Here is a 144,179-nt window from a genome sequence, read left to right as displayed (position 1 = left end):
GGGAAAGGAGGGAAGGAGAGGGAAGGAGAAGAAAGAGGGGAGAAGGGAAGGGAAAGGAAGGGGGAAGGGGAAGAAAAAAAAGTGAGGGAGGGGAAGGGGAGAGGGTAGGGAGGGAGGGAGAAAGAGAGAAGGGAGAGGAGAGTGGCATGTGACAGACACAGCAAGTCAGGTACAGCTATGGATACCAGAACAGAATTTTCTATCAACAGGACTAAATTCCCAAGCCATCCATTGAAGATTTGTGTGTATTTGTGAAAACAACTATTGAGTGACCTAATTTTCCACAGGATTTCAAAAGTGCCACGTAAGAGATACAGATAGGCATCAGCTATACTTCACAAATAAAGGAAGATCAGGGAAGGGATGTTCTATGCGTAGGACATTCTATGTTCAAGAACAAAGAACAAAAGGAAAATGACTTGAACTTTATTAAGAAATGATGAACGTTGAAGGGCACCCCAGACAACTCCCTAAATCCTAAAGAAGCCCAGCTTCCCAGAAGCCTACTGGACAACAGCATAGAAAGAAAAGCAGCGTCCTCCCTGCCCACACGGCTCTCCTCTCTGTCCTGAAAGTTTAGGTCTTCATGGTTCTTACTGTTCCAGAGAGAACAGCAGTGAAAAAACTAAAACCATGTCAGCACTGCATTCCAAATTCCTAAAATGTTCAGACCAGGTAAGAAAGTCTTTTTTTTTTTTTTTTTTTAAAGTTGTAGGGCTTGAACTCAGGGTCTGGGCACTATCCTTGAGCCTCTCTGTGCTCAGGTTAGTGCTCTACTACTTGAGCCACAGCGTCACTTTTGGCTTTTTCTGAGTAGTTTATTGGAGATGAGAGTCTCACAGATTTCTCTGTCCCGGCTGGCTTCCAACCATGATCCTCAGATCTCAGCTCCTAAGTAGCCAAGGATTACAGGCATGAGCCACTAGTGCCCAGCAAGAAGGTCTTTTTGACATCATCTTTCATCACACCCTTTGAGAACTCTCAACTGTATTCACACTATTCGTTCTGCTGGAAACGTGTTTTGCCCAACTGTACACAGTTCATCCCTTATTTCCTCTGTGTCTCTGTCTGAGGCCTCCCATGGCCACTAATTACACAGACCCTTCTGTCCCCACCAAGCCTCATCACTCTGCCCCCCTGTTCTGTGCTTCCTTCCTTCCACAGCATTTGATCACCACCAACATAGTACATATTGACTCACTGCCTCACTCTGCTAAAACCTAACACCCACAGGAAGGACTCAGTTATTATTCCAAGTACTCTAAACAGAAACCAACACAGGGTAAATTCTGAGTAACGGTGACAGTAGTGGTGCTGGCACTGGGGGTAGAATTCTCACAGAAAGCAGAAAAGACCAAGTTCATCAAGGAAGGAAGTTGCTAGAATGGGACAGTGTACTTTGCATAATGCCATACAACAAAGATTGAAAATGTGTAAGACTGACACTCACTCTTTCTGACAAGCCTAATGGAAAAGTCATGCAAGTCAACGAATAATTAAAAGCAAAGTGACAGAACAACTATGAAGTAAAAACAGTAACAAAAAGCAAATGACTATAGGAAGCTAAAGAATCCTTTAGAGTAAAGGAAACTACTAGGAATAGAAAGAGAGAATGGTGGATCCATTAAGAAGATAGAACTAGCCCAAATGTGTATAACCAGACATCAGAGGTCTAACAAGCAGGAGACAAAAACAAACAGCTGGACAATTATACCCAGAAACTTAAATTCCTCTCTCAGTAAAAGAGAAAGCTAGTACAGAAAAAATGAGCAAGGACTTAGCAAAATAAAACCCAACATCAACCAACAGACACATATAGAAGCCTGTGCCCAGCAAAAGCAGGATACACATTCTTAAGTCCACACAGAGCAAGGCCAATCACATTCTCAATAACTCCAACGGGATTCGAGTGATACCAAGAGATGCTGGGAAAATCCTCAAATACTGGAAACTAAATATACATTTAAATAAACAATCAGTGAGATGAAGAAATCAAAAGGAAAATTACAAAGTAAGTCAAATGAAAATGAAAACATAACACATCAAAATAATGAGATGCCACTAAAACACTAAAACAAAGAAACCATTGGGGAATTATATAAAATTAAGAAAAAGACTAATTCTAACACACAGAAAAACACACTTCAACCTGTTTTCTGAGTCTAGTGCTACACTATGCCAAAACAAAGACATTTCAGAAAAAGTACGCACCATTATTCTTCATAAACAAGGATGAAAATTTCTAAACAAAATTCTTAGCAAACTGATTATTGTATTTGTATGTATATATCCATGTATGTGTGGGTATATGTGTATATATATGCATATATATGTATTAATATAGATGTCCAAGTAGGGTTTATTCTAAGAATGCAAGTGTGGTTTGATCTTTAGGGAGGGGAGGGGGTTCAACCAATATACTTCATCATACTAACAAAAGAAGAAATCTTTGGTAATTTCAGTAAATGTAAATAAAAGCAGCTAAGAAATTCTCATAGCCATTCCTAACAGAAATTCTCAAGTAACAAAGAATACAGGGGAACTTCCTCATTTCTATGAAGGGTATTTCCCAAGATCCCACCACAAATACTTCACCAACTCATCAAGTCTGAGTGATTTTCCCTAAGATTGGGAAGAAACAAGGATGTCCACTGTTTCCTCTTCTGCTCAGCACTGCACTGGAGGTTCTTGCCAGTGCAATAATGGAAGACAAGGCAATTAAAAGGCATTCAGCTGCATGATTCAATGTTATGTCTAACCAGCTCATGTAAGTTTCTCCCCTTCTGCCTTTATAAACTCCCCCCAATATGCTCATACTGTATACATTCACTATGGCACACACACTCCCTAGGCAAAGCTATCTAAGTTAGCATTACTTTTGAGAATCTCTGATTGTTATTTAGGTTGACAACAGGTAGGAATTCTCAGAATTATTTAAAGGTCAATGCTCCCCAAGTTATTCTAGAGATTCAAGAGAACCTCAGTCAAAATCCTAACAAACCGATTCTCAAGTTCATCTAGAAGTTCATCAATAAAGAATCATGCTTAAGGACTAACATCATCTGATTTTAAGACTTAAGCAAAATGCAGCAAAGAAATCTATGCAATTTCATCTCCAAAATGATCAGCTAAAAGCAGGGCTGACGGTGTGATTCAAGTAGTCAAGCACTACCCAACCAAGCAAGCTAAGCAAGAGAAAGACCATGAGTTCCCAACCCTAGTATTGCGAAAGACTGAAAAATAAATTATACAACTACGTAATACTTCTATCAATATTAAAAACTATTCTTCCAAAAAAAAAACAAGCCTCAGACAAGATTTAACATCTGATAAAATATCTGAAGCTACAATATAAAGACTTCTCAAATCTTAATTGAAAATAAAATCTCTAATTTTAAGTGATGGACATAAGATTTGAAGAGATAGTGTTTCTTCCTTTTCATTCACTCCTTCTTCTGCCTGGGATTCATGACAACATCCTTCCACTACCATGTGTAAGTTCTGGCTTCGCTGCCTGCTTCCAATCCCACCATACTTAAGTAAAGCAGATCTTTTCCCATAGTCTCTCTGGGGAAGTTCCTTCTGTCTTTCTTTGCCTTTTAATCTCTTTTGCCTTAGGCCACATAGCCCTGGGATGATAGCTAAAGGTAGTAATGAACACAGGTGTAGCATGGCAGGAACTGCTCAGAAAATACCTGTCAGACTGCCATATCCCTCCCCTAGCAAATACACAGACATCTGCCATCTCCTGCATGAGCCTGCCCTTCCTTACCAGCAGTGCTAAACAATTCTTTTTTTTTTTTCTTTTTTCTTTTTTGCCAGTCCTTGGGCTTGAACTCAGGGCCTGGGCACTGGCCCTGAGCTTCTTTTGGTCAAGGCTAGCACAATACCACTTGAGCCACTGCACCACTTCCAGCTTTTTCTGTTTATGTGGTACTGAGGAATTGAACACTGAGGAACTGAACCCTGGGATTCATGCATGCTAGGCAAGCACCCTACCACTAAGCCACATTCCCAGCCCACAAGTGCTGAACAATTCTAATACCAGTTCTGCTGTCTTGGTTTTACTGACAGTAATTGTGGGAACGTACTGCTTTCTCCTATCACCCATTTGCCTGCATCACAGGCTAAAGAGACACTTTTGTGGAGTAGCCTACAAGTCTAAACATGCTCACAAGAACATGTTCATAGCAGCCAACAAGAAGTACAACCCTCCTCCCAGTCTTCCTGATCAGGGTTCACTATACATCAGCATTCACCAAATAACCCTGAGAAACACAATTCCACAGCTTGTGATAAGCAAAAGGAATGCCCAAGGATGGAAGCTGGAGGCCAGATATAGCAGAAACCTTCTACTTCAGAACTTTCTATTAGTGCCTTACACAGCACTCTCTCAACTTTCAAAGTGACACACATCTCTTAGGCAGTGGAAAACCAATTCTAGGTCAGTAAAGGAAATGGCAGAAGGGGAAGTTGATTTGGGACCAGTAGCTCTCTCCCTGTGAGGTCTACTCCTGTGGGAGTTTCCTAGAGTAGGGTATCCTACACTCTGTCCCCTCAGGATTTCACAGTCCAGTGTTGTTAGGAAGAAAAGATTCAGAAAGGTTCCATAATTCACTTTGAGTTCAATCAATTTAGGAGCTATAGCCAGGACTCCAACCAATCAGGTTTTTCCACAAAGCCACTGACAGCTGGAGTATACCTTAAGGATAACACAGCTCAACACCCTTCACATGAGGAAACCAAAGCCCAGATAGGGAACAGCTCAACCCCAGGTCACAGAGTAAAAGCTCCAGACTCCAGCTCCATGTCTCTAGCCACCAAGCAGTGCCACTCTGGAGGTTGGTAAAGGAAGTCCTAGCCAAAGGCTCCCCATTATCCCTCAACCTCCCCCCCTGCCACCTTTGCCCTCTTACCTCCTTCCCACCAGTCACAACACCCCTTCTTTAGTCTTTAGCAACCCAATCCAACAGGAGCACTCTGGCCACAAGGCAAATGGGCTTGTGCTCACAACCACAGCTTGGGACAGTCACTTCATGCTTATCGCCCTCTGATCGGTGCCTGGGGCTGATGTGGGCAGAGACTGCTTCCATTCCCAGGACTCTTTCTTACACTCATGGGTATTTCCACGAAAAGGAAATAACCACCAAGCAGAGGAGGAGGGAAGTGGTCCAGAGATGGGGAGATCTTCCTACACTCACTTCTTGGTTGTGTGTGTGTGTGTATGTGTGTGTGTATGTATAGATAGATAGATAATCTCCAAGGCAGTTTTCCTCCCAGGGAACTAAGCTGCCCAAGTCCAAAACAGACTCCATCTCTCTGCTTTAGTGGAACACACACACACACACACACACACACACACATACACACACACACATACACACACACAGAGGTAAATAGTTGATTATTGCTTTTGCTTTTCTACCCAGGGAAGAATCAGCCTCCTTCCTGGTTGCTTACAGCATTTTTTTTTCATGGCTGTTTGGGTAACTTGATAGTGAACATCTGCCCTGAGCCAGCCTCAGGAGGCTGAAGCAATGAGGTGCCCATGTCTTCATCCTCCTGGATAGGTTAAATCCAATAGAGGAGAGTTGCTGCAAGGGCTGTTGTGCCAGCAGCAACTCAGGCTTCCTCAACTTCAACAAGATGCCCACCAAGGCCAGAGACTGTGGCAATGTCACGGTCACCACGGACATCCAGCTATAGGTTACTGGGCTTTGCTAACTACTGATGATCTGAAGAACAAAACAGGCTTTTACAGATATAAGTTGGCAGCTCCTGAGGCCTGTAAGGATCCCCTTCGTCTATAACAGACCTATAAAAATGGAATTAAGATAAAAAAAAGGACCTTGGAACTCCCCTGGCAGCATGAGGATTGAACCATCCTAATGGAGGCTGCCATGTCTGGAACTCAAACAAGCCAGCTTTAAGGGTAGGTCAGAAGAGGCTCTCAGCTTCCCTAACTAAGGGAGTCAGGGAGCTCTATGCCCTGCCTTCATCCTGCTCTGGAGGGGGGAAAGAATGAGAGGACTCCTGGGCCACAATGGGGCATCAGTATTTGCCTTTGCCACCCTAGAATCAAAACACAACTCCAGAAGTCCTAATATATGTTGACCACTTTCTCCCCCCACCCTTGCTTGCTATACTCTTCAGAAAGAATAGTTTAGGACCTCGGCTACTCTGGAACTGCCTACGCATGCATCAAAGTGGACACTCTAATACGAAAATATTAACAAAGTAGTAAAATTATCTAGTTTTCCACTTTCAACTTTTAGTCTATAATCAATGTTAAAACCAGCAAATGAGGGAACAGATCATTTGGGAAAATGAGTGTGATAATCCAACATTTAATTACTTCACACATTCCTAGCATCTTCAAGCAAGGCACAAGGAAAACAGTTCTGCCCACCCCTGGGTGCGAATACTCTCATCTTGAACATAGACCAGGCAGTGTTTCCATTACAATCTCTTCATCTACAAGGATATCCAGCTTTGCACAAGCATACCTCTTCTCTGTTGAAAAGTATCTCTCGTGTATGGACACCAACTCTGCAGAGTGGTAGTGAGGAGTAGAGAGATAACCAGGCAAGGAGAGGCAAACCCTAACAGTTCCAGTGCACAAGGCATATCTCACTGGAGATGCAGTGCTGAAAAACTGGAAAATGGTGACTGCTTCTCAGGTAGAACTCATCCAAACAGTCTTTCAGGTGACAATTTACCTTCCTTCTAATCTCTTAAGGCACTCAACACACTCTGCTACAAAGACCAAACTCCAAAGATCAGAAAAGACCCATATTAATGGTTTCCGGGGAGACTAAGCCCACACTGGAAAACAATGGCCCACGAAGATTCCATCCACAGTAACATGCTCCGAGGGCTATCAGCAGCTCGCAGTATCCATTCTATGCTTTCCAAGCGTTGGTCCGAGACACTTAATACATCAAGTCACCACCTGACTTGTAGAAGGCTACGTAGCTACCTGTGGCTGGCAGCCCCAGCCCCATTCCCCTAGATGCTGGGGGAGAAAGTGTGTTTTGTTTGTAGTATAAAGGCTTATATGTAAAGGCTGTACTTTTTTAATTCTACTTTTGCCTAAGCCCTGTATTTACAAGTCTTCCACAAAATGAGCTTGCTTGAATTGGAGTTATATTCTTTGTCTGTGTCTCCCTCTCACCCTCCCTCCTCTTGCCCCTGGCAAATAAGTGGAAATTTCCACTGAAGCGCTCAGTGGCTCCCAGTGGGTGGGGGAGTGGGTGGGAGGGCTCTGCAGCCCTGAAGCATCTTGGAACCTTCTTGAAGATAGGAAACAGATCTGTTTGGATGCCAGTTCCTAGATTGTCTTGGTTAAATGTTTCTGGATTCAAGCGTCACACAGGCAGTGAATTATTTACCTTAAAACCCAGGTACCTCTGCACAAAAAAGGCCCATTTCTTTTTTATAGCTGTGCATCTCATACATTTTAAAAACCAATAATCCTGAGGGAGAATCCTTACAAACCTTGGAGCACTGCCACTTAAAAGAAACCTCCAAGGACACAGCAGCCCTGCCTTGAAACAGGCCGTAGGGCACCTTCACAACAAGAATGGGGTCAGGACGCTGTCCCTGACTTAATGCTGGCAGAGAAGCATGAGAACATGGGAATGTTAGCTGATGGGAAAACTACAGAGGAGACTCAATCTCCTCTGGAGACCGTGCCAGTGCTCTTGGAGTAAGCTGCACACGCATTTGGGGAGCAAGTCAGTAAAATTCCACTGATTCACCATAGAGCCAGTTATTTTTATCCTCCTGCTTACCCGTAAATAGAAGGTATCTTGTATGTAGGCCAGCAGCACTTTGTTATAAGCATCTCTATCCAAACTTTGAAGCACACAAAAACAGAGAAGGGCGAGTCCTCAGAGTTCTTACAGGCGTCCACACTAGCCCCACCTCCCAACCCGACAGAAGCCACCTGAGGCATCACTGTACAAGGGGCCAGGCCCATACCAAGTGGTGACAGATCTGTGTTTCTAGTACTCTCCACCCAGCCCCACCTAGTGGAAAGAATCTCCAAGAGTGTGCAGGCCCAGAGTGCTAGAAAGACTGAGGCTAGGACTCAGTAGGACTCAATAAGAGGCCTGCCTCCTTTTAGCAGAGGTCTAAAGGAGCACCTACTCCCACTGTTACCTCCTTCCTATTTTTATGACCTCCTCTCCTTTCAGACAGCCAGGAAGACAGAAAGAACTTTCCACATTACCTGTCTTTCCCAAGTTAAGAACATCAAGTTGAGCCTGTGAAGGCACAGAGGAAAAGACACTCAAGAAGTATGGAAGAGACTAAAGCAAATCCAGAGCTGGGGGAGGGAGGGGAAGGAAGGGGAAGTAGTTCTCAGGCCCTCCAAGCCCCAGGTTACTCTTCAACAGATTCAGGCACTGCCTGACTACAACAGGGTGGCCAGTATGGCCACAAGTCTCCATCTGGAAAGATGATCCAGGAAACCCCAAGTCCCAACTGCTACCCAAGGTGACCAACCTATGGAAGCCTAGTGTCAACTCTCTCTGTTCCCTAGTTCCTATTCTTGGGTAGACAATGCTTGAGGTGTGATTGCCCTCAGGAAAATAGGAAAATAAGTGTAAATATTAGTTATGGAGACTGAGACCCTGTCCCCATTGCTAAGGGTGGCTGAACCCCAGGCCTCTTTCTGCTGCCAGGTGGAACACAGAATAGCATTTTTAAAAACAAGTTTAAAATGGTCCACAGCTGTACATACATGGCCTAGCCAATTCTACTGGCCCCTGGAGATTATGCATTAAGTAAACTTCTGTGGATTAGAAAACAAGTTCCCAGTTATAAACATGCTCTCACAGTCAAATTTCTGGAACAGAATCTGTTACTAAAGAGGGAACTAACCAAACTAACATCTGGAATGACTACATTTTTATTTTTGGTGTAACCTGGTAATGGACCTCACATATTAATAAATATGTCAAGCAGGTTGTACTGCCAAAGTACACCCTCTTCCTCCAGGAAGACTTCCCAGCCATCACTGAAGCAGCAGCACCTCTCTACTTAAGCACTTTTCCACCCACTTTTCTCAACCTACTAGGCTTGGGCATAGCCAGGGATCGACATGGGAAGAGGTGAGATGGGAGAACAGCATCAGGAATCCAGCCTGCTGAGAAGTGTGGCAGATAGCCTGGTGGTCAGCCCTGCACCTGACACCACTCCTGCTGCACAGGGACTGTCACCACATACCACCTTCTTCCTGGTGCCATGGGTCGGGTATGTTCAATATGTGACAAGTCCACTGTGTTTCTTCTTAACCATTTTTAGAAAGTATACCTTCCTGGCACCCAGCATATCCTGGCAATATTATCCAATTATTGATATGTTTGCAACACACACACACACACACACACACACACAGAGCTTAGTTATACATAGTGCTTACGAAAAATCTGCCAAATAAAGAAAATGCTGTTATAAACAGAGCTGGTATTACTGACTCTGGAGGAACTAGCTGAAAACAAGAGACTGCCCGCCAGCCTCAAGCACCTCAAGGCAAACACTGGATGTATTCACACAATTCCAAATCTTCATTCAGGCAACTCCCGATACATGAGCCCTCCCTATGTGCTCATTTACCAAAAAACACTGTGGCATTACCATAAAAAACACATAGGCATTACCAAAATAAAAAGCAACATGATCAAATAAAGCCAATGAAGGGTCTATGCCAACATGAATCTCTTGAGGGATTAGCATCAGCAAGGCTTCCCCCACCTGACTGACAACACACTGGTAGTGCTGCTATTTTTTTGTTTGTTTGTTTCTCTTGGAATACCTCTGTAAACTAGTGTCTCAGAGACTACATTCTAAGGGGAAAAAAAAAACTGTACCTTAAACAAATGAACATCAGACAATAAAAATGTAAAACCTGAACCTTCCACTGCAGGGGGCAGCCCCCTTCTGTTGCTACACAATATATAAAGGAAACACACGAGAAGAACATTGTCCCTGGCTGCTAAAGGTCTGACATAAAATGTTAAGTGGCAATGAGCTGCTTGCCATAGCCATTGGTGAGGCTTAGGCACCTGAGCAAGACCCAGTTTCTGTTGCTTACAGTTCCAGGAGGTCTCTTCCAGGACCCCAACTTTTTCTACCCATAAAAAGAAACATCATGAGCTGGAAAAGTGGCTAGTGGTGCAGTGCTTGCCTTGTATATATGAGGCCCTGGGTTCAATTCCTCAGCACCACATAAGCAGAAAAAGCCGGAAGTGGCACTGTGGCTCAAGTGGTAGAGTTTGAGCTGAAGAGCTGAGGGACAGCTCCCAGGCCCAGAGTTCAGGCCCCACGACTGACCAAAAAAAAAAAAAGAAAGAAAGAAAGAAACATCATCACTTTGGCCCACTCCCCACATGGCACAGTGGACTGAGCCAAAGCAAGCTTATACAGTGGTCCTCAAAGGCAAGTCTGTTCTCGGCTATCCTCAGCCGAGCAGCAGCAGTGGCAGCAACAACAACAGCACCCAGGTACTTGGTAGAAACAAACAGTTCATGATGCTAGTCACAGGCAAGGGGCCAGAGGAAACCAACTGGACACCAACTGGGATGAAGAAACTGAGTCCTTTCTCTGTTCAGTGCTTCCCACCAAGAATAGCCAGTAATTCCTAATCATTCTTTATAAACGCCTTTAAACAAGAAAGACAAAAATGCTGTTAAAACCATACCTTTTTGTGGGCTTTTTTTTTAAGAAAGAAAAAAGAATACACCCTCCCCAACACAATCTTCATTCTTCATTGTCGTCATGATTGTGGAAGAAGCCCAGCCACTGTGCATTTCCTGTTGCCTAGCAACCCTCAGGCACTCTCTTAGAGGTGTTCTTAAGCTCAACAGTAGCACAGAACAAGGTAGGGAAATAACAAGAGGTCTGCAGTCAGCGGCCACATCCCAGCAGCAGTAAGAAATTCAAGAAAGCCTGCATCCGTGTGCACACCAAAAGGCACGCAGGACTAAAGTAGCATTCTGTTCCCAGAGCACAGTGAAAGAGAGTCCCTCACTTGGTCTCAATGACTACGGTCAGTGCTGCAGAAGCTAAATGACCTGTCCAGGGCCACAGGCAGATGCTGGAGAGAAGAGTGGAGCTTTTGTCGACCACACATCAGTTGGAGTAGGCAGTTTCACTTGTGCATTAGGCTCTGGAGATATACATTAGTAGAAACACATTTTGCTATTCTGTATCATATTTTGCAGAGAAATGTGGATGGACAACACAGTGTTCACTGAAGTGTTTTGCAGACAGATGTTAAAAGAAATGTCAGGAGAAAAGAGTGAGGCTGAGAACAGCTTCTTACAAGCAAGTGCTTGTTTACATGTTGCTCCTCACATGGTCTGCTTTTGTTTTGTTCTGATTACAATCCAAGTAAAGGCTAGCATGACTGCATCTTCCCCCCCCCCCCCCCGTCCCCCGCCTTCTTCTGTGTCAGTACTGGGGCTTGGGGCTTGAACTCAGGACTTGGGTACTGTCCCTTAGCCTTTTTTTTTTTTTTTGCAATACCACCTTAGCCACACCACCACTTCCAGCTTTATGGTGGTTAATTGGAGATAAAGAGGTTTTTCTGCTTGGCCTGACTTCATATCCTCTAATCTCAGCCTCTAAGCAGCTAGGATATTACAAGCTCTCAGCTAGAACTGTGTCTTATTTGCAACACAACACTATGTCAGCATGCACTTGGACAACACAGCATCAGAGGAATGTGACTGTAGAAACAGGGCAAGTTCTAAATTGATCAGTATTCTTTACTGAGTCCATTGAAGACACTTTTCCCCCAGCACTGACATCGTGAAGAAACTTACCCGCCTCTCTTGTGCTGCTGACTATGGGCAGACATCTTGAAAGGAAGTGCTTTCTCACCCAGGTTTTCCAAGTTCCTCACGATGGCTCCTCGGTCCAGCAGGGCTTCTACTGTACGTTTCAAAGCCGCAGCAGACTCTGGCTGTTTTTTGTTTTCATTTTTAAAGAGAAGAAAGAAAGCCATCAGAATCAATGTGACAACTACAGTAATTCGGTCCAGTTAATTCTAATCATAACAGCACTACTACTGGTAGGGATTTTAAAAGTTTTTATTATTGGATAAAAGCAATAGAAACTGGTTTCGGCTAACTTAAATAAAATAACAAGAAGGAAGAAAAAGCTGCTGGAGAATCAGGCCTTGGAGAATTCAGAGGTCAGAGTGGATCCTGGGACCTGCCAGGCAGGAACTAATGAATGACTTCTTCAGAGCATCTCAGCCAAGCTGCCAGTCCCAACCAGACAGTCTTGTATCTTATGACTCAAAATTCCAATTCCCGAACACTGTCCTATTGGTGGGACATTTTTAATGACCATTTGATCAAACCACAGCATCAGTTAGAAAAGAAGTTGTTCCCCCACAAAAAAAATTGGGAGATTATAACCTAGGAGTAAGAATAAGTAAACCCAGTCTCTACCCTCACCAAGTTTACAATCCACTAATGGACTTCATACAAACACATGATTAGACAAGCAGAGGACAAAACAAGTGTGGCCCGGGGACTTGATTCAGGGAAGGAATTCAGATGGGAGCATTAAGGAAAGCTTGTTATATGCAGGAGCCCCCCAAAAAACAAAGACTGAAAACTGGCAAACCAATGAACCAGGTTCCAGGTAAAGGAGCAAAGGCACGTCTGAATGCACGAGAAAGAGCTGGGTGGCACAGAGGATACAACCAGGGCAAGAAACATCAAGGAGACAGGCCAAAGCCAAAGCTCATCATAAAAAGCAAACACCAAACAATATAAAATTCCACCATCTTGAGATTTTTTTTTTAAGGCTCTAAATGTTTAGGAATTTCCTTTTTGGTATATCTTTGTGCCTATTATACAAAAAGTAAATGCTGGAAAAAAAGATACTTAACAGAGTAAATCTTAAAATATGTAGCTAGTGCAATGAGGGCAAGATGAGGTAAAACATGGCATTTAACATGGTGGCTGGCTGGTGGCTGCCATCAGGAACTGAAGGAAATCTGGACATGTTTGTTAAAGGCAACACAGGATGACCTGGGTTTAGAACACACTGAGTCTGAGATGCCAACACCCCCCTACGTTGACATTTGTCAAGCTTTGTAGTCACTGGCATGGAAGCTTTAGGAAGCCCAAGGAGATGGGTTGACAAAGAGGACTAGCAGTCAAAAAACAAAAATTTAAAGTATGTAGTAAACAGGACAAGGAACTTTGTCATGAAAACCTAAGAGGCAGCCCTAGCATGCAGGGTTGAGATTAGATATAGAGAAAGGACCACAAAGGATAACTGGCTGCACAATATTTAACAAGATGGGGCTCATACCAGTTAGCTAAAGGTTGCCCAAGGTGTGTAGGCAGAGAAGGAGCTGAGGGCAAACAAGTCTAAAAGAAGTGTTTATGGACATAAAACACACGAGCAAGACAGGAGTTAAAGAACAGACTAATCAAGAAGTTTTTTAAAAAGGATTTTAAAAAGCAATGATGACAATGACAATTTCATGCCTGACTTCCATAGACCTAAGATTGGTTACATACTTCATCAGAAACAAGTGAGAAGGTATACAGATGTGAAATTAGGGTCTGACATATGCCATGATAAGGTCTCTGGTAAGCAGAAGAGCCCTCTGCAGAAAAGAGGAGGCCCATGAGGCATAGAGGGGAAGGCTGGAGACACGGCACGCTTATCCTGGGGGGCACAGCAGTGACTGCACTGAAGTGCGGAGAGAACTGAAGAAAGCAATGTTCCCCGGGCTTATCTTGTCAAATGAGAGACAGACAAATGCAGAACAAATTTGAAGTGTTCATTATGGAAAGCAAACAATATTTGCAAAAATTTTTTTTCTGACAAGTATTGCTGAAATGTCAGAAATGTACTAAATGTGCTTCAAGCTGAGAAAAAAAAATTTGGGGGGGTGGGTCTGGTCGTGGGGCCTGAACTCTGGGCCTGGGCGCTGTCCCTCAGCTCTTCAGCTCAAGGCTAGCGCTCTACCACCTGAGCCACAGTGCCACTTCCAGCTTTCTTTTTGCTTATGTGGTACTGAGGAATCGAACCCAGGGCCTCAGGCATGCAAGGCAAATGCTCTACCACTGAGCCACCTTCCCAGCCCAAGCTGAGAAAAATTTTACTTTCATAAAAAAAATACTGAAGGGCTGGGAAGGTAGCTCAGTGGTAGAGTGCTTGCATTGCATGCATGAGGCCCTGGGTTCGATTCCACAGTACCACATAAGCAAAATGAAAAAAAGCCAGAAGTGGTGCTGTGGCTCAAGTGGTAGAGCGCTAGCCTTGAGCTGAAGAGCTGAGGGACAGCACCCAGGCCCAGAGTTCAGGCCCCACGACCGGACCAAAAAAAAAAAAAAAAAAAATACTGAAATGTTGTATTTATTGACCTAATTAGCCAACCCTCTAATAAGATAGGCTTTTCCTGCAAACAATAAAATCAGGGTCAAATATCTTATTCAGACTAAGTAAAAGGAGCTATGGTTAAATAACTTCTTACGATAGTATCAGACATAGACAGTTCTAAGCCCATGAAGACTAAGTTCTTGTTACATTTCATAAGTGCAGAAAGACATTTTCACATGTCTGCAGAAACCTCATTATGAACAGCCTGATGATGCTTCATTTCATTAAAGATGCTGTTTCTTGAGCTGGCACCACATCAATTAACCTATAACACAGTGAATAAATAGACTATCCAAATAAAGAATGAGTAAGGTTTCAAAAAATAAGTAACTTTGATTACTAACCAATAATGATTAATTACCTAAATCATGAACTTTAATTTCAGTTTTGCTTGATTAAAGAGGAATATATCTCATTGAGTTGTTGAAATTCTAATTGAAATGCTTACAGTATGAAACAGGGGGTGCCCTCTCCTGATGTAAGAGTTTGAGAAATAATAGAAAACTTTCTTCGTAGATGTGGTGGTTCACATCTATTCAGGTGGCTCTTGGAAGAACCTATTCAGGAAAACTAAGAATCATAGTTTGAAACCAGCCTGGGCAGAAAAGTCCATGAGATGCTTAGCTCCAATTAACCAGCAAAAATACTGCACTGGAGACATGGCTCAAGTGGTAGAGTATGAGCAGAAAAAGCTAGTCAAGAGCACAGGCACTGAGTTCAAAGCCCAGTAAACCGGTACATGCATACACACGCACACACACCCAAACAAAAGATTTTCTTCTTACATGTATCCAGAATAGGGGCAGGGCTACCTAACAAGAATGTAACTTAGGAAAATATCAAACATTTTGTTTGACTTTGGTATGTTAAGAATAAGTTTCAGACTGCTTAAACGGTCAATTCAAATTACTCAAAAGTTTTGAAGAGGGCTGGGAATGTGGCTTAGTGGTAGAGTGCTTGTCTAGCATGCATGAAGCCCTGGGTTCGATTCCTCAGTACCACATAAACAGAAAAAGCTGAAAGTGGCATTGTGGCTCAAGTGGTAGAGAATGCTAGCCTTGAGCAAAAGAAGCTCCAAGACAGTGCCCATGCCCTGAGTTCAAACCTCAGGTCTGTCCAAAAAAAAAAAAGTTTTGAAGAAAGACTGAGGGGAGCTGTTTTTAATAATGTTACTCAAAATGTTTTATTACCAGATTATGACTGAGAAGCTAATAAAAAAAAAAATGGTGCCAGGTTTAAAAAAAAAAAAAAAGACTGAGGCAAAGCCATCTCTAGCATACTAGGGTTGTCCAGTAGATCTCATATTCTTTACCTCACAATAAGGTGGGACCAGCTAACCAGGGCCTATGAACCACATGCAGCAGGGCTGACTTTGCAAATAACATTTTACTAGAACAGTCAACTCATACATGTGCACCTTTGTGCTTAAAGACAGGTACATAATTGCTATAAAGATCATAAGGCCCCAAAGCTTACGCTATTTACTAACTATTTACTTCACTACTGTGGAAGATTGTATGAAGCTGGTAGGGCCTCGACCTGCTCATCCTAAAATGCCAAGTAAAACCATGAGTCTGAAGTATAGACAGTGAATTCTTCATAGGATGGTCATCAGAGAGAACACACAGGGCACCATTAGATGACTACTACTACTACTACTACCTAAAACTCACCAAAGGTCTCAGAACGAATTCTACAAAAAACTCACCCATCCCCCTAAATCTATTCAAGCCAAGAAGCCAATTTCCTTGTTTGTTGAGACCCATAAATCTATAAAAGTAAAATTGTTTGGTGAAGGGGGTGATAGGTTCTGTTTAATCAACACAATGTTCAACTTCTATAAAAGCCTATAGTTACAGAAAGTAAATGATCCTCCTAGAACTTTCATTTTCAATGAAATTTTTATATAATTCTCATTTTAATGAAATTTTCATTGAAAGCTTATTCTCAATCTCTGAACCATTTAATAAGAATTTTCTAAAGAGAAATTGTACATACTTCTTACAATCTTCTTCCACCCACTTGGAAGTAGCCTCCAAGGCAAACTGACCACATATGTCAATGGAACAATTTTGGAAAGCACATGGTGGTGGGGGCTGAAGATGAAAGACACAAGCAATGAATGAAGTAGGAAATAGGTCTAGTAATAAATAGTTCATTCCCTAATGAGGTCTACAATCCTGAGTAAACTGCTGAAACATGTTGAAGGTTCCTCTTCTGCTATCCTGCTATGGTCAGTGTTCTCCACTCTTCTGTTTCTACAAGTTTCACATGAACGCTCATGTTGCAATTTTCACTATCATCTGGAAACATATACATTGTAACAAAAGTCTACTTTTTTTCACACTCCACTTTCTTGCTGAACCCTTGATGACGTTCCTGATGTCATTCTCTTTTAGTTCTAGCAGTGCTTGGGACAATCTAGAAACATTTCCTTGTCTCCTAAGAACATGAACCTTTTTATATACAACAATGCTTACTGCTATGCTAATGACTGCAATGTTGAAGCAAAATTACCTACCAATGCTCTCACACTGTTCACATAGCTCCACGTGCTATGAATAGCAATAGTGCATTTTAAAGTGACCTAGAATTCATCTAGTTCAAGTAAACTCAATGTAGTCATGCATCACTTTTATTGATGCATGGGGGCTACATTCTAGGAAATGCATCATATGTGAAATTTCTTGTACGAAATCACAGAATATTCTTATGCAACAATAGCTATGATATGATATAAACTTCTAAGATCAGGATCTTATGTGACCTGCTGCTATGGAAACATTATTATGCAGTAATTACTATATTAAATATCTCCTTTCAATAAAAACTACACTTACCCATCTCAGGGGCCCCTGAAGCCATCTAGACCATCAATATGTGCACATCAATATGTGTACCAGCATCAGAAGGCTATAAATAAGCCAGGTACCACTAATGTATGCCTCTAATGCTAGCTACTCAAGAGGCTCATATCTATAGAATCAGGACTCAATCTGGGCAAAAAAGTCTGCAGGACTGTACTGGAGGGAAAAAATCCACAAAAAGCAGGATTAGAGACCTAGCTAAAGTGGCAGAGCACTACCCTAGCAAGCAAGCCTAAGGTCCTTAGTTCAAACACCAATACTGCCAAAAAAAAAAAAAAGGGAGTAGCTATAAATGACTAGCCCATAAAGTAAGTAAGTCATGATTCATGAGATCCAACCTTGAATAGATTTACTAGCTGTCTAGTACCTGTATAACTAAGCTAACAAGTCTGTGTAGTTCAACTGCAAAACAGTAAAGTCCTTAATTAACTGAACTGTTTCTGGAGTCTCAAAGAGTATCATTCAGACATTATTTAAAGACAAATCTGGGGACTCATTTACATGGAGCCAAGCACCTTTTAGGGATGTCAAAGGAAAAGGACAGTCACCGTGGCACCCCTCAGCACACATGAGTTAAATGAGAAATTTTAAATAAAGATGTTTAAATGTCTCCCTCAGGTATTTTAATTCAATTGACCTTGGAATCTAAAACTCTTGGGTACCAAGATACTTAAAGTTCTCCCAAATGAAGGTAAGGTCTACACTGTCATAAGAACTGCAGTTTACAAAGGGCTTTATTCAATAATCTTACCTAACTCTAATTTAAGGATGGGAAATGTTCACTTTCTCACAGGAATTCTGGAATCTTCCATGAATGAAGTGGAAAAATAGCTATTTGTGCTATAAAGTGCACAATCCTTTCCTGGGTCCATTTCTCTCCTCCCTATCCCCTTCCCAGAAGCACTTACGGGATGAATAAAAGATGGAAACAGGATGATTGGCAGGAGGCCTGGTTACTATGACAGCAAGTAAATGGCATGGCAAGGCCAGTGAAATGGATAGCAAGAGCAGGAATAGGGTAGACAACACTGCGTCGCCTGCTTTGTTAACTGCTAGTCCCACACCATCAGTTCACTGTTTTTGCCTCTTCCAACAGTGGAGGACAGAAATGGAATGGCAGGGATGCCAAGGAAAGTATAAATCAAGAAAGCATTTAAAGATTCATAAGAAAGTTCTATTTAGGTGTTATGAATTTTCTAAATGTCAGTACAGAGTTTAGCCAAAAATATCATTAGATGATTGGGTCAAGAGAAGTTTACAAGCAAAATACATTTATAGAATCTGAAACACGGGCTTTGATAGGAGATCTACACACTGTGCTGGACAATAGACCAGAACTGTGCCCTTCAACTAGGGCCATGATGTGTGCTTAAACTCAAGGGAATACAGGAAGCTACTTAAGCAGCTGCTCTACACTGAAGAGTAGCAAAGAGAAAGAACATACAAGAACAAAGGAATCAGAAATATAAACATCAAGGTTCAGCTACTACCTAGAAATGTGCCTTTCTTCTAAAACCCCACGGGCACCTCTCTCATTCTACACCTTGCAAGTATGATTTTTTAGGATGAATAATTTATGCCACTCCTGGGCTTGAACTCAGGATCTGGGAGCTATCCCTGAGCTCCTTTGCTCAAGATTGTCAATTCTATCCTGAGCCAGAGCTTCCCTTCCAGATTTTTGCTGGTAGCTGCTGGTAAGTCTCATGAACTATTCTGTCAAGGCTGGCTTTGGACCATGATCCTAAGTTCTCAACCCCCTGAGTAGCATGAGCCCTTAAACTAGAACTTTTCAAGGTTGAATCTTACTTACCATCTAAAAGATGCTGGAGATGCAAAGAATATGGCACACCATATAGACAATAACTATTTGATGAGTATGTAGCCAATTAGTAAAGAAATGAAAGTTGCTAATAACTATTTGGTCCAACTAGAAAGGACGAACAGATTAAATGGAGTAACAAAATATGAGAAAAATATCCTCTTTGCAAAGAGGTAGTATTTTTTGAATGGCAGAGATACATAATAAAGCTAAGGTACACTGTTAGTTCAAAACAGATACAAAGTAAAAAATTAGGAATAAACAAGATAAAATACAAAAAACAAAAGCACAGTCAAATACACTTATTTGGTGGCTCCAAAGTTTGAAAAATCCTTAGAATGAAATAAAGAACTCAAGTGTTCAACTCCTAGTATACAGGGAATGTTTCTTCAACAAAACCCAGCTTCTATAAAGTTATAGAAACTTCTGGAAACCAAGGCAGCAAATCTTTTTGTAATACACAGGACTGTAAAGGAAATCTACCACAGGGTGTGACAGTGAGACTTCAAGCAAGACTCAGAAGCCACTGTCATGATATAGTAAGCCCTTCTTCAAGAGTTGGGGGGGGGGGTGTATGCACATGTGGGCGCGCATGTGCCATGTGCATGTGCAGAGGTTGGCACCATACTTTCAAGAGTTCCCAGCCTCCAGAACCATGAACTTACTAAAAAAGCTTACTGATTCAGGCAGTTTGTTCTAATAACAGAAATGAACTAAGACCACATCCCAGAGAAAATGGAGCGTACGAAACCTGATTTTGAAACTTCTAAGTATACTTTTTTCAAATACAGATGGGAAAAGGCACTACTTGAGAAAGAACTTGGGCATGAAAAGCGGAGATACCATCAACAAGAAAACTCCTAAGTGAGAGTGCAACAAGCACTCTTGGGTACAGATTGGGTGCAGAGGTGCTGATGATGTCCTACTTCTTATGGATGGTAATGACATATGCTTGCTTCCCAAGTATCCAAAGGTAAGATATTCATTATTTGTGGACTTCTTACTTGCAGATTTGCCGATTTGCTAAAATTTGTTAACTTCCCAAATCTGCAATGCCCGCATTAAAATCCATGCTGCCCCCTCACCCAATCATTTGCAGACATGCATACACAGAGTGTATTAAGTCACCTACTGTACACCTTCACAAGTGAGGTGGAACAAGGCAACATTTTGCTTTTTGTTTCAAGTCTCACATCACAGATGACTAGCCTATTCAGTGCCTTTATTTCCCCCGTTTTCTGTGTGCTGTCAGTGATTTCCCTCAGAGAAAAATGACCCTTATGTGTAGAACTGAGGTAGTTAAGCCCAAGATGTGATGTACCCTTCAGAGAAAATACCCTAAATACACACCATCAGGAGTGAATTGCAGCAATGCTGCTGGCCCTGCAGTCAAGTGTTATGTTAAAGACAGTTAAAGAACCCACAATTTACATTAAGCATGGTGACATTAAACAGAAAAAGTCATGGATTGGCAAGTTGACAAAAATGAGCCCACAGGAAAATGACACTATATTTAACTAAAGAGGTATATGATTTAGTATTCACCAATTACTGGACTAGGAAATTAATCCTACTAAAACTAATGATACCCACTCAACAACATCTGTGTGGTTGTACTGACTATGTAAAGTTTCATAAAATGCTTTGATAGGTGGGATTCAGGCATTGTATTAAAAAAATCAACTATACAGCTTCTAAGGCCCATTTAAAATATGAAAATCTTCCTTGAGAAAGATGTAAAATTTAAAAACATAACTTTGTTTCTAGTCAAACTTTCTTTCAGGGAAGGGTGGAGATAGAAGGGCAGAGATGGACAAAAAGCCTGAAATTTCAGGCTTCAAAGACTATACTGAGCAGTTACCAAGGTTTCCAGGCACGTTCGAAGATTCAACCAGAAATATACTAGGACAACTGTGCAGATGTGTTCTTTTTTCCATTTTAACATGGTATAAATTGACAGAATATATAATGTGTATGTGATATTCTGACAGATAAGGTACAGGATTTAGTTTTGTAAAGTTACATCCCTGAAATAATGTGGAAGAAAAGGAGACAATAGTATTAAAATTGCAGGAGGAAAAAAAAAAAGCAACAAGGGGAAAACCAAGAATCAGCCATGTACACTGTATATATGATATACATATTGTATAGATATCTGAGAATTGGCAACTCTGGACACTCTGAAACTAGGGTTAAGTTAGGAACAAATATATGTAATTAATCAAACCAAATGGGCAGTTGGACCCTGTGCTGTGTATTTGGAAGTTTATTCTCTGAAGTATAATTCTTCATGGAAATCCCTAGAGTGGGGTATTACATGCACAGCTCTACATGGGTGCTACACCACAAGGGGAATAAAGAATAAATACTGAATGCTCAAGTTCCTGTGCTCCTCCACCCTTGGTTCTCAGAACAGTGGAAGGCAGTTTCTTACCTTTCAGATTTCATGTTTTTTCATTTTATTTTATCGCATTTGTGGTGCTAGGGATAAAATCGAGGACCTGACACAGAAGTCAGTAAAGTGTTGTACATTGATCTACATCCCCATCTCTACCATTCAGTTTGAAACTTTTGGGGGGAAACTCTCATCTATTCTAAATTTACTGCAAAATTTGCCTTTTAAAAAAAAAAAAGGCCGGGCACCGGTGGCTCACACCTGTAATCCTAGCTACTCAGGAGGCTGAGATCTGAGGATCACAGCTCAAAGCCACCCTGGGCAGGAAAGTCCGTGAGCTCTTATCCCCAATTAACCACCAGAAAACTGGAAGTGGCACTGTGGCTCAAGTGGTAGAGCGCTTGCCTGGAACTGAAGAGCTCAGGCCCAGAGTTCAAGCGCCACAACCAACCCCAAAAAAAAGGCCATGATGCAGGCATAATGGCTCAAGTCTGGGCAAAGAATGGTAGAGGACTGAAGTTGAAAGCCAGCCTAGAAATAAAGGAAGATTTCAAGACACCATTTTAACAATGGTGGCCTACACTGGTTATTCCAGCTCCCAGGGAAGTACAAGTAGAAGGATGACAGCCCAAGCCTGCCTAAATTAGTGAAACCCTACTTGGAAAATAAGCAATAGAAAAAAAGGCTGGAGGTGTCATTCAAGTGATAGATTATTTACCTAGCAAATATAATGTCTTGAATTCAATACCCAGTACACCATCAACAAAACAAAATTAAAACAAAACCAAGCCATTAAGGCCAAGCTATGAAGTTGAGAATGCTCTACACACAATCTGGAGCACTTTCAGTTCATCTTATTAAATATAAGCAGACCACAAACCATTAGCACACATCTAAGAAATGTCTTTAACATGAAAAGACCACCATGAACTAAAAGAAATTGTGCCTAGAGTAAATAATGTCAGAGGAATAAATTCCAGTGTTTTCAGACAGGAGGAGACAGCTTGAAACAAGAGCCTGGCGGGGGAGGGGGAAGAAAAATTCATGGTATGGAGATCTTCATTCGTCTTGACAGAAATTGCTCAAAAACTGCTTTCCACAGAACGGTTGGAAGATAAAGTTCAGAAATTCCTCCAGAAAGGGGAAAAACTCTTGAAACTTATCAACTAGTATAATACCAGGCCAAAAGGTCCAAGAGCTAAACAAAAAGGGGGTTCCAAAAGGAAGTAAACAGAAACATTGCTTCAGACTGAGCTGCCAACTTCAAAGGGCCCTCAAAGGGCTAGTACAATGAAATACTTTCACCAAACCTTGTAATTATCAAACTTTGGGACCAAAAGACTAGAAGTTAAAAAGTCTGGTCTTATACTTCTAAATTTCCAGTATTTTTGTAGTATGTTCCGAAAGTGCTTTTCCACCTAGAATTCAACCAAACATTTTCAGTCATAAAAAAAAAATTTTAATTTCTAGAGTTGTAGGGTTCAAAAAAATGTGTTAATCAGCTTTCTCACAGTTGAAGAAGGGAAACAGAATAAGTGAATGCTAAAAGGAAACCTTATGCTGGTTTGAAGCAAGAGTTGGTAAGTGTATACATAATGAACTTCGTGGCTCTGTATACATACAGAAGGGCTATGACATCACAATAGCAACAAGAAACCAGTAAGATCAGCCAGAGACAAAAAAGAACCCAAAGAACACAGAAACTAGCACCAAAGGGTCTCATTAGCTAAACAAAATAAAGATATAACCAACTATAGAAAATAATGCAGAAGGAAGTGGTGCTGTAGCTCAAGTAGTAGAGCGCTCACCTTGAGCTGAAGAGCTGAGGGACAGCGCTCAGGCCCAGAGTTCAAGAAAAAAAAAATGCAGAAGTTCATGCTGACAAATGGGGAAAATGGATTTCAGTTCAGTATGCCCACCCTCCCCCTACCAAAAAGTTTATAGAAAAATAGCACTTTCACACCACAACAGTTAACACATCACCAAGGTGAAGCTTTGAAGACACACATAACTAATGCTGTATCCACACCAAATGTAGTCTAAAGCTAATCTTTTTTTTTTTTTTTTGGGGGGGGGGGTCCAGTCGTAGGGCCTGAACTCTGGGCCTGGGCACTGTCCCTCAGCTCTTCAGTTCAAAGCTAGCGCTCTACCACTTGAGCCACAGCGCCACTTCCAGCTTTTCTTTTCTGCTTATGTAGTGCTGAGGAATCGAACTCAGGGCCTCAAGGCAAGCGCTCTACCACTGAGCCACCTTCCCAGCCCCCTAAAGCTAATCTTAAAGCAACAGAAATCCTAATTGGGGAAGAAGTCACAAAATGACCATCCTTCCTCCAAAACACCTACATAAAAGAAAGGCCAAGCAACCAGTCAGATTAAGAGCAACAAGAGATATAATGTTAAATGCAAAAAAAAAAAAAAAAAGCTTCTGGATGGATTTTAACATGATAAAATAACAGTACTGAAAATCAGCAACATGTGAATAGTGTTTGGACTCAAGACTATTTTATCTTCGAGATTCTGATTGACTGAGTGACTTTCCTAGTCAAAAAAAAAAAGCTTAAGAGGTAAGAGGGTTATAACGTCTGCAAATGCCCATGAGGTTCAGAAAAATGTAAATGACAAAGCAAACATGACAATGTGTTTGTTCTCCCTATAGATTTGGAAGAATTTAATCCCTAAATTCTACTATTCCTATAAATTGAGATTATCGTTAAGTAAAAGGACTAAGAATTCTGTCATCTAGTCTATGTTTTACAAAGGAAAATTTTTAGTCAGTATCTGTGAGTCTATGTTCACAGGTTAGAAGTGGGGACATAATAGAAACCACATGATAAGAAACTGACGTACAAGGCCTCTGGGTGCTTACCACAGGCTGTGTTCTTACACTGACTGTATAGAAAGAGGAAGCAGAGTAAACCTACCCCCATATACACCTCAGCCCAGACCTGTGCCTAGTCTGTATGGTGAATGGGGAGACAAGGGCTAGGGAAAAAAAAGAAGAAATTGAAGTGCATTTTCCTCAATTGAGACACAAGACACTGGAAATCTGAGGGAATAAATATGTTCATATTGAAAATACTCAGTCACAGAAAGGTAAATTTTTCATTTTATTCAAAGTTGGTACAGAAGTGCTAACATTTCCATAAAATAATTACTATACTTCAGTTACAAGACAAAATACCACAGAAAGGAATGTACTTTGCAAGAAATGTAGTTCATCTTAAGTTTCCAAATACTTCTGAAGGCAAATGCAGCAGCTGGCAAAATAACACACAGTACACAAAGGACAGTGTATTTTAGTCAGTAATGAAAACTGACAGCTCTCTAGCAGATTTGCTTCATTTTTCTCATTTTTGAAACAATAACACTTAAAAACAGATTAAACCATTATTATACATTCAACAATTTTAAAAATGAGATTGTGTACAATAACATAGTCAAGTTAGAACTGTCACTGTCATGAAGTTAACAATTTTAAATCTACAGGTTCAATTTGTTTTCCTTTCATGATAGAAGTAACTTGGTTTATACCAAATTCTACTTTCTGTTTGCAACTATGACATTTCACAATGACATGGACCCAATTAAGTGAAATAAAAAAAAAAAAAGCTGTGTTCAATGGAGGCTAAATTGATCATCATTTTACAATTTTAAAAAATCCACTGATAACAAATTAGCATTCATCAATTTCATTTATAATCACATTTTAGTCTATAATACCTAGCTAAAATGACACATATACACAATACACACACACACACACACACACACAGGCACACACCCAGTGCGCTGACTGGTCTCTTACAGAAAATCTGAACTAGTATAATAGGGAGGACACAGGGGAAACATTTTTTTCAATGTGGACATCTTTTTAAAATGCATTAAATACTTACATATCAAAATTGCTACATAAAAGCAGCAATATTCTGCTGACATTTGGCTTAAAAATAAAGGAATGAGTTAAGCAATTTCACAGGATATTATTAGAAAAGGAATTGGTTTTCTTCTTGAAGAATACTACTAACTTTTGCACAGCAACTATTTTTGATATCCATCTTATCAAAAAAGAAAAAAAAGCACTGAAAAGCACAGTTCATATGGGGATTGCCAACACAAGTCTGGACATAGCAAACAAGATGTCCAAGAAAAGAAAAAAAGCAAAGAAAGGGTAAATCCTTGCTCTATTTCTGAACACTGTTGGCAACCTATAAACTGAACCAATAATGGCAAGGAAATGCAGAAAAAAGATTCCATACCATTATTGGACACTAATGTTATATGTTATTGGAAAAAAAAATAATAAAGCTTTTGCATCTAACAATCCCACAGAAAAGTCTATGAGCAAAAGACTTGTTGATCTGTTTGCCACTCCAAAGTCTGCGATCGCACAGTGAAATTAGAAAATTCTCATTATACATATTTACATTACTTTCACCTAGGCTACTTAAAGCAATTTCCCATGGAATTACAAATGAAAGATGTTTCTGCCAAAGGAATATCCAAAAGCATTCTTTCATAAAGTTGCTACAATCTATTTAAATTTAAAGGTAGGATACATCATGTACATACAGAACTAACAAGCTCTAACTGCTTTGTGTTATCACATACTGCTAAAGCCAAACATGTTCCTCAAGGTTCACCCCCATTCTCTCCCTTCAGCCTCCACCTACTAAGCATAAGACTTTAAGTTCTAAAATAATCATGAACACCTGTCCAGCTGTTCATAAAGGGAGGAAAACTTTTCCCTCAAAGTATCCAGATGAACGCTTCTAAAATTTGTCACATTCATTCAATCATACAATTTGCCAAATCATTCCCTAAGATAAATACACGAAATAGAGAGCAAGTACATAAGGCAATCATCACTTTTTCCTCATTGAGTTGTATCTTGATACTAACAAAATTCAAGACAACTATATGTTCACACTTGGTAAACAAGGACTGTTCAAGAGGTGCATAAAGTGAAGGGTAGGCTAAGGGCAATGCTGATGGGAAGAAACATTTTCCACTCTGTGCTCATTCAGATTTCTACTAATCTAGTCTTGAGGAGGATAACAGAATAGATTTAAAAAATCTTACAGACTGTAAAGGCCACAGTAAAAAGCATTGTAGCTCATTTGGCAAATCTGTCTCAGAATTAGTTTGATATTTACAACACTTTGATCAAATTCTCCTCTATTAAAATTAATTGCAGTAATTTCATCTTATACACAAGCCTATACAAAAATTAAAACTAGTATTTGTCCTATTAAAACTTAATTTTGCCCAGTTTTTCATATTGTTATTGAGTATTATTTCCTCAAGACAAAAACTTTAAAATAACTCCAACAGCTCCATAGCTTAAAGGTTATCACCTACCCAAAAATCTAAGTCTGTCCTGTTTCAGTTCAGGTACAAATGAGCCCATCGACCCAATTTTTGCTAACAGTCCCCAAACATGATCACAGTATTTTGACTGTGGATTTTCCTTCCACCAATAAGCCAGTACACACTTACTCAAAAGAGTATTTTGAATCTTTACCACTTAAACTTCATTGTAACTAGGATACCTCATTATCTAAAACAAATACTGTGATCTTCCTAACAACTCTGATAAATACTTGGGGGGAATTATGATGGCACTTATGGGGTGACTGAGAATGCTCTTAGTCTTGTGCTTTCTGTGTGAGGAAATACATGTGAACATAATTTTGTGCTTTCTATGGATCTTTATTTTAGCTTTCTCTCTCATGGTATATGAACTGTTGTCATGTATGTGTCTGAAGATATACTAATCTAATCTACAGTGAAAATGATAGAATTAAAATATAATCAGATTTATATAAGTAACTTTACATTTTTAATTATGGATATAAAAGAGGCAAGTAAAGAAAAATAAATAACATTAAGATGCAATGTAAATAATTCATGAACCTAAAGGCTACACATAAAAGTATGTAAATCTGTATTTTCTTTTAACTTCCATCACTAGTTATAATACAATTTAAAAAGAGTAACAACAAATAAGTTCCTACTAAGAAAGGAAAAGGTGCAAGCTAGCATATCAATACTGACAACAAGAAGGCACTAATCCAATGCATCAATTCCAAAAACGGATTCTACTATGGAATACCATACACCAGCCCTTGCCAAATTGGGATTTTAATGACAGAAATAAGCCTAACTCAATTTCACAACCAACATAACAAAAAAGTGAGTTACTAATAAACATTCCACTTACAAAAGCCTAGGCTACATTGATAAATTGAAAAATCTAATTTGTCTTAAAAAAAAACTAAATCCTTTATGAAGCAGCAGTAAGAGAAATGGATTAATTCACCAAGATATAATTAAGTTGTGATATCTACTATCAATTTGTGCTGTTGAAATACATCACTGCAGTAGATACCTAACTGGAATTCACTGAACTGTAAACTGTACAGAAGGGAGGTGGAAGGAATGGGAATGGCTTCATTATGGCCAGCAACAGTTACAATAAGTGCTCTTCTCTGCCTTTCTGTCAGAATCTGACACCACGTCTGCTAACTTTATTCTAAAGTGACTCTCTTCAGTCATGCTGGGAATCCAAGTTACCAAAGACATCAGTTACTACAATATGGTTTTTGGTTTAAGTCAACAGTGGCAGATTCTATGATAGTATCCTAAAGAGTAAAGTGCATGACATTACTGAATAGATACATCAAACCTTTTCCGTTCATTTCTGAGTAAAAGATTATATGCCAATAGTTATGGTGGTTTATTACTAGAAAAACAGGATGCTTGCCCCCAAGGAATTAAACCCCACCTTTTAAAGAAGTTTAAACAGAAACAAAGACATAAATGACATCAATTTCACAACATTTTTAAAAAGATGAATCAGTAGTAAAGTTTTACTTCTAGAACTGGAGAGAGAAAAATTTAAATAAAAACATTTGCAGCACTAAAATAAATAAAGGTTTGGGCCTACACAATGACAAGGCCTGTTAATTACTTAGAATCTTAGCTAAATTCTCTTTTAGGAATCCAAGTTGCTGAGTAGGTACAGAATTCCAACAGAGAAGTCTGACAAAAGCATACCAAATTAAGCGAAAGGGACATAATGCGGAAAAGGGGCTTGTCAACCATGCCTAGTACTCAGTGTCCAATCTATCTGCATCCCTACTAGTACAAAAAAATTTCGAAACCAACAGACTAGTTCCATCTTTCCTGCAAAAACTTATTCTGGCATTAAGACAAACCTGACTGCCTCTATATTCTGACACCATCATTTCAAAGGGACTCTTGACTTTTCTTTATTGCTCTTTCCTAAGTTTGTGGAAACAGTCGTGAAAATAAAATACTGTACTAGTTAGTGCTTTTATCATTATCTAACACAAACTTGAGAAAATTATTCCTTCTCTTTAAACTTAACTCTATTTTTAATAAGCCATTATTTAGATCTAAGACCTCTATACCAAGACAATATGCCTGAAAAATGAACTAAATTTACCAAAGAGCAAAACAAGAATTTGGTAAGCACTAAAGGAATAGATGAAGAACTAGGGAGCCATGTAAGGGAGATAAAAGCCAGATATTTTCAAATGGTTAAGTCTCCTCTCGCTCCTCCCAATATACATACATAGAGAAATGGATGCCAATAGGAACGCCTGCCCAGGCTAAATGCTTCCTAAGTCATAGATACCATGTGCCAGTCACTTTAACCTTTACTGTGTTAATTCATACTTTATAATACTTATCATTAAACCAGGGGCTCAACAGGCTCTATCTTATTCCCTAGTATTCAATTTATCAATCTGAGGCCAAGATAAAATTTTTGAGTTTAGACTTCATCATGGCTAGATGTCACCAGACACCCATGATGATTTTTTGTTTGTTTTTGGTTGCTCCTGGGGCTTAACTCGAGGCCTGGGTGCTGTCCTTATTAAGCTTTCTGCTCAAGGCTAGCACTCTACCACTTGAAGCCACAGTGCCACTTTCAGTTTTCTGGTGGTTAACTGGAGATGAGTCTCACAGACTGGGCTGGCACTGCAATCCTCAGATTTCAGTCTCCTGAATAGCTAGGATTATAGGCATGAGCCACTAGCACCCAGCAAGACCTAATTCTTTAATGGCTAATACTATAGCTGCTTTATGTGTGAAAAACCGTAAGAGTAACTCATAGACTACATTAAATCATACTCAAAAGAGAGGAAGACCATGTACCTGGCAAAAGTCCACAAATTTTTGATGCTCTTGGAACGTAAACTTTTGCTTAGTCTGGGGATAAAGAGCTGAATAACAACGCTCCTGCACAATTCTTAAAATGGAAAGTTTCACAGAGGGATGGGTCTGACAATCTCTTCTGCTATCGTTTGAGACCCTGGCCAGTCTGCAAAAAAAGACAATGGATCCTTTGAGCCAAGTAAATGAAAAGGAAGCCCTGGAGATCAGATCTACTGAGTATGGATCAAAGGATACACACAGCACCACTGCTATTACTTGCTTTTCTAAAAACAAAACAAGTAGTCATCTCCTCAAAAAAAAGGCAGATGAGGGAGAACCTGCTTCAATAATAGTTCACTCTTGGGATGACAGGTCAGAATCTTCTGAGATGAACAGAGAATCCAAAAGTCCCATACCATTTAAAAAAAAAATCTTTCTTCAATCCAGTATACTAAACTCTTCAGATCAGGAGATGAAGACTGCCTGACCTGAAAAGACAAAAATCTAGGCGCTGGAGGATATCATTCACAGCTGGCAAAGATGGTATTTTTTTTCTCCCGTCCACTGCAACGCCCCTCCCCCCCGCCGCCCATTAACCAATCAATGCCATTCATACTTTTCACTTTGACTTTTAGCTATTACACCTTAGCTTAGTTTGAGCAAACATAAAAGTACACACATTGTATAGACATCAATGTCATCTTTTAGGATTCATTTACTCAAGTGTAAAGAATGAACATTTTGCTACTTTAAGAAAGTCAGTGTATCATCCTATGAACACTTACTGCATCTAACAGACTAAAGATTAGTTCCCCAAAGGAAGATGCCATCAGCAATTCACATACTGATTCAAGAACATTATCTATTCCTGGGAAGCAATAAGACGGAAAAGCTTCATGGACTTCAGTATAAATAAAGTGATGTTTACACTAATAAGAATAAACAACTCTAATGGACATGCTAATAGTCATTCCTTATTTACACACATTAGTACTCTAACCTTGACCTACTGCTATACACACACCAACAGACACAAGATGATATATTTTATGTATCTTACTGACACAAAAGAGAAAAGGTACAGGGACCCTAATTCTCCAAAGTATTAGTACTCAATATTAAATAAAGGAGAAAAAGTCACATACACACTTTCCTATTCACTTATGCTATAGAGAGAAAAGATAAGGCTGCCTGGCCACTGTGTCAATGCTCAGGGCTATGTGAAAAATGTGTTCAGAGTTCAAAGAAATGTTAATTCCTGTACTTTAACACCAATCTGGAAAATGCAAGACCCTTTCCAAAACATGAAAAGGTTATATCAAAAGAGGAAAAAATAGCACAAACTATTTGTCGAGACACATCTGGACAAAATTCTGAGTCTAGACTTGGAGACTTGGTTTCTGTTCTTCCCAAAAAGGTTTATTAGCCTTGAACGTGTCACAGCCTCACTCTCCATACAAGACAAGAATGGTCCCTATTTACTTGGCTCCAAGTTATAAATCTCAAGGATAAAATTGAGAACAAAAATTATACAAGGCACTCTAAGCTCTTCAGAAATACATGCTAATCATACATGAATTACTTTTTCATCTACAGACTCAATCCATCAGAAAAGCCTCCTGAAGATAGGAAGACATTATACTACCTGATTATTTCTAAAATCAACTTTGGACTAATCAAGTCCACCATAAGCAAACTAGTGTATACATTACAAAAAATTTAGTCATCAGGACTGAGTTTTGATTCAAAATCTACAAAATTACCCATAAAAGTAATTTTCCCTAAAGAATACAAGGCTTAGTAAAATCATGCAATTTAAAAAGTATCAGTTTAAAGACAAAGAAAGTAGATACACAATTAGTTTTCTTCATTGTTTCCTGGAGGACAAAGGGCAGTGTTGAGGACACAAAACTACATCACTCACAAAGCCTTTTCCTAACATCCTTTGTACCCCACCTCAGTAAAGATCCCTACCCACAAATGTTGCAACTGGTATCAACTCATGTCTAGAAAAGAGTACCCTATCTACACAAGTCCTATAACATCCTCTATAGACACAATTCTTGTTCATGGCACCTTTCCAACATGCTATCCATCCTACAGAAAGATTATACTGCTAATCTACCAATAGCAAGTCAGCTCTCTGAGTTTTCCGTAACCGAAAGCCTATTCTCACTGAAACATTCTCATGCTCTACATGACTATAACAACAAATGGCAATTGGGGGGGGGGGGCGGGGGGAGGAAGATAAGAACTGGGGAAGAAAAATGCATTCTGATCTCAAAGTTGAGGTTTCCCTCTTGAAATCTCATTCTCCATATATTGAGAGCTTCACTAAGCTGGGTAACCGAGCACACAAAAGCAGCGCCACTTTTTCAAGATAATGGACTATATATATCCCTAATCGATCCACTTGGGAAGGAAACTTTTGACTAATAAAAATGTCATCGAACTACAAGAAAAAGCTAGAAAAATGGCAGAGCATGATTAATCATTTTAGCCTAAGTCAAACACTGCTTAGGAACTGCTTATTCCCAAACTATATTGAAAAGAAACCTTAATTTGGTCAATAAATGTGGGACTCATAAGTAATGGCCCTTCTACTATCCCCCATAATTATTTAACAACACAATTTTGACAAAACTTTATAGACACACTTGGTGGTCATTTGAGTATGTTTCACTTAAACCTCCATGAAAATAGAAACAAACAGAGGGGGAATAGCTGGAATAAAGTCCTCCCCCACAACACTCTACATACAAGTGATACTAAAATACATACAGGAAATATTCCTTCCTTTTCTTGGCAGTCAGCATCCACAGACTTACACTAACAAAACAAACCTGGCAAACCTAACCTGCCCTAAAAGAAGGACCACTCAAGGACATTATATTTTCACTATGTAACGCATTACCGAGTATTCTAAAAATTCAGGTTTCTTTAAAAGGTAATATGGACTACAGAAACAAAACAAAACAAATTAGAAATAAACAATCTTCAGCATAAAGTCTACCAAGAATTGGCAGTCCTGATATATTTTCTTAAAATACCTTTCTTTGATATGTATTCTGCTCTAAGTGACCTATGACAATTGGTCTCTCCTTACTTTGGTATGTAATGTTTTAAAACCACATTTTTGCACAATTAAGTCTGTTCTGTGCCACTTAATTTGAGGATCTACTTTCATCCATCTCTAGGAAAATAAAGTCTTACAAATAGATGGCGTTCTGCTAAGTAAAGTTTGGCTAAAACCTACTGCGTAAACAATGCCTGAGAGAGATGCGACAGTTACATAATTTTTCCCCCAAAGACCAGTATTTTAAGTTAAGTGTCTCATCGTATCCTTAAGTTCATAAGGAGAAATAAACAAACATGAAAATTCCAAGCGAACACACAGCAAAAAGTCCAATATTCAGTATTACTTTAACTTGTGGAGTCTCTTCTAACATTTGTAAACAAACAGCCTCCTCGTCCATCAGGTCTCTGAGACTCCTCTTGCTGAGGCTCTTACTTTTAAAGCCACAAAACCAGTCTATGAACTTCCAGTACTGGCCTCTATCATCCGTTTCTTTCTTTCTCTCCTTCTCACCCATGAGAGCCGCTTGCCCATTGGAATATGCATCTACTGGTGTTTCTGCCTCTGAAGGACCCAAGGAAGCCATTGGGTTAGCCTCCTCTCTACAGGTCACCAATAGATTAACATCTTCAGGCTGAAGGCCCTTAATGCTATCTTCAGATTTCCCATTGGGAATGACATGGTTGATGGCCTCGCTGTTCTCGTTGCATCGCAGAATACTCTTCTCTTGCATTTCGTACGGTTCATCTTTCTGAGAACAACTCTCCTTCGTCACGAGGCTCTTCTTAGACCAAAAAGTGGTGGTGCGAATCTGATCCTTTGTGGGAGGTGGTGTGAGAAGACTAACGATTACAGTAATGAGTCCTGTGATCCAAAACAATGCTGTTGCCACATACATATAATGGATATCTTTGATGAAGCTAGGCCTGTTATCAGGTTGGTCACACTCTGGGGCACGGTAGGTAAAGGCCAAAATCAACCGGACAGCTCCAAAAACAAAGCCAGCCATTCCACCATAGAAAGCTCCTTGCTCATTGCAGCGCTTCCAAAAAATTGCCAGAAGGAACAGGGCCGCCACTGGAGGTGTCAGATAATCTGCCACCTCCTGAATATAAAGGTACATCTGACCTCCTTGCATTTCCACAATGATTGGCACCCATGCTATGCTGATCACCACCATAAAGGCCACAAATATCCTGCCCACAATCATTAGCTCCCGGGAGCTTGCACTCTTGCGGATGAGTTTGTACACATCAAGGGTGAATATGGTACTGGCGCTGTTAAAGATTGAATCCAAGTCACTCATCAGAGCTGCAATCATCACTGCCATCATCAGGCCACGAAGGCCTACGGGAACCAGCTTCATCACCAGGCGTGGGTAAGCAATATTGGAACACCCAGCTCTGCTTCCACATACTTGCATGCAGTGCTCCGGGTTGATGCAAGCTATGTCATCAACAAACAGTATCCTGGAAATCATTCCTGGAACAACTATGATAAACATTGGCAGAAGCTTCAAGAAGCCAGCCATGAGGGTAGAGCCTTTGGCATGAGCAATGTTTTTGGCTGCTAGGACCCTCTGCACGATGACCTGGTCAGCACACCAGTACCACACAGAGGCTGGGGTCTGCCCAAGAATGAATCCAGGCCACGGAACATCTTCATCTGTTGGAGCCCGTAACATTTTTAGGGCTTCTTTCTTGGGGTAGACATTACAAGAATTTGTATTGGAAAGGTTGTAGGTCAACAGAATGGAGGTAACATTGGGCGAGGCCAACATGTACCTTCTCTTAACTTCCTCAAATCCACCAATCTCCATCATGCTAATAATCATAAGAGTGAGCGCCCCAATGATCATGAGCAGAGCCTGCAGAGTGTCTGTATAGATCACTGCAACCAGGCCTCCAGTGACAGTTAGCAAAGCCGTCATGCCAATGAGCAGGATGACAGACACATAAAGGTTCCAACCTAAAGACTCCTGGATAAAGAGGGCACCCGAATACAGATCCACTGACAGCTTGGTGAAGACATAGAGAATCAGAGACAAGGCGGCAAAATAGACCTGAATCCTATGGCCACCAAATCGCTTGGACAAGTATTCAGGCATGGTGTATACCCCTGATCGGATGTAAATTGGGATGAAAACCCATCCCAGAAGTTGCAAAAGCAGTAAGGCATTGAATTCCCATGCGCCCACTGCAAATCCACTTGCAGCTCCAGATCCTGCCAGCCCAATGAAGTGCTCACTCCCAATATTGCTCACAAACAGAGAGGCACCAATTGCTACCCAGGTCATAGAGCGCCCCGCCAGGAAGTATCCACTCACGGTGCTTCTATTAGATTTCCACATGGCAAAAAAACCAATGCACAGGACCAGGATAAAATACAGGGCCACTATGGCAATGTCTGTTGGCTCCAGTATAGCCCTCATTCTGGTAAATTGTGAATCAAAGTGTCCAAATGACAGACGTGTCCAACTTTTTATTTACTTATTAGTCACCCCAGCCAAGTCTGTAAACCATACGTGAACTGGACTATACAGAGTAACACAGCAGGTCAAAGTCTTTGTCCTTTGGTTTGCTGTCTTGATGGTGGTGGTTGTGATAAACTCTGAAGGAGACAGTTAAATTTTCCTCCGCTTCTTAATTGAGATTGAGAACTTAGCTCGTACTCTTAATCCACTCTCCACAAGACCATCAGCATTTACTCAGGTGCTGGAGGAGAAATTCTGAGTTGCAGCTAAGTCTAGTGAAGCCTATTGTACCAACCCTGCAAGGCAGCAAAGACAAAAGACAAAGATTGAATTAGAGGAGGGTCTCACCACGAGATGAGGAAACTTTCAATTGAGCAAACATGGCGCAACAAAACATTCTTTATTTAAAAAAAAAAATAACACACTTGAATTCCACAGCAAAGAACAATCCATACTGTCTCGGCCAATACTTAAAAGTCAGTGATTAGGATTCATTATTTTGAATCAGGAACAAAAACTTCCTCAACCTCATGAACTAAATGGCCTAACTTCTCCATGATATTGTCCTTATCTTACTGTGACAGTGTATTTGGAACACACATCAAGATCTGAAAGCATCCTACATAGAGTGAACTGAAACAAAATACATTATATGCATGTTTAAATATCACACTGAAATCCTTGTACAATCCATTTATGCTAATGAATTTTTTTAAATCCTAAAGGAAGGAAAACACTAGTCATAAAGATACAAACATAAATCTTCAAGTATTACAAATCCCAAGGGTATCCAGGGCTAGAATTCTATTAGGGTCCTGAATGGGTACAGGTGTTTACTAGGTGCTAGCATCTGCACAGAAATCCAAATTCATCTGTACAACCTATTGCTATAGAACTTTCCTGAATTTGTACTGTGAATGTGAATGTAGTTATCATACAGTAGCCCGGAACTTAAGAGATGGCTAATGGGAGACAAGGTTTTCCACACAAAAAGCTAGAAACATACAAAACAATTCTAAGATTTTATCTTTTCAAAGGTACATGATGTTTGAAAAATATAAAAACTTTCAAAGAAGTTATTTCCTTCTCTTCCTTTTCTTCATGCGACTATTTCCAAGAAAACCTAAAGAAGATAAAGGCACTAAAGTCGAGGTTTGATTTTGCAGAGTATGTCTTCCCTTTAATGTCTTTTTTCTTGAAGGGTACAAAAAAACCAGAAGGCAGAGGGAGAAGAAGCCATGTTTTCTGGAAGTAATGTGATTGTGTCCTACAAACCTGAACAAAACTGACATTTGTCACCTGTAAAGACAAATCTATTCCAATAAATCCAAAACTGAAAAATATCAGATAATCACCCTGCAAAATAGACATTTAAATTTATCTAAAATCAACTTGACTTTGGAGGTTTTCTTCTTGGTATACAAATTCTAAATCTTCAGTTAATCATAATTGTAACAGGGGCTGGGAAGGTGGCTCAGTGGTAGAGCACTTGCCTTGCATGCTCGAAGCCCTGGGTTCGATTCCTCAGCACCACATAAGAAAAAAGCCAGAAGTGGCGCTGTGGCTCAAGTGGTAGCTAGCCTTGAGCTGAAGAGCTGAGGGAGAGCACCCAGGCCCAGAGTTCAGGCCCCATGACTGGACCAAAAAAAAAAATCCTAATTGTAACAGATTAAGTATCATCATCTAAATACCACGTGTTAACTTCTAAGTGATTTTTCTTTTTTTCTGAGTCAACCTCAGAATAAATGTTGCATGCTGGAACATACTAGACCTCCAATAAATCCAGACATTTTCTTTTTAAAATCAACAGTAAACTTAAGACTCATAAATGAGCCAGGCACTGGTGGCTCATGCCTGTAATTCTAGCTACTCAAGAAGCTAGATCTGAGGATGGTGATACAAAGCCAGCCCAGGCAGAGAAAGTCCATGAGATTCCCATCTCCAATAGACTATTCAGAAAAAGCTAGAAGTGGCACGTTGGCTCAAGTGGTAGAGCACTAGCTTTGAACAAAAGAAGTTCAGGGACAGCACCAGGCCCTGAGTTCAAGCCCCAGAATGGGCATAAGGGGGAAAAAAGACCTATAAATGGCAAAATGGGCTACAGTTCTAAAAACATTAGAACACTTTGTACCAGCAATATAAAATATACATATAATGCCTAAATTAGGTTAATTCATAATTAGGTCTAATTCATAAAGCTGTCTACATAAAAAATGCTAACTTGTCTACTAAAGTCAACAGCTAGCACAAAAAACTGCCAGGTAATATCATGTAAAACTTAAAACTCAGAAAGGTATTTGTTTCATCACTTCCTATCTGCTAGATCCTGATGTTGATCATATTTTATGACCACCTTCCTCACCTCTAAATACTTTGAAGTGATAGGGAGGATCACCTAATTAGTTATCTCAAAGGGTATTCTGAAATGTTTGTATTATAATAAGAGATGTAGCTGGCCTTCAGCAGAAATCTCCTTGTTACTCAAGGTCCATGCATACCCTGTCACTTGTTCACCTACACAAGCACAAGACCTCCTTTGAGGTATGTTCTTAGTGCCAATCACTGCTCTATCTCAATAAACAATCCTCACCTGTGGCAGATCATGTCTGGCCTGTTTCCTTCCTTTCTCCTCCATTTTCCTAACATATGGTGCTGACCCCAGGCAATGGTTCTCAAAGAAAGGGGAAAATAGGGTCCAGAGCCCATTTGCTTGGAAGGAGAGGGGGCTGGGTTTGTTTCAAAGGCTACTTACTGCAGCAACCTAATTGCTAAGAGACAAAATGCTCAGAAACAAACAAGCATCTCTTTCCTTTACCACTAGAAAATAGTGCTAGTATCAATTATATTGTTTCTCAATGTCAATCATGATTTATGCCAGGCAGTTATCTAAGACATATTCTGCTTCCTGCTAAAATTCCCAGGCAAGGCCTGACCCCTATCTGAAAGACTTGCTCTCCCCTCTGGAACCATTCTTCCTACGTAACCAAGGATGGAATTTGAAGGATTGACTCCCACCCTGTTTTCCCAGGTGCATACAGATACCAGGCAAGCCACCAAAGGTAAGTGCAGACTGCCCGACTCCAGCACAGCAATCCATCTAAGCCTGGCTGTAAACATTCCATGATGGGTCCAACTGAAAATGCCCCCCACCTCCCTTGACCTAATGACTTTTTCATTAGCTTCTGTCTCCTTGCTCAGACCACATAAAAACCCAGCTCCTACACACAGTCTCCAAGCCCACAGGAAGGCTGTGTCCCTCACTGCTCTATCTCAATAAACAATCCTCGCCTGTGGCTGATCGTGTCCGGCCCATTTCCTTCCTTTCTCCTCCATTTTCCTAATATATGGTGTTGACCCCAGGCAATAGTTCCAGAGGGGAGAGGTGAGTCCTTCATATAGGTCTTTGGATACATAAAAAGAATGAGCTAAGAGGGGAGCAACATGGAGTTATGAGAACAAAGCAGATTCCCATCACTACCTTCCGTACACATTGCGGGGAGAAGGGGGGAGGCAACATTTGTGCCAGGGAGTAGCGAAGCCCACCAGCCCAAAGCTAATTTCAATTCTTTTTCCTTCATCATCTTTATCATGAGAGGTGGCTTTCCCAAAAAGTAAACTATTTCTTCAAATAAAACATCAAAGTCCCAAAACCTACCACATGGATCATTTCATCCATATAGGTCCCCTCAAAATTTATACATGCCAACTTCCATCTGCCAATATGAAAGTTGGCTCATAATGGATGCTTTTTAAAGATGCCTCAGAAATTAGACCTTCCAGGGATAGAGAGAATTATGAAATGACTACTGGTTTTAACATTATATGAATGATATTAACTCCTATGTAAGAATAAAATTTCAATTCAGTTGAAGTGTTTATGTGATCTCATGTGAATGGACACATGATGGAGAAAAAGAGATTAAAATAAAGAAACGCTCAGACACATGCTTCCTAGGCAAGTAAACTTTCTGATGGTCATCTTCACAAGTCAGTTTAAAGATCCATGATTTTGAGGTTTTTTTAAAGTTGTTGTTTTTTGTCAGTCATGGGGGCTGAATTCTGGGCCTGGACACTGTCCCTCAGCTCTTCAGCTCAAGGCTAGTGCCCTACCACTTGAGCCACAACACCACTTCCAGCTTTTTGTTGTTGTTGTTGTTTATGTGGTGCTGAGCAATCAAACCCAGGCCTCATGAATGCAAGGCAAGCGTTCTACCACTGAGCCACCTTCCCAGCCCCAAAGATCAAAATTTTAAAGGTCCTAACCATCCAAGAAAAAGGTGCTTGGCCCTCACTCTAAGAGCACTAATTGGTCCTCTCCCTCAATATAAAATTTATGTCTTAAGGCCTAGCCTAAATTTAAGACTCAGAGGCCACATGAATCTATCCGAGCTAATCTATACCTGTTTACTTCCACATCTGTAAAACATTAGGTTCGAAGAATCAGCAGTATAATCCAGATGTGAGTATTCTCACAGCAAAAGCAATGGATCATTGTTCTCAATGGAGGGGGCTTTTGTGACTGCTTCGTGTGTTCAGAGTAAAATTTGGCTTAGTCCCCTAAAGCTTGTTCTGCTCTAATCTTCAAGTTACAGAGTAGCAAGTCCTCCTATCTTTATGCTTTATATCCATAACACACTTATCACTACCAGTCATGCCCAATAAGGGCAGAGATTCCGATTCTGAGTTGCTCACAAATTGGTCTCAACGGGTACAGACATTACTTTGCACATTATTTAAAACTGAATCAAGTCTTAACTTCTAAGCACTTAGCATTAATATTGCTAAACTTTTGGTATCCTCCAACCATCTATTGTCAAGCGTAGTTTTTAAGCAATATGAGATAGCAGATTAAAAAGGCTAAGAAGTACCAGAGCGCCTTGCTCCTTGCAATCTCAAATAGCTCCAACTGAGTGTGTGCAATGACAGGCCAGTAAGACTACACAAGAAAGGCCTTTGTTCAGATAAAACTCTCAGCATGCCATGAAGCAGTAAAAACCAGTATCTGGAGCACCATCTACACCTAGCCTCCCACAAGAGGGCCCAAATTCCTTTCATTGTACTAACTTTACTCTGGATTTGCGTTCGAGGTTTTACTGTTGCTTTTCTTGTGGGAGTCTTTTTGATTGTTTCCAGTTAGAAGGCAAAGTGGCCAGTGACCAGGCGGCATGTCCCCTCAGCTCAGTCCACATAAGGCCTGAGCTTATGGCTAATGGCAATTCACATACAAATTCGACTTTGTACATATTCACTGTATTTCAGTATTCCAACAAAACTTCTTTTAGTTTTGGGGGGTGATAGTGGTATTTGCTGGTTCTTTTGGAGATGGAGTCTAACTTCTCTGCCTAGGCTGGCCTCAAATGGCTTTCCTCTGCATCCCAGTCTCTTGGGTATACCCCAGCCTCTAGAATAACAAGTGTGAGCCACCAGCACCTGATTTTTTAATATTATTTTTTATTTTTAAAATTAAACTCACATACAAAGCAAATGAGTTACACACTCAGCTCCAGTTACTTTAAATCAGTATTTTACCAACACCTTGTGCCAAGCACCATTATTAATACTACACACTGAGCATCCTGCTTCAGAAGCAGGCATAAAATTACCTTACCACCAATTTGCAGACAAGCAATTGAGAGATTGGTGATTCAGCAGCTGAGCAAGAAAGTACTTGCTAATCATGTGTGAGATAACCTTGGGTTTGAATAAAACTTTCTAAGAGCAACCATGGGCATTAACTGGGGTAGAAGAGCAGGAACAAATGGAGGACTTGGAATAGTTGCGATAACATCTACTCGGATGAGAAAATGGCAACTCTAAAGAACAGGACCATCTTCATAATAAGTTTCAGGATGATATGAGCAAATAAAACTGGAAACAAAGGAGTAAGAAACAAATCCTACTAACTGAAGAATAAAACAATCAATAAATCAACATTAACAAGTCCTGAGGCAATACTGTACCTAAGAGATTCCAAGACCCTTAGGTGAACAGGGGAGTCACTTACAAGAAGCTTGGAATGACACTGGACGGATATCTATGGTCTACAACAGTTCTTATCTATACAAGGCAGTCTTACGTGCTTCTTCATGTGATGCTGTCTTCAGAACCACTTAAAAACTCTTGCAAGAGAAAAAGCTTAATTTAATCAAATTTCTGCCATCAGTTTATAGAAAATACCTGGTATTAGAACACAAAAGAACAAATGTAGAAAGGGAGAGAGACTAGGGGAAGCTATTAAAAAGTAGGAACTTGAAAAACCAAGTAAAGTAATATAAGGATCTTATTTGAATTCAGACTTAAATAAACTATACAGAAATAAGAGAATTTGAACATGGATACCAGATACTGAGGAAATAAGCTTAGATGTGATGAAGGTAATTTTTTTTTTTTGGGGGGGGGGGTCCAGTCATGGGGCCTGAACTCAGGGCCTGGGCGCTGTCCCTCACCTCTTCAGCTCAAGGCTAGCTCTCTACCACTTGAGCCACAGCACCACTTCCAGCTTTTTTTTTCTGCTTATGTGGTGCTGAGGAATCGAACCCAGGGCCTCATGCATACAAGGCAAGCGCTCTACCACTGAGCCACCTTCCCAGCCCCAATGAAGGTAATTTTCTTTAAAAGTCCTTGTCTTTGCCAAGCATGCTAAATATTTATAGATGATGAAATGGTATGCCTGTGCTTGCTCTAAAGCACTCTAGTAATAACTGATTCAGAATCACCAACACATGGTAAAGCCAGCGGATGATTGTTGGAGAGCAAATTTGTTAAATCATAAAATGGCATCACAAAAGGAAAAACGAAACTTTTACAATGAAGCAATCTAGTGGACCTCATCTAAACCAAATGACTGGCTTAACATCCCCCACAGCAGACAGACATGCCTTCCAATATAATGCACCTACATCAGTGACCATGCCTGCCAATGACATTTAACCTACCTATACTCAGGAAAGGAAAACTAGACAAAGCCTTCTGCTTTGTCATTAAAAGGCAAGTACAGACAAATCCTAAGTGAGAGATCCTGTAGACTGTGGTCCTGGACTGTTCAAGTGCCATGATCATTGATGGGAAAGGCTTTAGTGCAACTGTTCAAGAAGACTAAACAATTAAATGTATGCTTCAAGATTTAACAGTGGACATTTTTTTGGTGCTAGTCCTAGGCTTGAACTGAAGGCTTGTGACCTGTCCCTGAGTTTTTGTTTTTGTTTTTCCTGGTTGTGGGACTTGAACTCTAGGCCTGGGCACTGTCTCTGCACTCTTCAGCTCAAGGCGAGAGCTCTACCACTTTAGCCTCAGCATCACTTCCGGTTTTCTGGTGGTTAACTGGAGATAAGAGTCTCATGGATTTTCCTGCCCCAGCTAGGATTATAGGTGTGAGCCACTGGTGCCCAGTTCCTGACTTTTTTGTTCAAGCACACAGTACCACTTAAGCCACAGCTCCACTTCTGGGGTTTTGGCAGTTAATTGGCAATAAATGAGGATTCTCCAAATCTCAGCTTCCTGAGTAACCAGGATTACAGATATGAGCCATTGGCACCTGGCTTAACGCTGGATTTTTATTTTTAACTTGAAAGTACAACTGGAATAAGAATAAATTTCAATATAAATTTAGTATTTTGTACTATTATTGCATCAATGTACATTTTGAGGACAATGGTTATGCTGTAGTTGTGAAGAAGACGCTTATTTCTAAAGAAAGGTATGTCAAGGTATTTGTAACTCTCAAATATTCCACATAAAAAAAGATTGCAGTAAATGCTAACAAGTAGTGATCTAACATATAAAAAAAAAGTATAGCTGGGCACCGGTGGCTCACGCCTGTAATCCTAGCTACTCAGAAGGCTGACCTCTGAGGATCGTGGTTCAAAGCCAGCCTGGGCAGGAAAAGTCTGTGAGACTCTTATCTCCAATAAACCACTAGAAAACCGGAAGTGGCACTGTGGCTCAAGCGATAGAGCGCTTGCCTTGAGCTGAAGAACTGAGGGACAGCGCCCAAGCCCAGAGTTCAAGCCCCACGACCGACCAAAAAAAAAGTATAAAGTACTCTTATTATAACCCTAGTAAATAACAAAACTTTAAATGGGGGGGGGGGGGGGGAGGAGTGTGAATTAAGTGCCCTTTTAACAGCTTGCTACTTAAAATAAAGAAAACATAGAAGTTGAGTGTTCACATACCTGCTGGAAACCTAGTTATACTCAGGTGACTGAGATCTGAGGATCCTGGCTTAGAGCCAGCACAGGCAGAAAAGTCTGCAAGAATCTTATTTTCAAGTAACAACCAGAGGTGAGGCTCAAATGCTGGAACAGCAGGAGTGAGCAACAAAGCACAGGCAGTAAAGAGTAAAGAAGCCAAGCAAGAGTTTGAGTTCAAACCCTGGTACTGGCATAAAAAGAAAACATAAAATACACCTCTAAGAGAGAGAGGGAGGTGTAGGGATGAATGATGGGTATAATAAGGAGACTCACAAGGTATTTATTTCCAGTTATGAGTCTTAATTTCCACTTCTGCAAAATGTGAAAACATGTACCTCAAGGCAACATCATGACTAAAAGACAGATGACTAGATAAAAGTCCTGTAGGGGGAAATTACACATTAAACAATTCTCATGCCTATCAATTCATAAGGCTTTCTTTCAGAGCTTTTTAAAAATTCTCAACTGAGTAAATGTTAATAGAACTTCTTTAAGGCCTCTACATGCTCTTGGTCTTCTACCCAAGTTAATGGCCATGTTTCACTCTCATTTAAGTTTTTGCCTTGCCTGAGCATCCAAATTAAAATGAAACTTATACATCGTCTCCTCTTATTCTTTCCTAGTTTTCTTCATAGCCTTTGCTAGAACATGCACACTGTTAACACTGGAACTGTCTTGTTTACCCCTCTATTCCTCAAACACATGATAGTTCTGGCACCCAGCAGGCACTCAAAAGAGAGGAAACATTAACTATGGTGTACACTCTTTATACAGATGAAGTAATCAAAGGCAGGACTTCTAGCTTGAGACTGTCCTTGTATCCTGGCTTGGCCACTTACACACTTTGTGATGCTAGGCACCTTCCTGCTGCCATTTGTTCCACTTGTAAAATGTGAACCACACTAATTCTTAAGACATCAAAGATTCAAAAGACAGAAGAAACGCATATCTTAAATGCAAATTCAAGCATACAGCCCTTGTTTCAACCACTAAAGTTGGATATAACTACCATCTTCTCTCAAAGACTAATAACCACCACAGGATTTGAAGAGGTCAAACATCCAACCAAGTAAACTCTGTGGTTCACCTTCATGGGTTTTTTTGTTATTCTTATCCTACTAGGTTCCAATTTTACATTCCTAGAAAAAAGTGTTCCTAGAACTGATACTAAACAGTTTCTCATTTTCCATGTTACTGAGACAGAAAATGTAATCACAAACATCTTCCTGGTAGACCAGATTCTAACTCTCCCAGGAAGACAAGTTGTAAACATTTTGAAATTAGATGATTCCTCAAAAAGACAACTTTGCCTAGAAAATTCAGAAATGTTCTAATTTTCCTCAAGGTAATAATACAAGGTTTTTCAAGAAGAAATAGGACCACAGACAAGATAATCCAAACAGCATTTGAAAGAAAGAAAATATGTATAGAACCAAACTTAACATGTGGACATCAAGCAAAAAAGTATTACAGACTAAGGCAGCTAGATTTTCAGGGTAAGAAAAGTAGAAAAGTAAAAAAAAAAAAAAAAAATCCAGAAATGGTTTCAGTAGATAATATTGAAATTAAAAGGAACCTGCAATGATTTCATCCTAACCATTAAAAAAAAGAAATGACATCAGGACAAATTTGTTTTCTTCACTGTTTTTCTTACAGACTGATTTTGCAAAATCTTACTTAGACCACATGAGAAGGGTATTCCTGAAACCAAGGTCGCTTCCAGTCCACTGTCTTGGAATTCCCTTGGGTGTTTGAAGGTTTTGAGATCACATAGATCACACAATTCTTTCTTATGACTGTTAATAAAACAGAATGCCACGGAGTAACAAAAAGACAATCAGAAAAACCTAAACCGAAGTCATTTACTCTTTCCAAACAAGGTCATGCAATTTAAAAAGCAAATAAAACCAATCCTACAGTATTCTATCTCACAACATTCCTTTTTAATTCCTTTTTTGAATCAAAAGCAGTACAATTTACACACAAGCATCTGAAAACAAAGTGGAAACACGGCAGATTATCAGGGATGCTAACTTTTCTAAGTAGCAAGGGCTGTCCATTTCTCCTGGGATCCACTTCCCAGCCACTGAAACTCAGTACAGCATTATTCCCAGTCTACCCAAGAGAATGTTCTCAAACTGGACTATAGCCACAGGAAGATAGCTGCCATAGCCACACCTAGGTTTCCTCACTTGACAAAAGGAAAGCACTTGGGGCTGGGAAGGTGGCTCAGTGGTAGAGCGCTTGCCTCGCATGCATGAGGCCCTGGGTTCAATTCCTCAGCACCCCATAAGCAAAAAGAAAAAAGCTGGGAGTGGCGCTGTGGCTCAAGTGGTAGAGCGCTAGTCTTGAGCTGAAGCGGTAAGGGACAGCGCCCAGGCCCAGAGTTCAGGCCCCAAGACCAGACCAAAAAAAAAAAAAAAAAAGGAAAGCACTTAACACTCAGGTACCAAGTACAAAGTTTTAAAACCTAAAGTCTAGCTGGGCAGTGGTGGCTCATCCTTAATACTATCTACCTGAGAGGCTAAGATCTGAGAATCTCAACTTGAAGCCAGCACAGGCCAGACAAATCCTAGATACTCTGATCTCCATTTAACCAGCAAAAAAAGCTGGAAATGGATCTGTGGCCCAAGTGGTAGAGCACTGTCCTGGGGTGAGGGGAGACGGGAGGGGTGCGACAACCGCAGAAGTCTAAATAAAGACAAAAGTAGGACATCTTGATTCTGGGACAGATGCAGATAAGTGCCAGTTTATGAGGTCTTGTTCTTGTTTGCAATTTTTTTTTGGCAGGAGTGGGGTTTAAACTCAGGGTCCTACACTGGCAAGTCATTTTCTAGACAAAGTTATCTTTGGCCTACAAGCATTATTTCAAACCAACAAGAGGTTAATACAATGGGTGCAAATCAAATTGTAGGGCTGGGAAGGTGGCTCAGTAGTAGAGTGCTTGCCTCACATGCATGAGGTCCTGGGTTTGATTCCTTGCACCACATAAACAGAAAAAGCTAGAAGCGGTGCTGTGGCTTAAGTGGTAGTGCATTAGCCTTGAGCTGAAGAGCTCAGGGACAGCGCCCAGGTCCAGAGTTCAGGCCCCACAACAGCCAAAAAAAAAAAAAATCAAATTGTACCAACGCTTGCTTAAACGATCCCCCAAAGGAGGTTATTCTTAGGAGAGGACCAGAATGGCACAGTGCCATGTGCATCTGTTATCTGTTTTGGTCTGTGCATCATTTATCAAAATGAACTCCAGGAAACAAAAACAAGTCTTTTTCTTTTTTGCTGTTTTTGTTTTCCTTTTGTTCTATGCATTCACTTATATGTCTTGGCGAGTACAGAGGCACAGAAATGGAGAGACAAAGGGCAAACAAATTCAACAATGCTCCTCACTGGACACTATGCTGAAAATGAGCTATACAACTTGCAGGTGTGGACAGAAGGGAAAAACTAGGAGACAGTAAGGGTAGGGTGACATTATCCAAAAAGAAATGTACTCTTGGGCTGGAAATGTGGCTCCGTGGCAGAGTGCCTGCCTAACATGCACGAAGCCCTGGGTTCCGTTCCTCAGTACTAGATAAACACAAAAGGCTGGAAGTGGTACTGGGGCTCAAGTGGTAGAGTGCTAGCCTTGGGCAAAAGAAGCTCAAGGAGAGTGCCCAAGACTGGCAAAAATAAAGAAAGATAGAAATGTACTCTTTACCTAACTTATACAATTGTAACCGCTCTGTTCATCAACTTTGTAAAACAAAAAAATAAAAAATAATTTTTAAAACTAGACAATTTACTGAAAAAGTAGACTGTGAATCATACTTTCTAACAGGTCACACTGTGATACCAAAACTAAGGGTAACTCTAAAGTCTTTGTTCATGGTACCCTATGTAAACACAGATAATCCAGCAGTCTGAGATTGCTATTACTTTTGCCATTCACCTAGTAGCTATGGATTCTATTGCAAATCAATGACGAGTTACAAAGACAGGCTCTGTCTATACAAATGCTGAAAGAGTTGAAAGCAGCCATCTAAAGCCTATTATCTAAATAAGAAATTACACAATGAACTCTGGCCCATGGTCATAAAAATATTTTTGAGCTAATTGACATCTTAAAATCTGGTTTCCCCTAAAATCTGGATTTCTAGTGGGGAATAAAAGAGAACGAGTAAGAGAAGCCAGGCCTAGACATGGCAGTGAGACTGGAGTGAAGCAGCTAGCACTAACACTGTTACAAATACTCAAGCAAGAATTGTATTGCAAGTTTGATTTAGTCCAGGATTCTGGCAACATTAACTAACATATATTGAGTTTAGCTTTTGAAGTATCTCAATCACGAGAAGAACTATGGAAAATAAGACAATAAAACTCACTACACTATTCCACTGACACACTTTTACCCTTCTAAGAGATGAGAAAACTGAGGGTCCAAAGCCAATCCATCCAATGCCACTTTTGTGTTTATTCTACCATACCAGCAATATCCTCACTTGGATCTTAAGTTTTTCTATTCATTTTAGGGGGGAAAAAAAAATCAGACTACATACTGAAGAAGTTTTCATACCCCAAGCAAACATATTCAATCAAAAGTACATAGATACCTTAGATATTTTATTTAAGCTTGACACCTATATGTATAATGACTTGCCAACCTTGTTTAATGTATGGGCCAAAGCCCTCGAAGAATGATTTCCATGACTTGGAGTTCATTGCTGATTGATGTTCCTTCTGCTTCATCTAAAACTCTATAAATCCATCTCCTCCAATTTCCAACTCAAATGTCATTAAAGTGGAAAGCTTTAAAGAGCACCCTTTAAAGCAGCCTCTACACAGAATCTCAACTATTGTTACCTTTTCTACCAAACTTAATCACTTCAAACCATATCTCATTCTACAGCCATCATTTCAGCAGCTCACCTTTTCTAAGTCTTTCCAAAGAATCCAACTTGAACTGACTTAATCAGTTCATAATATAGTAAAATTATTAGAAACATAGGTTACCTGCCACACAGTCGTGAAAATCAATACAACTTCTAGGAAACATGTGACTCACCCAGTCCAAGGAAAGCACCAACTTGAAAACAACCTACTACAGATCAAAGTAGCTGCCATAAGGCAGCTAACTGAAGATCTGACATATTCACAACACACAGCAGAAGATAGAAATGAAAACAGACTTGACCCCAAAGAACTGTAATCTAGCAAAGGAAGTAAAATACACTCAACAATTAAGAACATGACACAGAAAGTAAACCACTTGATAACAGGAAAACACCATGCAACCAAAGCAAAGATCCTAATGGTACAGGTCCTTGATATTTAAGTTGAAATGAACTTGAAGAGAGATATTCATGGAGACAATGTGGAAATGTGGGGGGAAAAAAAGGAGCATTCAGAGAAGCAATGTGATCCAGGTATCAGAGAAAATGAAAGAAAATGATATATATCCATTTGCAATAGCTTTACTTGGTATATGAAATGGAGAATTTAAGAAATTGAGTGGTGAGATTTTTTTTTTTTTAAATAGGCTGCAGTGGTATTAAGAGGCAGCCATTGATGCCAGACTTTATTCTCAGTATTTGTGAGAAAGACATGTGTCCCAATTTGGTAGCAGCTTGACACAACCAACTAGTGTGGAAATCAGAACGTCATCACTACATAGTGCTAATATTTACTTATCAAAATAGCATCCCAGTTAAATTCTTGTAAAACATCTTAAGACAACTACTTTCGTATTCTAAGTGGTATATTAACTACCAGCAGCACATTAAAAGAGACACCTACGGGTGCCAGTGGCTCATGCCTGTATAATCCTAGCTACTCAGAGCACCACTTTTCCAAGCCAGGCTAGGAAGGTCCATGAGAATTTTATCACCAAATTAGCACCAGAAAGCCGGAAGCGGAGCTGTGGCTCAAGTGGGAGAGCACTAGTCTTGATCATAAATGCTCAGAGTCAGTGCCCAGACCCTGAGGTTAAGCCCCAGGACTGGCACAAAGAGAGGGGAAAGGGGACAGGATAGAGGGGGAGGAAGAGTAAAAAAGAGACACCTATAAAACTGCAAGTGTGTGAAACAAGCAACTCAAGACAGGCAAAGAGAAAGCTACAGGCGACTGGGACCCATAAAAATAGAAAGAAGTTGGGGCTGGGAATGTGGCTCGGTGGTAGAGTGCTTGCCTAACATGCACGAAGCCTGAGGTTCAATTCCTTAGTTCCACATAAACAGAAAAAGCTAGAAGTGGCACTGTGGCTCAAGTGTTAGCCTTGAGCAATAGAAGTTCAGGGTCAGTGCTCAGGCCCTGAGTTCAAGCCCCATGAATGGCTTTAAAAAAAAAATTGGAGGGCTGGGAAGGTAGCTCAGTGGTAGAGCGCTTGCCTTGCATGCCTGAGACCCTGGGTTCGATTCCTCAGCACCACATAAGCAAAAAGAAAAAAGCCGGAAGTGGCGCTGTGGCTCAAGTGGTAGAGCGCTAGCCTTGAGCTGAAGAGCTGAGGGACAGTGCCCAGGACCAGAGTTCAGGCCCCACGACCGGACCCAAAAAAAAAAAAATTGGAAGTAGTGGATTTATTCAAGCCAGATGATAGAAGGCAGAGAAGTGATAAATACAAGTTAAGCACTAACAGGGGCAAGCATGGAAGTAGGCAATTCACTGTGTTAGGAACAATACTGAGTTTATTGCACCAAAGCTGCATCTAGGCTACAACTAGCACAGAAGATCTATCAGCTTGTTCAGAAAACATCACATCACCTATACAGCAAAAGGAACAGCATGGAGAAAGGAAGGAATCAAAGCAGAAAGTCAGAGAACAGAACCATAGGAAAACAAATAATGACTATAGAAAATTCATGTGTATACTGTAAATCAGGGGGCAGCAAATTTCACCTGTAAAAGACCAGATAATAAACATAGGCCAAGGAACAGGATTATGCTTCAATGTAGCTACACTCATAGACTGTGAGATTTTAATTTTAATTTTCATGTGGCTATAAAATATTGACCTTTTGATAGTTTTTTCCAACAATAGGCTGTAAAAGGTAGGGGTGTCAGGACAAGTCTAGCTTGTGTGCCATCTCCTCTAAGACAGAAGTTCCCAAGGACAAGACCTGGACCTTTCCAAACTCCCAAGCACAGTTTTCCTTTAGAAAAACTAGTTACTTACCAGACATGCATCTGTCTAACTCCATAAAGCTGACTTTCCTAGATTAAGAGGTAACAACATATGTAGATGACAAACCTTTTGGTGTTATTGCTTTCTCAAAAGAAGAACTCAAAGGCTCCTTATCTTGAACAGAAAAACTCAGGAAATTAGAAATTGATTCTAATAGATGCCAACATATTTTTATACATATGATCATCATACCACAATATATCACTCCCTCTCTACCCTTCCTTCTACTTTCATGTTAAGCCAAGCATCTGTATTCAGGTTTGAGATGAGTTATGCCGGTACTACAAAGAGCAACAGCACTCGATTAAAAAAAAATTTAAGGAAAAAAATTACTTTATACCTTCTTTACTGCTTTTGAACATTGTTTCATGGGATTTTACAATCCAAAAGGTAAGATTCAACAGCACTGTGTATAAATACAACCTAGACTTTAAAAACCTACAATAAACATCAATAATGAATTTTGTACAAGTAATGAACTTTTTTTTTTAACGAAGAACAGCATATCAAACTTCTGACAGTCTTCACATATACAAACCACATCTGGTGAGAAAGAACTCCTTACCCCCAAGCCACTCCTTGTATCTTAGCAGTAGCTCAGGGTCAGGAGCAGGAGTCCTTCTTCAAGCACTTGCTGCAGCAATAAGCTGTAACCCAAGAAAACTTTAATACTAAATGTAAGTATAACATGTAGTTTCAAATAGAAAGACAAAAGCTCAACTGTTTGGGGAGAGCCCAACAGAAAGAAAAGTAAAGCAATTTACAAGACTGCCTTAAAGTTTCCATTGAAACTGATGTGTCCATAAGCAGCCAGCAAGGATTTCAGCATTTCCTATCAAAGGTCCTCAAGCACGTCAAGCTGCAATGAAAAAGGGTTTGGCCAGCCCCATACATGAGTTCATTAGCAGCCCCCTCACCTGAAATTGTCTCCAAAGCCATGCATCAGTGGCTCACATCTGTAATCTTAACTACTCAGGAGTCTGAGATCTGAGGGTTGTGGTTCAAAGCCAGCCTGGGCAGGAAAGAGATTTTTATCTTCAACTAACCACCAAAAAAGCTAGAAGTAGGTATGTGGCTCAAGTGGTAAAGCACTAGCCTTGAGCAAAAAAGCTTGGAGGCAGTGCCCAAGTTCAAGCCCCAGGACCAGCACAAAAAAAAAAAAAAGGAGAAAAAGGCACATGTTTTGTATTACTTTCAGAATATCTGAACTGAATAAAACTCTAAACTAAACACAAACTTTGACAGGGTTATCCAATCACAAAGGCTTGAGTGTAGAGAAAACAGAGAACTCTTGAGACTCATTCAGAAAACCTACTGTTTCCTAGATCTTACTACATCTAATTACCAAGTCATATGTTAAATTAAAGAGTGCATCACAGGGCTGGGAAGGTGGCTTAGTGGTAGAGCGCTTGCCTTGCATGCCTGAGGCCCTGGGTTCAATTCCTCAGCACCACATAAGCAAAAAGAAAAAAACCGAAAGTGGTGCTGTGGCTCAAGTGGTAGAGCGCTAGCTTTGAGCTGAAGAGCTGAGGGACAGCGCCCAGGCCCAGAGTTCAGGCCCCATGACCGGACCCAAAAAAAAAAGCTCAGTGCCCAGGACCTGAGTTCAAGCTTCAGGACTGACATAAGAAGGAAAAAAAAAAAAAGAGTGCATCACAAAATTCTTAGCCTATAAACTATGTTAATGAGCTTTTGTAAAATGTGATCTGCTTCCCATGGAAATTAAAAACAAATGGGGAGACCAGGAGTAGTGAAACATGCCTATAAGCCCAGCACTCAGGAGGCTAGGTCAAGGCTACCAAGTTCTACTAAACCTCATAAGATCTTGACTCAAAGAAAAGTGGGAGGAAAAACACTGAACATAAAACTAACTCCATCCGTTATAATGAAGTAGTTATCTACTTCTTTCATTTCTACTTTAGAAAACATGCAAAAGATATACTATTGTACACCTATCCATCAATTAAGCTAGTTATTAAACCATTCTCATATAAAAATTTGAGTAATGACATTATTCTAAGAAAAAATATTTTCTCAGAGCATTCACAAATCTTAACCCAGTTGTGATCAGCTTCTGAGCAAACGCAATCTAGACCTGATAACATATTCCTAGAGAATATGGAAGACATACTATAAAGATTTTTCTCCCCAAAATTCCTCTTCCCACACCCATCCCAAGCCTAAAAAATGTATTTTTCTAAACTCCTCCACAGTATGCAGCATTATCACTCATGTATTGACAATTCACTCTTTTACCTAAAAGAAATTAAATACCGATCTCCAAACTCCAATTGCGAAGTACAATCAAATGGCATCAGCCATCTTTCCAGACTCAAGAACCAGTATCCACTGACCTGTCACAATGCACAGTTCCTGGACCCCTTAGCCACCTGACTGCTCCTTCTGCAAGGGTGGGTCAGGAAAGGCAGGAGAGTGCTCACTATCTCATAGGCAATCCTTTTGTTGTAGAAAGGGTTTCCACTTGAGACTGCCTGAAAATCCAGCTTTGGTCTTTCCACTGCAGTTTATGACCGTCTGCATCATAGCCTTGGAATACCATGTTTTCCAGAAATGAGTAAAACTCTTCTGATACTATTTGACATAAGGATAACGGGGCTTCTCAAATATTTAGAGACTCTTCTGTAAATTCAGCTTAAGACTACTCTAGGCAATTACTTTCTCAAATACTTGTCATTTTTAAATGACTGGTCCTCACCTTAAAAGCCCTAGTTTCACAATATTCACAATATTCACAATATTCAGAATTTAACCACACTTTTATCTAATTTTTAATGCTAAAGCAAAAATAGAGAATGTGGAAATTACAAGTTTTTTGCACACACACATTAAGAGTCAGTGGTAGAATGCTTGCTCCATATGACAAGGCCCTGGGTTCAATTCCAAGTTTGGAGGGTTGTAAGGGGAAGTCTTGGCCAATATTCAAGCTGAATGGGACCTGCAAATAGATTTCTTGGAAGGACATCTCCACACATACATGCATAAGTGTGCAAGTACAACAAAAGCACAGATTCACTACAATCAATTGAAAACAGAAATTAGATTGACTACATTCATCACCTAGTTATTCTACATACTAGACTTCAAAAATCTTCCCACAGGACTCCCCCAATGTTACAACAGATAGGTGAGAGGTTCAACATGGTGTCTTTAAACTCTGTAGGCTCAATTTTAAGGAGTCACACTGGAGGAACTGGAAACCATTTTCAAAACTCTGGAAGGCTAAAAACAGGCCTGAAAAGCTAGTCTCTAAACTCTCATCTGCTACAAAAGTTGCATATCTCCTCAATTCTAAGACATATAAAATCATTAGGGCTGTGCACAAGTGGCTTTGGCTTATGCTTGTCATCCTGGTTACTTGTCATCCTAGCTACATAAACTGAGACCTGAGGATTGAGGTTCAAAGCTAGCCTTGGCAGGAAAGTACATGAGATTCTTTCTGCAATTAAACAACAAAAACCCAGAAGTGAAGCTGTGGCTCAAGTGGAAGAGCCATAGCCTTGAGCAAAAAAACTAAGGGACAGTTTCAATACCCTGAGTTCAGGCTCAGGTACCAGCACCAAAAAAAAAAAAAAAAGATTATGGGAAAGGGAAAATAGAAAAATACCAACATATTAAGAGGCCACAATGCAAAGTGGTCCTCCTAAAATCTACAACTATGAAAATTATGCAACTTAAAATTGAAAATTAACAAAGGTGTCTGCGTCCCTGTAGCAGAAGCATACACTGCCTCAGGTTGGAACTAAGGCCTCCAGAGCTGCTAAAGGTATACAAACCCATTTTAGCACTCTACATTTAACAAATCTATAGTTAACTTTGTAATTTATTTTCCTACCACTTAGAATCCAACATTCCTAAATTGAAAGCAAAGACTGTCTAAAATCTCTAAGTCTGTAACAAACTACATAAACAAAGATAAGTTAACAAAAAAGTAGTGTTATTATTTAGGTCAAGGATCAAATACAAGTTGTACCAATGTTTATCTAGAGCCACAGGTGAGGCCTCCTCCCAGCCTCAGAATGGGTATCTTGCTCCTCCTTTCATCCTCATCTAGGGAATTGTCCCAGATTATAAACTTTCTAAATGTTTGGGGGGTTGGGGGGGGAAGGTTTAATGCTGCCCTTGGGAAAGGATTTCAAAAATTATTAAAATTACACTTGGTTTATCTAAACTAATCTTGAGTATTTTTACAAAAAAAAATTACATGCTGCTTTTATAGAATGCGTTTATGTATATATTTATATCATACATATTTTTTTCTAGACTCCTCTGTAAAAATGGCCTAAGACAGTTCCAAGCAACTACCTTCTCAAATGACATTCGCATACATATACAGAAACACACACACAAACTATACAAACAGCATGGTAAAGAAAATGGTTTTAGTCAACATACTTGAAGCTATGCTAATCAAGGAAAAATCCAGTCTTCATTTCCAAGATTTATGAATGAGCTAATACTACGCACCTAGATCCTGCCTCTTTGGTAATCACCTGCCGCTTTCTAAAACAAGGAAGGTAAATTTCAGTAACATTTCCCAGATTGTGAATCATTGCCTAAAAAGCAGAATCATAGGGCTCAAACACTTCTATCTAAAAATGTTCTGTTTTTAATAAAGTGCCCCTCCATAGTTCCAATCCTTTTTTAAAAGGTGCATTTCCTCCTAAGGAAAGAGGAAGGTGGAGATAGAGGGGTATCAGAGGCAAAACAATGCAATCTTCTTCCCCAAGGCAGGGACCAAGCTTAGGGACACAATGGCATGCCTGGCCAGCCTCCCTGTACCCCATCCAACGGGCTGGCGTCCCTTCCCAGCCAACCCTGTGAAAAACATCCTTCCTAACCACCTCATGCTAGTGACTGCTTGGGGGTTTCCACGGAGCCCAAGCTTAAAACCGAATCAAACTGAACTGGTCATACTCTTCTAAAATGTTTGATTCAAACAAAACGTGTTCACGTTCCCCAGCGCCATACAGAAGAAGGCTGTTTCCAAAGTTCAGACACAAGATTATCTTCTTATACCTGGTTTTTCTTTTTTTTTTTGGGGGGGGGGGGGGTGGTAAATAGCGTACAGCACACTCTCACACTCTACATTACCGAATTCTCGGAAGGACGGGGATTTCGGCGACGACTTGAGGAGTGCAAGACCCAGAACAGAGGGCGAAGTGCTGCCTCCAGCCGCCGGCCTCTGTGCTGGACCACGCCGCCGCCAACACCTGAAGGGAACCGGCTGCTGGTTCGATAACCATCCTCCACACCTGGAAGCCCCTACCTCAAGATCAATCAAAAGCAGGGGGGGGGGAGGGAAGGAAGAGGAAGAGAGGGAGGGGAAGGGAGGGAGGGTGTCTTCGAAGAGGCGCAAGCCAGGCAACAACTTGGATGAATGAACCTGGGCTAGGGGCACGGGGGGCAGGGTATTCGCTGAAGTCAAAAACAAAAAGCAGGAGACGTCCAGGATGCCTGCTTGGTAACGGGAGAGCGGGGTGAGCGGGCGGAGTAGATCACGGCACACACACGCTCTGGAGGAACGTTTTATTGAGCGCCGACGTTGCCAAGGCGGCCGGAGGGCGGGCGGCGGGCGGGCGCGCGGCGGGGCCGGCGACGACGAGGCTTCACGGGCGCAGGTCGGAGCTGAGCTGGGCGCTCTCCCGCGTGTCCTCCCGCGGACCTTCCACTGGACTCCCGCGGGCCGGGGCTCGGGCCGAGGGCCGGCCCCGCCCCGGGTTCCGGGGCCCCCCGGGCCGGGCACACCCCTCCCGCGGCCTCCCGCTCTCACGCGCGGGCACGCCCCCGCCTCCCGCGCGCACGCGGCCGAGCCCAGCCGGCGGCCCCCGCCCCCGCCCCCCCGCCGCCCGCACGGCCTCCGCGGGGCCGCGCCGGGAGGACCCGGGGTCCCCGCCGCCCGGAAGCGCGGACACCGGGCGGCCTAGCTGCGGCGGGTTCGCCCGCCCGCCCGCCCGCGCGGGAGGACGGGCTCTGAGGGAAGGTCACTTACCCGCTGCATGGCTTTCAGAATCAAAGCCAGCTCGTAGCGGGGCATGCCCGAACGCTCGGCGCGCGGCTCCGAAGCGGACCGGGTCCCCCGGTGCGAAGGGGCGGGGACGCGGGTGCGGGCCCGGGGTTGCGAGGGGAGGGAAGGGTGGGAACGCGCCGGCGGCTGAAGCGGACGGCTCCCGGGCGGCGGCGAAAGCACGCTCCGGCCGCGCGAGCCCGGGCTTAAAGGCTCCGGCAGCTGCGCAGTGGGGGCCACGCCCCCTCGCGAGGCCACGCCCCTCGGCCCGCCTCCGCCGCCACGCTTTCTACCTAGGGCTCTCCAGCCCCTGGAACTTTCCATGCCTTGCGTCTCCTCCCGGGCGCCGGGCGGCCGTGTGCGCGTGCGCCGCGGTGCGGTCTCGGTCCGGCGCGCGCTCCTGGTCGCGGCGCCCCCCGCCTCCCGGGCGCGGAGCCTCCTCGGCGGGCGACGTGGGGGGCGCGGCGGGACCTGGGGCGCTCCCCGGCGCTCTCGCCCGCTCGCCCTCCCTCCCTCCACCCCCTCTGCCTTTCTCCCACCCTCTCCCCCTTCTCCCCTCTCCCTCCTTTCTCTCTCCCCTCTCTCCTTTCTCTCCTCCTCCTATCTTCTCCCCCCTCCCCTCTCCGTCCTCTCCCCCTCTTCCTCTCCTCCTGTCTGTCTGTCTGTCTTTATTTCTCTGTGTGTCTCTCTCTGTCTGTCTCTCTGTCTCTCTCTGCTGGTGACCTTGGGCAGGTCGATTTGGGGACCGTGAGGGTGGGTGCCTTTGAGTGAACTGAGGCACATACACCTCCAAGTGCAGCGTGCCTGGAGCAGAAGGAAGGGAAACAGGGCTCCCTCTCCCTCCAGCCCCCATGCTGTCTCCCTCGCTGGCTCCTTAACCACTGAGGCTCCTGCCAGGGCTCCCTCTGCTCTTGCTGACCCATTAAATGGGTCTGGAAGTGAAATGTTTGTCACCCTTAAAGTGGCTTTAATGATCATCGTAAAAATTTATTGAGCACTTACTCTGTGTCAGGTACCATGCTAAGGCTGTTAGGGTGTCTCATAAAATTCTAAACAGCCACCCTATGACACAAGCACTATTCCATTTTAGGCATTAGGAAATAGAAAAAAAAATAAGTACCTCGTTCATACACACGGTGGGAGGAACAAGTACGTATCTGGACTACCAGAAGGCTGTGCCCCCTCTTAGGCATCTGTACCGCCTACCTTCTATTATCTCTATTAACACCAGTAGCCAAGGTCAAGATGCTGGTCTGCCCTCAGTGGGTTTAACCATGTGTGATGGCGCATAAACCATCTTACCATTACAGCTCTGCAGAAACAAAGAACAAAAGGAAGGAACTTGTGGATCTTCAGAAGTGAATCAGATTTGTTTAGGATGGTCCAACCTCAGCTATCCTTCCTGTTGTCAATTTAGGTTAACACCCAATTTCAGAATGAGAAAATAGGAAGCCAGCATTTATATGCCAAGCCAAACACCGAGGCAATACTATCAAATGACTTCAATTTGGAGCATTTCTTCTTAGAAGGCTTTGTGTGCTCACCCACACCATCACTTCTTTTCCCACAAGCATCCTAGTCAGGATCTCCGCTGCGGTCTTGACAGTCTCATCTTTGCCATCCACGACCTGTACTCTTTGGTCCTTCCTTCATCTCTATAGTCCCCATGGACTGATTCCTTTTGCCCTTTCGGTCCCAGAACATGGCAGTTGTCCAAAGTAAGAATACATCCCTTTGGGAAAGAACACCAACATAACCTGACTGCTTGTCATTCAAACACAGTGATGTTTGGCTCTGAAGAACTTGCTTTCATCTTTTCTACCAGGATCCCAATCTATGCAACAGTATTGGTGGGCAGTGAAAAGCATATAAAAATGAGTGATCTCCTTGTCTGTAGATAAGCAATCTGATAAGGAAACCAGGTAAATTATTATCTACCCCAAGTCACACAGCCCTGGAATTACACAAATAAGAACAAAAATAACTTTTGGTTTACCAGATTGTTCTTCCTATCCACGTGCTCTGGGCTCTGATGTTGGTTTTGTCAGTGCTAATGGATAAATCCATAGGGTGCACAATCATCCTGGCTCTTAAAAGCTGAGTTCCAAATACCACTGGAAGAAATAAAGATAAGCACAAAGCTTTCTGCTCATGTGTCTCTGAATACACCTCTCAGGAAGTGGAGAAATAGCAAAGTTTTCAATTAATGGAAAAAATGATTCTGCAGCAAAACTGTCATATTCTAAACTGTCATCACTGTCCTCTGCTTGACACCTGTCCCCTCAAGAATCGGAGCATCCATTAATGTCGAAGTTCCTATCACTTCCTCACCCTCACTTTTCTGATATGTTCCACACAGATCACTGCCCCCCAGGACCTGTGCCTATAAAGGCTGGTGTCTCTGCCTGGCAGCTGTGGGTTCTTAGTCAGTGGCCCAGATGGAAGTCACAGCATTGCAAACTCATTTTACCTGTCTTACTAGTGAATTTACTAGTCACTCCTCAACCTCTGTATGTTTGTTCCCTCACCCCTCCTTCCAGATCTTCTTTGTCTTTGATTCTTCTTTTCTCTGAAAACACTAGGTAAGAAAAGACTAGGAGTAAGAATAGGTACTACCTACCTCTAAGTACTACCTAACACTAAGTACTACCTAGCTGTAGGTACTACCTAACTCTACTGCCTAGGTACCACATAACTCCAAGTGCTACTTACCTCTAGGTACCCCTGGTCTAACTCAAATCCCATGTGCTTTTTCATTTTGCACTCCTTAGGGACAGGCATTTGGGGAGGAGTTTTTAAATGCTTTCTCTCTTTTAATCTGCCAGTTTCCAAAAAATTTTTAAATGTTTGATCAAAAAAGTTTTGGAGGGAGGAAAGGCTCAAACAGGAGCCCCACCTGTAAAACAAAGTGGGGGAAGAAAATGTCTCTAAAATATTATTTTCACCCCTGTCCTCACTCTTCCCTGCCTAAAAAATAATAATAATAATTTATGGGATGTTCATACTACATTCTCCTTAGCACATCCCTTTTATTTTATTGGAGAGTCTTAATATACTTCTTAGATCTAAGACTAAAGAAAAAAGACAATACTTCCTGTGTCCCCACTTGGTAAGGTTTTTTCTTTTCTTGTAATAGTATGGTAAAGTGTCCTCCAACAACCTGTCACAGGCCCACAACATTTAACATTGATGTTAAATGTCAATAACGTTAGAAGTATGAAACAGCTTTGTGTTCAGAATCCAGAAGAATACATGTGGAAGCATTTTTGTTTCAGTAGAAGGAACAAAGCTGGAGAAGGATGCAAGCAGATGAAACAGCATCTGCCAGCTGATTCCAGGGGCGGGGCTTCCTGGGCCAGGTGCTAAACAAAAGGCCCCAAGAGGCCCCTGCAAATAAACGGTGGAGCAGTCACTCTGGCTACAGCTAGAGAAGTGCTTCTGGGCCCAGGATGCTCAGCACAAAGGGGTTTTAGGGCTAGAGGTAGAGAGACACAGGAGATGGAGACTGTGTGCCTGCAGAACACGTCAGAACAGCTCAGAGAATGTTTCATCAGGCTAAACACAGGGATGGTGGGTTCCAGGGGTTGAAGAAAGGAGTGTCGGGAGACCCAGCATGTCGAATTTGGGGCCTGACGAAGGGGATGTCTGAAGCACTGCTAACTGGACAAGTATCAACCTTGCTGGGTCTTGAGTTTCTTCTCAAATGTTCTGAACCTACTTTCACTCTGGCCACAACCACAGTTCTTATTTCCTCATCTCTTAATTCCTAAGACTTATAGTATAATTCATTTGATTCATTCTCCACATGTTTCATCTTCATAAGTCTTCTAGCAAGATTATAATCTTCTGATGTGTGTAAGTATACCTTTAATTGAGCTAAAATCTTTCTTCAGGACTAAACCAAGGCAAGGAAGGGAGATATTCTCACAGCCTGCACTGGGTTCACAACCTAAATGACCCAGCCTTTTGGGCAATGTTGATAGAGGGGGTCATGACCAGCAGCCAATACTTCGTGGTAAGAAAGGCACTGTATACGAATTGTCTCAAAGTTCAGTATCTATGAAGATCATCCCACAGCTGTTGCCGAGACTGATTGGAACCAGTCCTATTGTCTAACAGGGAAGAAGGTCTTCCTTATGATCAGATAGAATGAAACAGAGGTTCAGTAAAAGGTGTAAATCCGCCGGGCGCTGGTGGCTCACGCCTGTAATCCTAGCTACTCAGGAGGCTGAGATCTGAGGATCGCGGTTCAAAGCCAGCCCGGGCAGGAGAGACCGTGAGACTCCTATCTCCAATAAACCATCAGAAAACCGGAAGTGGCGCTGTAGCTCAAGTGGTAGAGCGCTCGCCTTGAGCTGAAGAGCTGAGGGACAGCACCCAGGCCCAGAGTTCAAGCCCCATGACCGACAAAAAAAAAAAAAAAAAAGGTGTAAATCCCACAGGCACCAAATTATACCCTAACGTGTGCAGCACACTTTGGCTCTGAGCCAAGTTTGCTTTTCCCAAAACAGAACTGTGTCCTTGTACTGAATGATAAGGATCAAGACAACCGATTGGAAGAGGTGTAAGAAGCACAGGGGATTCCAAAAGAGAGTGTATTTGGGAAGTAAATGGTTATTTGCAATGGAGAAAATATCTCAAAATAAGCCAAAAGCCGGTCTAAAGCTGGACTCACACTTGTAATCCTAGCTTCTCAGAAGGCTAAGATCTGAAGATTGAAGTTCAAAGCCAGCCCAGGCAAGAAAGTCGGTGAGACTCTCATTTTCAATTAATCACCAAAAAGACAAAAGTAGAAGCATGGCTCCAGTGCTTTAGTACCAATCGAGTAAAAAAGTTCAAGGAAAGTACCTAGGCCCTGAGCTCAAGTCCCAGTACTGGCACCAAAAGAAAAGTTTTAAAAAAACAAAAAGCAGGGGGCTGGGAAGGTGGCTCAGTGGTAAAGTGCTTGCCTTGCATGCATGAGGCCCTGGGTTCAATTCCCCAGCACCACATAAGCAGAAGAAAAAAGCCTGAAGTGGTGCTGTGGCTCAAGTGGTAGGGTGCTAGCCTTGAGCTGAAAAGCTAAGGGACAGCGCCCAGGCCCAGAGTTCAGGCCCCATGACTGGACCCCCCCCCCCCCAAAAAAAGCAGATCTGAGAACAATTGTATAGTTTAGAATGTGTAAGACCACTATACCTTATTTCAGCATATAGAAAATATATACAGTTTTCAAGTTGTTCATATTTTTAATAAACCTAATGGCAGCAATAGCAGCAGCTATCTATACTGCCAGAAGAGAAAGGAATCCCTCAGGAACAATTAAATTTACAAGGTAATTGGAAACTATCAGATGATACCTCCCATAAAAAATCATGTTGAACTTACAGCCTAGGTTTACTGAGACCTTAGGAGACTACGCAAGAGATGTCTTGGGAATTTAGCCCCCAACTAAGAAAGTCCACATCATTAAGACAATTTTAAATAACTGCTGACCACATGCTTCCCTCTAAAACATTGCAAAGGAACAAGTCACTTAAGAGGCCCAGTACCATTATGTACAGTGCTATTATTGAATGATTCCTACAGAGGGCTAGCTTTCTGTGATAATCAGCTATTTACAAGTCCTCAAGTTCCCGCTCATACCTTCCTTTGCTCCAAAACATCCAGAAACGAGATTGTATGTGGTATTGGAGATGACTCTTCCTATTCAATCAAATGCTACTTTGGTTGACATTAGAAAGAATCTTCTCCTATTATTAATGTTGCCATGACTTAGACAAGCACTGAGAATGAGGCCAGTGCAGTATCTGGCAGTATACAAGGTCTGAAGGTGAGAAAATCCAGCCTCAAGCTTTGACTCCAGCTGCAGGGCCCCAGCTCGGGATTCATACAGAACCCCAGGTCACCACCACTCACCTGGTCATGGTGAGACACATCCCTCACGCTGCAGCCAAGATGCAAATATGATTCCATCTCTTCCCCAGTTCAACAATGCAATGGCTCACCATGCCACTCAGGGTGAAGTCCAAACTCCATGAAGTTTATAAGGGGCCCTCTAACTGCCTGAATCCACTTTGCACGTCCTCAGAATTCAGCATGCCTTTTTCTCTCCTGCCCTTTGTCCTCTGCCTAGAGCACACACCTTTCCCTTCACCTGGACTACTCCTGTTTTCCTCTTTTTTTTTTTAAATTATGAGCTATATCATAAAAGTAGAAATTGCATGGAACATAAATAGATTTAAAAGCACAGACTTACCAAACCTCACAGATCCTCATCCTTTGTCTCTGTTTCCCCCATGATCCACAAAACTTCAACTTTTCAAGATAATTGCAATGGTTTTTCAAAGTAGTCATACCAGTTTTCACTTCTGTCAGCAGTGCATGATTTTTTTTCTAATTCTAGTTCCTAAGTTTTGGCTTATCCTAAAATTTACTCTTATCTTTAAGTATAGTAGTTGTACAAAGGGGTTTCAATTCAACCTGTCAATTTATGAGTATAATACATTTTGATCGATGTCACTCCTCCCATTGTTTTCCCCTATCTCTCCCAACCCCAGCCCTTCCCTCATAGTTCCATTTTTCACATATATACATTGAATAGTATGACTATATTCTCCCACCTTTCCTCTCTTTGTTCATTTATCCCTTTCCCCTTAATCTGTTAGCATCTGTTCCTCCTCCACCATTGCAGTAATCCTACTTGTTGCATGTACAAGACAGATGTGAAAAGAACTAGTATCCCCTCTGGACCCATTGCTCCATTAGGTCTGAGGCCCTGTCCCTCAGGCTGCTCTCAATCAGTGACTAAGCATCACGGAGCTGTGAAACCAAACTCCTTTCTGTCGCACACACAACACTGCTCTGAAGAAGAATGCGGTCTGGAGAATATATGAGGAAACTACAAACTCAACAGTAAGAAAACAACTCAAATTTGAAAATGGGCAAAAATATCCAGGCATATCATCGAAGAAGATCACAGATAACTCTGCTATGGATGGCATATAACTCATAAAAAGATGCTCAACATCATTAATGATAAGAAAATGAAATTTTAAACTGTAATGGCATGTCCCTACATGTCTATTATAATGGTTCAAGTTAAAAAAGATTCAAAAGATCAAGCATTGGGAAAATGTAGCAACTGAAACACACATAGGCTGCAGATAGGAATGTAAAATACTGTGATCATATGTGTATCTACATATTCTATTACATTACATTCCTTACATACATTACAGTATTCTATTACATTACATTCCTATTCCTAGATGCTTAAAACAACACAAATTTAAAAATCTGCCTGTATAAAGAACTATACAAAATGTTCACAAGTCCTTTATATGCACTAGTCAAAACCTAAACTAACTGACCATGGTAAGTTCTGTGATTACAGGCATGACCCACTGGTACCTAGCTGTCACTTTCTATTTCTAATGTCTGAGGAAGGCTTTTATAATACAGAAGACCACTTTTTGCTACTTGTTTTGATTAATAATCAAATTGCTGAAGCCATACTACTGAAAACCTAGGTTATTCTAGGTTATTCTAAATCTTTATATTTAACTCACATCTTATCCTTCCTTATATCTAGTCATTTCTAAATCAAAATGAGGCTAATCACTTTAATTTTTCTGTAACTAATGTTGAAATAATTCTTTGTCATAGTAAATTCTCCTAAACAATTAACTCTATTTATAAAACTATTATTTAGTTTCCTAAAATATTTTGAATATCTTTGAAATTAAAATATAGCTGATTCTCTAAAACACTTCAAACACCTGACATAACAAACCTATAAGCCTGACAAGTGAGATCTTTCTAAGCAATTTCTCAGCAATTACTGAAATTCAATAAATCTAGTAAAAGAATTTTTTCTCAAGACTGATGGTAGGTAATTGACAACCATTTTCACTCTTTTTATTTTTAGTTAAAACCTCTGACTTTCCATTAGATCATTGCTTTTTCAACCACACTACATTTCCCAGACTCCTTTGTATCTAGCTGTGATCATGCGGCTTACTGTGGGCAAGTGCAATGTGAGCAGATAACCAGCTCATCTTGGTTGCAGGGATTCTCTTTTTTTCTTCACATTCCTTTGGTGTAGGAGTGAGCCACCATCAACCTTTTTGCTGAAGATGACACCCAAACCTATGAAAAGTCAAAGGAAAGAAGGAACTGATTCTTTATAAGACTTGAAATTCCTTAGAAGGCTTGAAACTTGGCTTCCAGCTCTAGACCACTGATACTTAACATTGCATGAAAGTAAACTATGATTTGTGAGCCAAAGGATTAATCTATACCCTGCTAATACAGAATTCAGTCTTCATAAACTTCAATAACTACATTGTCTTAAATGTTTCAAATTAAAATTTCAAGTCTACTATATTAGATTGCCATTACATTTTCAAGCTCTTTGGTTAACATAAGATAGAGTAATAATTAAAACTTACTCTTGAGCTTATTACAAGAGGAATATGTTTTAGTCTATTTTGTGCTGTGATAACAAAATACGTAGAAACAGGATGTTCATAATGAACACAATTTCTTACAGTTCTGGAGGCTGAAAACTCCAAAATTAAGAGTTTGGTATTTAGTGAGGTCCATCTTGCTGGATGACCTACTGATGGAAAGCAAAAGGGCCACCTAGGAGTTGAAGAGAGACCAAACTTGTCCGTGTGTGTGTGTGTGTGTGTGTGTGTGTGTGTGTGTGTGTGTATGTGTGTGTGTGTGTGTGTGTGTGTGTGTGTGTGTTGCTAGAGACTAAATTTAGGGGCTTGCACATGCAAAGCAAGTATTCTATCACTATACCCCAATCCCTAAACTTGCTATATCTTTTTTGGGGAAGGGGGTCCAGTCGTGGGACTGAACTCTGGCCTTGGACACTGTCCCTCAGCTCTTCAGCTCAAGGCTAGCACTCTACCACTTGAGCCACAGCGCCACTTCTGGCTTTTTTTCTTTTTGCTTATGTGGTGCTGAGGAATCGAACCCGGGGCCTCATGTATGCAAGGCAAACACTCTACCACTGAGCCACCTTCCCAGCCCGCTATTTCTTAAAGAAATCACTCTATAACATCATTAATCCATATATAAGGGCAGAGCTGGCAAGGCTTAAATATCTCTTCCATCTCCCAACACTGTCACTGGAAATTGAATCTCCAATATACACTTTGGGGTGTTGCATTCAAACTATGGCAGATAATTATTGTTCACTGAGTCTAAGATTTAAGATACAACATTACTTGGATATCATTAAGATATAATAAATCCTGGTAACACTGGGTGCTGGTGGCTCAGGTCTATAATCAGGAAGCTGAGATCTGAGGATCACATTTTGAAACCAGCTGGGGCAGAAAGTCCATGAGACTCCTTTATCCAATTAACTACCCAAAAACTGGAAGTGAAGCCGTGGGAGCCGGAAGTGGAGCTGTGGCTCAAGTGGTAGAGTGCTAGCCTTGAGCACAAAAGCTCAGGGACAGTGCCCAGATCCTGGGTTCAAGCCCGTGACTGACAAAAAAAAAAATACTGACAACTATAATTACTGATGCATATGTTTTTAAAAATATATTCTACTTTCCAAGATGATAAAATATAAAACATCATCTCTTAGAATCAATACAATATGGCAGTACTCTGGTTTTGATTCAGCTCACCATTGCCTCTACATTGATCTCTACATTTTCCTGGGATGACAGCCATGCACTCAACTCAAGGAAGAGACTTGCTACTTGAATCTACCTTTGGAAGATTCAGGACCTTGATGCAGTTATAGATTTAAGTTCTTGGTAGAGAAATGAAGACCAGATCTGGAATCAGGTACTTTGTACTTCCAGAATGAGTGTCCAAGTACAGCCATGAATATTAGAGTCAGAATAGTTAAGTTGAAACATGTCTGCTGTGACAAGACAGGACCAGGGTACCCCCATCTTCTACCTGATATTTAGTTTCATAATAGTATGCTACACGTTTTTAAATGACTTTCAAGCTTCATCATTTGTCAATATTAATTGACACCTCTGTCAACTTTTTATCACCAGGCTTCAGTAGGAAGATGCTACAAATACACTCTACCTACTCCTCCAAACACATATGATGCATGGATAGTCTTTTGCTATAAGGCTAGGATTTTTATAAATATTTTCTATTTTATCATATCTTGATGATTATTACTATATTGGTAGAAATGTTTATCTTGAAAAGGAAAAAACTAACAGAGATTTATCATAGGATTTTAGAATAAATCCTCAAACTCCAGGAACAGGATGTAGACGGAGGAGGAGGGGCAGTCCTAAGGAATTAGATGTGACAGTCTGGGTTTCTTGGGGTTCTACCTATGTTGTGTTAGTGAAGAGTGATATTACCTCACCTTCCCACTCCTTCCAGGGCTCAATGCTTTTCCATGCCCACCATGGAAGATGCCATCCCACACACTGAGTGCCTTGGGATAAATGTGCTCAGGATGTGAGCTAAGTAATGACTGTCTGACCATCTCAGGGGCTGAGAGGGGATGATGATTCTTGCCTGATGAAACTGACCCTCTCTGATCAAGAGGGGGAAGGTTTACGTGCCCGACTCATGAAAAGAGGAACTCTGTGTGCTCTACAGTAAGTTTTTGGTAGCCATTTGCCGTCCTTACTACAAAGGGAGCCTAGGGGGCCCAGTCTTTTAAATGAAAATTTGCTTCAGATCATCAAGCGCTGCTTGACTCTCGCTCCTCAGATGTCCACTCTTCCCATGGCTAGAGAAACTTGAGTTCATCTGAAGATTCAGTGGCACCCTAAGAGCTGGGAAAAAGCTGACCTTATACAAGCAGACACGATTTAAGGAATTCTATTTTGGCTCCTTGAACTCGGCAACAAGTCATCCTATTGCTGACCAGGCCGTGACCTTAAGAGTCAGATCTGATAAGTAACTCCCAGTGCTTTCCTGAGAGGAAGGGTGGACAGAAGGGCACAGGCATTAGCAGGCACTTTCCCACACTACCTCCTCCTATCCTCACATGATGGATTAGGTGAAAATTATACTCATTTTTAATGTGAAAAAGGACGAGGGTTCAAAGTATTCGGTTCAAAGTATTTCTTTCCAACTGGCTAATAATGAAGAAGACTTCACACCCCCTGAGTCCAAAGTTCCCACTCTGAAGACAGCTGTAATAATTTAATTTCTTCATTATGACTGAATGATCTTCCTCCATAGTGTACGTGTGTGTATATGTGTGTGTGTGTGTGTACATATCTATGTGTGTATGTATGTATATGTGTGTGTATACATCACATTTTCTTGATCCATTTATCAGTTTTAGGGTATTTGGATTGTTTCCATATCTTGGCTATCATGAATGTGCTATAATAAATATGGGTGTGCACGCATCTGTATTGAATCCTAACATTGTTTCAGATACATGCCCAAGAGTGGTATCATTGCATGACTGGTTAATTCTATTTTCAGTTTTGAAGTAATCTCCATACTGATTTCCATAGAGGTTGCCCTAATTTACATTTCTACCAACAGTGGATAAGAGTTTCCTTTACCTCGACCTCCTTCCCAGCATTTGTTGTTGATTGTATTCTAGATGGCTGTTCTGACCAGAGTGAATTTTTAATGTCTTTTTTTTTGTGTGCATTTCCTTTAAAAACAAGGATGTCAAGTGTTTCATCATATATTTATTAGGCCCTGGGGAATTGAACCCATGGTCCTATATCTCAAAGTTTCTACCACCTGGGAGAAGACCAAGGATCCAAACCATAGGAGAGGGGAAGGCATCTACAATAATCTCCAGGAATCTAGACCATGTCATTGGACAGACACTGGTGACTTATAAGAAAATGGTGGGAGAGGGAAATTGACTTTTTTGTTTTGTTTTAGTTTTGTGAACAGTAATGTCGCCTTATGGTAGAAAATAAGCATTTGGAATCAAGTTGTGCGGGCTCCACCCATTCTGTGACATTACCCATGTCACTCATCCTCCATTCATTTCCCTCTCTGAAAATAAGGAAAGTAATAGCCTTCGCCTGCAGGCTATTGTAGAGGTAAAATTCACTTGTAAACAGACGGCATCTAAAATAGGGCCTGGTTTCCTGCCATTGGCCTTCTGCGCACAATGGCTTGGAGGTGTTGGGAGAGACTGCAGAATGTCAGCTGTGGAGCTCTCCACGTTAGTCCCATCACAGTTGAGTCCTGACCCCTGGTGTAGAGGGGCGTTTAGTAAGCACGTGGTGACCGATGAAGGCAGGGATTCCTCCACAGGCACTGGAGATAGGAATCTCTGAGTTGGGGTAATGTCAAAAGCTGAAACTGAGACCAGGCACTGGTAGCCATCCCTGTAATCCTGCCTACTCAAGAGGCTGAGATCTGAGGATCATGGTTCAAAGCCAGACCAAATGTGAGATCCTTAGGTCCAAGTAACCACCAAAAAGCCAGGAGTGGAGGTGTGGTTCAAGTACTAGAGCACTAGCCTGGAGCACAAAAACTCAGGGACACCACCCAGGCTCTAGGACTAGTGTTAAAAAAGAAGAGGAGGAGGAGGAGGAGGAGGAGGAGGGGGAAGAGGAAGAGGAGGAAGAGGAGGAGGAGGAGGAGGAGGAGGTGGTGGAGGAAGAGGAGGAGGAGGCGGAGGAGGAGAAGGAGGAGGAGGAGGAGGAAGAAAAGGAGGAGAAGGAGGAGGAGGAGGAGGAAGAGGAAGAAGAAAAGAAACTTATCACACTAGGTACTTAAAGATTGTTATTTATGGGGCTGGGAAGGTGGCTCAGTGGTAGAGTGCTTGCCTTGCATGCATGAGGCCCTGGGTTCGATTCCTCAGCACCACGTAAGCAAAATGAAAAAAGCCAGATGTGGTGCTGTGGCTCAAGTGGTAGAGCGCTAGCCTTGAGCTGAAGAGACTCAGCTGAGGGACAGTGCCCAGGCCCAGAGTTCAGGCCCCACGACAGGACCCAAAAAAAAATTTTTTTAGAGATTGTTATTTATGTTATATGTATTTTTCTTTTTTTTTTTGGGGGGGGGGGGGGTCCGGTCGTGGGGCCTGAACGCTGGGCCTGGGCGCTGTCCCTCAGCTCTTCAGCTCAAGGCTAGCGCTCTACCACTTGAGCTACAGTGCCACTTCCGGCTTTTTTCTTATGTGGTGCTGAGGAACCGAACCCAGGGCCTCAGGCATGTAAGGAAAGCGCTCTACCACTGAGCCAACTTCCCAGCCCCTGTTATATGTATTTTTCACCTTACTGCAGAAAATTTGCAAAAATGAAAAAAAGTCTGTAATACCACAATCTGAGCAAAGCCACAATTGTCTCTTCAGACATTTCTGTCTATATATATATATATATACATATATATATATATAAAAAATATGTTTATATGTTTATTTTTGTTATTGGAATTACTGTGTTCATATGACTATGTATTCCATCTTTTCCTCTTGATATCAAATCATGAGGATGTCCACTTCTTTGTGCATGTAGTGAGATTACTGGGGTTGGAACTTAGTGCCTCACACTTGCTAGGCAAGTTCTCTGCTATCTGAGCTATGTTCTCCACTCTTATTTTTACTGCATTTATTCAGATAGGGTCTCACATTTTTGCTGAGGCCCATTTCAAACCTATATCCCTGATTCATTGAGCTAAGGGGTCTCTCCCTCCCTCCCTCCCCCCCCCCCCTCCTCCCTTTCTCCTTTCCCCTTCTCCTCCCATACCTGGGCTGAACTGGAACTGCTATCTTCCTATCTCTGCCTCCCAAGTAGCTGGCATTACAGAGCCACCACGCCCAGCCTGATGACCCTATTCCTAACAAACCTTCCTATTATTTAAAACTGCTATAGCAGGCACACTATTTAATCTTTCCCTGGATCTTGGACATTTCACTTCCTACTTTTTCATACTCCTTTTTGCATAACTTATTCTTATATGAACATCTTCATATCTCATGCCACAGTGGCATTATTTTTTTTATTTATTTTCGTTTTCTAAAAAGGGGCAGAGGCAGTTGAGAGGAACATGAGAAACAGGGGAAACTAAGGCTTGAATAGCAAAGATCTTATTTCCTCAATGCCAAAAGAAGCAGCTACAACATTTCGGGGGGGGGGGGGGGGGGGGGGGGGGGGGGGGAGGCGGCGCTAGAGTAAGAGGTCAAAAGCTACAGGAAGAGGAACTCAAGATCGCTAGAAATGCACGGCTTGTGTGGGGCCCTGTGCCAAGAGAAAGTGAGTCATACATCTAGATGTGAGCTTGCCCGCCTGTGTGTGGGGCCTCGGGCAGCACCACACAGCCCATTGCTCAGGTGCCACACCGAAGAAACCAGCAGGCAGAAGTCCAGACAAGGACAGGTGAAGGCCAGCAGCCCAGAGGCATAATATTGAAAGAAGCTGGGAGGTGGCATGGAAAGTTACTACTCAAAGGCAGAAACGCCCTCATTCTCAGGGTTCCTGGAAGCCGCCCCACCCTGCACCCTATTAAATGAGGAATTTCAGCACCCACTTCCTGCCAGGTTCTAATCTGCCTGCCTCAGCCCATGCCTCTCCTTCTTCTATTCTGGGTTTCATCTTTTAACCTTCAACCTTAGGGCCTCTCTGTCTCCCTACAAGGTGAAAATGACAAGGTCCTTTCACCTCTGACAAATGGATCTCCCAAACCACGATTTTGGTTCCATCACCACCAGCTAGACGCTGTGAATCCTCCTCCCACGTCTCCAGGACCACCACAACCCCTGCCCTGGGTCTTGTCTTACACTAACTGGTTTTGGTCAATGCCTAGGCTCTTCTGATGTATGTGTCTGTCATCACACACCTCTGTCCAGGCTCACAATTTGACTGACTGCTTGACATTTCTCCCTTGGACTCAGGAAGCAGATGAGCTCTTTCCAGGTAGGCCATACCTCCTCCCACACCTGAGCCACACCACTGCAAATCCAGAAATGTGCACACTTCCACCACATTGCACATTACATAGCTTTTCCACCTGCCCTGCCCTTCCACCTCGCTCCCCACGGGCCTCACACGCACTGCCACAGTCGGCACTGTACCTGCGTGCTCACTTCGCCTGTGAGACTCCCTTCCCAGCTGCAATAGAATCAGGTTACTTCCTTGTTTGAAACCTTCATGTGTCTCCTGCAGCAAACCATTCATTCCTTCACGCGCTCATTCAACCAATATGTACGCTGGGAAAATAGAGCAGACAGGGGGCAAATGTTACCCATTGATACGCAAGGTTGGCTAGGTAATGGCTCCTCCCTCCACAGCCAGCGAGCTCTCACCGTTGACCACCTGTGCCACACAGCTCATGGCCCTGACTTGGACACATGGTCCCTGCCTTGGACACATCGCTTCCTCAACCTTGTCCCTTGTCCTTCCGTAGGTAACTGTGATTCTTCCCAACTCAGCAACTCATCAAACCTTGTCCTTCCGTAGGTAACTGTGATTCTTCCCAACTCAGCAACTCATCAAAAGCCCTCTGTAAGGTCTTTCCCCAACTCCATCTAGATTTCCTTCCTCTACACCACCAGCACCTGTGTTTACTCTGGTCACATTTACTATACGGTGTGGTATTTGCCTGCTTTCCCTTTCTCACCTACCACCCAGACACACACACCTAGACACACATCTGCGACCCCAAGAAATTCCATTTTCAAAGGGAAATCTTGAGGGTTTGATGTTTGTTACAGTTTCCCCCCCTTGATAATCTGTATAGACGTATCAAAGTTCTCTTCCATAACTAATTTTCTAAGATTTTTCTTAAACAAATGATTAATTTTATCAAAAGATTTTTCTTGGATGGACTTAGAACACATCATGTTAAGTGCAGTAAGCCAAGCTCAGAGAGACAAAACAGCATATGTTTTCTCATATGCAGAAGCTAGATCTAAAATACACCAGGACATAACAAGGTAGACCAGCCTCAAGGCATTCCTATCCAGTGAGATCAAAGGAGAACACTCTCGGGAGAGAAATAGAAAGGTGCAATGCCATGTATATATGACCATACAACATAGCATTTGTAGAAATGAACTCCAGGAAATGGAAACAAGAGGTTTTTATCTTTTTTGCTGTTTTTCTTTTCTTTTTTTGTTCTGTTTCTTCAGTTATGTCTTTGGAAGTATAAGGGGAGACACAGAAATGGAGGGACAAAGGGTAGAAAAAAGTGCAGCAATGGTACTCACTGGACACTATGTTGAAAATGGACTATACAACTGTTGGGTGGAGGATGGGAGGGAAAAATGGAGAGAGCGAGGGAAGGAGTAACGTCGAAAAAGAGATGGACTCTTTACTTGACTTAAGTAACTGTAAGCTTCCTGCGCATCACCTTTAAAATAACAATTAAAAATAAAAAAGTATTTTTCTGCATCTCTGGGATAGTCATCATTTATTTTGCTAATTTGCTGAACTGCACACCAGTTAATTTTTTAAATGTTATTTCTGCAATAAATTTAACTTAGTTGTGGCACTATCTTTTTACATGGCTGGGTGTGATTGGCTGGGGTTAGGGATTTTTGCTTGTGAGTGGTCGGGTAGGAGTCATGTGGTTTTCTTTTCTCCTCTCATAATATCCCTGGTGTGTTTTGACATTAAGGATATACGTGGGGGTATTCACCTTTTTCAACTTTTTCTATTTTCTATGATTGCTTGTGTAGCTTCCTATAATTTCTTCTCTAAATATTTGCTAGCATTGTTTGTTGAAACATTCAGGATCTTTTTGTTGTTAAGAGAAGGTTTTAAACAATGGGTTCAGTTTTTCTAGCAGTATTTCAGGTCATCTGTTTTTCTTGAGTCTATTTTGGTAAGTGGAGTTTTTCTAGGAAGTTCCCATTTCCCATTCTCATTTTACTTTTTACAAAGTTGCCTCATTCATCTCCTTTTGTCTTTAGACTATCTATAGAATCCATCGTGTCCCTTGGTTTTCAAATTCCCACTCTGATCTACTCAAAATGTAATCAGGTTTAGCACTTGACTGACAGGCAAAATCTCTTGATTGTGTCTGTCATCTAGAAATGCAGACCTTACATCACTGTCTTTTCAAAGACAATTTCTCCTTCAAGACTGTCCATGAGCTATCATAGAACTGCATAGAACTTGGTGGCTATCAGCCCATATTTCACTGATTCCCTTGTCCTGTGATACCAATATTTTAAATATGTAGATGCCAACTTGTTCTTATACATAGTTTTGTTTGCTTGTTTTGCCTTCCCCACCAAATTATTTGTTTTCTGATTAAGGACAAAGACATTTCCAAACTTATCATCACAGTTTCATCATGGTAATTACACAATTTTAAAAAAGCCATACTTCCACCAGGTGTTGGTGGTTTATACCTGTAATCTGAGCTATGCAAGATGCTGTGATCTGAGGATAGAGGCTCAAAGTCAGCTCAGACAGACAAATACTTCCAGTTAATCATCACAAAGGAGGTATGGCTCAAGTGGTAGAATTCCAGCTGTGAGAAAAACAAACAAACAACAACAAGAGCATGAGATGTTGATTTCAAGCCCCAGTACCGCAACAAAAAAATCATTAAAAAAATCACAATTTAAACTGGACATGAGAGTACACACCTATACCAACACTCTGGAGGCTGAAGCAGGAGGATTATGAAAGAGAATCTTGGCTACCTCATAAGTTAGAGGCCAGCCTAGTAAGTCTGAGACTATTGACATAGCAAGATTCTGTCTCAAAAAAAAAATCAGGATTTGGAGGTAATCAGTTCATCCTATGGTACATGTAAATTCAATGTTGTAGAAATGACCTGACCAAGAAGTTAAGAAAAAATTGTTTTATTTATGTATTGTTGTTATACTTGTATTATGATCCCAGGGCCTTGAAATTGCTAGGCAGGTGCCCTATCACTTGAGTTGTGATCCATGCCTAAGTAAATGTGTGTGTGTGTGTGTGTGTGTGTGTGGTACACACATACATTTGCAAACCTCCTAGACATATATATGTATATATATATCATCAAACTATATATAGGAAAATAACATCCTAAGAACAAATTAGAGCACTATTAATACTGTTCACATGTCAGAGCCCATTAACCACAAAAGAGCATCTCCCTTTGATGCCAGCCACTATTGTAGACTCTGGTGTCATAAAAATGAAGGTCTGAATTTAATATGCTCCCATAGTAGAAGTGACACTATGCTGTTATAGTTCATAGTAAACTATACAAAGGGAAATGAGCAAATTTTTAAAAAATCAAAAATGACTTCTAAGGAAAGCTCCAACCTTTTATTATGAACTGATAAATATTGTGCAGTATGGATTAAGTTAAAGGAAAGATGCAGGAGACCTTGTGCTATGCTCTGGTGCACAACTCATATGCAACAGGACTTAGAGAGCTACTTAGAGAGCTGCTTGCAGAGGGGAAAAATTTGTAACAACACTGGGAAGGGTGCAGAAAATATAAGAGGTCTCCCCAAAATTCTACTTTTCATCATCCTTTATTCTTGTGAAGATTTTACATCCTAAAAGCAATCTAGAAATATAAAGAAGATACCTTGAATTTTTTTAAGACCATCAAAGCCAGACACCAGAGGTTCATGGCTGCCAGCCTAGCTACTCAGGAGGATGTGTGATCTGAAGACCAAGGTTTGAAGCCAGCCAAGGCAGGAAAATGGAGACGTCTATCTCTAAGTAACCACCAAAAAGGCAGAAGAGGAGCTATGACTCAAGTGATAGAGTACTATCCTTGAGCAAAAATAGCACAGGGACAGTGGCTAAGCCCTGAGTTCAAGTCCCAGTACCAGTACACACACAAAGAAGTTATTTGCTATTTGGAAGCACCAAATAGCAAAATGAATGATTCTGAACAAAAATGTATAACTAACCTTAAAACGTCTCCAGAAATGAAGACTAAAGAGATGGACATTTTAAGGCTGAAATAGGAGACACAAGAGCTTTAAGAATCGGACACCTAAATGAGTTATAATAGACAATAACTCACTTGGAAGAAAAGACATTATCCAATGAATAATAAAGAATTGCCCTATACTGTACTGGAGATATGGCTCCATTGGTAGAGTGCCTGCCTAGCAAACTCAAAGCCCGGAGTTCAAACCTCAGCATTATAAAATGACAAAAACTCCTCAAGAGAGACTTGCATCAAAGGACCCACTCACTGAATATGAAGCAGAAATATGAAAGAAGTTGGGTGCCAGTGGCTCATACCTATAATCCTAGTGACTCAAGTAGTTGACATCTGAGGATCACAAAGCCAGCCTGGGCAGGAAAGTCCATGAGACTCTTATCTCCATTTAACCACCAAAACACCAGAAGAGTCCAAGCCCAGTGACCATCCCCCCAAAATAGAACATTGAACATTCCTTCAACTCTTTCTAAGAATTTCACCCAAGGATATATGCTCTAAGCCAATTTTTTAAAACTCAGAATTAAAACATCAAAAACATCTAGAACATAACAGCAATATTAATAGCCCACATTTATTGAGAGCTTGCTCTCATACAGCTACTGTTTGAAACATCCTAATATATTGTAGCTCATTTTATCTTTCAAATATCATCAAGGCTAGGTACTATTATTATTCCCACTATGCAGACGATGAAACTGAGACAGGAATAATCTGCTCAAGGGCTGGTTTTTGTGCTCAGGATTAATTTCACAGTCAATATTTGGACCCATCTCTTTACACTGATGGTAAACACCATCAATCTCCATCCGGCACTACTCTAGGCACGGGAGTTACAGGGATAGGTCAAATAGAAAAACTCCCCATCATCACCACATTTGCATTCTTGTGTCCCCAGGCAGCTGTAAAGTAAACACATACTGGGTGGGAGAAGTTGCTGTTAGAGGTGAGAAGGCTTTTGGAGGTTGGAGGGTCAGCAGGCATCTCTGAGGTAAGAGAGGCCACCACGAGAGAAAGTATGGACAATGTTCCAAGTAACATCAGGGCAGAGGCAACCTCAGAAAATTCTAGAAACAATAAAGCCAATGGGGCAGGAGTCCAATCAGTGAAAGGAGAATGGGAAATAAAGTGGGAAGAGGTACTCAGGATCCAGAGCACCTGAGGTGTGTAGGCCATGGGAAAGACTTGGCGTGACTTCCAGTGTAATGAGACACAACAGGAAAGATGACCACTGTGTCTTTAGTTTGGAAACAAAGGTGTAGAGAAGAATAAAACAGTTGAGTTTATTGGGGTCCTTCAGGAGAAATGGGATGGAATGGGATGAGATTGAGGAAATAGAAGAAACAACAGTGTATGCTAGGGATTGAACATGGGGGAAAGACAGGACTGAAATTGGATTCTAGGTTTTCTGATCTGAGCAAGTAGGTAATGAAAGTAACTAATATTCACAATGAGGGTGGAAATCAGAACTAGAGCCTGTGGGAAGAGAACCAAGATTCTGATTTGGGACTTGGTAAGTGTGAGATACCCATTGGCATTCCAAGTAGAGACAACAAATCAACAGATGATGTTCAGGGGAGAGGGTAGGATGAGAGATATAAATTTGAAATTAATCTGTGAAGGGTGGTATTTGAGACCTCGGGACCCTATGTGGTCTGCTAAAGTGAGATAAATGAAAAGAGAACTGAAGTGTCAGTCCTGGAACCCTCAAATGTTTATGGGTTAGGAAGAAAAGAAGAATCAAACACATTAAGGAGAGGGAATCTCTCAGAGGTGAAAGAACACTGAAATTATGTGGCGTCCTTGAAGTCACGGGAGGAAAGTGGCTTTGAGTAGAAAAAAAAATCAATGGTATCCTTGTGCTGCTTAATTCAGAATTGTTTAAAAAGGAAGCTAAAAATAGAAGGCATAATGTTAAAAGAAATTCTAAACAGTCTGAGAGGTAATTTAAGGTAGTACTTAAGGACTTGGGGAAAACAAGATATAGAACAAACATGGAACATGGTACTTACAAGGCAACATGGTACTTAGAATGCAACAAGTAATAATTACTCACTTCTATTATCATCAACAACAATGAAATCTAGGTTGCTGAAAAGCTAGTAGGAGAAGCAAAGTATGCTAAACTTCCTATGTTGCGGAAATGATAGGAGGGAATATAGTTATATATGCTGTTTAATTCTAATGGAATACACAATGTGAGTTAAAATTTCATTACAAACTTAAAAATATCGAATAGAACGTAGTGTTTTCACCTATTTCTTTCTCTTTTTAAAAAATTTAACATTTACCTTTTCTTTGTGCCAGCCCTGGGGCTTTAACTTAAGGCCTGGGTTCTGTTCCTTAGCTATTCCCCCTCAGGGCTGGTACTCTACCAACTCTTTGTAGTTAATTGGAGACAAGAGGCTCATAGACTTTCCTGCTCAGACTGGCTTCAAACTACGATCCTTAGAGCCCAGTCTCCTGAGTAGCCAGGATTACACACATGAGCCACTGGCACCTGGAAAATTTTATTTCTGAAAGCATACAATTCTGCATGTTTCTGGATATTCACAAAACAATGCAAACATGCTCCTGATTTTACTTTAATCCTCACAGAATGAACTCGCTTAGCAGTTACCTCCCATTTCTCCCTTCTCCTTTCTCTCAAGGCCCTCAAGAGCCTCAGATCTTTTTTAGTCTCTATGGATTTGCCTAGTCTGGATATTTCATATTTCATGTGAGGATAAGATATGTAACCTTTGATGTCTGCCTCCTTCAGCATTTTCTTGTATGATAGTGAGTATTGGTCGCAGAGAGTCACATTTTACTATACAAGTACTCTATCACTTGAACCATACCTACAGTCCTCCTGCATTTAGCTTGCTTTTCAGATAGAATATCCCCACTATTTTGCCTGGCTTGGCCAAAGGCGATGGTCCTCCTACCTCTTCTTCCTAAGTACCTGATGACAAGTGAGGGTTTTCTTAGATATTTCCTGAACATGTAAATGGCCCTACACATTTACATGACTCCCAGGAAAATGTTAGATTTTTTTTAAAAAAAAAATTGCCAGTCCTAGGGCTTGAACTCTTGAGGATGGATACTATTCTTGAGCTTTTTTGCTCAAAGCTAGTAAGTACTGTACCATTTGAGCCAGATCTACTTCTAGCCTTTTAGGCTTAATTGGAGATAAGAGTCTCACAGAGGGGCTGGGAAGGTGGCTCAGTGGTAGAGCGCTTGCCTTGCATGCATGAGGTCCTGGGTTCAATTCCTCAGCACCACATAAGCAAAAAAGCTGGAAGTGGCGCTGCTGTGTCTGAGGGGCCATGCCCAGGCCCACAGTTCAGGCCTCTCAACAGACAAAAAAAAAAAAAAAAAAAAGAGTCTCACAGACTTTCTTGCTGGATGGTTTTGAGCTACGATCCTCAGATCTCAGCCTCCTAAGTAGCTAGGATCATAGAGGCTAGCCACCAGCACCCAACAAATATTAGAATTTTTTTGAAGTTCATCTTACCCCCTTGCTTTGGCTTAGGGTTAGAAAACTGTTTGTCCTAACTATAATACACCACCTCAAGTGTCTGCAATGTTCAATAATGGACTCTACTTGTTTCCCACAAATGTCCTTGAGAAAAAGGCTTGTTTGCACTGGCTGAGCTCTGAGTCAGCTCAAATAAACACAGTCTTGTAAGTGGGGTCTTGCAGTGGACCAGTAGACAGGTCAGAGGATGACAATTCTCTGAGAATGGAGCTTTGAAAAGGCTCCAAGTAGACTCAGAGAAAAACCAGAGGTGGAAAATAACAAAAAAAGAAAGAGAGGAAAAGAAGAATTTCAGAACAGAGAAGAGCGAAGACCCCTCCCCCAACCTTTACTGGCCGCGCGGCAGTGCGCCAAGCCGCCGGCCAGCTGGCCCGGCAGGGGCTGCCGGAGCCACAGAGACACAGGGGGCTGCTTGCAGATCACCAGGTACCGGATTGCAGAACAGCGGATCGCCAGGAACAGAGAAACCTACCAGCCGGGAGTCTCCAGGAGGATCCCACCCCACCCATCACTCTCCACCGGAGCGGAGAGGCTCCATCCCGCCAAAGCCGCCGGGCACCAGCAGCGCCACAAAGGGACCTGTCGCGATCGCAACGACCCGGCGGGGGGCCGCCCAACCCAGCCCGCAACCACCCCAACTGAACTCGGACTGCAACAACAACTGACGGACTGCAACAACAACTGACGACCTACAGGGTGAGTACCCATCAGGGGACAGGGAATACATCAAGGGAGACCAGAGCTGGAGGGAATCCCCAGACCCTGACCTAGACTCCCTACCCCAACACCCGGACCACAGGACCCACTAAAACTGGGAACTGTTCGAGAGCCCCACCAGCCGGTGGAGCACACTCTGCTGGCCAGGCCAGAGCAAGAGCGCCCCGGGAAGGGAGCTTAAATGCTCAAGCCAGGAACAGTGCCCCTGGGTCAAGACTACCAACAGTAGAAGAAATTTGAACTGTGTCCTCCAGGCTGCATAACCAAGGTGGTATACACATTAGCACAGGCCTAACGAGCGCGCTCCAGGCTGGGGCCGGAACCTGGCCAGGGGACCGGCGCCTGAACAAAGCAAAAAGGGTCAGAAGTGGGGCTGTGGCTCAAATGGTAGGGTGCCAGCCCTGAGCTGAAGAGCTGAGGGACAGCACCCAAACCTAGAGTTCAAGCCCACAACCAGCCCAAAACAAACAAAAACACATCAGGAGCCCATAGCAGACTCCAGTATTTGGGAGAGTGCATCCAGAGCATCTGATCTTCCCAAGAGCACCCGCAGGAGCAAACACAAGCAGTCTAGGCTGCTCAACCCTTCCAAAGGCGGGAATTGCTACAGCAGAGAGCTGAGAATCCTAAGTGAATAGCAGCTGGAAATAGGCTCCCAACAGAATCCAGATCAGACACAGACTCTCTCTACCAATAGAGAATCAGCAACCAAGCAAAGACAGACACACCAAAACAAGATTGAAGAGCAGTCTCCTGAACCCCCATGCGAAAATCACAGAGAAAAATCACAAGGTTTACCACTACCCAGGACAGCAAGCTCACCTCAAAAGCCAGCAGCCACGCAGGGGAGAGCTCCAGTGGGAGCAAAGCAGGAATGGAAGACAAAAACTACATCCAAGGGTTGCTGGAGGCAATGACTCAAGAAATAAAGCGAGAAATGGATCAGAAATTGAAAGAGCACAAGGATGAACTATCAAAAGATATACAGGATATCAAACAAAAATTGGATGCAAAAATAGAAGCTGCACAAACCTCAGTAAGAAGTGAGATAAACGCCAAATTAGAGGTAATGCATACTGATATCACCTCATTGAGAGGTGAGATCAGTACTCTGAGAACCAACATTGAATCCATAAAGGGATCCATTTCCATCATGCAAACCACAATAGAAGCCACGGTCAACAGAGTGAATGAAATGGAAGGTAGAGTGTCAGATACAGAAGACAGAATACACCAACTGGACCAAAAAGTGACAGATATGGAAAAATCACTCAAATTAAACCAAAGGGAAATTCAAGAGCAAGCAGATAATGCTAAAAAATTTAACCTTCGCATAATCGGAGTGGACGAAGGTGAGGAATTCCAGAGCAAGGGAATGCAACACCTATTTAACAAGATAGTCAATGAAAATTTTCCCCACCTCAAAAACGACCATCTTAACTACATCACAAAAGCTTATCGAACACCCAACAAGCAAGATCCCAGGAGAAACACTTCTAGGCACATAATAGTAACAATGATGGATCTGAATAATAAGGAAACAATCCTGCATGCAGCAAAAATGAAGAAGGAGCTATACTACAACGGGAAAAAAATTAGAATCACTGCAGATCTCTCCACACAAACAATGAATGCAAGAAAAGCCTGGGAAAGCACCATACGAGCCCTGAGAGCCAATAACTGCCAACCCAGACTGATATACCCGGCAAAGCTAGCATTCACATTCGATGGAGAACTGAAAACTTTTAATAGCAAAGAAAAACTAAATGAATACATAAACATTAAGCCAGCATTACAAAGAATTCTAAGAGGGGGGACACAACCTGAAGAAAGCAACCAGGAACTGGGACCTGCCCCAAACAGGCATTACTCAAAGTCTAACTGAGCAAGCACAGGAGGAAAGGAAAGAAGAAAAACTTAGGAAAACGGAATGGCAGGGACAACAATGCATCTCTCTATACTTTCTCTTAATATAAATGGGCTGAATTCGCCAATTAAAAGAAAACGAACTGAGGACTGGATCAGAAAACAAGACCCATCCATCTGTTGCCTTCAGGAGACCCACCTCTCAGCCAAACATACAAACAAACTCAGAGTGAAGGGGTGGAAAAGGATCTACCAATCAAATTCCCCCAATAAGAAAGCAGGTGTAGCTATCCTGATATCTGACAAAATAAACTTTTCATTAAAATCAGTACAGAAAGACAAGGACGGACATTACATATTAATAAAGGGAACAATCCAAGAGGAGGATATAACCATCATCAACTTATATGCCCCAAATATCGGTGCACCCAGATATGTTAAACAAATGCTCTCAAACTTACAGAATAAAATAGATCCCAATACGATAATACTAGGAGACTTTAACACGCCACTCTCACCAAAGGACAGGTCTACCAACCAGAGGATTGGCAAAGAAGCTACCGAATTAAGTGAGGCCATACTTCAAGCGGAATTAACTGACATCTACCGAGTATTTCACCCTAAAACAACACAGTACACATTCTTCTCAGCAGCTCATGGAACTTTCTCCAAAATAGACCATATCATAGTTCATGCAAGGAACTTAAGCAAATACAAAGGGATCGACATAATCCCCTGTATCCTATCTGACCACAGTGGAATCAAGCTAGCTCTCAATAACAAAGCATACCGCAGAAATTTCTCTAATACATGGAAATTGAACAGCACACTCCTTAACAAGGCCTGGGTAACAGAAGAGATCAGAGAAGAAATAAAGCATTTCCTAGAACTCAATGAAAATGAAAACACCTCACAAAGAAACTTGTGGGACACAGCAAAAGCAGTCCTGAGGGGCAAATTTATTGCCCTCAGTGCCCACATCAAGAGAATGGAGACAGACCAAGTAAATAATCTCATGTTGCAACTAAAACAGCTAGAAAAACAAGAAAAAATGGGACCTAAAGCTACTAGACGAAGCCAGATAACCAAATTGAGAGCAGAGATTAACCAATTAGAAAATCAGAAAACCATAACCAAAATAAACCAAACAAAAAGCTGGTTCTTTGAAAAAATAAACAAAATTGATGGCCCGTTGGCAAGATTAATTAAAAAAAGAAGAGAGGAAACCCATATTAATAGGATTAGGGATGCCACGGGAAACATCACAACACGTACCCAAGATATCCAAACAATTCTAACAGACTACTTTCAAAAGCTATACTCTCTAAAGGAAGAAAATCTGGCGGAAATGGATGCATTTTTAGAGAAATACAAGTTACCCAAACTGAGCAAAGAAGAAGTTAACCAATTAAATAAGCCAATATCCTATAATGAGATACAGGAAGCTATCAAAAGTCTTCCAACAAAAAAAAGCCCAGGACCAGATGGATTCACAGCAGAATTCTATAAGACCTTTAAAGAAGAACTAATACCCATACTCCTCAAGCTCTTCAGAGAAACAGAGAAGGAGGGAGCTATCCCAAACTCATTCTACGAAGCCAATATCACACTCATCCCCAAACCAGGCAAAGACCCAACCAAAAAGGAGAATTACAGGCCAATCTCCTTGATGAACACAGATGCAAAGATCCTTAACAAGATTCTAGCTAACAGAATCCAGAAACACATAAAAAAAATAATACACTATGATCAGGTAGGCTTCATCCCAGAGACACAGGGATGGTTTAACATACGTAAGTCAATAAATGTAATCCAGCATATCAACAGAGCCAAGGTCAAGAATCACATGATTATCGCCACAGATGCAGAAAAGGCCTTTGATAAAATTCAACATTCATTCATGCTAAAAGCTCTGGAGAAAATAGGAATAGAAGGAACATTTCTAAAAACAATAAAAGCCATTTATGACAGACCAATAGCCAATATTATACTTAATGGGGAAAAGCTACAACCAATCCTCCTAAAAACAGGAACAAGGCAAGGATGTCCACTGTCTCCACTCCTCTTCAACATAGTCCTAGAACCCTTAGCCAGGGCAATAAGGCAAGAAAAAGACATTAAAGGGATCCGCATAGGGAAAGAAGAAGTGAAACTATCCCTTTTTGCAGACGACATGATACTATACCTCCACGATCCCAAAAACTCCATCCCCAAACTTTTAGAAATCATAAGTCACTTCGGCAAAATAGCAGGATACAAAATAAACCCACAAAAATCAGTTGCCTTCCTATACACTGATAACGCACAGGAAGAGAGGGAAATAAAGGGAGCAACCCCATTCACAATAACCTCCCAAAAAATAAAATATTTAGGAATTAACCTAACCAAAGATGTAAAAGAACTATTTAATGAGAACTATAAAAAGTTAAAGAAAGAAATTGCAGAAGACACTAGGAAATGGAAAGACCTCCCATGCTCCTGGATAGGCCGACTTAATATAGTAAAGATGGTGATACTTCCAAAATTAATATACAAATTCAATGCAATTCCTATTAAAATCCCAATGACGTACATCACTGAAATACAGAAAACAGTCCAAAAATTTATATGGAACAACAAAAGACCTAGAATAGCCAAAACAATTCTAGGGGATAAAGACAATATGGGAGGGCTATCCATGCCGAACTTCAAACTCTACTACAGAGCTATAATCACAAAGACAGCATGGTACTGGCACAAAAACAGACCCGAAGACCAATGGAACAGAATAGAAGATCCAGATATAAATCCACAGGCCTACAGCCAGCTGATATTCGACAAAGGAGCCAAAGACATACAATGGAAGAAACACAGCCTCTTCAACCGCTGGTGCTGGGAAAACTGGGCAGCCACATGCAGAAAACTAAAAGTGGACCCCAGCCTATCACCATGCACCAACATCAACTCAAAATGGATTAAAGACCTTAACATTAAACCTGAATCTCTGAAACTACTGCAGGACAGAGTAGGAGAGACACTTGAACTAATAGGCACAGGAAGGAACTTCCTGAACAGAGTCCCAGGGTCACAACAAGTTGGAGAGAGACTCGACAAATGGGACTACCTTAAAATAAAAAGCTTCTGCACAGCTAAATCTATCGCAACTAAGCTAGAAAGACAACCAACTAATTGGGAAAAAATATTTACCAGCAATATATCAGACAAGGGGTTAACATCCTGTATATACAGGGAACTCAAGAAACTAATCCCTCCCAAACCTAACAAACCAATTACTAAATGGGCAAGGGAACTAAAGAGGGACTTCTCAAATGAAGAAATAAAAATGGCAAAGAAACACATGAGGAAATGTTCATCATCCCTGGTGGTGAAGGAAATGCAAATAAAGACAACCCTGAGATACCACCTTACCCCAGTCAGAATGTCCCACATCCACAAATCAGCCAACGACAAATGCTGGAGGGGATGTGGAGAAAGAGGAACCCTATTACACTGCTGGTGGGAATGTACACTTATACAACCACTTTGGAAAGCAGTCTGGAGGGTCCTTAGAAAGCTAAAGATTGACCTCCCTTACGACCCAGTCATACCACTTCTAGGCATCTACCCTGAACAACAGGAACCAATATACAAGGACACGTGCACCTCCATGTTTATTGCAGCACTGTTCGCAATAGCTAGGATATGGAAACAACCTAGGTGCCCCACCACAGATGAATGGATCCAAAAATTGTGGTATCTATACACAATGGAATATTATGCAGCCATTAGAAATGACAAAATAATGGCATTTGCAGGGAAATGGATGGAGCTAGAAGGAATCATGTTGAGCGAGGTAAGCCAAGAACGAAGAGACAAACGGTACATGGTCTCCCTCATAAGTGGATGCTAAATCCAAAAGGTTAGTGATACGACAAAACTAACAGGACTTAAGAAACAAAGAACTCCCGCTCATCTGGTTGAACCACTACTAAATATCCTCATGCTGCTGATCACAAATATGGTATATAACATGTGAACACTGTTATATATTACAGACTGTGGTAGACAATTTGCTCCAGGGAAGTTAGAATGAACTTGTGACTTTGAAATTATGTAATCATTTAATCACAATCAAAAAAAAAAAAAAAAAAAAGAACCTCGGGGAAGGGAGGGAGGGAGGGGATGGTAGGGGGAAAACAATGGAGGGGGTAACAATGTTCAAGAGGAAGTGTACTCATAACCTCACTCATGTAACTGTGACCCTCTGTATAGTAGCTTTACAATAAAAAAAAAAAAAAAAAAAAAAAAAAAAAAAATATGCATATGAAGAATAAAAAAAAAAAAAAAAAAAAAAAAAAAAGAAAAGGCTCCAAGTACCATCTGTTCTATCCAGCTGCTGTCGGGCTGTTCACCATGATCCCAGGTTTCCTCCTGATCCTATCCTGCTGGCTTTCAAGAAGCATGCGGTAAGGGATAGAAGGGTATGGAGCAGAGAATGAGGATCCAGCCATCTTTTTTACATATTGCTTTGATTTTAAGAGTTCCAACACAGTTGAAACTGACTTTTTTTGGTTAATACTGATGTCACTTTTATGACCGCGAGAATGTCTGATGTCTTTACTTCACCATTCTGGCTGATCTCTTAGAACGTAATTTTGATGGAGACTTTCAACCCTTAGAAGTATGCCATGGAATACAGTCACCACTGGTCCCATGTGGCTAAGGAATCTTTGAAAGGTACTGGTGGAGATTCACGTGTGCTCTCGGTGAAAATACACAATGAATGTCAAAGGCTCACTAGGAAAAGAAGTGAAAACATCTCCTTGATAATTTTTATTTTGACAGTATGTTTGAAATGATCATACATTGACTGTATTGGACTCAGTAATGCAGAATATTCAATTTAGTGTCACTTCTTTCTACCACTTAAATTTTTGTATGTGTTAAGCAGAATTTGAAGTGGATCCTCCGTGAGTCAGGTCTTAATCAATGGTAGAAAAAAATTAATCACATATATAATTTTGATATATTTCTGTTGAGCTAGAAGGAAAGAAATGTAAATGAAACCTCTCATCTGGTAAGTACAAGTGAAGTCAGGTCCACTTTAAAAATTAGGAGACTACAGTGAGAAAGAATAATAAATAGAAAACATAGCTTTGAGAATGAGATGTGTATTTGTCTGTGAGATTCTGCAGCGTGGAATCCTCCCCAGACACTGACGGCATGGGACACTGGGCTGCACTGGCTCCTGGGGCGGGCTCAGGTGGAGGTCTCCACGTGGGGTTTTCATTAGGGAAGGTCCTGGGCTGGGAGGGTAGCAGGAGAGGACAGAAGAGTTGACCTGAGATACCACAGGAACAGGGGTCTCCACTGGTACCACAGGAAACTCAGGCTAGAGAGGTTTTCCAGGCGAAGGCTGAGGCCCTGTTCTCCACATCAACCAGCCCTTGGATGTGAACTGCCCACTGGGGGAAGGCCACTCTGTGGCCAGCCAAGTTCCTGAGGGCTGGGAAATGAGCATCTCCACAGAGAAGCAGAGCCTGGGGAAGACAGCTCAGCAGCACTTCAGAAGATGCCTGCTGTGTACGGAGTGAAGAGTAGCGGATTTGAGATGCCATTTATGTGGAGCACTGAACTAGATGTTTATGTACAGGTGTGAGTGAGGTGGGGAAAGGAACACACCAAACCACTAGGGAAGGCCAAAGGAGGCTGGCAGTGGCTGAGATGGGGGGATGTATAACATCAGGCATTATCATTGTCCTCCAGTGCTCATGTATTACCAAAGGGACACTAATAGCTTTTCAGTATGGGCATGCCCTGTGCCCCGCATGGGTCAGGGTTGGGAACCGCTGTAGCTGAATTGTAGGTTGCACTTCATGAGTTCATAGAAGCCTGGTCCATGGTATTATACTGTTGAATAATGGTGGAAAGGTAGGACTTAAGATCATGCATGGTAGCACACTCCGGTAATCCCAGCTACTCACAAGGCAGAGGTAGAAGGGTTACAATCCTAGTTCTAGGGGAAAAGTGTAAGACCTTATCTGAAAAAAAGAAACCAAAAACCTAAGGCCAAAAGGGCTGAAGTATGTCTCAAGTGGTACAGTGCCTGTCTAGCAAGTGCAAAAATCTGAATTCAATTCCCAATACTCCCAAGATGAAGGCAAAGGAGGAGGAGGAGGAGGAAGAGGAAGAGGAAGGGGAAGGGGTGGGGGGGGGGACTGGTAAACTTTTCAAGAGACCCAGTTGGCTCCTCAGCAGGCGCTAAACATGAATAGTTACCCAATTTCACTCTAAAACTGTGAGTGAAATAAACCTGGGTGCAGCTTCAGGTGCTTTGTTATGCTTTGTTATAGCAACAAAAAAGAAAGGCAACCTTCTATTTGGAATTATTTCCTAAATTTGGCCTCCAACAAGTCCATACACTCCAGACATAGACAACAACCCTAAGCATATCTGACATCAAAGGAAATGAAGCAACCCTCATTGAACTGCTACTGGGCCACATGACATAGGTCTCATTGTACAAATGGTTTCTTTCGAAAGCCACCAACAGTCTGGGAAGGTGGCTCAACGGTAGAGTGTTTGCCTTGCACACACAAGGCCCTGGATTCGATTCCTCTGCACCACATAAGCAGAAAAAGCCAGAAGTGGGGTTTTGGCTCAAGTTGTAGAGCACTACCCTTGAGCTGAAGAGCTGAGGGACAGCGCCCAGGCCCAGAGTTCAGGCCCCACAACCAACCAAAAAAAAAAAAAAAAAAAGGCCACAAACCTGTTATTTTATCTAGTTGGATTATTCCAGTAATAGTCTTTCCTTTCTTATATTTTTTCTTGTGCCAGTCCTGGGGTTTGCACTCAGGTCCTGGCACTATCTCAAAGCTTTTTTCTCTCAAGGCTAATACTCTATCACTTGAGCCACAGCTCTTCCAGCTTTTTTTTTTTTTTTTGGTAGTTAACTGGAGATAAGAGTCTCACAGACTTTCCTGCCCAGACTGGTTTTGAACCGCAATCCTCAAATCTCAGCCTCCCCCCTATAGGTAGGATTACAGTGATATTTTTTATATAAAAAATTATAGCAGATATAGATTTTGATATATCAATATTGAATCTTCTCTAAACTTGGTTTTCTCATTCACTAAAACAAGGATAGTGGTTCAGGCCCTCTTTCCTCCGGGAAGAATGAGGGAACTCTTCTGGACCAGGGAGAAGAATATTTACTTCTATCTTATTGGGTAGGGATTTGTTTCAATTATGCCACAAACTGAGTAAGGATTGTTTAACAATAAACAGTGCAGTGGCAGTGTTGACTAGTCATATTTAACACAGGTTGAGAGATGCCCACTAATAAGGTGTTTGGAACTCAATGGGATAATAGTCCAGTATTATAACAAGTTGAAGTGCACTAGTTGAATTTTGGTCCTGACTACAAATGTAAATGCACCAAAGTTAAGGGCTAGGTCAGTGACACTTAATGGGTAAATGTATGGATCTAGATCCAAATAGGTCCAGGGTCATCTCCCTGATGCTGTGGGATGTGTCAGCTAGACAGAAATTCATGCAACTGCCACTCAGCCACTTCCTTCCCATGTCCTGAGCAAGCCACCAGTATCTGCAGGTTTGCTGTAGACCTTTCCTCCAGCATAGATGGAGAGCACAAATAAAGGAAGACCTACCTCCCTTGATGGAAAGTCCTGGTGCGTTCTGCAGCATTTTCCAAATCACCAGGAGTGGGAGGCAGGAAGAGGATGGTGGGTATTTTATTACACTGTAACATGCCACTGGATGAGTGGTGAATTAAAACATTGTCTTCAGGAATTTAGGTATTTCCAGCAGGAGAAATGTGAGAACAGTTTGATCTGGTAATGTTGACTTTAATTTTAACTAGTGTTCCTTGGCAGAAACCTAAAACCAATGCAGACGAAGGGATGGTCGAAAGCACCTAACCGTGGGCAGGGGGTTGAAGTTTTGGGGACATGCTGCTGCTTTTAAATTTTAATGTAAACAACCTCAGGAGCTCTCTTCCTCTCTTATTTCATTTCTGCCATTTGGCTCTCTCACAACCAAAAGCAGATGATGAACCTCTCCCAGGTTCAACTTTCCCCCTTGGTACCATCTCCTTCCCTAGGTACCATGCTCTTCTCAATGTACTCCCCAGGTCCCAGCATCTTCCCTGAATACAACCACCAGGAATAACTTCTCCACTGGATACAACCTCCACTAGAACCTTCCAAGTACGTACAACCTCTGCACTAGACACCATCTCTTCCCTCTGTACCAACCTTCTCCATCAGTATCACCCACTTTGATCGGTGCTAATCTACTCTCTGGTGGCCATTTTCTGTTAAATGTGCCTAAGAAGAGCCCATCTCAACAAAGACCAATAATCACTTGGTCTATAAGGACTTTGGCAATTGACAAAACACTTTTTTTGTCAGCCATGGGGCTTGCACTCTGAGCTTGAACACTGTCCCTCAGCTCTTGTGCTCAAGGCCAACACTCTACCACTTTGAGCCATAGCGCCACTTCCAGTTAATTGGAGATAAGAGATAAGAGTCTCATGGACTTTCCTGCCCAGCTAACCTTGAACCGCAATCCTCAGATCTCATCCTCTTGAGTAGCTACTATTACAGGCCTGAGCCACTAGCACCTGGCTGACAAAACACTTCTATCCACATGGTCTCCTTTTTCTCATCAGTGCCTGAGAGGCAGGTAGATCCTCTGGTTTCCAGATCAGAAGAGGTCATTTAGCAAGAGAAAAGACTCCTCGCATCGCCTCACCTTCTTACCCACATACCATGATTCCATGTTATAGCAGGGCTTTCACAGAATATTGATGTCTTTGCTAACTGGCCAATCCAAAGAGGACAGGTCTGTGCCTGCACTTCATGCTGCACCCACATTCCAGATCCACAGGGGTACACACTGTGGGTGCCTCATTTGGAAAGAGACAGGCTATCGCCCCTGAAGAAGTTGAGCCCTGCTGTCTCCCTATCTGCTTGGTATAGTGAGATGAAGAAGTGATGTAGGTCAAGCCTATATTGTCATGCCTGGCACCAAGAGTAGTTGGTGTTGGTATGAATCCAGTATCTCCCTTTTCTGGGAGAAAAGGCTGGTCTTTACCCTCCTGCAGCTTTTTCATGCCAGGGCACTTGGCAGGAAGCTGGAGACTTGTCCAAATAACTTCCCTTGCAAGTCGAGGCATCATTTCCCCATGACGTCTCCACGTCTGTGCGAGTTCATTCTAAGGCTGCGGAGAACCAGCGTGTACCCTTACCACATGCCAACCTCAGATTCAAGAACTATTATGCCTGTCTAGGAAAGGGGAAGACAGGCAAAGAGCACGCTCAGCCCAACATCCAGGAAGAACCAACAAGAGAGCCTGTGCAGCCACTGCCCATGCAATGGTCACTAAACTAGACTGAGCTGACTCCAGCCTTGTCTTCATATTTTACAAGACAACTGTCCTTGGCCCCCAAGGTCACAAAGGACAGCTAAAGACACGCGTTCCAGTGCTCTCGGCATGTGCAGCAGACGCAGGAGCCCATTACACTCTATAGAGATGTAAACTGGGTACCAACAGGTTCTTATGAGAGTGTACACACCCGAGTTCATGCTGCTCAAGGAAGGCACTACTACACACATACACAAGTAGAAAGAGATGGGAGAAGTTTTTTTCTTAACCAACTGGTAAACATTTTTATTATACTTTATTTTCATTTTTAACGCTTGGTTTCTAAAGATCCATGAAGATCTGAGCAAGTTTGGGAAATCTGGGGGGACGGGGAGATAAACCAGCTCAACTCCCAAATGCTAGACCCCTTTGTCAGGAGTCAAAATTTAGCTCAACCAAGATCACTTCTGGGAAATGACCCCCATGTTCCGGATCCTAGCCTCAGAAGGCTTTGGAATCTTCTAGAATCTTGGCAACTTTTCTGTAGGCAAAAAAAATACAAAAAACAAAAAAACAAAAACCCTCAGATCCTTAGGAACCCCCTCTTCCTCCAGCTTCCTTCTCTTTGACTGTTTTTCAGCTATTGTAGTGGGTGGAATCTAAGTTAGTGGTGTTTTTCTACTTAGAGAAGCAAGAAAATTCCATTAACTGAAGAATAATATGGTTGACTGCCCCACGCAGGAAAGGCATTCAGTATGTTATGTTCTTGCTCCCTGTGTCGCTCTCAAGATCCTGAGGTCTAGACTTTCTGGCTCCCGCTTCCTAGGTTGTCCAGGTCTCTGGTGTGGTGACCTGTCCCCCCCCTCCAAAACACCCACCCACCCTTCTTCCCCACACAAAGAACAGCGTGTACTCATAGAGACAGCAAGAAGAGAAAGAGGACAGAGGCAGGGGCAATGGGTCAGGTGACTATCTTTTTTCAGGAAAAGAAAATAATGAAAAGCATCCAGGCATAAATACGAACTAGAGCTCATGCAGAGGGTTCTGGAAACATGATCAGGTCTGGAATCTCATAGCAAGGAGCTACAATAATTCCCACCATTCCCTAACCCTTTGGGGTGAATGACCTCAGTCTTCCTGTTCTTTGTTGTTGCTGTTGTTAAAAAGAAAATAAGATCAGGTCCCATACTTCAAATATAAAATAGTATAATCAACTGGGAAAATAGGCCTGTGTCCCAATGAATCCATGCTTATCTATATGATGGTGTGTCCATCATATAGATTCTTCTGTAAGAATGTTCTTAGTGGCTTTATTCATACTAACCCTAAAGAGTAAAAGCCCAATGCAGCATGAGGTGATTGAGAACCAAAACTGTGGTTTAGCCACACAATGGAATTATATTCCATTCCATTGTCACTATAACAAATCACCATGACTGAGTGAACTGAAACAACGAGCATCTTTTCTCTTGCAGTTTTGGAGGTCAGAATTCTGAATCCAAAGTCTGGGCCAAAGCCACAGATGTCCCCAAGGCTGGTTCTTTCTGGAAGCTCCAGAAAAGAAGTCCTTTCCTGCCTTGTGGATCCTGCCATGTTCTAAGGATAGAGGAAAAGGAGAGGAGAGGAGAGGAGAGGAGAGGGGAAGGAGAGGAGAGGAGAGGGGAAGGAGAGGAGAGGAGAGGAGAGGAGAGGAGAGGAGAGGAGAGGAGAGGAGAGGAGAGGAGAGGAGAGGAGAGGAGAGGAGAGGGGAGGGGAGGAGAGGAGAGGAGAGGAGGAGAGGAGAAGGAGAGGGGAAGGAGAGGAGAGGGGAAGAAGAGGGGAGGGGAGGGGAGGGGAAGGGAAGAGAGGGAAGGGGAGGGGAGGAGAGGAGAGGAGAGGGGAGGGGAGGGGAGGGGAGGGGAGGGGAGAAAAATAAAAATTTAAGGAGCCATATATTTTGATCTAGCACACTTCATGGTGTATAAGTTTTTCCTAATGGGGAAAGGAAATGAGAGAGAGAGAGAAAGGCTGTGTGGGTGGGGGAGAAAGGAGGAGAGGCGATGAAGGAGAAGATGATTCTGAAGGGGAGGAGGAAGAGATGGAAGAAGAGGAAGAAAAAGGAAGAAGAAAAGTAAAGATCCCTTTGGAAACACATTTTACATTTTCCTCTCTCATCCTGGAAGGAATTTCAACAACAAGGAGCAAGAACCTGGCACTTACCTCACTTGAGGTCACTGTCCTTCAGTCCTTTGTAGCATGTAGAACACCTGTTAGCAAAATTAAGATTAATAGACTTTGTCAGAGAACCACACAGATATCTGGTACAGAGAACAAAGAAAGGAGTGAGAAGAAGCGCTGGCTATTGTCTGGGGTGGCCTATTAACCTAGGAGGTTTAAGAGGGGCGGGAAGGGGCTAGGAGGTGGAGGCCCTGGTGTGGACGTGTGGGCCAGGGCTTCATCATGGTGAACTAGGATTGATGGCTGCCATCCAAGTAGTAGATAAGGGGTCCTGCAGCTGCTCAGACCTGAAGGTCACCCTAAGAGACTCCTGTTGCCTTCTATGGTGATAGCTGCCCCAGAGAAGTGCCATCCCAAGATAAAGGGGCTGGAGGCTGATTATTTACTTCCTTCACTACATGGGCCTGGTGCTGCGTAGGAAGGGGGCATGCTAAGCTGTGGAGAAGGGAAGGAGTAGACTAAGCTATAGGAAGGGACTCATTTTGCTAACACCACCAAAAGCCGTTAGCTTTTCCCAGATCACTTACAAGACAAGATACCCAACAAGAAACCCATATATTAGCCATTTCTTCTCAATAGTAATACAACAAATGTGAGTGAGTGTGTGAGTGTGAGTGTGTGTGTGTGTGTGTGTATACAATATATCACCTTTTTCTAGCAAGTCCCTTCTAAATTTGAACACATTCTCATATATTTTTTTCAAGTATGGTTATCACAGTCTAAAGATCCTTTACTTTCTGCCCTTTTCAAGGAACATTATCGAAAAACATTTTCCCAGTTTCTGAGAGTCTTCATACACATACATCCCTTCCTGCCTCTGGATAATATTTTACTAAGTTGATCTGAGGCAGGTTAGCCACAGGGAAAGAATGCTGAAACCAACCCCAATCCTAGCCCCGCCCCAGGGACACCCTGAGTTTATCTCCTCCCTAGTACCCTTCACGGGCCACTCCTCTCCATGGGGAATTTGTGGTCAGTCTGCAGTTAGGACTTCTCCCAGGGGGAGAGAAAACCTTCTGCCAGTTCTAACCAGAGGAGTCACGTGAGCAGCGAAAATGTGTGCTTCCTTAGCCTGACCTTTGCAGAAAACCCCCAAATGAGTCATACTTCACACACAGACTTCATATTGTGGGATGAGGATTGTGTCCATGTGCAGATTCCATCCAAAACCCTGCCACTTCCCTAGAAGCAGCCCACTACCATTATTAGAACCAACTCCCAGAGCACCCAGCCCCAGAAAGCTGTAAGTGTGGAATCACATGCTCACCCTGAGCCACTCAGCTTGAACCTGCATTCTCCCTTAACAGAGTATTTTCCTCTGTGTGTGTGTGCATGTGTGTATACTTTCTATTATAAACTCTTTACTTTGCCACCTTACTTTTGTGTGTGTTTCTATGCAAAACCTTGTTTCTTATCTAGGATCTTTACCTTGAAGACTACCCACTGGTAACAGCTGAATTTACTATGATTTAATTGGCCCTTCTCCCTTCATTGGACATTTAAGCTATGTTTCTTTCCCCAAGTTTAATAATGGAGCACATGAATGCACATGAGTTTAGGTAGCTGGAAACTTGGGGCTGTTTGTTACAGCAGCTGGCATGACCTGTCCTGACCCACACACAGACTTAGCAATCTCTGGCAGAAGGAGGGCTGTCTTCCCCAAGTGGTAGTTCCCCACACACTAGGGCTAGGCAGCATAGGCAATAATCATGTCTGGCTGCCCCCATTTCCACATGGGGTCTTTAGGGGTGCCTCTGCTGGCTTGCTCTCACTTCTCAAACTTATGATACATCTGAGTGTCCCTAAGGGTTCATTGTGAGCAAAAACTTGGTCCCCAGAGTGGCTCTATTGGGAAATGATAGAAATTCTAGGAAGGTGGGCCCTAGTGGGGATCTTTAGGTCATTAGAGGCATGCCTTTAAAGGTAATGCTCTTATGACCTCTTGAGTTCTAACAAGAGGGTTGTTGTAAAAGTGGGTGCTCAGCACCCAGTGTACTCCACTTCCTGCCTCTCTGTTTCTTCCTCTACATAGGCTCCACCATCCCCCATTCCCCCTGAGATCCTCATCAGAACTGAGCCATCCTTTGAACCTATGAAACTGTGAGCTAAATAAACCTCTTTCTAGAGTTGGCTACCTCAAGTGTTTCATTGTAGTAATGCAATACTGATGAACACACACCCATGTGGCTTCACTTTCCATTTATAGACAGACCCACACATGTGAATGCTTACCAGGCAGGTTTAGCTAAAAGATCCACCTTGAACCTGCAACGCCTTCATCCTAAACCTGCCTCCTCTGTTGGCTTCTTTATCTCCATGAATGATACTCTCACCCATGATACTCTATGAATCTGCCTTTACCATTCAACACTGAGACATCTTCTCTTTTGCTGCACTGTCAATCTATCAAGGCCTACCCCTCCTAACACACTTCACCCAAACTGCTATGGTCCTAGCTCAGGACACTGGCACTGAAGGGGCCTCCGCCTGGTCTCCCATCCCCCCCCCTGTGCAGAAGCCAACCTTTTCATGATCACTTTTATATTGCATACTTCAAAGGTCCTCAGTACCCCCAGAAGGAAGTCTAAACTCTTTAATATGGCTAACCAGTCCTTTCATGATTAGGCCCTACCACCTCCCATCTCAATTTCCATATTCCATCCACACATACTAACCTAGCCAAACCCAAGCACATCTTCTCCTCGCCTTCGCTTATGGAGTGCCTCTCCTGCAATATTCTTTCCTGCCTTCTTGGCTGCTCCAGTTACAGTTATGTTTTATATTTTATCAACAATTATCTTTTGAGTCTCCTCTATATGGCATAAACTATTTAGCCACAGAGAAACAGAGAAAACTATTTAGTCTTATGAGCTTGTGTTTTGGTTGAGGGAGGCAGACACAACACACGAGCAAATGAACTCATAGAAACTGTCTGAAGCCGGGCGCTGCTGGCTCACGCCTGTAATCCTAGCTACTCAGGAGGCTGAGATCTGAGAATCAAGGTTCAAAGCCAGCCAGGGCAGGAAAGTCCGTGAGACTCTTGTCTGTAATAAACCACTAGAAAACTGGAAGTGGTGCTGTAGCTCAAGTGGTAGAGCGCTCGCCTTGAGCTGAAGAGCACAGGGACAGTGCCCAAGCCCAGAGTTCAAGCCCCATGACCGACCAAAAGAAAAAAGAAAAAAAAGAAACTGTCTGATTGCAGTAAGCGTGAGAAGAGGGGTGCAGAACATGTAGCATGGTGCCCTTGCTAACTGCACTGGGGCATGAACGTACGGCTTGGCTCTTTCGCATGGCTGGCACTCTACCTCTTTAGTCACACTTACACTTCCAGGTTTGGGTTTGTTTTATTTTTTTAATTGGGGAAAAGAGTCTGGCAGATTTTTCTGCCTAAGCTATCCTCAAACCTCAATCCTCAGACCTCAACCTCCTAAGTAACTAGAATGACCGAAATGAGCCACCAGTGCCTGACTGTATTATATTTTTAAGCAAGATGAGTGTGCAGTCCTCACTAAGAAGACCACATTTAAATATGGCTACAACATTACACCTTCTTCAAGCCTTCTAGGAATTTGCCAGGTCCTGGGCTAAAGGCCACCTCCATGAACTTCTATGCAGTCTGGAGTCATCCATCATAAAAATTAGCATGCTTTGCAATATTTTCCTGTTAACTTGTTGGTAAATATTGGAGACAATATTCATTGCCTATGGCCAGCTCCTCATGTATGCTCATTATATTTGTTGAACAGATAAAACCTCATGCTCATATTTAAAAGCTATATAAAGAATGTTGTGGCAGCTATGATGGTGTGCTTTATGAAACATTTCCTCATCACTGTCTCCTTTGAGAAAGGCAGATCTTGGTGTCTCCTTTTGCTGACAGTCAGCGAGGTTAAGGTTCTTATGTAGCATGTCATAGCTAGAGGAAAACCCAGTTCAGTCTAAGCTCCCACATCTCCACACTCATCATGCTTTGAAGAAAACTCCACTGTCTTCCTGAGCCACGGTTTACAAACACACAAACCATTAACCAAGTGCATTAGCCTCCTCAGCTAATGGCCATTCAATTGTCACTGCTCCTCCTTGTTCACCGCTCTCGTGTTCTCTTTTCTCCCAGAGAGCTCTTACCAAATACTGGAGCCAACGTGTAAATCCAGAAGTAAATCCTTCTGGACTTCCTTCGTGTGCCCACTGCATAGTTCGCCTGTGTTCTCTTAGTACTTTCCAGATCACTTACTGCCATCCCCCATGCACATAGGTAGACTGCATTCAGAAAACCACGTCGCAGAGATCAATTGAATGACTTTCCTCTCTGGCACTCTTTTGACCAATGTTGTCCTTTCAATGTGTCGATTCTCCAATGTGGGATTTGTAAAAGCTATACGCAGAACAGCAGGCAAGAGTCAATTCAGAAACAATAATATCCCCAGCCATTGCCTGGCCCCTCCTCCACTAACAAAGGGTTGCTCCATTTGGACATAAGAAGCCAACAAGGGAGGGTAATGGGGAAAAAAACAGCTATAGAAGAAAAGTTGTCTTATATGGAGGAGGGCTGGTCCCCATCAGAGTGGCCTGGGGTGGGCTGGCACTGAGGGGTTTGGAGAGGTGAGCTAGAAATGCCCTCGGGCAAGAATAGCTAGATAGCTCTTGGTACTTTTCCATTGGGCGCTCACGAGTTCTTGCCCTCTTTGGCTCTTTGTCACTTGGCCCCATAAAGACGCCCACTTCAGGGAACTAAGTGCCAGCTCATGCCGCCCACCCACCAAATGGCATGTAGGGAAGAGGGTTAGAAGTTCACACAGTCTTGCCCTTTGTTTTCTTGTGTTTCTTTCTGCAGAGGTGCTTCTAAACAGTCCAAATGATGGTGGTGGCTGCCTAGATTTTGTGTTTGTTGCTGGTTTCCCTCCCCACTCCCTCCATTCTCAGGAGAAGGTGGGAAGAGAGCAGGGGAAAGTTAACTAATTTGCTGAAGAACAGTTTGTAGGATGAGTAGGCACAGCAGACGTAAGCCTGCATGCTTTGAAGTGAGTTGCTTTGTCTACAGCCGTATATACCACCCTGAACGCACCCAATCTCTTCTGAAATGAGTTGCTTTGTAACTATAAGGTTTACTTCCTCCCCTCAGAATTCTGTCCCTGGGGAGGATAAACACTAAAAATTTGTGGGTTTTTTTTTTTTCAGAGAATTAGAAAATTCTCCCACAGGGATAAACCTTTAGGGGTAAAAACAATAGAGAAACAAATCTGTAATTCTAATGATCAGGGGTCACTGATTAGACCCTCACCTTCCTCCCAACCTCACCTCTCATGGGTTGTAAAGCTCAAATCCTACTCCTCTTTGCATTCTAGATGTAGAGCATTCAAACAGCTGGACTCCTTTGAAAAGCAACCTTAATTATGACCAAAACATATTACTTTCCACAGGAACAGAAAGAAAAAGACCACACTGTCTGTGAGAGTTTTTCCCTGTTTCTGAAAAAAAAAAAAAAGTATTTTTCACTTAAGAATAAAAGCTCTAAAGTTGCCTCAGGTGGCCCTCGATATAGATAGGAAAAGACAGCCATTCAAATAAATGACAGAATGGGAAATGTCATCATGGCAATGTGCTACTGTTTCTTTTTAAAACGTTTTTATTTCTCGGGGGCGGGGGGATGGATATCTAATGCGAGCAAAATGTTTTAGATTGTAAGTGTTGTTGTTATGTTCCCCAGAAAAGTATGCGTCAATGGTTACCAGCAAAATCAAAATTAATAAAATAAATCTAAGGGAAGGATGAGGTAGAGCTGAGCTGCTTTTCTTCCCACTTAGAGGTGAATCCAGAGAGCTGGGGCCATCATTGAAACTACAGCTGGTAGCGTAGGACGTAGTGTGGAGCATGCTTCTGGGTTTAGATAGTGCTGGGTTCAAATCTGACGAGAGTCCATTGTTCCTCCTTGGAGAGGTTACTTGCTCACCTTCTCTCCACTAAGTTTCCTTGCCCATAAACTGAGACTATACTTACGTAGCCATGAGATTGAACAGCTATGGATCAAAACTGCTTTTCAAGACATTGTGTCGTGCCTGTATTCCTAGCTACTCAGAAGGATGAGACCTAAAGGACTGAGGTTCAAAGTCAGACTGGGAAGAAAAGTCCACAAGATTCCATCTTCAATTACGCAGCCACAAAGGTGTTGTGGAGGTATGGCTCAAATGAAAGAGTGCCAGCTGTGAGCAAAGCAAGAGACCCTGTGTTTAATCTCTGTACTGCCACCAAAAAGAAATTGTATCATCTTTTGCCTAGCATGCACAAGTGGACACTGTGACGTACACCTGTAATTCCAACACTCAGAAGTTAAGGCAGAAGAATCTTGGGTTCTAGGCCAACTTGTGGTACGCAGCAAGAACTAGTGTACAAAAAAAATTTATATTGAACATTACAGATTTTTCTTGTCATTTATCCCTAAACAATATAGCATAACCACTACTTGCATAACATTTGTGCTAGGTATGAAAAGTAGTGTGGAGATGAGTTACAATATGCAAGGGATGTGGGTAGGTTCTATGCAAATACTACAACACACACACACACAAACAAACACAATTTCTTCCTTGTGTGATCAAGGTTGTGAAGTTAGCACAAAAGCTTCAAGACTTTCCTGCCTGACTATGGACTCACAGCCAAACTGAGCAATATTCACAAAGTCAGCTCACAAATTGTCATGGTATCACATCATATAGGAGTTCTAGACAGGGCACCAGGAACTGAACAGCAATTCAGGGGTCTAGAAGAGTCTTGAATACACAGCATGTGATGGAAGTCACTGTTCTAAATAAATGATGAGCCAACTTTTCTTAAAACAGACCTGATAGTAAATAATTGCAGGGCTGGTGGGCCATACAGTCTCTGTCACCGTGACTCAACTCTGCTGTGAAATAGCCTCTAATAGTTTGTGCACTAATGAAGATGGTTGTGTTTCAATAAAGTTTTATTTATAAAATAAACAGTAGGCCAGTGTTAGCCTTCAGGTTGTGTTTTACTGACCTAAGATCTAGCTTCATTCATTTAACAAATACAGGCTGACAAATACAGCACTATTGTAGATGTCTTGGGATATAGCTGCTGTGGAGCTCCCATTGGTACTTATTTTTCTTTTTTGGTGGTACTAAGATGTGAACTCAGATCCTCCTACCTACTCACTAAGCATATTACCAGTGGAGACATGCTTCCAGCTCTGTTTTGTGCTGGTTATTTTTCAGATTGGGTCTCATTTTGTGTCCACATACAGGATTGGAACTCAATCCACCAATTTCCGGTTTTCCATCGTAGCTGAGATGAGAGGCATACGCCACCATACCCGACTTCTTCCAGTGAGATAGAGTCTGGCAGGCTTTCTGTCCAGGCTGACCTGGAGCCAGTCTTTGCCTCCCACATAGCTTGGAATGATATGAGTACACCATTGGTGCTTGGAATGATATGAGTACACCATTGGTGCTTGGAATGATATGAGTACACCATTGGTGCTTGGCTTCTCTTTCTCTCTTTTTTGTAGTACTAAGGACTGAACCCAGGGCCTTGTGCACACTAGGCAAGCTCTGAATTTCTGATCTGTGTGCCCAGTGCTCAGTATGTTAGAAAGGTATTTGTTATTGTCTGTTTCCCACACTGAAGGCAATATTAGAGAATGATCACTTGAGTGAACGGCTGCTGAAAGCTGGCCTGAGCTGAAGTCTGAGAATTAGCCTTTGTATTCAGCAACAAAGAAGCTATTGGTGACCTTGATAAGAACAGTGTCCCAGGAACAAAGTCTGACTGGAGGCAGTTCAGAGAGACAAGGAGGGAGGAAGCAGGAACAGAGAAGAGTGTGGCTCTGAGGGATGTGCAGGCGTGAGGAGGGAGCTGGGGAGGAAGGGGATGGAGGAGGCTGCTGCTTCAAGATAGAAAGGTTAGCGACTGTCCACATGACATGGATCCAGCCAAAAGGAACAATTGGGCATTGTGACATAGGAAGAAAAAAAAGAGGGTTACAGAGGCAAGAGGACGTGGGTCCAAGGCTCCAGGGGAGCAGGTTCGGTGCCCCATTGCTGGGGAAGGAAGGACGGCAGCACAAAGCGGCACAGGTGCAGCAATCGGGGAGTAGACTGGGTCTCTCCTGAGCCCTTCCCATTGTCTCAGAAAAGCCAGAAACAACAGCATCAGATGGGAATGTGGAGGGAAAGAAACTGCGCTAGGAGATGCTTTTGAAATGGTCAGCTCACTAGAATCCGTGGCCAGCCCCTGGCTAGTTTACAGATGGAACCTTTGGGAGGGCTGGGATCTGCCTCTGCTGCAGTCCATTGACGGAAGGGAGTGGCCTTCGAGTCCCCAGCCCTAGCTCCCTGTTCCCTTCTGTCTGGCTCCCCTTCACACTGAGCTAGATGCTGGTTGGATGGTTTTCCTGGCCCAATCTATAGGTGTCTACCACTAGAAGGGGACAAAGGGAGGGCCTTGAGCAGAGCCTTGGCATCCGCTTTTCATTTCTACAGCAATGAACGGACATACTCATTGCTGGAGGAATTTCGTTTTGCCGGGCATTGCTGGAGTACTTCGTTTTGTCAGTCTAAATTTTAGTCACTTGGGTATTTTTGAAGTCCACTCATCCAGTGGACATTTACTGCAGACCCACTTAGCGTCACAGACAGCAGGAAGTCCATCGTTCACTTGATGGTGCTCAGAATTCAGAATGCCCTTCGGCTTCCCGTGGAAAATCATGGGAAGCGCAGTGTCCTTTAGCTCAGTGCTTCGAACTCGTGCTGGCATCCAGACTTACTGGAGAGTCTGTGTATGGTGTGGGATTGAGGGTCTGGAGGAGGATGCTCAGCTGGTTACAAATCGAAGGATTTGTGTGTCTAACGCATTCCCAGGTGACATGCTGCCGATGGCACAGGGACCACATGCTGACGATGACTGATCTAGATGCTTCTCTCATCAAAGAAAAGCAGCAACCTCTACACTAAGCAGTCTCATGCCTTTCAGGACACACCTGGAAGGTGTGTCATTTGGTAGAAGTCATTTGTTTTCATAACTGTCCAATGCAATAGGCTTTGCTTAAGCTAACCAGATGACCATAACATTTAAAGCTAAAAACATTTCACTTTGCTCTAAAATAAGCAATTCCATCCACCCAAATTCACTAGAAAATCATCAACTCTCTAAAGGAACTTCTCAAGTTCTTCTAAGGCAGCTCAGTTGAAGTCCTGTTTCCCTCCTAGAACTAAACACTGTTTGTCAAGTATGCTGTCAACCTCTGAAGAAGCAACTCTGCGAGGGGAGCCCTGGCACAAGAGCCCCTTCTAGATTGTCAAGCAAGTGTTGATGGTGCAGGCTGTGCATATGATGTGATGCATATGATCAACACAATTCATGGTTGATGGATGGGTTGGCTGGTAGATTATTGGTTGGTAGATTGCTGGTTGAATGATTTTTTTCAGCAGATGCGATGTTTTGGTAAAGATGAGTTTGTGCTGGGCTACCAAATACCATGTGACCCCACAGCCCTCATTGTTTCTGATTCTTTCTCAAGGGCAAAGGTATCCACAGGACAAACCTGCCTGTGACCTCCTGGTTGTGCCCATTCTACAGTCATCCCCTTGGTTTTGCCTTCACTATTTTATTCATTGTAATGAGATCCTCTTCTGCAGGGTGCCTCCACGGTTAGCTGCTATGCAAATCCCAATGTGCCCCTTGAGAGACAGTACATGTCTTTGTCACACCTTTGCTGGGAATGGCAGTGTCAGGTTCTGTGCCAGTCACTGCATGTGTCTTCACCTTAATCTTCCCGAAAGCTGTTGGAGGTGGTTCATGTCACATCACCACTCCCTAAGGTATAGATGAGGAAACCAAGGCTCAGTGCTTATAGGAACATAAGCATCTGAAAGGCCGAGACAGGAGGATCATGAATCCAAGGGCAGCCTGATGTAGCTAACATATTTTTTAAGGGACCTGCAAGGTCTAGAAACAGCACAATTGAATTTTTCTGTGATCTATTAGGCCACGTAACAGCAAAATTATTTAATGTACCTATTAAGCAAAACTTTTAGGTACAGACGTTCAAGGCTTCAGAATCTTAAAGTGAAAGAAGCAACATTCTCAGGTCACTATGGTGTCATTATGAGGTCACTCTGGGGTACCACACATGCAGTGGAGGGCCCCTGAGGACCAGAATTTGGCGTTCAGAAGAAAAAGACTTTGTCTCAATACTTACTTCTTCATTTGATCTAATGAGTTTATGTGACCTCTAGATACAATAGTTCAGGGAAACTTAGAAGAGAGTTTTATAAAAATTAAAGACTACTTGGTTAAAGACCCATTTTTATTATTTGGTGGAGGCAGTCATTTGTTTTTATTACTGGCCAATGTAATGGACTTTGCTTAAGCTAAGCAGATGATTGTAACATTTAAAACAAAAGAAATAAGCAATTCCATCCATCCAAGTTCACTAGAAAATAATTAATGGTCTGTTCGATACCTTGTTATATAGCTCTAACATTCATGGTCTTTAGGCAACAAAGTCTAGATGAGTATACTATAAAAACACATATGTACACACATATATGTTCTTTGAGAACCATGAAATTCAGACTCTTAGGTGATACCATATCAGAAATGAGTCTATAACTATACAAAACATAGATCCTAGAGTATAAACCAGTAAGAAGTAAACTTCACTAAGTTGCTTCTGTTATAACTTTAAAAAAAAAAGAAAGAAAAACAATTGAACTTCAGAGAAATGAGAAATACAACAGCTTTGCTGTTTTTCTTCTGTTTTTACATGTTGCAATCCCTTTTGCTGAAGGGCAAATTCTCCCCTAGAAGATACACAAAAACAACTTCCTAGAATTGCTGTTCTTGAGCAAGACAAGATACACTTATCAATCAGCAAAAGCAAAAGTCTACTACAGTCTTTGTCTTTTGTGGTTCAAGCTTTCCCTCCCACAGACATGCAATTAAACATGTGTAGTCAGCCAAAGAAACTTATTTTCCATCACCATTTGCTGTAGTGGGTACAAAAATATATTTAGATTTTTTTACATCCAATGTAAACTTTGGAGTGTATCAGGAATTCCTGAGAGCTCTGTGCAATGCCATTCTTAGCCCTAGCCCCCACATGGTTGGTAGGCAGAGAAGAACATAGAAATCTTCAATGGAGACGGGGCCCCTAATTCTGATGCAGAGGGTTCCAGACCAGGTCTTATGAAATCATCACTTGGCAGACACAAATCTTGAAGCAAAGTTCACTTTTAATATGATGCGTGCCACCAATTATACAGCAGTTGAATTAACTGCTTGAAGGCTAGCATTATAGAACCGAAACGAAATACTCCTCTCTCACTATACACCCACAGCTGTTTTTGTTGTTGTTGTTGTTGGTCTTGGGGCCTGAACTCTGGGCCTGGGCACTGTCCCTCAACTCTTCAGCTCAAGGCTAGCACTCTACCACTTGAGCCACAGTGCCACTTCTGGCTTTTTTCCGCTTATGTGGTGCTGAGGAATCAAACCTAGGGCCTCATACATGCAAGGCAAGCACTATACCACTGAGCCAACTTTCCAGCCCTCAGTGTATATTCTTGAGGTACACCTAGGCTCTTTTTACACTTCCTTTCTATGTGCTCTACTTCAAGGAGGAAGGAAGGACTTTGTATGCGTGTGTGTGTGCGCGTGTGTGCATGCACATTCCTGGAGCTTGAACTCAGGGCATGGGTGCTGTCAGATTTTTGCTCAGTTTTAGTGCTCTCCCATTTGAGCCACAGCTCCACTTTTGGCTTTTTTTTTTTTTTGGTGGTTATTTGGAAATAAGACTATCATGAACTTTCTTGCCCGAGGCTGGCTTCAAACCGTGATCCACAGATATCTGCCTCCTGCCTGTCTAGGATATAGGCATGTGCCATGGGTAACAGGCTGGGAAAGGATATTTGAAGAACAATTCACTTACCTTCCTCATGACGGATTCCTGTGGTGATCCTGTGTTTTCCACAGCGTGGCACCTCACCCAGGGCCCAGCCAGAGGTACTTTCCTGCTTGCCCTGGACAACATTTGAAAGTCAAAGCCAAATCCAAAAATGGGTTTCTGCAAGCCAGTATCAGAGCACTTGTGATTGAGGCCTGCCAAATCATGTGTCAGGTTAAGTCTAGTTCCTTCCGCGTGCCTAGTGGTGATGTTTAATGAAAAAACACAGCCCTGAAAAATGAGACATTTTATGTGTTATACATATTCATGACAACTGAAACAAAACCCCAGGAAGTACAAATGCCTCCCGTCATCAACACTTCACCTTTTTCCTGTGGTTATTTAATAATAGTGTTTTGGAAGCTGTTCCACAGGGAGCTGTCACGTGACAGTATCTCTCCGGCTACTGCGTGCCCCTCTGTGGTCCAGCCTGGTGCCAGGCAGTAAGAGGTGTAGGAGGGTGGAAAAGCAAACAAAACCTTTAACAACAAGATTCTGGCTTGGATTCTAACAGCACAGGTTACCGAGCTGATAGGCATTTTGTTTTGCTCACTGAAAAGGCTAGTCTGTATCTTCCCTGGATCATTTTCTAATCTCACTGCAGTAGAGACATTCTCAGCAAGAAAGGCCCTCTTGTTGATGTGCCCTTTCTATTATCACTGGCCCTCCCACTTGTAGGATTTGGATAGTGATCTGCTGCTTCTGCTTGGGGACAGGCCAGCTAGCAAACTCCTCTATGGATTGGGCCAACCTCAGTATTTAGTCAGATCACTGTTAGTTCGGAGCAAAATGACATGGGAAGTTAGACCACATCCCAAGCCCATCTTTGTTGATGGAAATGATTCATCTCTCTGGCTCCTCTAGGAAAGCAGCTATATTTGACCTCTTCTAATTTGCAACTTGCATATTATCCAAAGGCCCATGGTGCTACTAAGATCTGGTAGCACTTTTAGGGGGCAGGGGCTTAATGGGAAGAAGTTAGATCATTGAGGAAATGCTCTTGAAGGGGATGCTGGGACCCCAGGCTCCTCCTCTGTCTGTCTTTGCTTCCTGGCCACCATGAGGGGAGCAGTTCTTCTACCCTGTGCTCCCCACTATGATGCACTGCCCTTGCCACAGCCCAAACCAACAGGGCCAAGTGACCATGGACTGGGAAACCTCTGAAACCATGACTCCAATCAAACCTCTCCTCCTTTAATGCTTGCAAGTATCCTGTCACAGGGACAGAAACCTGAAGACACATAATCCAGACTGCATAATTACATAGGCTGGTCCTTTTATTTGCTTTTTGGGGTTTTTTGGTTGCTTTTTAAAAATGTTTTTTGTTTTCTTGCTTTTTGATTTTTGCTTTGTGGTTTATAATACTTACAACTTCCCAAGAACCACAGGGAATTCATGTATGCATTTTTTGGTTTTTATTTTTGTTTTAATTATCTTTAAGTAATTGTACAAAGGAGTAGCCATTTAACAAAAGAAGTTTATGAATGTATCCTGATCAACTTCACCCCTTTCAACATTCTCACCCATCCCTCCCCTACCCACTCCTTCCCTTAGTCTTCTTAATTTTATAGAATATGCATTGGATTCTTGTCTACATTGCCTCCCTCTTTTTAGTTTTTAAGGTATAAATTTGATGAGCCAAGGGAACCCAAAAAACTGATAAAACATTATTTCTGGGTGTATCTGAGAGGGTGCTAAAAGATTATTCATGGGCTAAGAAGATAGTGCTTATCAAAGTTGGTGGACAATATACAACTTACTGAGGGCCTGGGTAGAACAAAATTGAAGAGGAAAGGCAAATTTGACTCTCTTCTTGAGCTAGGACATTAATCTTCTCCTACCCTTGGATACTAGACTTCCTAGTTCTCGAAACCTTAGGCTCTGGAACTTATACCCTCCCCTGACTCTTCTTCACAAGCCGTGGGATTCAGATTGAATAATACCACCAACTTTTCAGGTATCGGATTGCATAACAGAAGCTCACACAATCCTAGATATCCACAGTGGACTAGTTCCCACATACACTCTCAAGTCTCCAAAGCCCATAGACATTCAAATCCCTTCTATAAAATAGAATTTATAGTATTTTATATAATTTATGTGCAACTTTCCAAATACTTCAAATTATCTTTAGATTGCTTTTAATATCTACAACAATGTAAATGCTACCCAAGTAGTTGTTGAACCATATTACTACAAAAAAATGACAAGAAGAAAATCTGTACATGTTCAGAAGACATGCAATATTTTAAAAAACATTTTCAACTAGTTCATGGTTGGATCTACAGATGTGGAACTCACCACTGCAGGACTCAGAGATGTGAAATGCTGGCTGTAAAATCTACTACTATTCTATTTCAATGGAGACACCAAAGTAATATGCCCTTTCCATGGGATGATCTCTTTAAACTATCAAAAAAAAGACAGGGGAGCTGCCAGCTTTCCCCTTTTCCCTGCTCTCTTCCTTCTTCCTCTCACAGCACTTGTGTAGTGGAAATTGATCATCCCAGGGAAGTCTGAATCACAGTTGGCCGTTTGCTGGGCCATTCTGTGCTTCCCTTCCTCAGCTGATGAAACAGGCATGGATAACCATCCCAAGGATTTGGGGTGGCATCGGGGCCACAATGAATGTCAAGGGAACCTGAGGAATGTTGTTTTGTCATTTGTCCTGAGAAAAAGAAAGATTCAGGGAGGGGAGGGAAATGTGGTAGTTCACTTGGTACATGGAAAATCTCTTCATTAGTGAAATTTTTCAGTTTCACCCATACCACCACCATTTTGAACCTACAGAGATCTGCCTTTCTCAATCTGTGGATGTTACACTGGTCCAGGCTAGGCCTGGGCAACGTGATAAAATAGTTTTCTCAAGAAAACAAAGGCAAAAACAGTCAGGAGTGGATGGCTCATGCCTGTGATCCTAGCTACTCAGGAGGCTGAGACCTAAGGATAGCAGTTCAAAGCCAACCCCAGGCAAGAAAGTCCATAAGACTCTTATGTCCAATAAACCACTCAAAAAAATCAGGAAGTGGCACCATGGCTCAGCTGGTAGAGCTCTGGCCTTGAGCTAAAGAAGCTCAGGGACTGTTCCTAGGCCCTGAGTTCAAGCCCCAGGACTGGGGGGAAAAAAATCCAAAAACCCAGCAGTGGTCTCCCTGAAGTGTTCTATCTCCACAGAAGGATTTTATACATGCATTTTTGAATGTAAGTCAAAAGTGGTCATTCTAAGCAGTCATTGGAGCATTTCATAAATGAGATTGTATGGGATCTATGATTCATTGTATGAATTTTTATGTGACTATGCACCAGAGCTTCCCAAGAGAACCTTTTAGATGAACTGGTCAGTAAAAATGTAAGATGAGCCATATCTTAAATTTAAAGTTCTCTAGGCTGGACATGGCAGCACATGCCACCATCCCAGCTATAGGAAGAAGCAGAGATAGGAGGATTATATTTTGTGGCCATCCTGGGCAAAGTTATCACAGGACTTTTAGCTGAAAAACAAACTAAAAGCAAAAGGGCTGGAAGCATGTACCACTCGCGTGGTACAGCACCTGCAGCATGACTCGCGAGGTACAGCACCTGCAGCGTGATTCACATGGTACAGCACCTGCTTAGCAAGGTTAAGGTCCTGAGTTCAATCCCCAGCAACAAACAAAAAAAAAAGAAAAAATTTTCTAGTAGTAATATTAAAAAATAGCAAGATAAGCTTAAAGGATATATTTCATTAAACATGATATATCCAAAAATATTCTCGCTTGACTAGATTATAGAAGAAATCATTGGTATTTTTTTAAACTAAGGCCATAGCCTGGTATATATTTTATATCCAGGCAGATCTCCATTCAGTCTAGTCCTATGGTAGGTACTTAATTTAGCGAGCTACCCACCATAATAAATGATGCTACTAAAGCCAAATGCAGGTGGCTCATGCCTGTAATCCTAGCTACTCAGGAGGCTGAGATCTGAGGATCATGGTTTAAAGCCAGCCTGGACAGGAAAGTCTGAGATACTCTTATCTCCAGTAAACCACCAGAAAACCGGAAGTAGTGCTGTAGCTCAAGTGTTAGAATGCTGCCCTTGAGCTGAAGAGCTGAGGGACAGCGCCCTAGCCCAGAATTCAAGCCCCACGACCGACTAAATAAATAAATAATGTTACTATAATGAACAATGCATGTCAACTGGTTGTTGCTATCATTTTCATATCTTCACATCCCAGCTCTAACAAGTAGTATCACAAGGTCTTAGGGAACAGCAAGAGATGGATATGAGAAACTCCTAACCTACATTCTTGGTAGCACCACCTGTTCGAAAGTCTTCTTACAAGTTCACAAAAGACTTTGTGATGATCTCATGGGATCCTCCTAACACCTGATGTTCACATGACAAGAACAAGACAGAAAGGCATTTCTTCAGATTTGCTTGCAAAGTGAGAGAAAGGTCTTTGGTTTGAGCCCCAGTACCTAAGTAAAGAAAAATATTTGGCTGCAAGTTAGAGAGATAAAAGTTGAGCTGGGTCTTTGGCCTCCAGATTCATGGCCCTAGCTTAGAACAAGGTGGCTGCCTCATTGTTGTTACAATGCTGTGCAAAGTGGCTGGGATTTGTGGCCTCCTCCAGAAAACAAGCAGGACCAGATCTATGCATTATTCTCTGTTCTTCCCTGCACTTGATGTGGATGGAGCCTGGCATGATGCTGGCACACAGGTCCTTCCCGATGAGTGAAATTCAGTCAACAAATGCCACATACCAGAAACCCTCCCCATAGCACAGACCATCCCCTCTCTGGGACCTTTCAGTGAAGCCAATACCACAGCCACCTCCACACCACCATCCTAAGTTGCTCCATCTATCTTTGATGCTCTCCTTCCCCAACACACACAAGAATGATCCTTTTTTCCAGGTAAGTGATCTTTACATGGCCCCATGATAATGCTCCCACTTTTTAGTGGCACTCTATGTCTCCAGGGAAAACGAACCATAAAAATAGAATCAAGTCTGACGCAACATGGGCATCACACTCTGTTCTTCCTTCCACTCGCCCGAGACCACCTGGAGGAGCTACAGGAGCTACCCTGTGAGACTGGTGAAGCTACAGAAATAGTACAAGAGAAATCATCACACTGCTCATCCACCTTGCCAGCTGTTGTTGGGTTGAGTCATGAAGGCCTAGTAAAATCCCTGGCTAGCAATGTCAGAGGATGGCTTGAACACTCAGAGGAGAAAGAACATAGCCAGCCCTGGCACTGTATCCTGCTGGCTTCTGCCCCTGGGTCACTTCTGCCTGCATCCCGATCAGCTCCTCCACTCTAGTTTTCTTGCCTCCTGTGTGGTGGCCCCAGAATTTCATATGTGAGTTACTTTGCCAGGGTTGAAGGGGAAATCCGAGCCAGGTGCTGAGAGCTGCTATCTTTCCAGAAGTGTTAGGATTGTGGAGGTGGGGGCAAGGAAGAGATCCAGGGCCAGTACTTTCTGCCCCATGCCCTTAGGGGATGCCTCTTGCCAGCTTGCCTCTGGATGCCACAGAGGAAGCTAGAGCAAGGAGGATGAGTAAAAGCGTATTCTGTTCTCCATATCTAGATGGGCAAACAGTCCACGACTCCAGAGTTCACCATTAACTCCTACAAACACAAACTGGAGTCCAAGTGGAGTCCCGTGTTATTTCTGTCCAATGTGTCTTGTTTTTCTAATACTTCTCCATGAAGTATTAGTATTTTCTGGAGGGCACCCAAAGTATTAGATTTTCTGGAGGGCACCCAAAATTGCTATTCACATTTTGGTTGGAAGAACAAAAGCTAAAGTGTTGTGAAAGAGTCAAGATTCATTCATCATTTAATAATGATTGGGCTTCTACCTTTTTTTTTTTTTTAACGTTGATCCTGAAGCTTGAACACAGGGCACTGTCCTTGGGGTCTTGCTTTAAGGCTAACACTGTACCACTTAAGCCATAGCTCCAGTTCTGGCTTTTTTGGTGCTTAATTGGAGAACAGAGTCTCATAGACTTGCCTAGCCTTGCTGGCTTCACCAATCCTCTCAGCTTCCTAAGTAGCAAGGATTATAGGCATGAGCCATCGACATCTGGCTTTAGGCGTCTAATCTTGTATGTCAAAATTCTACACATTAGAAATGTTAAAGGGCTCACTCACTGTATAGAGCCTGTCAGAGAGTATGTTTGGGGTAAGGAATGGAGACAAGGGGACACAATTAATTAGGAAACAATTCAATGTATACATATGGTACAGAAGGCACAGAATGCTTTTGAAATGAGAAAGATCACTCTGAAGGGTGCGTTTCTTTCTGGATGAAGTGGCACTGAGGCTGCAATATGAAGCCTCCAATCACAGAAACAGCAAAATCGAAGGCCTTGAGCAGATGTCAGCTTGGAGCACTGGGGAAAAGTCAGCGAGGCTGGAAGGGTAAGCGATGGGGGTCTGGGGCCACGTAATCCAAGGTGACCATGTGGCTGTGAGCTTACGTGGGTTGTCTAAACTTCACTCTGGCTGCTGCTAGGGATGAATGGGGAGAAAGTGCAGGATCATGGGTGGCTTCAGGAGATTTCAGTCTAGAGGAGAAATCCTGGCACAAAATGCCAAGTGAGCTAAGTGTAAGAACAGACATTTAAGCTTAAGGCCTCAGGAGACAGCAGCCATTGAAAGAGTCATCCCAGCTGATCAGATAAGAGGATTTGATAAGTTGCAGCCCACGGCCGAGCTAAACTTCTGGTAGAACTATCTTGAATTTGGTTCACAGGTGACTTGCAGTTCTCAGCCACTGTATAAGATTACTCTGATGATACATCCTTATTTCTCTACCCTGAAGGAGAGGGTTATTTGGTGGCTTTTAGAGCCTATGCATTGGCTAACAGGTATCAAGTGAAGCTTTCAAAAGGAGCAGTACATTAACTTCTATGTGAGCAATAAAAGGAAGACAGGTGATCTTTGAGTTCAGAAAACACTGGAATCCACAAGGAAGTCTAATCAAGTTTGCATATGGCCTGTTGCCTCTCAAGGGTCTGTGTGTCTGCAGTATGGCAGTACTGGGAGGTGGTAAGGCCTTTAAGAGGTGGGACCTACTGGGAAGTCTTTAGGTCATTGGGTGAGTGCCCTCGAAGGAGATGAAGGTAGTTCTTATTTGATCCTTTGTCTTACTTCTTGGCTTGAGATAAAACAGCTTGCTCTGCTACATGGTCCCATCATTGCCATCTACCATATCCCAGAGCTAAGCTGATACAGATGCTCTGCTCTTAACCTCCTAACCCACTTTTAAAAAAATTATAAATAGCCTGTGACAAAACACTGTCTATTATGAAATTGTTTCCTGTTTAGATACTAAGAGACATATCCCTGGGTGCAGCTTACTGTAGCAGATCTGGTAGGCCCTGCTAGTTTGCAGGGATCAGAGTAGTTAAGAAGTGAAAAAGCCCTCATCCCATCATCCAGCCTAATACCCCCAATACAAAAAGGCATTCTTGTTATCAGCATCAATAATGGTGAAGCATGTTAGAAATGCAATCTCTAACCTGCTCCAAGCCTCATAAACTGAATCTGCTTTTCCACAAGATCTCTAGACGCATGTGTATGACACAATTTGAGAATCTCTGTTCTGTATGTATTCAACTTCAACATGCAACAGAACTCCAGTGTTGTTTGTGGAAGACAATGTATGGGTACCTAGATTCTATCCCAGGGCTTCAGTTTTAAATGGTACCAGATGGATGAGTCTATACAATGTCTACTATTTCAAGGTCCCTAACCATTTAGGGATTAAGCTATAGCTGAAACATGAAGTACTGAATTGGAAAGTTGCCTTGATAAGCTCTCCAGCATGTAATCAGGATAAAATTCTAATATAAAACTACACAAAAGAGAAGTTCAGAGACTTGAAGAATCAAAAGAGACATATCAGCATCCAGACAATAAAGAACACAGAACAGAAACAGAAATTAAACAGCATAGATGTAAATATACATATTTTTATAGAAATTTATATATATTTAAATATATTATATATGTGTATATTTATATGTATACATATATTTACATATATATATATATATATATGAAGACTATGCTGATAAATCTTCCACAATTAAAGATAAATAACTTCAAATTAAAAGATAAATGGAGGGCCAAAAGAGAGAGAAGAAATATGCCAAAGTCATATTAACAAAAAAAAGAAAGAAAGGAAAGGAAATCTCTCCCCCACCAACATACATTAGAATTAAGTTTAGGAATGCCTAACTCTCAGAACATACAAAGAAAAGAGAATCATAAGGGTCTCATACTTTTTAACCACAACACTAAATGTAAAATAAAGGCTCAAGTTTAGATTTTAAAGCTCTAAAGAAAGAAGTTGTATTTTGAGACTAGAGTTCTATTTCTGACAAGATTGCCATTCAAATGTGAGGACGCAATAATAAAAAACAATGATCTCCTGCAGGTAAGGTTTGAGAACATTTTCCATGCTAAGTAAAACCCACACTACAAATGCTTTTAGAATAAGTAATACTCAAAGGAGAAAAAAGAACTCTAGGAGAAGATATGTGAAGTAAGAGGATTACATACTTTGGGATGTTTTGTTGTGGATGTTGAGTGAAAGGTATTCTTATGGAAAGTAGGGTATGCTCAAAGGATTAGGAAATATACTAAAGCGATTTTGCAGAAAGGAAGGAAGGGAAGGAATACAGGACGGAAGGAAAACAGATCTGAAAGCTTCTAAACTACAGAAAATTTTTATTGAAATTAAAATTTCTTAAATAAGAAAACAAATTTTAACACATTAAAAAAATCAGACAAATAAATTCCTTCAAACAAATACCTCTTAGTTTAACAAGTGAATCTCAAGAAGCTGAACCATGTGTTGTAGGGGGAGGGGTAATTTCAAGAGAGGGGAAGACAAATGAGATGGGAGAATATAGTCATAATATTCAATGTGCATAGGTGAAAATGGAAGTAGGTAACTTGAGGGTTGGATAGGGCTAGAAAGATGTGGGAGGAAGACGGAATAATGACATTGATCGAGATGCATTCTACTTACTAATTGATACATTAAATTGAAATCTCTTTGTACAACTCCTTAAAGGTAATTTTTAAAATTTTAAAAGGAAAAAAAATTAACACAACAGAAAAAAAGCCAATAAAGATAGTCTAATTTGGAGGGGAGGGGAGGAGAAGGATTGGGATGGGGGTGGGGGGGAGGCTGGGAAGGGATGTGAAGGGTAAACCAAAGGAGGAGGCTGCAATGCTTGGTAAGAAATGTACGCATTATCCTGCCCATGTAATTGTAACCCCTCTGTACAGTATGTTCACAAATAAAATTAAATTAAATTAAAAAAAAAGATAGTCTAATTTGCCAATTAATAGACAGAAATTATGTGGATGGATTTACAAAGCCTACTTATGCACTATTTATAAATGATGCACTTAAAGCATAAAAACGTAATAGGATTTGACAGTAAAAGAATGAAAGAAATCTAGCAGGTGTATGTCATCAGATTTAAAATATACTTTAAGCACCAGGAACTAGTGGCTCGTGCCTGTCATCCTAGCTACTCAGGAAGCTGAGCTATGAGGATCATGGTTCAAAGCCAGCCAGGCAGGAAAGTCCATGAGCCTCTTATCCAATTAACCACCAGAATACTGGAATTAGTTCTGTGACTCAAATGGTAGAGCACTTACCTTGAGCTGAAGAGTGCAGGGACAGAGCCCAGACCAGAGTTCAAGCCCCATAACCAAAGTATATATATAATTATATATGTATAAGTATATAATTATATATAACTACATATAATTATAAATATATAATTATATATGTAATTTTATATATATACTTTAAGAGAAAAGACAAAATGAGAGGATTGCCCAATATTGAGGAAAAGGCCAGTTCTACAATTAGATACAATTCCAAATCCCAAAGCACCTCAAAAATATGTAAAACAAAAATGATAGAAATCCATGGGGACACTGAAGAATCCACTGGCACAGAGGGAGATTTCAGCTAATGATTAGACTCAATTATTTGTAGGTCAGATAGGCCTGAGAATACAGATAGAAAGTGGGCCTATGATCGTGTACAGAATTCTGTCCACAACAATTAGAGAAGTCACAGTCTTCTCACACACACATAAAACATGACCAGACTGTTTTCAGGTCTTAAGACTTTCTCAGCATCACTTTCCTTTACCTATGGTCATGTGACTAAGAGCTAGCCCATAGGATCTGAGTGGAAATAAGGTATCGTCTTATGAATCCTGTCTTTGAAGGACATCTCACTGCTGGACCAAGAAATCATTGCGCACCATCTTGGGTGAGGAAAAAGAAATCCACACCCTAAAGATGAGAAATCAAGAGGCAGAAGGAAGCTGGCTCTCTGATGGAAGGGCTTCTAGACTACTCAGTTGAAGATTGTTTCACAAGAAAAAAATGAAACTTCCAATTTAAGTGTCTTCCTGAAATGAGATGCGTCCCTTTAAACTTCATCTCCCGCAGGACCCCTCACACAGAGGACACATAGAACTGACTACATACAGCACTGATTCAGGAAGAGAAGGCACACGAATGAAAGATGGGGAAACAGCCCTTGTCTAGCAGCCAAAACGTTAAAATGCTCGTCGAGATCTTGAACAGGGATCTGGATTTGATGAGAATCTTCCACCAATCGGTTCTGGGATGCTGATCAGATAAGCAGCTCTCCCTTTGCCCACAGAGGAGGAAGGCAGAGAACAAAAGAGGAACCAGGGAAAGGAAACACATGCCTCTGCAGCAATTGGCAAAGGAGCAACCGGTGAGGGAGGTCAGCCTGGCTCCAAATTGCATTTGTTTTCAGAACAGATTAAAGAAAGGGATGTTCCTTTGTTAGAAATGAGAAGAGAATGGGCGGGGGAGGAGGGAGGAAGGAAGGGAGGGAGGAAAACCATCCTTAACTTCCGAAGGTGATTTGAAAACTGGGAGGTGGGTGGTAGGCTTAGGCCTCATCACAAATATCTGCAGATGAACCAGCACAAGATGGAGGAGGACGGAAGGTGGCAAATGATTCAGAACTAAAATGAAAACAACACACCTCAATGGAGTCACTGTGCCACCTTACAGGGTACAGCCAATGCCTCAGGTTCCTACAGAGAGACCCAACGTTCAGCGAGATCACACAGGACTGTGTGCCAGGAGTTCCAGAAGCACAAAGCAACAGTGGGAAAGTGCCACTGTCTGATGGTTGCCCTGTGGTTTCCTTCCAGGTATTCCTTTGACAGGCTGGTATGCCCGACCCACCACAGGAAGGGGTGAGGCTGGAAGATAAGGGTGTTCTGATGTCCAAGGACATGGCCTACTCAGCAAATACCCTGCTAAGGGTAACTTTTGGGGGTCTCCCTTCCCTCTTCTGGAAGCTTCTCCCGCCACCTAGACCTTCTCTACCTTGAACCCTCTGCCTTGTCCCTAGGGTAGTATTGAATGCTGCCATATTCCAAACTCCTTCCAGCACATTCTCCCAGAGCCCTCCACTGAGCTTCCATCTCCCACCCAAGACAGGCACACCAGTCCTGCATCGTATCTGAGAAGAAGGCCCAGTCAACGCATCTCATCTAAAGCCATGACCAGTGCAATGAGAATCAGAGCCCAAAGAACACAGGTGCGCTCCAAAGCCAATGTCTCCACCAGGCAGAATTCTAGATGATAACAGTTGGCATTTTCCTTCTTCTTTTTTTTTTTTTTCTTGCCCGTTGTGGGGCCTGAACTCTGGCCTGGGTGCTGTCCCTCAGTTCTTCAGCTCAAGGCTAGCGCTCTACCAGTTGAGCCACAGAACCACTTCTGGCTTTTTCTGCCTATGTGGTGCTAAGGAATGGAACCCAGGGCCTCATGCATGCAAGGCAAGCACTCTACCACTGAGCCACCTTCCCAGCCCTACAGTCAGTATTTTCACCCCACACCTAGGTAAATACAATGCCCAGAGAATGGGGCTTGGAACCTTTTCTTTAAGGGACTCCATGGCCTTCCCAGTCTGACTACATCTCTGAGGCAGGTTCAAGAGACGGCTTGGCGCCCCAAGCTGACCAAATAAACACAAATCAAGAAACATTTCAGACCTTGGCTGGCCCTTCCCGACTCCCTTACCAATTCCCCAGATCTCCCTTTTCCTCCCTCAGCCCACCTGGACATGGGGACAAGGTTTTAAATTTGGAAAAAGAAGTGAGGGAGAGAGGAAATAAAAAAGGAAATCAACATAATGTATTCTAAAGCCTTTCTACTTCCCCTAGGGACCAGAAGTAAATATCTATATTTTTTTAAGTAGTGGTTATTAATAGTTTTCCTACTAATTAGGGTAATGTCTAACCTCTTATTTGTTGATCAGAATGGTTCAGGGACCAAAGATTTCTGATGATTGTAATCATCACTGTCTTACTGAGGTTTTTTTTTTTTTAAGTATTTCATTTCATTTTTATGGAATGAAGAAGTACCTGATGACTATTGCATTTCTTGGCAAATCCAAACTTGATCAATATATTTACAAGCTAGAAGATTTCTACGCCCTGCCTAGAAGAAAGGGCCTTAGTTGGTTTGCTAGTGGGCATGCCCTTGGGTAAGGACATGACCCAAACAAGCAGTCATCAACCACAAGTGTCATTTTCATTGAGTTTCTCTCTCTCTCTGAACCTGGATGTGGCCCCCACTACATTTCATATTAAATTAACACACAGTTCCCATCGAGTCCCTCACTTTGGGCCCTCCTTAACCTAATAGCCGTTGTGTGTGTGTGTGTGTGTGTGTGTGTGTGTGTGTGTGTGTGTGTGTGTGTGTGTGTGTGCTTCCTCCAACAGATGTCTTCCTTTTCCCTCTACATAGGATCCTCTTTCCCATCCTGTGCCCTATAACAAGCTATTTGACTCTTACAGCTAACATCACGGCTGCTGCTAATGAGGAAGGCTTTTATGTCCTGCTCTAGCAAGGTTTCATTCTTCTTCTGAGCCTGCCTCTGCTAGAATTCACATACTGCCTAGGACCTCTGTCTCTCCAAGTATAAGAAGGGGCTCTGGCCTCTGTATCCTCAGTGTCTCACACAAAAATACCCTCAATAGGCCATCAAGGAATCGATGATGCACTGAACAAATGTATAAATGAAGCCATTCCCTCCACAATATTCATTCTCCCCAGTCTTCCCATCTCTCCCAACTTCTATTGTTTGGGCCTCGAATAACCTCAAAACTATCTATCTCTCATGATGACCAAGAAGTTGGGAGCTGTGTCTGTGGTTTCCTGATAGATCTTTAGTGACCAGAACCATGCCTGGACATTAGAGACGCTCAATCATGACTTATTTTGCACAATGGCTAAAAATCATTGAGTCCATATGAATCATAGGGATTCATTCATTTGTAGCCAGTGCTCAAAAACCTACCTCCTCTGCCCAGCACTCTCCATTTCCCAGGGGTCTATCCCTTATAATTCCCCCTACTTCCTGCCCCCAAAGTGTGACTGACTCAGACATGAATGAAGAGAAAAGAGACCCCATGAACCCATACCTGGGGAAATCCATCATTTCAGGAGCTTCCTGCCCCAGAGCAGGTATGATCTGATAACCCATAAGAATACCCATGGGGCAAGACCAAGGCTGGAGACACAGAAAACCACCTCCTGTCAATGTCTATTCATCATACCATCCTGTCTCTATCAGGAATTGGGGACCAAATGTACTGGCCTGGAAGTCAGGTAAATTCTTCCCAACATGATATAATCTGAAACTTGACCGTGTACTTATTTTTATCCTACATGCCAAAAAGTGAGCAAGAGAAAGAAAGGAAGGAGAGAGGGAGGGCAAATGGAGAGAAAGGAAGACAGGAAGGGAGGAAGGAGAGAAAAAGGTAGAACACACTGGGTTAACTTCATAACTAAATTTAACCATCAGAATCAGGTAGCTATTCAGGTAGGCAGAAGAACAAGGTATTCTGCTCCGTTAAATACTGTGGTTGATAGACAAGTGCTGTTTACATCATTCATCCATCCCTAAATTTCCAAGTATTAGACAACAATCAAACATACTTCACCATAAAAATCAATTGAAGCCAGGCACTGGTAGCTCATGCCTGTAATCATAGCTACTCAGGAGGCTGAGATCTGAGGATTGTGATTCAAAACCAGTCCAGGCAGGAAAGCCATGAGACTCTTATCTCAAATTAACCACCAGAAAACCAGAAATGTTGCTGTGGCTCAAAGTGATAGAGTGCTAGGCTTGAGCAAAAAGAGCTCAAGGACAGCGCCCAGGCCCTGAGTTCAAGCTCTACAAACAACAACAACAACAAAATCACTTGAACGGCATCCAATCGTTCTTTGGAGTTCCATGGTCCCAGGGATTACTATGAAACACGTATATCTTTTTATACAGTATAGACATTGTGTGGTCACAGAATGTGTTTGAAAGGCCACTGTATTGGTTGGGCACAGGCTGCACAGGCTCTGGGTCCCATCGTGCTACTGACCCCGTCCCGTAGTGATTTCATGTCAACAAACTCCTAGCTGTCCGCTTGCTAATGAAACCAGCCACTTATTTACCCCCCAACTCTCCGGTCTTCCTCTCTCCCACTTCCAGTGAGAGTCACGACACGTTTACTTCACACAAGTCTTTTCATTTCCTCCTCTTTCTGTGTTACTGAAGCTGAAAGCTATAAAGAACTTTGTGTACCGTAAACAAGACACGGATTTTATTTTTAAGAAATGTTGAGAGGGCCATGTGCTAGAAGGATAAAACAGCAATGAAAAGCTTAAGCTTGGAGCTAGCTTAAGTTTAATCCTTTTTAAGGCACCTGTGTTTTGAGATGACACAGGTGTCAAAAGCTGATTTGACCAGCTGTGCCCGACAGACAGGTAGAAATTAGAAGGTCAATCTGACCAGATCTGTCCTGAGGACAAGAGTTCATAAAGGAGATACCATCTATGACTATGCAATGATAATGATGTCATTGTATGTTAATAAACATTCTGATAATGGCTGCCATTTTGTGAAACAGGCCTGAACATCCCAGTTTCACAGAGGAGAACACTGAGCCTCAGACGAGATTATGTATCATGTGACTGAAAGCTAATAGTAACAGTCTTGAATTCAAACTCACCTATATAGTAGATGCTCGTTACCCTCTTAACTGCCGCACGCACCGGAGGCCATTTCCAGTTTAGCCACCGCTCCCCACGTTCCACCCCACTGGAGGGGGTTTGTAATGATTTTGGCTGAACTTCCTTTCTGCACTTGGGAATCCTCCAATTTACTGGTGGGTCTTACGAGAGGCAGAGCACAGCGTCCCTGAACATACGGAGACATGTACATGTATACATGTGTATTTGTACACACATATGTATATATGTTTGTATAGGCATGTATATGTCTATGTTCAAGGTCCCAGTACCATAGCCATGTAGATATTTACATTTATACATAATTATATGTTTATCTTTAACTATATGTATATACACTTATATGTATTTATGTTTATGTATTTGTATTTGATAGGGTACTGGGTTTTTAAACATGGATACATGCTTACACACCAGAGTTTTGAACTCAGGGTGTTGTGCTTGCTAGGTAGCACTTTAACACTTGAACCACGCTTCCAATCCTTTTTTTGCCTTCATTTTTTTTTCAAGTAGGGTCTTGTGCTTTTACCCAGGCTAACCACAGACTACGATTCTCCCTCATAGCTGAGATTAGTAGATGCTACTACACCCAGATGATTTACTGAGTTGGCATCAAGTTTTTTGTCCAGCCTGGTCTCAAACCTCAGTTCTTTTCGTCTCTGTCACCCAAGTAGCTGGGAATTGCAGATGTGAGCCACCGGGCACAAATCAAAGAGATCTTTTCAGTTTTTGTTAGCAGCACTGGTGTTTACACTGAAAGCTTCCGATTTGCTAGGGAGGGGCTCTACCACTTGAGCAATGCTCCTAAGCCTTTTCATTTTTCAGGCTTCTTTGGAAGTAGGACCCAAATATATGACCTAGACCTGGCCAATCATGTGTGCCATCCTGGATTCTAACTCAGGACCTGATGGTAATAAGAACATGACACACAAGAAGCCGTGTCAGTGCAGCTCACGTCTACCCGGCATGGATCAGAAAGGGTCAGGGTTAGGTGGGTTGTCAGACAAGGAATGAGGCTCTGGTGAAGAAGATGATTACCCAGCCGTTCCTCCAGGGATCCCCTCACCCCCATCCCCTGCCTCAAAAGCTCCCCATACAACTCCACAGCATGTGGGGGGAGGGGGCACATGTACATGTATGTGGTGGTATGTGTGGGCTGATATGGGCTCTGTGTGTGTGTGTGTGTGTGTGTGTGGTGTACAGTGGGGGGGATTATGGTATTTGTGTGTGTGACATACATGTATGACGTGTGTTGCGTGGATGTGTGTTCAGGATGTATATGGGGTGTGGCTGGTGTGGGTACTGAGTGCAGCCTCCAACATAACCTGGGAAGCTCAGAGATTAAAAATCTTCCAGAATCTCATCAACCAAACTGCTATTTACCTTCCTGCCAGCCCTGAGCAAAGGAGCAGGGAAGAGACAAAAAGAAATATTGCCATTTCTTAGGTTCCTCTGCACTCCCTTTTTCTCCTCCTTTTTACTCCCTGAACACAGGTCACATGGTGACCTTGAGAGTAGAGGTGACTTGACATTCTTATAGCAAGCGGTTCAGGCCATGCAGGGGGAAAAAGGATATTTGTCTACTTTTTCATTGGCTAAGGGGGAAAAAATAGTTGGTAGGACAAGAGAGAGAGAGAGGAAAGGAGGGAGAGAGAAAGGAAGGGAGGGAGAGAGAGAGAGAGCGCTACAGACTACATAGCTCTGGAGAGTCTGGTGCTCTCCAGGTAGGAAACACGTGCAGAACACCCAGCAGGCCCAGAACTGACATGGAAATGAAGCCCAGGCCTTTCCAGGTCTGAGTGGGGTCCAGAATGCATCCTTTGCTTTTGGAATTTTGAGCCCACACAGACCCCACCCATTGGCAGGGGGCCTGGCGTGAGGCCCGGAGGCTGGTTTCTAAACACAAACTCCACTCTCGCTGGAATAGCCAGGCGAGGGCCACGAAAGTTATGCAGGCTCATGTGGCAAGCCGGGGGCGCATGTGCCCGCATATTTTGGGCCTTCCCTCAGCACACGGGGACTGCTTGCATGGAATGACCCGGTGCCACTGGACCAGGGACCATGTTGTTTTTAAAAACATCATTTCCTGTAATAGGTTGAGAAAAACGAGAAGTCAAAAATGGAACACACAAAGTGCCAAAAACACTCTCAATATTCTGCAGCCAGAGAGGACGAGATTGTCCTCAGACTTCTCTGTTCAGCCTCTTCCTGTGGGCATCAGCCACCCATAATGGCCAGGCAGGGCCAGGCCCAAGCTTCCAGAATAGATGGAGTTACTCCGAAAGCTGTTCAAGGACCAGTGAGAGAGTAAAGGAGAATGATGCGCACAGAAAAGAGAAGGGAACCCTCACATATTGCTGGGGGAAATGCTAAGTGACACAGTTACTCTGGAAAAGGTGCGCAGTACTAGAGATTGAACTCAGGACCCGGTGCCTTGCCACGTGAGTTCTGGCTTTTTGTTAGTCAATTGGACATAGCACTCAATCCTCAGATCTCAGCCTCCTGAGTCTCCTGTGGTCTGAATTGTTTCTTTCAAAAAGGGCTGTCTTGATGGGTAGGGATGGAATCGCAACATATGAAAATGATTGAATAACAACATATATACTTCCAAAAAAAGAAAAGGAAAGAAAGAAAGGAAGGAAGGAAGGAAGGGAGGAAGGGAGGAAGGGAGGGAGGGGGAGGAGGGAGGGGGAGGGAGGGGAGGGAGGGAGGGAGGGAGGGAGGAAAGGTGGTTAGCAAGGCAAACAGAGAACTACCCCCAGAGAAGTGAACAAACAATAATTTATAGAAACAGTCAAAGCAGCCCTATTCCCAATAGCCAAAACATGAAAATAATTCAGATACCTATATTAGCAAATGCATCAATAACATGTGATGGAGCAGCACAATGGAATATTATTCAGTCTAAATCTTGAAGATGTGATAGCAAGTCAGGAAGACATAAAGGACTCACATTAACCAGATGCAAGTGGCTCATACCTATAATCCTAGCTACTCAGCAGGCTGAGATCTGGAGATCCCAGTTCAAAGCCAGCCTGAGTAAACAAATCTGAGGAACTCATCTCCAATTAGCCAACAAAAAGCCAGCAGTGGAGGTGTGGCTCAAGTGGTAGAGCACCAGCTTTGAGCAGAATATCTAAGTGCAAGCATGAGGCCCTTGAGTTCCAGCCCCAGTATGGGAACAACAAACAACAACAAAAAGATATGGTTAAATAGTAAGTCCATTTTTGAATACCAGAATAAGCAAACTCATAATGACAGAATACAAGATTGTGGTCACTAGGGGCTGGGAATGGGGGAGATGGAGAAATGAGAGGTGATCCTTGGTGGATGCAAAAATTGAAGAGACTTTTAAGGGCTGGGAAGATGGCTCAGTAGTAGAGTGCTTGCCTTGCTGCATGAGGCCCTGGGTTCCAATCCTCCGCACCACATAAGCAGAAAAAGCCGGAAGTGGCGCTGTGGCTCAAGTGGTAGAACGCTAGCCTTGAGCTGAAGAGCTGAGGGACAGCGCCCAGGCCCAGAGTTCAGGCCTCAAGGCCAACAAAAAGAAAGAAAGAAAGAAAAGAAAAGAGACCTTTAAAAATGAAAGTTTCTTTGCAACTTGGCTCTTTTCCGAGTTTGCAGATTCTGTCTTCTTGACTAGAAACTTGATTGAAATGGATCAAAAGATGATTTTTTTTTCCAGATCTTAGTCATTCTATGATCTCAGAATTGCCTCATCTGGAAACAAGCAACATCACATCTGAGTTTGCAGTGGAGATGTCCATGCCCAAGGAGTAGCCCAGTGATTTGTGAGTCTCATCCAAGTCCCTATGGACTTGAACATGCAACACATGCGCCCAGGCCACAGATGTCACCCCATCCCTCCCCTCCTCAGTCCTACAGGGTGAGAGATAGGGCATGCTTCTTTCCTTCCTGCAGAAGAAGACACTGAACTTCGGGATGAGGGCCAGTGCCGAGCTGGGGTCACATAGCTTTGGTATGACAGCCTCCAGCCCCTGCACAGCGAGCCTCTGTCCCTGGGTGTGTGATTGCTCATCGTACACCCAAAGTTCAGAACCCCTGGCAGAGAGCCTCAGCTGGAGCCCGGACATTCTTCCCTGGGTCTCCTGTGCTCCACGATCAGATAAAACTGCTTGCATTACTTTCTCCAGTTCTGCCCAGAGGGAGATGGCTGGCCTGCCCAATGGCAAGCCTCTTTCTTCCTCTAACTTCAGTCTGCTGGCCATGCCCTTTCAAAAAATAAATCTCAGTCAGGTGCCAGTGGCTCCCGCCACTGTAATCCTAGCTACTCAGGAGGCTAAGATCTGAGGTTCGCAATTCAAAGCCAGCCGGGGCAGGAACGTCCATGAGATACTTATCTCCAATAAATCACCAGAAAACCAGAAGTGGCGCTGTGGCTCAAATGGTAGAGCGCTCGCCTTGAGCTGAAGAGCTGAGGGACGGCGCCCAGGCCCAGAGTTCAAGCCCCACGACCGATGAAAAAATAAAAAAAAAATTAAAAAATCTCAAGAACTCAAGTGCTCTAGACTGAATTTGTGAAATCGATGTGTGTTAAGTATATTGAGCAGAATTTGCCCCCCTCCCCAGAAAAGTGAATTAATATTTTAATCCCAAACCTGATTTGGAAATAGGGTCTTTGCAGAGGTCACAGAAAGATGAGGTCATGATAGAATAGGATAGGCTCCCACCCAATGAATAATAGTGTGTGTGTGTGTGTGTGTGTGTGTGTGTGTGTGTGTGTGTGTACGCACACACACTTGCCCATCCTGGGGTTTGAACCCAGGGTCTGGGTGCTGGCCCAAAGCTTTGTGCACAAAGCTAGTGTTCTGCCAGCACTACTTCCAGATTTTAGTGAGTCTGGACTGTCCAAGGCTGACTTGGAACCATAATCCTCAGATATCAGTCTCCTGAGTAGCAAGGATTGAAGTAGGGAGACTGAGTCTAAGTAATACTGCCTTGTTCTCACAAGCCATCCTGACGCCTAACTGGATGGTGGGAGGCTGTCCACCCAGCTTCAAAGACCTAGAGGTGAGACAAGCCATCCTTGGCATTGCAGGGGCCTGGCTCAGTGGGCAGAGTGAGGAGGGCTCTGTGTTAGACATATGCAGATGCATCCTGTTTAGCCCCAGAGATGATATGCAAATATATCGTGCTGTTAAGACCCAGAGAGAAAAGCCCTGCTCCTGGTGCCTTTGTTTATGTTGGGGTTTTGTCACCACCCAAACATGTGTTTTTTGTCTTTAAATGCTTGGTGCAGGCTTTGTTTGTGGCTGCTGGTCTTTGAGACAATAATCCACCATGCAGACCCCAACCCTCTAATAAAGACTCCCAATTTGACCTCTCAAAATATGGCTTCTCTGTTTCCTCATGACTGAATTTGTATTTGAGATACAACAGGATTACAGGCATGAGTCACCAGCACCCAGCTCTAATGACTGATGTCATCTAAGAAGAGACACCTACATGTGGAAGAAACCCCAGGCCAAAGGTAGTGCTTATGGAGACAGAGGGACAGCCGTCAATCAAGGACTACCAGGGAATGCAGCTATCATTAGAAAGTTCCAGAATCCTTTCCTAGAACATTCATCATGAGCAAGACCCCTAGATTTTGAGTATAATGTATAAAAAAAAACTTCTGGAACATTTCAGTTTTTAGATGTATAGATTATAGACACTTATCCAGTAAAGTCTATGCAATTATCTCCAAAGCTAAAAGCAATTCTGAAATCTAAAATACTTCCAAACCAAGCATTTTGGATAAGAGATACTCAATCTATAATCAGTTGCACAAGCCCTAGAAAGGTAAAATAAGAAAAGATGGTTCTGAGAAGGAAAGATCATAAACCAAAGCAGGAATCCAAAAGAATTACATTAATCCCTGTGGAGGACATGTCCCACTGGCCTCATCATCTCCTACTGGGCTTCTCCTTGTAACATAGCCATACTGGGAGGAAGGCTTCAAAATCATAACATTGAAATTATAACAATATCCCAGATGATTAAAAGCAGAGTCTCAATGACACATTGACATACCCACACTCATAACTGAATTAGCCAATAGCCAAAAGGCAGAAATAAACATCTTTGGGTGAATGGATAAAATGTGGTTGAATACTATTCAGCCTTAAAGAGGAAAGAAATTCTGAAACATGCTCTCACGTGGATGAACCATGAGGACATTAGGCTAAGGGAAATAAGCCAATTACAAAGGACAAATATCATGTGATTCCCCTCACATGCAGTCCTAAATAGTCAAATTCATAGATATAGAAAATAAAATAAATGATGGTTGTTGGAAGGAGCAGTTAGGGGAGGGAGAAGTGGGGAGTTATTTAATTGGCATATAGTCAATTTTATACAATGAAGAGTTCTTTTTGCATGTTGGTTGCACAGCAGTGTGAATGTATTTAACACTGCCAAACTCTTAAAAATGGACAAGATAAGGTGGGTGCTGGTGACTCACACCTTTAATCCTAACTACTCAGGAGGCTGAAGCATGAGGATCAGGTTTTAAAGCCAGCCTAGGCAGGAAAGTCTGTGAGAGTTTTATCTCCCATTAGTCACCAAAAAGCTAGAAGTAGAATTGTGGTTCAAGTAGTAAAGTGCTAGCCATGAGCAAAAAAAGTTCAGGGACAGTGCTCAGGCACTGACTTCAAGACCCCCAAACTAGTGTGTACATGTTCACACACACATAAAGTATACATGAAAGTAATTTTTAAAAATATTATGGGTATTTTGCCAAAGGTTTTTTGTTTTTTTTTTAATCCAGGGTCTGGGAAGGTGGCTTAGTGGTAGAATGCTTGCCTTGCATGCATGAGGCCTTGGGTTCGATTCCTCAGCACCACATAGGCAGGGGAAAAAAGCTAGAAGTGGTGCTATGGCTCAAGTGGTAGAGCACTAGCCTTGAGCTGAAGAGCTGAGGGACAGCGCCCAGGCCCTGAGTTCAGGCCCCAAGACTGGCAAAAAAAAAAAAAAAATCACCTTTGGACCACCATGTGATCAGGCCCAGACTCCATCTCTGACCTTATTTTCTCTCACATCTCCACCCCTGCCCCTTCGCACCCTCAACCTTCCAGGTAACTCTTTTTCCATCCAGAAGCTTCCCCTTCCAGATGTTCTCATGATCCACCCTCCCACCCCCACCAGACTCTGCTCAAGGACACCTTTGCTAACTCTAACACCCTCTAGTGATGACACTTCCTGCATCTGACAGTACTATGTTTGTTTTCTTGTCTTCTGCAACCATGAAGAAAGGCTTCAAATCAGGACACCCAGACAGATGGCGTCAGCCCAGCACCACCCTCATTTGCTGTGTGACTTAGGCCCGGAGTCCTCTCTAGGTCTCACTTCCTGGTCATATAAAAGGAACCAGGCTGGTAGCCCCTGGGTCTCTCCTTCTTGTATAGCCTAGCAACTTGGAAATTTGTCATTCATTTCTGAGGGGGCTGGGAAGGTGGCTCAGTGGTAGAGCGTTTGCCTTGCATGCATGAGGCCCTGGGTTCGATTCCGCAGTACCACATAAGCAGAAAAAACTGGAAATGGAGCTGTGGCTCAAGTGGTAGAGTGCTAGCCTTGAGCTGAAGAGCTGAGGGACAGTGCCCAGGCCCAGAGTTCAGGCCCCACAACCGACAAAAAATAAAAAATTCTGAGGTTTTTAGGTCAAACTTCTAATTGGTCAGATTCCCTGTTGAAAAACAACTCTACCCAGAAGTAAAACCACAATGACTGATGCCCTGTCAAATCTAAATGGAGTGGAGGAGAAGCAGAGATGCAGAAGAAGAGAGAAATGTGCTTATTCTTAGAAAAAGAAATTTGAATCCAGAGCATGGTGTTAAGACTTGCATTGCTCAGAATGACCAGGCGCTGTGTTTTCCAGGAGACCGGAAGTTGTCATGGCCCAGGCATGTGGATGATATTAGAAGAACGGAGCCCCAACCTACCAATAAAAGCAAAGCAAACTCCACCTTCAGATAGCCCAAGAGAGGGTCCCAAGGACTGGACATGGGGGTTGATGCTGTCCCGGGGGCAGTTCCTATGGTGGGCGGGTGGATGCACCAGTGTGTGCCAGCCTCCCCCCTAATGCCCACTGCTGACTCACAGCCACTGGGGTACAACAGGAAGCTGCACACCCTCCCCGGTACCACAGTCCCAGAGATACACAGGGCAGCATGACGCTCAGCGTGTGGCTGTAGGAAATTTACCAAGTGGACCTAGGGGACTGGAAAGAGTTCATGTGCTTTTCCAAAGAAGAGCCTGAGGGTGCTTGGCTAAAAATAGGTGTGTGTGTGTGTGTGTGTGTGTGTGTGTGTGTTTCCAGCAGTTCTGGAAAGTTATAAAAGGCTGTGGCCCTCCCTCCCATCACCACCTGCACACTTCCTCCCCCAAATTCTTGCACATCTGGGTTAATCAGTTCACACAAGAAGGGGGGAAAGTGAGAACCCAAGTTTGGTCATCCTCCCCTGCCCCCTTCCGCCCTCTCCCCCTGCACAAGAGGAGGGAACATTGCGTGTAAAGTCTATGCTAACCTCTACAGTCCTTATGTCCCTGTGCTACATAGCCAGAGAAACTACCATTGAAAATGGAACTTTTTTTTACCCAAAAGGTCAAAAAAAAAAAAATTGTGGCCTCACCACCATGTTGCTGCTCATCTCCCGTTAACACAAGGGGGCTCTGTGGCCTTCGTTTCCTGAGAACCTAAGAGGATGTGAAATCACTCTGACCCTCCAAGAACGCCATAGCACAAGGAACAGGAGTGGTGGATTGAGGAAGTGATGCTCACTAACAGGATGTCACTTCATTGAACACTAAGATATGGTGATTTCACACAGATCGCTGGGGCTGCTTCTTGAATGTGATTGAGGGTCGCCAAAGAAGGAAGTGAAAACCATGGAGACTCATTAGGTGATGGTGGCAGATTACTCTCATGAAACCAAGTCGTGTGTCCTCTGCACATGCCTCAGAGATGTCTGGTGTTGGACATACTCAAAGACAACTAGACATACAAGCAAACATGATACCATGAATGAGAGGACCCACACAATTCACAAAGATTACAGATTCATGAATTATTATGTGAAGATGAAGATTTGTTGACTACTGCATTCCAAGATACAGTTAACAGGTTCAAAAACTTGAGTGAAGAACTGAAAGCTATAAAAGTGTCATATTTGCTAGGCATCAGTGGCTCACATATAATCCTGGCTACTCAAGAGACTGACATCTAAGGATGATGGTTTGAAGCCAGCCTGGGCAGAAAAGTCCATGAGCCTAATTAACTATCAAAAATCCAAAAGTGGAGCTGCAACTCAAGTAGTAGAGTGCTAGCCTTGAGCAAAAAGCTCAGGGATAGCATCCAGGTCCTGAGTTAAAGCCCTAGAACTAGAATACACACACCCAAAAAGATAGCACATCATTGATCAAGATGCACTGTGCATTGTACTCATAAATTTGTATATTCAGTTGAAATCTCTTTATACAAATACCTTAAGGATAATCAAACTGTAAATTCACACACAGTTTATATAAGAAAAAATTCAAAAGAACATATAGATGTGAAAAATAGAGTAGATAAAATTAAAGACCAAATAGTTTTAACTGCAATTAGACACAGTTGAAGAGAGAATTTGTGAGCCAACATTTAAACAAAATAAACTAACAAGATTATGGAGAGATGGAAAAATTAAAGCAGAAGAAAATAGCACGGTGACCTACTATTCCTTTTTTGAAGGAGCAGAAGAAGTTAAGAAAAAAGGCAGACAATTTGAATATATAATACTGGCAAGGAAAGAGAAGAAGGAGGAAAGTCAGGAAGGGAGGGAAAGCATTGAAAGCAGCCCAGGGGCTGGGAAGGTGGCTCAGTGGTAGAGCGCTTGCCTCACATGTATGAGACCCTGGGTTCGATTCCTCAGTACCACATAAACAAAAAAAGCCAGAACTGGCTCTGTGGCTCAAATGGTAGAGTGTTAGCCTTGAGCTGAAGAGCTGAGGGACAGCGCCCAAGCCCAGAGTTCAAGCCCCACGACTGCCTTGAAAGAGGCCATGGTTCATCCACGGATAAGCAGTGCACAGACTTCTTAAAAGCCACACGAAACCAGAAGAGAGTGCCATAGTCTCTTCCATTTGCCACAAGGGAAACCTAGTCCTTCTACCCATGGAAAACAACCTTCAGGAATGAAGGTGAAATGCAGACGTTTACAATCCCCCTCCAACACACACACACACACACACACACACACACACACACACACACACACACACACACACACACGAAAGAGCTTTCTCCACCAGCATATCAACATCTAAAAGGAAATGGAAAATAACCCCAGATGAAAGATTAGAAGTGCAAGAACAGGAATGTGAATGAAAGACATGGTAAGTGTGGTCATGTGAAAATGTGACTGGGTTGTCACCTGATCAAAAGTGTTTGGAACTCTCCAGGCCTAGACTCCAATGGTACCAAAGAAAGAGACTTGGAGAAGACTTCAAAAAACAACCTCAGAAAATTCAGCATGGACCAGAGGGGGATGTTACCCAATCAGGGAGATTCACAGAAAGCAAACTCTGGGTTCCAAATCTGAGTCAGAAATGAAAAAGCCTAGAGGATAACTGTAATTGCAACACAGCTGATTCTTCCTTGTATAGCTGTGTGTGTGTGTGTGTGTGTGTGTGTGTGTGTGTGTGTGCGCGCGCGCACGCGCATGGACGTGTGTGTACACATGCATGCACACATGCACCTGGTAAACAGGAGGAGAGAAAGGACTGCAAAAAAAAAAACATTGAATTCTGCTCTTCCCCAAACTCTCCAACGGGAAGCATAAAAGTACTCAGTACAAATTTGACCAGAACCAGTACTTGTAATGGGATGTTCCAAGAAATCTCTTGTGAGACTGAAATGATGTATGCTGGAGCTGTGTTTACTCTCCCTAATCTGCTGGACATCAGATGCAAGCAACACACACACTGTAATGCATGGACAGCCACCACCTGGGCCAAGCATTGGGCTGGGGGCTCCCATGGCATATTACCAGATAGGAAAAGAGCAACGTTCCAACTTGAAATACAGTTTCCACTGAACTCAGATCACTTTTATACCATCAAAAATCTAAAGATATTCAGTTGAACCTTTGTTAGCCAAGGACTGTCTGTAATTTTCCAAAAAAAAAGATACCATGAGTTCAATTTTGTACATGTATTTTTCTCTCACCACGTTTATATTTTGCAATACAACATGTTCTGTCCAGGTGTTCCCTAAAGTAATGGCCTTCCTTCCAGAAAAGTGTTGAGAGAAACTAAAAGTATTTGTGAGCCCTGTTAATCACAGAATGGGAGTAGAATAGATTCAAGCAAGGGTCTGAGTGCCCAAAATCAAGCTCAGAGGATGCATCTTGCAGGTGGCAAGAGCAAACAGATTACTCACAGACTCTGGTTACATTGTTGCCATCATCTATCCATGGGGCCTGTTTCAGGCACACATGTTGCATTTTCTTTTTCACTTTTAACTCTGCTGAAAACCCTAGAGTGGAAGATCAGAAGGATGCCTCACTTAACAAGCAATCCGAGGTAAGGGATTAGGCATGGCTCAGATGCTACTGATTAATGAATGAACCAAGCTTCTCTTTCTTGCTTGCTTTTTTTTTTTTTTTAAGTCAGCTCTTGATTTCTTTTTTTTTTTTTAAGACAAGGTTATACTATGTAGCCCAGGCTAGACTCAAACTCAGATCCTCTTACCTCTGCTGCCTGCATGCTTGGATTATAGGTGCACTACAGCCAGTTTCTCTTACTGTCTTAAAGTTGTCAATGGTATATATCAGTCAGCTTTCCATCACTGTAACAAAGTGCTGAGACATCTTAAAAAAGAGGAAAGGTTTACTTTGACTCACAGTGTTGGAGGTTTAAGTTGATGGTTGGTTGGCCTTGTTGTCTTGTGGACTGTGGTAAAAGTGGCTCACCTCATGGTCACCAGGAAGCAAAGAGGAAAAGATGGTTGTTCCACAATCCTCCCTTGAACATCTGCCCTCAGTAACCTATGACCTCCCACAAGACCCTGCCTCTTAAGGGCTCCTTCTCCTTCTAGTATTATCAAGCTGAAGTCCAAGCCTTAGACACATGGGTCTTTGAAGACATTCCAGATCTGAGCTACGGCAAAGAACCACAAGTCTCTGCCCCTTCATCTTCTGATGGAAATTTGCTGTGAGATCCACCTGCAGCTGAGCTGTTTAGTGTTTTCCTACATACAAAACATTCCCAGCTACTCAGGAGGCTGTGATCTGAGGCTCACAATACAAAGCCAACCCACAAAGGAAAATCCAAGAGATTCTTATGTCCAATTAACTACCAAAAAGCCAGAAGTGGAGCAGTGGCTCAAATGATAAAGCACCAGCCTTGAGTGAAAAAGGCAAATGAGAGCATGAGGCCTTGAGTTCAATCCCCAGTACCAATACAAAACAAAATTATTTTAGAAAAAAAATTCCATCATTTCCTACTTGATATAGAAATGTTGACCTCATCTAACTTTAGTAACGTGTAGGTTGATATGTAAATACCTATCTGGTTAAGTTACTGCTTAGATATAGCACCATGGCATTATCTGAGAGGTTAAAACATATCCTGTTTCCTTCACTGTAACAAAAAAAGAAAAGAAAGAAAAATGAGAAACAGAGACCCTAGCCAAAAGACAACAAGCCAAGTAAAAGTTAATGGCACAGTGTTTTAATATCCATTGTTGGCATCTTTAACAACTTGAACACACTAACCAATGCTGAGAAGTACAGTTGGAAAGTACTCTCTGGTTGATTAGATTTCCCCATTCTTTTACAAAGCTCCCCTCTCAAAAAAAAAAAAAAAATCTTATCAGTTCTCGTAAAAACAACAGAAGGAAACAAGCATTTTCTAAACCCTTAATCCTATTCCTACCTAACCTCCTTCCCTAGGTCTGTCAGGCTTCCTCTTCCTCTTAACTCCATCTCCACCCTCAGTTTAAAAGCCACCAGCACACTTCTATTGTTGCCAGGAATTTCCTTCAGCTGGGTCCCCAATCTTCTGTTATAATCAGATGTTGAGGCAGGGGTGAAGACCATCTTGGGGGTTGGTATAGAGTTGAGGTAGAAGATTAGTGATGGTCGAGGTAGTCTCCCTCCACCCAAATGCCATACACCAATCTTCTGTGGCACCAGAGGATAGGAGTTTACATAGTACAGTATAGCATAGCACAGCATAGCACAACATAGGATAGCATATCTAGGGACCATCCACAAATTCTACCGTCCTGAGCTAAAGGACTTTGCTGAAGGAAGCATGCTTCCTTCATTAATAACATGTACTGGCAGAGAACCCCAAGGCATCAGAAGAGTAGGAATCCCCATAGCCCAGCCATAAGAATGATCACTTTTTTGCACATTCCTAGTTTTGCTCCCCCCCTCCCCCCCTCCCCCCCCCCCCCCCCCCCCGCAAGCAACAATTTGTTGTTACTAGATATACGATTCTGCAACTAATTCTGCATCCCTGTCCCTCTTTTTCTAGTTGTTCTCTTGGAAAACTCTGCTCAAATTTCAATGAGCTGAGAAATTACTAATTTAAGTTCAACTAAACGCTCAGATTTCCCAGATTTGCTTTGAACAATCCACTGGACATTCACTATCAGTTCCATTTTAAAAAATAAATAAATAAAGCAGTTGCCATAGGGAGGCTCTGTTGGGCTGGGGCGGGGGAGGGGGGGGGGGAATGTCTCCTGGACTTCACAGACTGCATGGTGCTCCCAGCCTAGCTGGAAAGAGGGCTGCAAAGTGCATTATAAATGGCAAGAGGATTACAAGCTAATCTCAAGGCCCAGCTGCTGCTGCTGCTGCTGCTGCTGCTGCTGCTGCTGCTGCTGCTGCTGCTGCTGCTGAACAAACTGAAGCCAGAATGAGAACCAAAGAATATACAGGAAATGTGTCTGGAAATAATAATAATAATAATTGCATGATGGCCACACACACAATGGTGACCAAGTTTGGTTTTAATTTCCAAGTTCAGATGGAACATCCATTCATTTTTATTATGTGAGGTTGAAGCAGTAATGGTTGGGCATACAAAGAATTTCCTGTAGATTAATATGAAGCTGGAAGGAGTTGATAGACTTCAGCAGTGATTTTGGCTATTAATCCAAGTCAGTCATTCATTAAACCCTCAGGAAGTTTTCAGAGCCAAATCCATTATAATTATTATGCACTGAAGCCCTGGTCCCCAATGAGTAGATGGCTACTTTTCTCTCCAGGATGCTCAGAGTATACGTCAGCCAGGGAGCTTGAATCATTTCCCAAATTACCTTCTGGTTTGTGGGGAGGAATGGCTTTGTCCAACAGGCTTGCTGCTGAGAGAATCCAGCAATGAGCCCTTCTGAAAGGTAACCACTGAGCTTGCCTTTGCTAAAAGATCCTGAGTGGATGGAGCAGGCTGCTGGTTATCCCCCAATTTCTGTTCCTTTCACCCTAACCAGAAAACCTAAAACACTCGAGAGCCCAACTGTTAGCTTTGTTTCATGCACACAGTAATTTAAAATACCTTAGAAAATTGTCCTCAGACTTGCATCTAAGATGTATATGAAGCATAATTGGATTTTGGATTTAGATCTCATTCTATCCTCTTTATTTTCCATTGTGTGGATGCCAATATCCTAAAATCTGAAGGAATCCAGGCCAGGCATTTTAGTTGGATTATCTGGATAAGGACTACATTTCCCAGACTCCTTTGTATAGGGGTGGTCATGTGACAAGGTCCTGTTAGTAGAAGGGATAGAGGTGACATCTTTATCTGGCCTGAAAGAATTGGTGGCATTCTCACTCCTCACTTTCAGACCCTTGCCTCTCCCTCCCCCTTTCCATTGCTAGAAGAGGACAAGAACTGCAACCAACTCCTTGGAATCAATGATAGTAATGAAGTAAGAAAAGTTGCCCTCCAGTGGGGAGCAATTCTGGAGGAGGAGGTGAGTACAGGAACTGCCCCATGCTGGGCATGGTTTTCACTAGCTATTGCAAGTTCAGACAATGACTTACTTCCCAGTGTTTCCCTGGCATAAATGGCGACAATTTTATCTACATGTCAGGATGCTGTTATTCCTAAGCCTCGGGACTATGGAAGGCTTATATAATGGTGAAGCGCACTCTCAGTGTATAAAAAACAGGGTTGAAAGGGTGGCTCAGTGATAGAGTGCTTGCCTTGCATACATGAGGCTCTAGATTCAATTCCTCAGCACCATATAAGCAGAAAAAAGCCGGAAGTGGTGCTGTGGCTCAAGTGGTAGAGCTCCAGTCTTGAGCTAAAGCACCGAGGGACAGTGCCCAGGCCCAGAGTTTAGGGCCCACTACCGACCAAAAAAATAATAATAATAATTTTTACTAGGTTTGGTGATACACATCTATAATCTTAACACTTTGAACGGGGGCGCAGGATTGTGAGTTGGATGCCAGCCTGTGCTACATAGTCAGACTATGTCTCAAAAAAAAAAAAGAATCTAACTCCTCAGGATGTCAGATAAATATTTGTTGAATGATAATGCATGATCAGCCTTCCTTCCATTCAACTGAACAACCAACAACTGCTTATCTTGTATCTGCTTTGCAATTCATCACATTCAACATTCATTAATGAACTAGTTACTGATAGCCCACTACATGCCTGGCATTCAGGTACTCCCTGCAGGGCCCAGTGTAAAACTGAAAGGGTAGGAGCTTATTAGGAACTTCAAGACATGGACCACAAAGCAGACAGCAGACAGTGTTCTGGGATCGGAGAAGCACTTGCAGCCTGTGGAACCAGACAACACACAAAATACAGTCATCCCTTGCCACCTTCAGCAACTAGCCTCGGGACTCCCATTGGGTGTAAAAACCTGCAGGAGCTTGAGTTCCTCATCTAAAGTGGCACAGTGTTTGCATATAACCTACTTATATACTTTACCTTATCTCCAGATGGTTTTTAATGCTTAGTACAATGTAAGCACCATGTAAATAGTGGTTTTCTTGTATTGTTCAGGCCACCACAACAAGAAAAATGTCTGTATGTGCTCAGTACAGATGTAACAATTTTCTCTCAATATTTTCAAGCTGAGTCTGCAGATGTAGAACTCACAGTATAAAGGGCTGACTTGTAGGCACAGAGTTTCAATGTGTAAAAGAAATGCATCTATAAATCAAGAAAAGCATAAAATGTTGAGGTATTATGAATTTGTTGGGTGTGTTTTTACTACTAAAGGTGGACATATGCTTACTCAGAGAAGCAAAAAATTTGAGCTAGAGTCTAGGTGCATGTTCCTAGCTGAGACTGACCAAGAAAATACTAATATTCTGAGACTGACCAAGAAAATACTAATATTCCAGCTCTTATACTATTAATTCTTCTCTTCTTGACAGTAAGAACCAGAAAGCCTTCTACCAGTGAGCTACACTCCAGTCCACCAGCTATTTGGTGTTGATTTCACTGTTCACCATCTAGTATCATGAGCTTCTAAGCTCAGAATGCTGTGATGTGCCTGAGGAAGGAAATACCTATTAGATAGACAAGCCTCCATCGGGCACTTGATAAGCTACTGTTGGCTGTGGGTTCAGTATTGATGAGTAAATAGCACGTAGCAAATGGGGGGAGCGTCTCTGAGCAAAAAACACAGAGCCAAGTTATGTATTGAAGATTTGTGGAAAGTGCTACCCAAGACTCACAAGAGCCCTATCCTGTACTTCCTTAGGATCAGTGGCTCAGTGTTTGCTAAATCTGGGATTGCAAAGAATGTGAATGATTTGTATTTGCATGCACTGAATGACTAAAGGAAAATGGATAGATGCCCCCCAGCTCATTTTAGGGGAGTAATGAGGTAACCTCTCCTTACTATAACTACTGTGGGCGAGGCACGAAGGAGCAGCCTGAGCATTAGCTCTCTGGTGGCTGAAGTGATGCCCTGAGCACGCTGCCCTGGGCCGACCTCCGAGGGTGTGTAAACTCTGTTACTGCATGCAAATCATGAGATGTGTTACCGAAAGAAACAGAAAACTAGTTGGGAACTCTGTAATACAGCATCAGAGGTATACTTAATGTCTTCAGAACTGCTTTACGGTGCTTCTGGACCTACTCTGCAGAGAAGAACAGAGTCCATCCTTGACAACACCATGAGCCTCCTTGGAAGAGGACCCAGGAAAAGATGTCAGAGCTGAGAACTTGTTACAGGACTACTAGTCCACAGAGAAGAGAGGAATAGTGTGCGTAGGAAGGCTTCTCAGAGGAGGTGCGTCTGAAGTGACAGCTGAAAATTCACTGGACAGATGTAGTAAGCTTTTTATTCTAGGCAGAAAGAACCATGGAAACCAGTGCTTTCTGGGCTCTTTTGATCAAAACCAACAGTAATAGATACATTTTACACCCCCTCACTGAAACAATCCTGACCCTAAAGTCACACAATTTTGGTTTTGTGTTGTATTCTTTGCTCTGTCCCTTTTTGTTCTATTCTGTATTGTTTCATTCCAGTTTTCTGAAATGCAAGTTCAAAGCAACTCATATGATTTCACCCTCCATTAATGAGTTGCAATCTATTTGTTGGTGAGAAAAGGCAAGGACGTAAGATGATATCTGCTAGGCTTTTGAAACAGAAGCAGTCTTGCTAATAATGGCTCTGTTAGTCAGACTTACTGTTAATGTAACAAGTACCTAAGAGAAACAGTTTCAGGAGGAAGCAGGTATTCTGGTCCACGAGTGCTGGCTCTGCCCTTCTTGAACTTGTAGAGAGGCCAAGCATCAAGACAGAAGGGCTTAGTGGAGGGCTACTCCCTGAATGGAAGCCAGGAAGCAGAGAGAGAAGACTGGAAGGAAGCAGGGCAAGACATATCCTTCAAAGACCGGCCTCCAGTGGCCTAGCTGCTCCAGCTGAACTCCACTGCCAGAAGCTTCCAGAACTTCCTAACACCTCTAAGACTTGAACGCATGAACCTGAGGTGGACATTTCTTAATCAAACCATAAAAAAAAAGGCTCATGTTCTTTAAACTGTTCTAGTCTGTCAAATAATATTACATTTGTTCCGCCAAGAGCGCCTTAGAGTGAAGTGATATGCTACTTGTTTCGTAGTTGAAGCTTTAAAGAAAACAGGTTCTTTGGCCATACCTTGCGAGTAAGTAGAACTTGAATCCAGACAGCCTTGCTTTTAGCCCCACACCAGCATACAGCAACAGATTGGGGCTGGGCATCTTGAGATCTTGTAATTTCCATCTAAAGAGCACTGATAGTTTTTATTCCAGAATAAATAGAAAACTGTGGAAGTTTTAGAGAAGTCTTAGTAAGAAGTCATGCAACATTTGTTTTCTCCTTTTTTTGTGTGCAAAAGTGGGTTTGAACTCAGGACCTGGTGCTTACTGGGTGTGCACTCTACCACTTGATCCGTGCCCCCGGTCCTTTTGGGCAGGGTCTATTGTTGAACTGACTTCAGACTCTTCAGTCTTTCTACCCACGCCTTCTGCATGGCTGTACCACAGACACTCACCCTCCTGCCCAGCTCATTGACTCAGATGAGATTCTCATTAAGTTTTTGCCAGGGCTAGCCTCAAATCATGATCCTCTGATCTCTACCTCTAGAGTTGCTGAGATTACAAGCCTGAGCGATACATCCAATCACAACTTCTTTTAATTATCACCAGGAATATTCTAAATATATGGGATATAATAATAATAGAATTGACTCCCACATATCTATTGTCTGGTTCTTTCATCTTACTGTGTTTGTTTTATGTTATCTCTTAAACAACAAATAAGCCAAGACAGGTGTGAGTGGCTCACGCCTGTAATCCTAACTACTCAGGAGGCTGAGATCTGAGGATCACAGTTCAAAGCCAGCCTGGGCAGGAAAGTCCATGAGACTCTTATCTCCAGTTAACCACCAGAAAACCAGAAGTGGTGCTGTGGCTCAAATGTTAGAGCACTCACCCTGCACTGAAGACTCAGGGACAGTGCCCAGGCCCAGAGTTCAAGCCCCACGACTGACAAAACAAAAAAATAAAAACAAAAACCTATTCATTATATTCAAACTTGGTTTTTGTAAACAACTTAAATATGGCTCTTTTTAAAATCCATTATGACAATTTCTGATTCTTAACTGTATGTTTACGCCATTTACATTGAATGTAACAATTGCTTTGGTTGGGTTTAGATCCATCCTGTTTTTTATTTGTCCCTGCAGCTTGTGTCTGCGCTCCTACCTTAAGAGTATTTGAGTTTTGGGTAACATAATTTTTTAAGTGCTTCTCCAAATTCCAATATTCATGGTCTACCTTATTTTACCGTGTCGCATTAAAACAGAAGCCTTACAACCACATCGTGTTCTTTACCTCTGTCTTTAGGTTATAGTTAGCATATTTATATACCTATCTACATTTAGAAGCCCACCAACGTTATGATTTTTGCTGTCAATACTCATATATTGAAAGAACTTCAGGCTGGGTGCCAGTAGATCATATCTATAATCCCATCTGCTCAGGAGGTTGAGATCTGAGGAGCCAGACCAACTGTACCAAAAGACACGACTGCCTCCAGCTGGTGTTGGTTGACGCTGTGGTTTGGATGTGGTTTATCCCGTAATGCCGGCACTTGCTTGTCAGTGTAGGATTGTTGGAGGTGGAACCCTTCTCTCGAGATGGCATGAGTCCTTGCAGGGACGCTGGGTTCTCTCACAGTGGATTATTATGGAGAGGTCGGCTCTTCTTCCCACCTTCTTCCCCATGGGCCTGCTCACTGCTCTTGCACACATGCCCATAAGGTGAAGGTCTAATTGCAGCCACCTGATGTTGACCTTCCCTGCCTCTTTCCTTCATAAGCTTTCCAGCTCCAGTCATTCTGCAATAGCAACGGGAACACCAGACCAGGGATACTTCCAGCTTTCTGATGATGATGATGAATCTTCACGTAATTGTACAAAGGGGTTTCAATGCAATTCAATATATCAGCTTATAAATACAACGCATCTTGACCAGTGTCACTTCTTCTACTGTTCTCCTCCATTTCTCCCAACCTCAGTTATAACCCTCAAGATAGCTGGTTCCATTCTCTCTCTCTCATGCGCGCGCGCGCGCGCGCACACACACGTTAAATATCATGACTGCATCCACCCATCCATCCTCTCTCCATTTGTCACTCACTGCTCCCCTTTGTCTATCTCACTATCGCCCCTGGCAAAATATGTCTCAGGTTCCTGGTGTTCGTTTTGCTAAACTACACACTCATTGTTCAGAGGAGTTATAACAGTGGAATCCTTCTACTGAGTCCAGCTTTCCTATAAGGGAAGGGATTTTTTTGAGACATGTGTTTTACCGGCACCAATCATTTTCAGTGACTGTGCTTGAAAATCCAATATAAAAAAAAAAAAAGTCTCCTTCAAATAAGAGATCCCACTCTTCACTGCTTCACAGGAAGTAAGCATGAGATGTAGCTCTTGCTTAACAGCTCAGAGAAGTAGTAACAGAAATTATGATCGAGATTCAGAGGCCAACCAAAACCTGGGGCACATGCTCAGCTTGGCCAGACCACAGGTCAAAGTCCCACTTGATCATCACCCAAACCGAAAGTTGCTCTTGCCAGTCTTGGTCAGCTTTTTAAGAAGGGACAACTAGACAGATGCCAGTCGCACATGCTTGTCATCCTATCTGCTCAGGAGGCTGAGATCTGAGGATCATGGCTCAAAGCCAGCCCTGACAGGAAAGTCTGTGAGACTCTTATCTCTCAGATAAACTACTCAGAAAAAATCCAGAAGTGGTGCTGTGGCTCCAGTGGTAGAGTGCTAGCCTTGAGCACACAGAGGCTCAGGGACGGTACCCAGGCCCTGAGTTCAAGTTCCAGGACTGGGGTGGCAGGGAGTGACACCAGTCCATTATAGGCCCCAACACCAAAAGGGCCTTTCTCAAGTTTAAGAAAGGCAACAGATATACAAGATGCAGAAGACAGTCTGTTAGTCCAGGTGTCTAAGGAGTTGGTCATAACCCAGGCCTATCACCTAGCCTTTGGCAGTGCCCAAACAGCCTGCTCTGCTTCTCCACAGTGAGAAATGGAACAATTAGACCTCCTTATCCACTGAGCCAGATGGCATTTTAAATGGCTTCCCAGCTGGGGCTCAGCTGTGATTCACCATTTAATACCCACCACAGCCCAAGCTAGTGTACATTACCATACTCAACCCTCCCAATAGCCCGTGAGACAGTTCTTATTGATGTCTGCTACAGGTTGCATGCAGCCTCCCCAACTCATGTGCTGGGAACTGTTAGTCAGCCTCCTGCCGCCACCGCACCATGCCTGAAGCAGACGGACTCGACGGGAGGAAAGGTTTACCGTGGCTCTTGGTTTCAGGGGTTTCAGGCTATAGATACTGGAGCCTGTGGTGAGATAGAACTTCCAGGCAAGGAGCCGTGGTAAAGCAGAGATGCTCATCACAGTGGCCAAGAAGCAAAAGGAAAGAGAGGAGGCTCTGGGTGCCAAGCCCCTTCAAGGACACACCCCAGTGTCCTTCACCTAGGTCCCACCTCCTAAATCTTCCCCCACCTCCCAACAGCACTAAGACCATGCCTTCCACATTTGGGCGGGTCTTTGGAGGGCCATTTAAGATCCACACCATAACAGGAAATCCCCAAGAGCTTATCTCAGTGGTATTTGGATGTGGGGCCTTGAGACGATTGGCTTCCAATCCTGCCTTTATTACTAGATTAGTCCACTCATGGACTCAGAGTCATCTTGGAAGTGGCTTTGTCATTAAGGAGAGCTCTCTCTTGGGCATGTTTCCTCTGTCTGCCATGCTGTGATGCACAAGAAGGCCTCTCCAGAGGTTGAGCAAACACTGGCATCATGAGCTGGGACTTCCCAGCCTCTAGAACCATGAGCTAAATTAACCTCAGTTCCTTGTAAATTATTCAGTCTTCAGTATTTGGTTACGGCAACATAAAATAGTCCTAGAGAACATGGCTGTCAACACCAGAGGCAGTAACTCACCAAGATGCCAGAATGGTGGAAGAGGCTTTGGTTCTAGGTCTGTCTAGCTCTTAAACCGATAGTCCTTCCGGTCTGTCACAGTGTGCCTGCTTCTGGCCCTTTACCAGCGCATGGCAGCCTGCTGTCTCCCCATAGGAAGCAAAAGGCACAGACAGGGAAGGTGCCCGGGTGGAGACTACTCCCAAATGGCCTTTCTGAAACAAAACTGCCTCAGTGAAAAGCCTTGTCAACAGCAGCCTCCAGCCTGGAGGCACCGGGCTTGCTCACCTCTGAAAAGAGGCTCCCTTTGTCCACAGCTCCCTGTACACAAACAATAACTCCCTCCCCAGAAGACCACAGCACAAACCGGGATAAACAGAACAGGACATAAATAAGATGCTGTATGGACAGAGAAACGGGAGGGGGTGGCGGATGATTGAAAGGCAGGACCCCCCAGGATGGATTGGCAAGAAATATTTGACACGCAGACTTGGAAATTGTACCTTCAACGACTTCGATGAGGAGCGTACACAAATGGTTCTGGATTTTCAACTACGTCATCTGCTCTGTCTTGCAACCAAACACAATATTTGTGCTTCGTGTGTTGTGCCTTGGTGTTTTATACACAGCAACACCTGGCCCAGCTCCTGTCCTGGGGATGCAAATTAACCTTTTCCTGGCGGGGGAGAGGGGAGGGAGGGCGGGGGAGGGGAAGGCTTGTGCTCTGCAGGCCAGGCTCAGGCACTGACATTGCTGGGCATGATGGATGCTGCCAGTGCTGTTGCTTAGCAACCCAATACCCTTCAAGACAATCCAGCAGCCTAGCTGGCTCGCAGAGGCAGGCAAGGCTCGGTTCACATGGCATCGGGCAAGGAAAAGATAATCATGGTGTTTGTTTTCCAGTTATTAATAAACATTCTTCCTGGTTCCCCATATAGATCAACATATCTGAGGGTCACTCGAAATCCTGCACTAGATCAGGGCTGGAAAAAGCCCAGGGGTTTTTGATCACCTCGCGCTCGGCTTCAGAAAGTAGTGGAATTTTACTGGCTCCTCTTAGGATGCTTCCTGAATCACAGCCTCACGGCAACATAAAGACATGACTCACCAGCCTAGCATACCTTCAGATCTTCTGTTTGTCGGTCTCGTCATGAGTCATGAATGCTTCAGTTTTCTTTTTTCCCCAAAAGTGAAACACTTGACATTTTCAAATGGGCACGAGGGGAAGGTATTTTTTTTAATTAAAAAAAATGTGATCTATGTGAATCTACTTTGTGGCTTTGTGTGCAAGTGTGGGAGAGGGGGAGGAGGTGAGTAATGGCTGCAGGAACAGGTAAACAGGAGCGCTTTTCTGCTAGGCGTCAGTCACGTGGAAAGCCAGCAGAGTGCCTGGAAAGGGGAAGGGGGGGGGAGGGTGCCGTGTGGGGGATGGGCATGCACTGAGGCTGGGTCTCTGCCTGGACAGAAGCTGCTGACCAACTTCACCTGTCAACCACACACCTTCCATTCCTTCTCAGCAGCCCTGAGCTCCCTCCATCCCCCAACAAAGAGGTCAGCTTTGAGGGGGTTTTGTTTAGTTTGTTTGCAATCATCTTCACCATGTCAGGTAACACTTTAAAAAATAAAGAAAACTAGGATCAAAGGCCAGAAAAGAGAAGTAGATCTTGTTGGACCAAACAGGTGGTTGGTCCCAGGATTCGGATTCTAATTGTGACGTTCATTTGCCAGACCAAACTAGAGTCTGGTGACTCCTCTTCTCCAAGAGGGCCTCAACCCCTTAGCACACAGGCTGTCTCCCCCCACCCCCACCCCTCAAAGTCAGGCATCCTTTAGGTGTCTCTGTATCACCATCACTCAGCATCATGTTAGACATACAATAGGTGCTCGATGCATGCTGTCTGTTTGCTTGGAAACGTGGATAAGTGAATGAATTAATTAACTAAATCCAATTAACCTCCTGTGACCCCTATTTGTTCCCATGTTGAACAGGATGGATTGGATATGCCCTGTCGACTCCTAGAAAACTAATGAAGACCTAAAAATGATCAC

The 144,179-nt window shown here is 42.5% G+C and overlaps 1 protein-coding gene, 1 long non-coding RNA gene and 1 other non-coding gene across 7 annotated transcripts in view; 1 reads left to right on the top strand and 2 right to left on the bottom strand.

Annotated features, from left to right (window-relative positions):
• Positions 1 to 56,793, bottom strand: part of LOC122114294 (sodium/myo-inositol cotransporter-like) — a 57,732-nt gene extending 939 nt beyond the window's left edge. Inside the window, exons 1-4 of one of the 3 annotated variants that reach the window (XR_006148551.1) lie at positions 56,582 to 56,793; positions 31,936 to 35,525; positions 28,178 to 28,184; positions 19,913 to 19,923 (exon numbers count right to left, since the gene is read on the bottom strand). Coding sequence is in view for 1 of the 3 variants with exons in the window: in XM_042687351.1 (XP_042543285.1) it covers positions 11,832 to 11,971; positions 33,103 to 35,187 (2,225 nt within the window). In the remaining 2 variants the exon portion in view is untranslated. Of the gene's footprint in view, positions 1 to 11,831; positions 11,972 to 17,467; positions 17,480 to 19,912; positions 19,924 to 28,177; positions 28,185 to 31,935; positions 35,526 to 56,581 lie in introns of those variants that run through there. The other 2 variants (XM_042687351.1, XR_006148552.1) reach the window with 2 other exon arrangements.
• LOC122114322 lies at positions 24,349 to 24,480 on the top strand. Its single transcript, XR_006148563.1, has one exon. It is a non-coding gene; the product is annotated as a small nucleolar RNA SNORA51 (small nucleolar RNA).
• A 7,723-nt stretch (positions 56,794 to 64,516) lies between the features above and the next one.
• On the bottom strand, positions 64,517 to 142,705 carry LOC122114295. 3 transcript variants are annotated; one of them, XR_006148555.1, is made up of 5 exons: positions 142,634 to 142,705; positions 105,044 to 105,134; positions 93,082 to 93,128; positions 73,863 to 73,984; positions 64,517 to 64,723 (listed from the first exon to the last, which is right to left on the bottom strand). It is a non-coding gene; the product is annotated as an uncharacterized LOC122114295 (long non-coding RNA). The 3 variants fall into 3 exon arrangements; XR_006148554.1 differs by lacking the exon at positions 142,634 to 142,705 and having other exon boundaries at positions 105,044 to 105,250; XR_006148553.1 differs by lacking the exons at positions 64,517 to 64,723; positions 73,863 to 73,984; positions 142,634 to 142,705 and adding an exon at positions 91,224 to 91,423 and having other exon boundaries at positions 105,044 to 105,250.
• Positions 142,706 to 144,179: the final 1,474 nt, after the last annotated feature.

Source organism: Dipodomys spectabilis, unplaced genomic scaffold, assembly GCF_019054845.1.
Source record: "Dipodomys spectabilis isolate Male_0828 unplaced genomic scaffold, ASM1905484v1 ptg000107l, whole genome shotgun sequence".
NCBI classification, from domain to species: Eukaryota; Metazoa; Chordata; class Mammalia; order Rodentia; family Heteromyidae; genus Dipodomys; species Dipodomys spectabilis.
Note: the sequence above shows the minus strand (reverse complement) of the source record. Positions and strands in the feature narration are given on the sequence as shown.